The following is a 125,673-nucleotide window of genomic DNA, read 5'->3' as shown; positions in this document are numbered from 1 at the left end:
AGGATATCACCACATGGGCTCAGGAACACTTCATAAAGCCACTGTCAGTAACTACAGTTGGTCGCTACATCTGTAAGTGCAAGTTAAAACTCTCCTATGCAAGGTGAAAACCGTTTATCAACAACACCCAGAAACGCCGTCGGCTTCGCTGGGCCTGAGCTCATCTAAGATGGACTGATACAAAGTGGAAAAGTGTTCTGTGGTCTGACGAGTCCACATTTCAAATTGTTTTTGGAAACTGTGGACGTCGTGTCCTCCGACCAAAGAGGAAAAGAACCATCCGGATTGTTCTAGGGTGAAAGTGTAAAAGGCAGCATGTGTGATGGTATGGGGGTGTATTAGTGGTCAAGACATGGGTAACTTACACATCTGTGAAGGCACCATTAATGCTGAAAGGTACATACAGCTTTTGGAGCAACATATGTTGCCATCCAAGCAACGTTACCATGGACGCCCCTGCTTATTTCAGCAAGACAATGCCAACTTCATAGTAAAAGAGTGCAGGTACTAGACTGGCCTGCCTGTAGTCCAGACATTGAAAATGTGTGGCAGCTAGAATATGAGAAGGGAGACTGTTGAACAACTTAAGCTGTACATCAAGCAAGAATGGGAAAGAATTCCACTTCAAAAATGTGTCTCCTCACTTCCCAAACCAAAACTGAGTGTTGTTAAAAGGAAAGGCCATGTAACACAGTGGTGAACATGCCCTTTCACAACTACTTTGGCACGTGTTGCAGACATGAAATTCTAAGTTAATTAAAAAAATAATGTTTATGAGTTAGAACATGAAATATGTTGTCTTTGTAGCATATTCAACTGAATATGGCTTGAAAAGGATTTGCAAATCATTGTATTCTGTTTATATTTACATCTAACACCATTTACCAACTCATATGGAAACGGGGTTTGTAGAAAAGATGGCGTGCAGTGGCGAGCATCCACCACTAGGGGAAGCACTGCCTTTCACACTTTGCTGAACAGGAAGTTGAACCCAGACTTCTTTAAAATGGCCATGAAAGTTATAAATATTTATTTGAAGGAGACGTGACCTTTAACGAGGCCACCACGTGGTGGCTGCGTGCACCCCGCCACAATAAAAGCCTAATTAGCATGTGACCTGAAAACATCTCCACGATGTTAGCTTTAACCTCTGCTGTGATGTGGAGCGCAACACACTCTGCAGTGTGTGTGTGTGTGTGTGAGTGTGTGTGTGTGTGTGTGTGAGTGTGTGTGAGTGTGTGACATGATTGAGCACGCTGCTTAGTGTGCGCACATTAGCTAATTAGCATGGACGCTCCCCATGTAACGTGGCTAATAGCATTAGCACGTAGCACGAGCGCGGGGGTGACGTGGCTTATGAATGTTGGGCATCGAACCTTCCCATTCCCATTCCTGGGGTGACGAGTCCATTCACAATCCAAACACATTCTAACAATGTATTTTTTTGGTAAAAAATTATAATTAAACTTTTTCAAAACAGATGGCTTAGAGACGTCTTTTTTAAAAATTTATTCTTTTTTTTTAAAACTATATATGTATGTATGTATTTATATATATATATATATATATATATATATATATATATATATATATATATATATATATATATATATATATATATATATATATATATATATATATACATATATATATATATACATATACAGTATATATATATATATATATATATATACATATATATATGTATATATATATATATATGTATACGTATATATATATATATATATATATGTATATATATATATATATATACATATATACACACATATATATATATATATATGTATATATATACATATATATATATGTATATATATACATATATATATATATATATATATATATATATATATATATATATATATATATATATATATATATATATATATATATATATATATGTGTTTAGTTGCCAAAGTGTATTGTTAACGCTACATGCTACAGTGTTAGCATCAGGTGCATGCTAGCATCTCAGGCGTTCTCACAAAATAATAATTCACTGATTAGACGTCACAAAGTGAGCCGTCATTTCCCACAATGCAACGCTTTGTTGACATAGTGTCAAAGCAGCAGTCGCTGCCGCCATGTTGGAACGCCAAACGGTCACCGTGCGCTCTTTTCACACCCAAAACCCCTCTGTGTGTGTGTGTGTGTGTGTGTGTGTGTGTGTATGTGTGTGTGTGTGTGTGTGTGTGTGTGTGTGTGTGTGTGTGTGTGGTCAGTCAACATATTTGGCAGCACCTCGCCGCCACGTGCACACCGTTGGCAGGTCACACCCCCAACACACCACCGCGCCCCCTCCTGGCCGCACATCACACACCTCCATGTGGGACGGGGGGGGCAATCCCAACTGACCCTGCACACACACACACACACACACAGACACACACACACACACACACACACACACACACACTGTGGTGCTGGCTGTGAAAGGCAGTGGTTGACCGTTCACTCTGATGAAGAAGCAACTGGGCGGCGGCCAGACTACTGGAGCGCCGCCACATGCCCCCCCCCCCCCCCCCCCACACACACACACACACACACACACACACACACACACACCTCTCCCAGCCAAGACTGCACAGATTGTTTCACACTGATGCCAAGCATCACAAGCACACACCTTTACGTCCCGTCGCCATGGCGATGGTGGGCCTAGTGGATGCCAGGGGCCCGCCTAGAAGAGGAGAGCAGTGGTAGCCACTTCCTGTGAGGTCACCTGATGTGGAAGGAACAGGAAGTAGTGCTGTGATTGGTGACCTTCAGCCTTTGCATGGACACCCAGACAGGAAGTGGACAGCAGCCAGCACTTTTCCCGCCTCCGGCCGCTAACGCGATGGCACTGCTAGCCTGCTGCCTCACTGAGCGCGCTCAATAGCACGCCCCCCCCCCCCCCCCCCCGCCTGCCAGACCTCGGAGATGTCACATCAGAGACGTGGATGGACGGCGTGGACACGTCAAGCCCCGCCTCCTCCATTGTGTTAGCCAGCAAGGAAAGTTCTCTGATGTCCTGCAGTGTGTGTGACATAAAGGTCAGAGGTCATGTAGTGGGCGGAGTGTCCTACAGGCAGTGAACGCACCGTCGAGCTGCTTCCTCATTTCATGTGGAAAAAGCAAGTAATTACGTGGAAATATGATAATGTAAAACGCTGCGGGAGCCCAGACCCCCCCGCCCCCCCCGCCCATGTAAAACGCTGCGGGAACTGCTTATAGCCCAGACCCCCCCCCCCCCCCCCCCCTTTTCTTGGTATTTCTCGCAGGGAGTCTCGCCCTTTCACGACTGGACAAACATTAGCAGCCAGTCCGCCTTGTTTTGCATCAAAGCCACGCCTCATTAGCATAATTTGAGGGTGAGCTCCTCCCTCCCCTTGGCTGACCCCCCCCTGCCCCCCTCTGGAGATGATAGCCCCCTCGTTGCCTCACCTGATCCTGACGGCGTGTCCCCTCCCTCAGTCAGTGGATGTGACATATTGGACGTGACAAGTTGTGAGGGTCCGCTGGTCACCACTCAGCACCTGTCACTTTTATTAGCTAACCTAGCACACATGCCAACAAACACCTTCCCAGCATGCATCTGTGCCGCCTGACTCTCCTTTCATGGCGTCGTCAGGAATGTTGGCGTGAAGACATCCTGAAAGGACGGCACGCCGCCGCTCTGATGGCGCTGACAACAACGATGGCGTCTACCTGGAACCAGAGTCCCCATCAAGGGTGTCCAAAGTAGGGCTCAGGGTCTACCTGGAACCAGAGTCCCCATCAAGGGTGTCCAAAGTAGGGCTCAGGGTCTACCTGGAACCAGAGTCCCCATCAAGGGTGTCCAAAGTAGGGCTCAGGGTCTACCTGGAACCAGAGTCCCCATCAAGGGTGTCCAAAGTAGGGCCCAGGGTCTACCTGGAACCAGAGTCCCCATCAAGGGTGTCCAAAGTAGGGCTCAGGGTCTACCTGGAACCAGAGTCCCCATCAAGGGTGTCCAAAGTAGGGCTCAGGGTCTACCTGGAACCAGAGTCCCCATCAAGGGTGTCCAAAGTAGGGCTCAGGGTCTACCTGGAACCAGAGTCCCCATCAAGGGTGTCCAAAGTAGGGCTCAGGGTCTACCTGGAACCAGAGTCCCCATCAAGGGTGTCCAAAGTAGGGCTCAGGGTCTACCTGGAACCAGAGTCCCCATCAAGGGTGTCCAAAGTAGGGCTCAGGGTCTACCTGGAACCAGAGTCCCCATCAAGGGTGTCCAAAGTAGGGCTCAGGGTCTACCTGGAACCAGAGTCCCCATCAAGGGTGTCCAAAGTAGGGCTCAGGGGCCATTTGTGGCCCACGACTAATTTTGTAACGGCGGCCACACATTTTGAAAATACTATTACAAAAAAGACAAGAAGTGGAAAAAAAGCACAATCAGGTGTTCTGTAACTAGAACATGGAATAACACCATCTGTAACTAATTAACTGTAACTAATTAAACTGTAACTAGAACATGGAATAACACCATCTGTAACTAATTAACTGTAACTAATTAAACTGTAACTAGAACATGGAATAACACCATCTGTAACTAATTAACTGTAACTAATTAAACTGTAACTAGAACATGGAATAACACCATCTGTAACTAATTAACTGTAACTAATTAAACTGTAACTAGAACATGTAATAACACCATCTGTAACTAATTAACTGTAACTAATTAAACTGTAACTGGAACATGTAATAACACCATCTGTAACTAATTAACTGTAACTAATTAAACTGTAACTAGAACATGTAATAACACCATCTGTAACTAATTATCTAATTAACTGTAACTAATTACACTGTAACTAGAACATGTAATAACACCATCCGTAACTAATTAACTAACTAATTACACTGTAACTAGAACATGTAATAATACAAACTGTAACTAATTAACTGTAACTAATTAACTGTAACTAATTAAACTGTAACTAGAACATGTAATAATACAAACTGTAACTAATTAACTGTAACTAATTAACTGTAACTAATTAAACTGTAACTAGAACATGTAATAATACAAACTGTAACTAATAAACTGTAACTAATTAACTTTAACTAATAAACTGTAACTAATTAACTGTAACTAGAACATGTAATAATACAAACTGTAACTAATAAACTGTAACTAATTAACTGTAACTAGAACATGTAATAATACAAACTGTAACTAATTAACTGTAACTAATTAAACTGTAACTAGAACATGTAATAATACAAACTGTAACTAATTAATTGTAACTAGAACATGTAATAATACAAACTGTAACTAATTAACTGTAACTAATTAAACTGTAACTAGAACATGTAAAAATACAAACTGTAACTAATTAACTGTAACTAATAAACTGTAACTAATTAACTGTAACTAGAACATGTAATAATACAAACTGTAACTAATTAACTGTAACTAATTAACTGTAACTAGAACATGTAATAATACAAACTGTAACTAATTAACTGTAACTAATTAACTGTAACTAGAACATGTAATAATACAAACTGTAACTAATTAACTGTAACTAATTAACTGTAACTAGAACATGTAATAATACAAACTGATCTTTTTTGGTTTTGCTCAAAAAATGATGATAAATCCAAATGAATGTTTTTCATTGACTTCACATGAAATATATATTTTGGTGGCTACAAATTGTGTGTTTGCTTGATCAAAATCAAGGTTTTATTTGATCAAGTGCATAAAACATAAAACAACTAAACATAAATCTTATAATTGACGGATTATTCATTTGATGAATTATTGACTTAGTCAAGGCTCCAATTTTTCTTATCAAATATTCCACTTTAAATAGTTTTTGCAGAAAAGACCTTTCGTGTGATTTTTTTTTAGTTTTTTAACCTGTCATTGCTCAAAAATAATAATGAATAAAAAATCAATGTTGTTATGAATTGTTGACTTATTGAAGGTCCCAATTACGTCACATCAAATATAGATTTTGGTGGCTACAATTTTGCATATTTTGTGCGTTTTACTTATCAAAACTAAGCTTTTATTTGATCAAGTGCATGAAACATCAAATAAAAAAACATTTAAAAAATATATAAAACTTATAGTCAAGGCTCCAATTTTTCTGATCAAATACTCCACTTTCAAATATTACATATTTTGTGCGTTTGCCACCAAGATTTTCTTTAGAAAAGTGCATAAAACATAAAAAAAGTTGTACTAAAATAAACATGATAGTCTGAGGTGGATGTAGGAAAAAACATACCTGACTCTTTGAGAAGCCCCAAGACCTTGAGTGGCCCCCAAGACCCTGAGTGGCCCCAAGACCCTGAGTGGCCCCCAAGACCCTGAGTGGCCCCCAAGACCCTGAGTGGCCCCAAGACCCTGAGTGGCCCCAAGACCCTGAGTGGCCCCCAAGACCCTGAGTGGCCCCCAAGACCCTGAGTGGCCCCAAGACCCTGAGTGGCCCCAAGACCCTGAGTGGCCCCAAGACCCTGAGTGGCCCCCAATACCCTGAGTGGCCCCAAGACCCTGAGTGGCCCCCAAGACCCTGAGTGGCCCCAAGACCCTGAGTGGCCCCCAAGACCCTGAGTGGCCCCAAGACCCTGAGTGGCCCCCAAGACCCTGAGTGGCCCCAAGACCCTGAGTGGCCCCCAAGACCCTGAGTGGCCCTAAGACCCTGAGTGGCCCCCAATACCCTGAGTGGCCCCCAAGACCCTGAGTGGCCCCCAAGACCCTGAGTGGCCCCAAGACCCTGAGTGGCCCCAAGACCCTGAGTGGCCCCCAAGACCCTGAGTGGCCCCCAAGACCCTGAGTGGCCCCAAGACCCTGAGTGGCTTGCACTTTGCAATTATATCAATATTGCATATTTGCTCTTTTTGCCATAAAAAAAAAGTTTTTTGTTGACAAAAAGGGCATAAAATGTATTCTTTAATGAACCTTAATATGGAGGGATATATCTTAAGTTGACCTGGATCAGTGATGCCCAACATTTTGCCTGCAAGGTCCAAAGAGCCATATTTAGCGTGCAACAGCACCAGCAGTGGCCTCATGTCCACATCAAGTGGCAGATATGTGGGCCTCATTCAGTCAACATGCACCTTTTATGGACATTTCTAGCCTGAAAACATTGAAAAGGTTTACTTCCTGCAGACTTTTGCCATTTCCAGGTGTTGTTTGGTAAGCAGCTCCTCCAAGAGATTCCACGCCATCTGTTTCCACTTTGACATATGCTACATTTAGCCTTTCATTGCAGGATGTGGCTGAACAAAACATTGTCCTTTTTCTATAGAGCGTCCATTTTACCATAGAGCAGGGGTTCTTTATTTCAAATGTAACTAGTTAGCCAATAAAAATGTTTTCTTAATGTTTGTACAATTTAAAAAAACAGGCAGCTCAGCCACCAGAATTTTACCATAAAATTGACGGTGTTATTTGTACAAAAATGACTGCAAGTGGCAAAGACTGTACCACTGTTGTTGTCATTCATTGAAACTTCTATTAGTAGATTGCACAGTACAGTACATATACTGTACAACTGACCACTAAATGGTAACACGCCAAGAAGTTAATCACGTTAATCAATTCATGGTACAAACATCGTAATACAGTCGTCACACAAGTTATCATCACAGTATATACATTAAATTATTTACTAACCGGGGGGTGGGATGTGGAGTGGGTGGGGGGGGGGGGGGGGGGGGGGGGGGGGTGGGGGGGGGGATGGGGGTTGGGCCTCAAAATTCTGGTGATTGTTTCACAGTTTTTACCGTGAAATGTGTTGCCATTTTTTACGCTGCGTTACTGTATATGAATTGAAAAAGAGCACCACTGTTATTTTTGCTGCAAGATTCTGCCGACTGAGCTGTGACCTTCTTACTGTGAGACCTATATTCTTACTGTAAGACCTATATTCTTACTGTAAGACCTATGTTCTTACTGTGAGACCTATGTTCTTACTTTAAGACCTATATTCTTACTGTAAGACCTATGTTCTTACTGTAAGACCTATATTCTTACTTTAAGACCTATATTCTTACTGTAAGACCTATATTCTTACTGTAAGACCTATGTTCTTACTGTAAGACCTATATTCTTACTGTAAGACCTATATTCTTACTTTAAGACCTATATTCTTACTGTAAGACCTATGTTCTTACTGTAAGACCTATATTCTTACTGTAAGACCTATGTTCTTACTGTAAGACCTATGTTCTTACTGTAAGACCTATATTCTTACTGTAAGACCTATATTCTTACTGTAAGACCTATGTTCTTACTGTAAGACCTATATTCTTACTGTAAGACCTATGTTCTTACTGTAAGACCTATATTCTTACTGTAAGACCTATGCTCTTACTTTGAGACCTATATTCTTACTGTAAGACCTATATTCTTACTGTAAGACCTATGTTCTTACTGTAAGACCTATATTCTTACTGTAAGACCTATGTTCTTACTGTAAGACCTATATTCTTACTGTAAGACCTATGCTCTTACTTTAAGACCTATATTCTTACTGTAAGACCTATGTTCTTACTGTAAGACCTATGTTCTTACTGTAAGACCTATATTCTTACTGTAAGACCTATGTTCTTACTGTAAGACCTATATTCTTACTTTAAGACCTATATTCTTACTGTAAGACCTATGTTCTTACTGTAAGACCTATATTCTTACTGTAAGACCTATATTCTTACTTTAAGACCTATATTCTTACTGTAAGACCTATGTTCTTACTGTAAGACCTATATTCTTACTGTAAGACCTATATTCTTACTGTAAGACCTATGTTCTTACTGTAAGACCTATATTCTTACTGTAAGACCTATGTTCTTACTGTAAGACCTATGTTCTTACTGTAAGACCTATATTCTTACTGTAAGACCTATATTCTTACTGTAAGACCTATGTTCTTACTGTAAGACCTATATTCTTACTGTAAGACCTATGTTCTTACTGTAAGACCTATATTCTTACTGTAAGACCTATGCTCTTACTTTGAGACCTATATTCTTACTGTAAGACCTATATTCTTACTGTAAGACCTATGTTCTTACTGTAAGACCTATATTCTTACTGTAAGACCTATGTTCTTACTGTAAGACCTATATTCTTACTGTAAGACCTATGCTCTTACTTTAAGACCTATATTCTTACTGTAAGACCTATGTTCTTACTGTAAGACCTATGTTCTTACTGTAAGACCTATATTCTTACTGTAAGACCTATGTTCTTACTGTAAGACCTATATTCTTACTTTAAGACCTATATTCTTACTGTAAGACCTATGTTCTTACTGTAAGACCTATATTCTTACTGTAAGACCTATATTCTTACTTTAAGACCTATATTCTTACTGTAAGACCTATGTTCTTACTGTAAGACCTATATTCTTACTGTAAGACCTATATTCTTACTGTAAGACCTATGTTCTTACTGTAAGACCTATATTCTTACTGTAAGACCTATGCTCTTACTTTAAGACCTATATTCTTACTGTAAGACCTATGTTCTTACTGTAAGACCTATGTTCTTACTGTAAGACCTATATTCTTACTGTAAGACCTATGTTCTTACTGTAAGACCTATATTCTTACTTTAAGACCTATGTTCTTACTGTAAGACCTATATTCTTACTGTAAGACCTATGTTCTTACTGTAAGACCTATATTCTTACTGTAAGACCTATATTCTTACTTTAAGACCTATGTTCTTACTTTAAGACCTATGTTCTTACTGTAAGACCTATATTCTTACTGTAAGACCTATGTTCTTACTTTAAGACCTATGTTCTTACTGTAAGACCTATATTCTTACTGTAAGACCTATATTCTTACTGTAAGACCTATGTTCTTACTGTAAGACCTATATTCTTACTGTAAGACCTATATTCTTACTGTAAGACCTATGCTCTTACTGTAAGACCTATGTTCTTACTGTAAGACCTATATTCTTACTGTAAGACCTATATTCTTACTGTAAGACCTATATTCTTACTGTAAGACCTATATTGTGTTTCTACACTGCATTACTCCAAATGAAAAAGTGCTACCAATAATGATTTTACCATCAATTTAAGGTGACTGTATTTGAGATCCAATCCACTTTATTTCTACAGCACATTTGAAAAAACACTAGAAGTTTGACAAAGTGCTGCACAGAAGTTGAGAAATACATACTAGAAGAGGCAGTAATTTCACTTTAAAAGCCAGAGAGTAAAAATATGTTTGAAGTAGTGCTTGAAAAGTCATTGAAGAGGGAATAGCAAGAGGGATATTGTTCCAAAGTTTTGAAGCCATCACCTCTGGATTTTAAACTGCTTTTTGGGACGACCAGAAGAAACTGATCCGCTGACCTCAGAGACTTTGTGGGGGTGTACATATTGTGGCACTAATCCGTTAAGACATTTCAAAACAAACAAGAATATTTCAAAATGAATTGTAAAATGAAGTGGGAGCCAGTGAAGAGATGCTAAAATGTGTTCATGTTTATTAGTGCCACTTAAAAGTTGAGCAGCAGCATTTTGGACTAACTGTAATGGAGCGATTGAGGCCTGCTTCATTCCAACGTAGAGGGACTTGCAGTAGTCCAAACCAGATGGAACAAAGCATGGATTACCCGCTCAAAGTCCTTCAAAGATAAAACTGATTTCATTTTTGCTAAAAGTCTTAGATGATAAAAAACTAGATCATACAACAGAGTTAATCTAATCTAATCCAATCTAAGATCATTGTCAAACTTAAAACCAAGATTTGTGACTGTGGTTTTAAAAAAGGCATCAGGGGGTCCAGGTCACTGGGGGGAGTATTCTGTTGGACTTTTCAGTCAAATCTAATCCTTTCTGTCTTCTTCTCATTTAACTTTAGAAAGTTGACGTGCTTTTATGTCCTCAAGACAATTTTAAAGTGATTTTAAACTTGTGTCACTTTTCTTTTTTAAAGGGACATCCATGTCCGTATCATCTGCATAAAGATGATATCATATATGATATCTTTTTTAAATGTGATGAATGGGCACCATGTAGACTGTTTGTACAGTCAAATCTCAGTGGAGCCTGCCTTCAATGATTGTCAACATGCCTTCAATGATTGTCAACATGCCTTCAATGATTGTCAACATGCCTTCAATGATTGTCAACATGCCTTCAATGATTGTCAACATGCCTTCAATGATTGTCAACATGCCTTCAATGATTGTCAACATGCCTTCAATGATTGTCAACATGCCTTCAATGATTGTCAACATGCCTTCAATGATCGTCAACATGCCTTCAATGATTGTCAACATGCCTTCAATGATTGTCAACATGCCTTCAATGATTGTCAACATGCCTTCAATGATTGTCAACATGCCTTCAATGATTGTCAACATGCCTTCAATGATTGTCAACATGCCTTCAATGATTGTCAACATGCCTTCGATGATTGTCAACATGCCTTCGATGATTGTCAACATGCCTTCGATGATTGTCAACATGCCTTCGATGATTGTCAACATGCCTTCAATGATTGTGAACATGCCTTCAATGATTGTCAACATGCCTTCAATGATTGTCAACATGCCTTCAATGATTGTCAACATGCCTTCAATGATTGTCAACATGCCTTCAATGATTGTGAACATGCCTTCAATGATAGTCAACATGCCTTCAATGATAGTCAACATGCCTTCGATGATTGTCAACATGCCTTCAATGATTGTCAACATGCCTTCAATGATTGTCAACATGCCTTCAATGATTGTCAACATGCCTTCAATGATTGTCAACATGCCTTCAATGATTGTCAACATGCCTTCAATGATTGTGAACATGCCTTCAATGATGGTCAACATGCCTTCAATGATGGTCAACATGCCTTCAATGATTGTGAACATGCCTTCAATGATTGTCAACATGCCTTCAATGATTGTGAACATGCCTTCAATGATTGTCAACATGCCTTCAATGATTGTCAACATGCCTTCAATGATTGTCAACATGCCTTCAATGATTGTGAACATGCCTTCAATGATTGTCAACATGCCTTCAATGATTGTCAACATGCCTTCAATGATTGTGAACATGCCTTCAATGATTGTCAACATGCCTTCAATGATTGTCAACATGCCTTCAATGATTGTGAACATGCCTTCAATGATTGTCAACATGCCTTCAATGATTGTCAACATGCCTTCAATGATTGTCAACATGCCTTCAATGATTGTCAACATGCCTTCAATGATTGTCAACATGCCTTCAATGATTGTCAACATGCCTTCAATGATTGTCAACATGCCTTCAATGATTGTCAACATGCCTTCAATGATTGTGAACATGCCTTCAATGATTGTCAACATGCCTTCAATGATTGTCAACATGCCTTCAATGATTGTCAACATGCCTTCGATGATTGTCAACATGCCTTCAATGATTGTCAACATGCCTTCAATGATTGTGAACATGCCTTCAATGATTGTGAACATGCCTTCAATGATTGTGAACATGCCTTCAATGATTGTCAACATGCCTTCAATGATTGTCAACATGCCTTCAATGATTGTCAACATGCCTTCAATGATTGTGAACATGCCTTCAATGATAGTCAACATGCCTTCAATGATAGTCAACATGCCTTCGATGATTGTCAACATGCCTTCGATGATTGTGAACATGCCTTCAATGATTGTGAACATGCCTTCAATGATTGTGAACATGCCTTCAATGATTGTCAACATGCCTTCAATGATTGTCAACATGCCTTCAATGATTGTCAACATGCCTTCAATGATTGTCAACATGCCTTCAATGATTGTCAACATGCCTTCAATGATTGTCAACATGCCTTCAATGATTGTCAACATGCCTTCAATGATTGTCAACATGCCTTCAATGATTGTCAACATGCCTTCAATGATTGTCAACATGCCTTCAATGATTGTCAACATGCCTTCGATGATTGTCAACATGCCTTCGATGATTGTCAACATGCCTTCGATGATTGTCAACATGCCTTCGATGATTGTCAACATGCCTTCGATGATTGTCAACATGCCTTCAATGATTGTCAACATGCCTTCAATGATTGTCAACATGCCTTCAATGATTGTCAACATGCCTTCAATGATTGTCAACATGCCTTCAATGATGGTCAACATGCCTTCAATGATTGTCAACATGCCTTCAATGATTGTCAACATGCCTTCGATGATTGTCAACATGCCTTCGATGATTGTGAACATGTCTTCAATGATTGTCAACATGCCTTCAATGATTGTCAACATGCCTTCAATGATGGTCAACATGCCTTCAATGATTGTCAACATGCCTTCAATGATTGTCAACATGCCTTCAATGATTGTCAACATGCCTTCAATGATTGTCAACATGCCTTCAATGATTGTCAACATGCCTTCAATGATTGTGAACATGCCTTCAATGATTGTCAACATGCCTTCAATGATTGTCAACATGCCTTCAATGATTGTGAACATGCCTTCAATGATTGTCAACATGCCTTCAATGATTGTCAACATGCCTTCAATGATTGTCAACATGCCTTCGATGATTGTCAACATGCCTTCGATGATTGTCAACATGCCTTCGATGATTGTCAACATGCCTTCGATGATTGTCAACATGCCTTCGATGATTGTCAACATGCCTTCAATGATTGTCAACATGCCTTCAATGATTGTCAACATGCCTTCAATGATTGTCAACATGCCTTCAATGATTGTCAACATGCCTTCAATGATTGTCAACATGCCTTCAATGATTGTCAACATGCCTTCAATGATTGTCAACATGCCTTCAATGATTGTCAACATGCCTTCAATGATTGTGAACATGCCTTCAATGATTGTCAACATGCCTTCAATGATTGTCAACATGCCTTCAATGATTGTGAACATGCCTTCAATGATTGTGAACATGCCTTCAATGATTGTGAACATGCCTTCAATGATTGTCAACATGCCTTCAATGATTGTGAACATGCCTTCGATGATTGTGAACATGCCTTCAATGATTGTGAACATGCCTTCAATGATTGTGAACATGCCTTCAATGATTGTCAACATGCCTTCAATGATTGTCAACATGCCTTCAATGATTGTGAACATGCCTTCGATGATAGTCAACATGCCTTCGATGATTGTCAACATGCCTTCGATGATTGTCAACATGCCTTCAATGATTGTCAACATGCCTTCAATGATTGTCAACATGCCTTCAATGATTGTCAACATGCCTTCAATGATTGTCAACATGCCTTCAATGATTGTCAACATGCCTTCAATGATTGTCAACATGCCTTCAATGATTGTCAACATGCCTTCAATGATTGTCAACATGCCTTCAATGATTGTGAACATGCCTTCAATGATTGTCAACATGCCTTCAATGATTGTCAACATGCCTTCAATGATTGTGAACATGCCTTCAATGATTGTGAACATGCCTTCAATGATTGTGAACATGCCTTCAATGATTGTCAACATGCCTTCAATGATTGTGAACATGCCTTCGATGATTGTGAACATGCCTTCAATGATTGTGAACATGCCTTCAATGATTGTGAACATGCCTTCAATGATTGTCAACATGCCTTCAATGATTGTCAACATGCCTTCAATGATTGTGAACATGCCTTCAATGATTGTCAACATGCCTTCAATGATTGTCAACATGCCTTCAATGATTGTCAACATGCCTTCAATGATTGTCAACATGCCTTCAATGATTGTGAACTGCCATCAATGATTGTGAACATGCCTTCAATGATTGTCAACATGCCTTCGATGATTGTGAACTGCCATCAATGATTGTGAACATGCCTTCAATGATTGTCAACATGCCTTCAATGATTGTCAACATGCCTTCAATGATTGTCAACATGCCTTCGATGATTGTCAACATGCCTTCGATGATTGTCAACATGCCTTCGATGATTGTCAACATGCCTTCGATGATTGTCAACATGCCTTCGATGATTGTCAACATGCCTTCGATGATTGTGAACATGCCTTCAATGATTGTCAACATGCCTTCAATGATTGTCAACATGCCTTCAATGATTGTCAACATGCCTTCAATGATTGTCAACATGCCTTCAATGATTGTCAACATGCCTTCAATGATTGTGAACATGCCTTCAATGATTGTCAACATGCCTTCAATGATTGTCAACATGCCTTCAATGATTGTGAACATGCCTTCAATGATTGTCAACATGCCTTCAATGATTGTCAACATGCCTTCAATGATTGTCAACATGCCTTCGATGATTGTCAACATGCCTTCGATGATTGTCAACATGCCTTCGATGATTGTCAACATGCCTTCGATGATTGTCAACATGCCTTCAATGATTGTCAACATGCCTTCAATGATTGTCAACATGCCTTCAATGATTGTCAACATGCCTTCAATGATTGTCAACATGCCTTCAATGATTGTCAACATGCCTTCAATGATTGTCAACATGCCTTCAATGATTGTCAACATGCCTTCAATGATTGTGAACATGCCTTCAATGATTGTCAACATGCCTTCAATGATGGTCAACATGCCTTCAATGATTGTGAACATGCCTTCAATGATTGTCAACATGCCTTCAATGATTGTGAACATGCCTTCAATGATTGTCAACATGCCTTCAATGATTGTCAACATGCCTTCAATGATTGTCAACATGCCTTCAATGATTGTGAACATGCCTTCAATGATTGTCAACATGCCTTCAATGATTGTCAACATGCCTTCAATGATTGTGAACATGCCTTCAATGATTGTCAACATGCCTTCAATGATTGTCAACATGCCTTCAATGATTGTGAACATGCCTTCAATGATTGTCAACATGCCTTCAATGATTGTCAACATGCCTTCAATGATTGTGAACATGCCTTCAATGATTGTGAACATGCCTTCAATGATTGTCAACATGCCTTCAATGATTGTGAACATGCCTTCGATGATTGTGAACATGCCTTCAATGATTGTGAACATGCCTTCAATGATTGTGAACATGCCTTCAATGATTGTCAACATGCCTTCAATGATTGTCAACATGCCTTCAATGATTGTGAACATGCCTTCAATGATTGTCAACATGCCTTCAATGATTGTCAACATGCCTTCAATGATTGTCAACATGCCTTCAATGATTGTCAACATGCCTTCAATGATTGTGAACTGCCATCAATGATTGTGAACATGCCTTCAATAATTGTCAACATGCCTTCAATGATTGTCAACATGCCTTCAATGATTGTCAACATGCCTTCAATGATTGTCAACATGCCTTCAATGATTGTCAACATGCCTTCAATGATTGTCAACATGCCTTCGATGATTGTCAACATGCCTTCGATGATAGTCAACATGCCTTCGATGATTGTCAACATGCCTTCGATGATTGTGAACATGCCTTCAATGATTGTCAACATGCCTTCAATGATTGTCAACATGCCTTCAATGATTGTCAACATGCCTTCAATGATTGTCAACACACCTTCAATGATTGTCAACATGCCTTCAATGATTGTCAACATGCCTTCGATGATTGTCAACATGCCTTCAATGATTGTGAACATGCCTTCAATGATTGTGAACATGCCTTCAATGATTGTCAACATGCCTTCAATGATTGTGAACATGCCTTCGATGATTGTGAACATGCCTTCAATGATTGTGAACATGCCTTCAATGATTGTGAACATGCCTTCAATGATTGTCAACATGCCTTCAATGATTGTCAACATGCCTTCAATGATTGTGAACATGCCTTCAATGATTGTCAACATGCCTTCAATGATTGTCAACATGCCTTCAATGATTGTCAACATGCCTTCAAAGATTGTCAACATGCCTTCAATGATTGTGAACTGCCATCAATGATTGTGAACATGCCTTCAATGATTGTCAACATGCCTTCAATGATTGTCAACATGCCTTCAATGATTGTCAACATGCCTTCAATGATTGTCAACATGCCTTCAATGATTGTCAACATGCCTTCAATGATTGTCAACATGCCTTCGATGATTGTCAACATGCCTTCGATGATAGTCAACATGCCTTCGATGATTGTCAACATGCCTTCGATGATTGTGAACATGCCTTCAATGATTGTCAACATGCCTTCAATGATTGTCAACATGCCTTCAATGATTGTCAACATGCCTTCAATGATTGTCAACACACCTTCAATGATTGTCAACATGCCTTCAATGATTGTCAACATGCCTTCGATGATTGTCAACATGCCTTCAATGATTGTCAACATGCCTTCAATGATTGTCAACATGCCTTCAATGATTGTCAACATGCCTTCAATGATTGTCAACATGCCTTCAATGATTGTCAACATGCCTTCAATGATTGTCAACATGCCTTCAATGATTGTCAACATGCCTTCAATGATTGTCAACATGCCTTCAATGATTGTCAACATGCCTTCGATGATAGTCAACATGCCTTCGATGATAGTCAACATGCCTCCGATGATTGTCAACATGCCTTCGATGATTGTGAACATGCCTTCAATGATTGTCAACATGCCTTCAATGATTGTGAACATGCCTTCGATGATTGTGAACATGCCTTCAATGATTGTCAACATGCCTTCAATGATTGTCAACATGCCTTCAATGATTGTCAACATGCCTTCAATGATTGTCAACATGCCTTCAATGATTGTGAACATGCCTTCAATGATTGTCAACATGCCTTCAATGATTGTCAACATGCCTTCAATGATTGTCAACATGCCTTCAATGATTGTCAACATGCCTTCAATGATTGTCAACATGCCTTCAATGATTGTCAACATGCCTTCAATGATTGTCAACATGCCTTCAATGATTGTGAACATGCCTTCAATGATTGTCAACATGCCTTCAATGATTGTCAACATACCTTCAATGATTGTGAACATGCCTTCAATGATTGTGAACATGCCTTCAATGATAGTCAACATGCCTTCAATGATTGTCAACATGCCTTCAATGATTGTGAACTGCCATTAATGATTGTGAACATGCCTTCAATGATTGTGAACATGCCTTCAATGATTGTCAACATGCCTTCAATGATTGTGAACATGCCTTCAATGATTGTGAACATGCCATCGATGATTGTGAACATGCCTTCGATGATTGTCAACATGCCTTCGATGATTGTGAACATGCCTTCAATGATTGTCAACATGCCTTCAATGATTGTCAACATGCCTTCAATGATTGTGAACATGCCTTCAATGATTGTGAACATGCCTTCAATGATTGTCAACATGCCTTCAATGATTGTCAACATGCCTTCAATGATTGTCAACATGCCTTCAATGATTGTGAACATGCCTTCAATGATTGTGAACATGCCTTCAATGATAGTCAACATGCCTTCAATGATTGTCAACATGCCTTCAATGATTGTGAACTGCCATTAATGATTGTGAACATGCCTTCAATGATTGTCAACATGCCTTCAATGATTGTCAACATGCCTTCAATGATTGTGAACATGCCTTCAATGATTGTGAACATGCCATCGATGATTGTGAACATGCCTTTGATGATTGTCAACATGCCTTCGATGATTGTGAACATGCCTTCAATGATTGTGAACATGCCTTCAATGATTGTGAACATGCCTTCAATGATTGTCAACATGCCTTCAATGATTGTCAACATGCCTTCAATGATTGTCAACATGCCTTCAATGATTGTCAACATGCCTTCAATGATTGTCAACATGCCTTCAATGATTGTCAACATGCCTTCAATGATTGTCAACATGCCTTCAATGATTGTCAACATGCCTTCAATGATTGTGAACATGCCTTCAATGATTGTCAACATGCCTTCAATGATTGTGAACATGCCTTCAATGATTGTCAACATGCCTTCAATGATTGTCAACATGCCTTCAATGATTGTCAACATGCCTTCAATGATTGTCAACATGCCTTCAATGATTGTCAACATGCCTTCAATGATTGTCAACATGCCTTCAATGATTGTCAACATGCCTTCAATGATTGTCAACATGCCTTCAATGATTGTCAACATGCCTTCAATGATGGTCAACATGCCTTCAATGATTGTCAACATGCCTTCAATGATTGTCAACATGCCTTCAATGATTGTCAACTCAACATGCCTTCAATGATTGTGAACATGCCTTCAATGATTGTCAACATGCCTTCAATGATTGTGAACATGCCTTCAATGATTGTCAACATGCCTTCAATGATTGTCAACATACCTTCAATGATTGTGAACATGCCTTCAATGATTGTGAACATGCCTTCAATGATAGTCAACATGCCTTCAATGATTGTCAACATGCCTTCAATGATTGTGAACTGCCATTAATGATTGTGAACATGCCTTCAATGATTGTCAACATGCCTTCAATGATTGTCAACATGCCTTCAATGATTGTGAACATGCCTTCAATGATTGTGAACATGCCATCGATGATTGTGAACATGCCTTCGATGATTGTCAACATGCCTTCGATGATTGTGAACATGCCTTCAATGATTGTCAACATGCCTTCAATGATTGTCAACATGCCTTCAATGATTGTGAACATGCCTTCAATGATTGTGAACATGCCTTCAATGATTGTCAACATGCCTTCAATGATTGTCAACATGCCTTCAATGATTGTCAACATGCCTTCAATGATTGTGAACATGCCTTCAATGATTGTGAACATGCCTTCAATGATAGTCAACATGCCTTCAATGATTGTCAACATGCCTTCAATGATTGTGAACTGCCATTAATGATTGTGAACATGCCTTCAATGATTGTCAACATGCCTTCAATGATTGTCAACATGCCTTCAATGATTGTGAACATGCCTTCAATGATTGTGAACATGCCATCGATGATTGTGAACATGCCTTCGATGATTGTGAACATGCCTTCAATGATTGTGAACATGCCTTCAATGATTGTGAACATGCCTTCAATGATTGTCAACATGCCTTCGATGATTGTGAACATGCCTTCAATGATTGTGAACATGCCTTCAATGATTGTGAACATGCCTTCAATGATTGAAAGGTGTCAATATAATTATCTACTACATTTGGCAATCGCCCTAGGGCGGGCCAAATTTGGCCGGCGGGCCCCACTCTTGGCGTCCCTGATTTACAGATTTAAGCGTTGAAATTAAAAAAAGAAATAAACTTAGTTTTAAAACTTTTCTGACTGACTTCCTATCAGGCCCTCAGGACTTTGAACATGTAGTCAACTTGAGGAGAGCTCTAAGGCTTCAAAAAGCTCAATGAAATATAAAAATGGCCACTACATCTTTTGATTTTTCAGTGTGTGGCCCCGAGTGGGAAGGGTTTGCACACCCCTGGTCCAGATAGTCCAAAGTTTGCACACCCCTGGTCCAGATAGTCCAGAGTCTGGACACCCCTGGTCCAGATAGTCCAGAGTTTGGACACCCCTGGTCCAGATAGTCCAGAGTTTGGACACCCCTGGTCCAGATAGTCCAGAGTTTGCACACCCCTGGTCCAGATAGTCCAGAGTTTGGACACCCCTGGTCCAGATAGTCCAGAGTTTGGACACCCCTGGTCCAGATAGTCCAGAGTTTGCACACCCCTGGTCCAGATAGTCCAGAGTCTGGACACCCCTGGTCCAGATAGTCCAGAGTCTGGACACCCCTGGTCCAGATAGTCCAGAGTTTGCACACCCCTGGTCCAGACAGTCCAGAGTTTGGACACCCCTGGTCCAGATAGTCCAGAGTTTGCACACCCCTGGTCCAGATAGTCCAGAGTTTGGACACCCCTGGTCCAGACAGTCCAGAGTTTGCACACCCCTGGTCCAGATAGTCCAGAGTTTGGACACCCCTGGTCCAGATAGTCCAGAGTTTGGACACCCCTGGTCCAGACAGTCCAGAGTTTGGACACCCCTGGTCCAGACAGTCCAGAGTTTGGACACCCCTGGTCCAGACAGTCCAGAGTTTGGACACCCCTGGTCCAGATAGTCCAGAGTTTGGACACCCCTGGTCCAGACAGTCCAGAGTTTGGACACCCCTGGTCCAGACAGTCCAGAGTTTGGACACCCCTGGTCCAGATAGTCCAGAGTTTGGACACCCCTGGTCCAGATAGTCCAGAGTTTGGACACCCCTGGTCCAGATAGTCCAGAGTTTGGACACCCCTGGTCCAGACAGTCCTTGCATTCCTCTCCAGCCCGCAGAGTAAGAGAGGCCAGCAGGGGGCGGGGCTTTAGTATGGGGGAACGTCAATGAGTCCAGTTAAGCTCCCATTTCCTTTTTAGGCCGCTCTGGTCCGTTGCAGGGTGACATTCCGGGTCAGCGAGAAGGGGAAATTAATTCCAGGCTAACGTCAGGCTGACAGGAGCCCCAGGGGGTCCGAGGTGGGCGGCAGGCCAAACGCTGGAGTCACCACGCAAAGGCTAACAGTCAGAAGACATCAGAGCAGGCGGACAGTCGAGTGGAAGTCGCACTTTTCCCTTCTTCTCAACACACACACAAACTATTGTTGTTGTTTACACCAACAATCCAGCAACGATACGACGGCGTCTTGTTAGCGTGTGGAAAGTACAATTTAGGGAATTGTACTTTCCCCAAAAGGATGAGATGATGAAGATACAGACAAGGAGTTACGTCACCTTCTTGTTTGCCACTTCAAACATGGCCACAGTTTGACCCTGGAACGGATCATACGAGTGGGAGCTCCACAGCGCCACCAGGGGGCGAGAACTAATGAGGGCCATGAAGATGAAGACAAAGGCTAGGCTAACGGACTTTAGCTAGGAGGATGTGTAGTCCTGACAGACTTGTCCTGTTTCTTTACTAGAAACTTCTTGGCCTTCTTTAGGTGGGACAACAGGACATGAGGAGCAGGAGGGAGTGTGGGCCAAGCAAGGGTGGGGGGGTGTGTGTGTGTGTGTGTGTGTGTGCGTGTGTGTGTGTGTGTGTGTGTGTGCGTGTGTGTGTGTGTGTGTGTGTGTGTGTGTGTGCGTGTGTGTGTGTGTGTGTGTGTGTGTGTGTGTGTGTGTGTGTGCGTGTGTGTGTGTTGTAAAAGCTAAAGTCTTGGAGTTTGTCAGCACACTTCCTGTCTGCTGGTCGACTCTCACGCTGCACAGCTCTCACACTCTCCATGTGTGAGCATGTGCACTGAAGACACAGCAACACCCGCTCAGCAAGGTAAGTCAACCACAAGTCTCGGCCTCTCACACGACTAAGTTGTCATAGCAACACCCGCTCAGCAAGGTAAGTCAACCACAAGTCTCGGCCTCTCACACGACTAAGTTGTCATAGCAACACCCGCTCAGCAAGGTAAGTCAACCACAAGTCTCGGCCTCTCACACGACTAAGTTGTCATAGCAACACCCGCTCAGCAAGGTAAGTCAACCACAAGTCTCGGCCTCTCACACGACTAAGTTGTCATAGCAACACCCGCTCAGCAAGGTAAGTCAACCACAAGTCTCGGCCTCTCACACGACTAAGTTGTCATAGCAACACCCGCTCAGCAAGGTAAGTCAACCACAAGTCTCGGCCTCTCACACGACTAAGTTGTCATAGCAACACCCGCTCAGCAAGGTAAGTCAACCACAAGTCTCGGCCTCTCACACGACTAAGTTGTCATAGCAACACCCGCTCAGCAAGGTAAGACAACCACAAGTCTCGGCCTCTCACACGACTAAGTTGTCATAGCAACACCCGCTCAGCAAGGTAAGTCAACCACAAGTCTCGGCCTCTCACACGACTAAGTTGTCATAGCAACACCCGCTCAGCAAGGTAAGTCAACCACAAGTCTCGGCCTCTCACACGACTAAGTTGTCCGTAGTGGACACGGAGGCAGAAAGCGTGGAGTCACATGACCTGGCAGGACGCGTGTTGAGTGAATGTCCAGCTGTTGACTCCAGCTCAGTAGGGGATATTCACAAACACAGCAAGCTCCGCCTCCACAATGACAGACAGGAAGTAGAGTAAGCCCTTCAGTGGAGTGGTGCAGCTTCTTCAATTATTTTGCTGGTTAGCGGTGTGAAGCGGTGGTGGGCGGAGTCAAAGCAGAGTTTTATGAAGATATTTGCAGGATTTAGAGTCGGTTAATGGGGTCAAAGTCCAGCGTGGTCATTAGCATAATGGGGTCAAAGTCCAGCGTGGTCATTAGCATAAGCAACAGTGACATCAAATCTGCCTGACAGGAAGTTTTCACACCCACATTCAACATGGCCGCCGTTAGCGCCCTCTTCTTGCTGGCGGCGGCGCTCGCTGTGGGCGGTGAGACGCTGGTGGTGGTCAATGTGGGCATGGAGGTGGCGAGGGGGAGATCTGCCTTCCTCACCAAAGAGCAGCTGACCATCAGCGCGGAGGCCGACGCCCACTGCAAGGTGGAGGTGGTCCTCAACGAGCCCGTCATGCAGCGAGTGGGCCGCCTCACGCCGCAGGTTAGGACACGCCCACTTTAAACTCTGACCTGCTGCGTCAGCTCACGCTCAGCCATTTTGTTGACAGATGTTTGACTGCGACTTCCTGCCCCACCAAGTCAAGTACCAACACCACGGCAGTCCTCTACTGGACCACGACTCTGTCCTGCTCCGGGTCTACAGGTTGGTTGCCGTCCCAACTCCAGTTGTGTTATGTCTGTAGTCCTGAATACAGTTCTGTTCTTTGTCTCTAATACTGAATCCAGTCCTGTTATTTGTCTGTAGTCCACAGACAATTCTGTTTTTTTCTCTAGTCAATAAGTTCAATGATGTTCTCTGTTTCTAGTTGTGAATCAGGAACTACTCTTTATTCTTGTCCTGTGTACATTCCTTTTATTTCTAGTCCTGCATCACATGTACTTCTATGTTGAGTCCAAGATCCAAATGAAATCTTGAATCAACAACAAACTTTTCATGTAGTTTTTAGTCCAGTCCACCGATACATTCCGTCCTGAATGAGTGGACCAGTAGAATTGGTCCACTTCCAAGTCCAAGTCGAGTTTGATAAAGTCCTTGGATGATGTTGTCTCCGTGGAGGTTCTCATCTTCAGAGACATTGGTGGAGACGGTGGTCCTCCCAGTGCGAGTGGTGGATTCTGGTTCCAGCCTTGCGGACTTGGGTAGTACTGGATTGGTGGTTCCTGACTTGTACGCGCTGTCGAACACCATTGACCGCTCGGTGCTCAACATAAAAACCAGAGACGACGCAGTGTGCACAGTCCGACTGGTTACATCGGGCGCTGGCGTGCTGGCAATGGGTCAACTAGTGAGGGAGGACGCCGCCTCTCAGAGGAAAGGTACATGACTACAGGGCCAACCCATGCTTGGTTCTGGTACCAGGCGTCAACTTTTGTCACTTTCCATCGCCATGCAGGTCGGGACGTAGCGGCGCTCTGCCCGGGAAACAAAGCCTGCAAGGGTGGCACCAAGGAGGTCCGCTCCCTGAAAACCAGCTGCCAGGACTTCCTGACCTCAGGCCTTAAGTATCAACACCTCAGTCCGCCATCCCCTGACGTAGACTATGTCGCCATCAGTGTGGAGCTGAGGGAGCAGGCTACCAGGGCCCTGCTGGAGGTACATGTCACGTGACCACCTGGATTACATGTGTCCAAAATATGCTAACATGCTAGCTCATCTCTGAAAATGCTACCATACCTTAATGATAGCAGTGTGATGCGTCACGTTCATTCATGCAACCTCCAAAAGTCCACCCAAGAATGAAAGAGCTGACGGAATGTGAGGAGTTGTGATGTTGGTTGGCAGGCGAGAGGCGTCGCTTCCTGTCACTTTTCTCGCTAAACAACTAAAGAGATTTAGCATCCAAATATTCCACACTTGCTCACCGTGTCTCTTTACCACGTGTTGCATGATCATCACTGGCGTTCACACCCTGGCGAACACCACAATAAAACTTTCTTTTCTATTCTTTTCAAGATGGAGACGCTGTGGCTACCGGTTGTGATCCGTGGAGCCATGCCCAACCAGCTGCCCCAGGCCTCCTTCATGGCCTCCTTCATCCTGGAGGTGGACCAGTTCATCCTCACCCCGTTCACTACGGCCGCCCTGGATGCCGAAGACCAGGAGACGCCTAAAGACCAGCTGGTGTTCAACGTGACCGTCCCGCCACCGGAAGGCTACATCGCTCACCTGGACGACCACACCAAACCTATCGGGTCCTTTACGTGGTTGGACCTCCACGACATGAAGGTGGCCTACCAGCCGCCAAACAGCAGCCGAGTGCAACGCAACAACATGGAGGTACAAAACAACATGGAGGTACAAAACAACATGGAGGTACAAAACAACATGGAGGTACAAAACAACATGGAGGTACAAAACAACATGGAGGTATAAAACAACATGGAGGTACAAAACAACATGGAGGTACAAAACAACATGGAGGTACAAAACAACATGGAGGTACAAAACAACATGGAGGTACAAAACAACATGGAGGTACAAAACAACATGGAGGTACAAAACAACATGGAGGTACAAAACAACATGGAGGTACAAAACAACATGGAGGTACAAAACAACATGGAGGTACAAAACAACATGGAGGTACAAAACAACATGGAGGTATAAAACAACATGGAGGTACAAAACAACATGGAGGTACAAAACAACATGGAGGTACAAAACAACATGGAGGTACAAAGTGGTCTCCATTCAAAACATCTGCAAATGTTCCTTTCAGTTGGACCGGATCTAACGTGCTAAAGCTGGCTAACCTCAGCCCAAATCTTAGTAGCTTAAGCAAAAACCAAACAGCCAGTCCAGAAGTCCAAAAGCACATTCAAGTAGAGATGCCCAAAGCAGTCTTTTCAATGTTAAGTGAGCGATGACAACCAATTCGCAGATGCGAGTCTTTTGTTTGACACCTGATTGGTGAAGAAGAGTAGTACAATCTGGTGCTGGTTTTATTGCACTTTTCTTTTTATATACATTCTATTCTTAATTATTTGTGTATTTCTTTTGTATTGATAAAAAAAGGGTATTGTACCGCAATTAGAAGATATAATAGAACAGTGATGTCACTCAAATGAGGGGATATGACCCCAATTTATGGAAAGTTTCAAATGAAAACACAACAAAAATAAAATTATAGTCAATATTTTGGAATAATTAGAGAAACAGAGTAATATAATACAATATTCTGTTATCTTATAACTGCCATCAGTAATTGTTTTATTGATTAAAATTAATAGTAATAGTAATTAATCGCAATTCTTAATTGATTTAAAAAATCAAAGATCGATTTAAAAAAAATTACAAATATTTATTTATTCATTTTCAATCTGTCCTGTCCAACCACTCACACAAATCATGTAGGTTTTTTCCCTTAGACTCAGGCTGGACCCCCTCTTGTGGATCCAGCCTTTGACTGGACCCCCTCTTGTGGATCCAGCCTTTGACTGGACCCCCTCTTGTGGATCCAGCCTTTGACTGGACCCCCTCTTGTGGATCCAGCCTTTGACTGGACCCCCTCTTGTGGATCCAGCCTTTGACTGGACCCCCTCTTGTGGATCCAGCCTTTGACTGGACCCCCTCTTGTGGATCCAGCCTTTGACTGGACCCCCTCTTGTGGATCCAGCCTTGGACTGGACCCCCTCTTGTGGATCCAGCCTTGGACTGGACCCCCTCTTGTGGATCCAGCCTTTGACTGGACCCCCTCTTGTGGATCCAGCCTTGGACTGGACCCCCTCTTGTGGATCCAGCCTTTGACTGGACCCCCTCTTGTGGATCAGCCTTTTACTGGACCCCCTCTTGTGGATCCAGCCTTGGACTGGACCCCCTCTTGTGGATCCAGCCTTTGACTGGACCCCCTCTTGTGGATCAGCCTTTTACTGGACCCCCTCTTGTGGATCCAGCCTTGGACTGATATTTTTTTTATTCTTCCCCCTTTCCCAATATCTCCTTTTTTTTTAAGGAGCGCCGTAAAAATGGCTGCGCCGTCGGCGGTCTCGTCTTGTCTCCCTGTAACGTACAGTATGTCTGCTCTTGTCTCCCTGTAACGTACAGTATGTCTGCTCTTGTCTCCCTGTAACGTACAGTATGTCTGCTCTTGTCTGCCTGTAACGTACAGTATGTCTGCTCTTGTCTCCCTGTAACGTACAGTATGTCTGCTCTTGTCTCCCTGTAATGTACAGTATGTCTGCTCTTGTCTCCCTGTAACGTACAGTATGTCTGCTCTTGTCTCCCTGTAACGTACAGTATGTCTGCTCTTGTCTCCCTGTAACGTACAGTATGTCTGCTCTTGTCTCCCTGTAACGTACAGTATGTCTGCTCTTGTCTCCCTGTAACGTACAGTATGTCTGCTCTTGTCCCCCTGTAACGTACAGTATGTCTGCTCTTGTCTCCCTGTAACGTACAGTATGTCTGCTCTTGTCTCCCTGTAACGTACAGTATGTCTGCTCTTGTCTCCCTGTAACGTACAGTATGTCTGCTCTTGTCTCCCTGTAACGTACAGTATGTCTGCTCTTGTCTCCCTGTAACGTACAGTATGTCTGCTCTTGTCTCCCTGTAATGTACAGTATGTCTGCTCTTGTCTCCCTGTAACGTACAGTATGTCTGCTCTTGTCTCCCTGTAATGTACAGTATGTCTGCTCTTGTCTCCCTGTAACGTACAGTATGTCTGCTCTTGTCTCCCTGTAACGTACAGTATGTCTGCTCTTGTCTCCCTGTAACGTACAGTATGTCTGCTCTTGTCCCCCTGTAACGTACAGTATGTCTGCTCTTGTCTCCCTGTAACGTACAGTATGTCTGCTCTTGTCTCCCTGTAACGTACAGTATGTCTGCTCTTGTCTCCCTGTAACGTACAGTATGTCTGCTCTTGTCTCCCTGTAACGTACAGTATGTCTGCTCTTGTCTCCCTGTAACGTACAGTATGTCTGCTCTTGTCTCCCTGTAACGTACAGTATGTCTGCTCTTGTCTCCCTGTAATGTACAGTATGTCTGCTCTTGTCTCCCTGTAACGTACAGTATGTCTGCTCTTGTCTCCCTGTAATGTACAGTATGTCTGCTCTTGTCTCCCTGTAACGTACAGTATGTCTGCTCTTGTCTCCCTGTAACGTACAGTATGTCTGCTCTTGTCTCCCTGTAACGTACAGTATGTCTGCTCTTGTCCCCCTGTAACGTACAGTATGTCTGCTCTTGTCTCCCTGTAACGTACAGTATGTCTGCTCTTGTCTCCCTGTAACGTACAGTATGTCTGCTCTTGTCTCCCTGTAACGTACAGTATGTCTGCTCTTGTCCCCCTGTAACGTACAGTATGTCTGCTCTTGTCTCCCTGTAACGTACAGTATGTCTGCTCTTGTCTCCCTGTAACGTACAGTATGTCTGCTCTTGTCTCCCTGTAACGTACAGTATGTCTGCTCTTGTCTCCCTGTAACGTACAGTATGTCTGCTCTTGTCTCCCTGTAACGTACAGTATGTCTGCTCTTGTCCCCCTGTAACGTACAGTATGTCTGCTCTTGTCTCCCTGTAACGTACAGTATGTCTGCTCTTGTCCCCCTGTAACGTACAGTATGTCTGCTCTTGTCTCCCTGTAACGTACAGTATGTCTGCTCTTGTCTCCCTGTAACGTACAGTATGTCTGCTCTTGTCTCCCTGTAACGTACAGTATGTCTGCTCTTGTCTCCCTGTAACGTACAGTATGTCTGCTCTTGTCTCCCTGTAATGTACAGTATGTCTGCTCTTGTCTCCCTGTAACGTACAGTATGTCTGCTCTTGTCTCCCTGTAATGTACAGTATGTCTGCTCTTGTCTCCCTGTAACGTACAGTATGTCTGCTCTTGTCCCCCTGTAACGTACAGTATGTCTGCTCTTGTCTGCCTGTAACGTACAGTATGTCTGCTCTTGTCTCCCTGTAACGTACAGTATGTCTGCTCTTGTCTCCCTGTAACGTACAGTATGTCTGCTCTTGTCTCCCTGTAATGTACAGTATGTCTGCTCTTGTCTCCCTGTAACGTACAGTATGTCTGCTCTTGTCTCCCTGTAATGTACAGTATGTCTGCTCTTGTCTCCCTGTAACGTACAGTATGTCTGCTCTTGTCTCCCTGTAACGTACAGTATGTCTGCTCTTGTCTCCCTGTAACGTACAGTATGTCTGCTCTTGTCCCCCTGTAACGTACAGTATGTCTGCTCTTGTCCCCCTGTAACGTACAGTATGTCTGCTCTTGTCTCCCTGTAACGTACAGTATGTCTGCTCTTGTCTCCCTGTAATGTACAGTATGTCTGCTCTTGTCTCCCTGTAACGTACAGTATGTCTGCTCTTGTCTCCCTGTAACGTACAGTATGTCTGCTCTTGTCTCCCTGTAATGTACAGTATGTCTGCTCTTGTCTCCCTGTAACGTACAGTATGTCTGCTCTTGTCTCCCTGTAACGTACAGTATGTCTGCTCTTGTCTCCCTGTAACGTACAGTATGTCTGCTCTTGTCTCCCTGTAATGTACAGTATGTCTGCTCTTGTCTCCCTGTAACGTACAGTATGTCTGCTCTTGTCTCCCTGTAACGTACAGTATGTCTGCTCTTGTCTCCCTGTAACGTACAGTATGTCTGCTCTTGTCCCCCTGTAACGTACAGTATGTCTGCTCTTGTCCCCCTGTAACGTACAGTATGTCTGCTCTTGTCTCCCTGTAACGTACAGTATGTCTGCTCTTGTCTCCCTGTAACGTACAGTATGTCTGCTCTTGTCTCCCTGTAACGTACAGTATGTCTGCTCTTGTCTCCCTGTAATGTACAGTATGTCTGCTCTTGTCTCCCTGTAACGTACAGTATGTCTGCTCTTGTCTCCCTGTAACGTACAGTATGTCTGCTCTTGTCTCCCTGTAACGTACAGTATGTCTGCTCTTGTCTCCCTGTAACGTACAGTATGTCTGCTCTTGTCTCCCTGTAACGTACAGTATGTCTGCTCTTGTCTCCCTGTAACGTACAGTATGTCTGCTCTTGTCTCCCTGTAACGTACAGTATGTCTGCTCTTGTCTCCCTGTAACGTACAGTATGTCTGCTCTTGTCTCCCTGTAACGTACAGTATGTCTGCTCTTGTCTCCCTGTAACGTACAGTATGTCTGCTCTTGTCTCCCTGTAACGTACAGTATGTCTGCTCTTGTCTCCCTGTAACGTACAGTATGTCTGCTCTTGTCTCCCTGTAACGTACAGTATGTCTGCTCTTGTCTCCCTGTAACGTACAGTATGTCTGCTCTTGTCTCCCTGTAACGTACAGTATGTCTGCTCTTGTCTCCCTGTAACGTACAGTATGTCTGCTCTTGTCTCCCTGTAATGTACAGTATGTCTGCTCTTGTCTCCCTGTAACGTACAGTATGTCTGCTCTTGTCTCCCTGTAACGTACAGTATGTCTGCTCTTGTCTGCCTGTAACGTACAGTATGTCTGCTCTTGTCTCCCTGTAACGTACAGTATGTCTGCTCTTGTCTCCCTGTAACGTACAGTATGTCTGCTCTTGTCTCCCTGTAACGTACAGTATGTCTGCTCTTGTCTCCCTGTAACGTACAGTATGTCTGCTCTTGTCTCCCTGTAACGTACAGTATGTCTGCTCTTGTCTCCCTGTAACGTACAGTATGTCTGCTCTTGTCTCCCTGTAACGTACAGTATGTCTGCTCTTGGTGGGACTCTGCCCAAAATATACTTTTCCGTTCTTATGTGTCTCGTGCATGTTAAGAATTGACAATAAATCATCTTGAATGTTGAATACAGTAGATGTAGATGATGTACAGTACATCTGCTGTATACATCTACTTTAGAAAAGAGAAGTGTTGAATACTTCTCTTGCTGCCTTATTTGTATTTGACTTTATTAGATGTTTGGGAAGCATTTTATTAAACAAAACCAGTTTTCTTTGAAGTAATATTGATCAGAGCTGTTGATCTATTTCATGGAGGAATGTGGTTAATCATAGCACTTGCAGCCGATGTTATTAAAAATGTATAGATTTTGAATTGAGAATCGATTCTGAATCAAATCGTTATATCCAAGAATCGAATCGAATTGAGTTCTTTTGAACAGCTCTTTAAAAGGAACAGCTTTTTGAAATGTAGCTGCCTTTAAAGAGCCATAAATCACATCAATACACTAAAGAGAACAGTTGGATTGATTGATGAGACGCAAGTATTAGCCTCAGTTAAAGCAAAGCAAGAAAGTTGAGCTAAATGCTTCAAATGTGTTTTACTGCACTTCATTAGCTGCTTAGCACAGTAGCTTATAGCACGTCATGTTTTACTGCATTTCATTAGCTGCTTAGCACAGTAGCTTATAGCACGTCATGTTTTACTGCACTTCATTAGCTGCTTAGCACAGTAGCTTGTAGCACGTCATGTTTTACTGCACTTCATTAGCTGCTTAGCACAGTAGCTTATAGCACGCCATGTTTTACTGCACTTCATTAGCTGCTTAGCACAGTAGCTTATAGCACGTCATGTTTTACTGCACTTCATTAGCTGCTTAGCACAGTAGCTTATAGCACGTCATGTTTTACTGCACTTCATTAGCTGCTTAGCACAGTAGCTTATAGCACGTCATGTTTTACTGCATTTCATTAGCTGCTTAGCACAGTAGCTTATAGCACGTCATGTTTTACTGCACTTCATTAGCTGCTTAGCACAGTAGCTTGTAGCACGTCATGTTTTACTGCACTTCATTAGCTGCTTAGCACAGTAGCTTATAGCACGCCATGTTTTACTGCACTTCATTAGCTGCTTAGCACAGTAGCTTATAGCACGTCATGTTTTACTGCACTTCATTAGCTGCTTAGCACAGTAGCTTATAGCACGTCATGTTTTACTGCACTTCATTAGCTGCTTAGCACAGTAGCTTATAGCACGTCATGTTTTACTGCACTTCATTAGCTGCTTAGCACAGTAGCTTATAGCACGTCATGTTTTACTGCACTTCATTAGCTGCTTAGCACAGTAGCTTATAGCACGTCATGTTTTACTGCACTTCATTAGCTGCTTAGCACAGTAGCTTATAGCACGTCATGTTTTACTGCACTTCATTAGCTGCTTAGCACAGTAGCTTATAGCACGTCATGTTTTACTGCACTTCATTAGCTGCTTAGCACAGTAGCTTATAGCACGTCATGTTTTACTGCACTTCATTAGCTGCTTAGCACAGTAGCTTATAGCACGTCATGTTTTACTGCACTTCATTAGCTGCTTAGCACAGTAGCTTATAGCACGTCATGTTTTACTGCACTTCATTAGCTGCTTAGCACAGTAGCTTATAGCACGTCATGTTTTACTGCACTTCATTAGCTGCTTAGCACAGTAGCTTATAGCACGTCATGTTTTACTGCACTTCATTAGCTGCTTAGCACAGTAGCTTATAGCACGTCATGTTTTACTGCACTTCATTAGCTGCTTAGCACAGTAGCTTATAGCACGTCATGTTTTACTGCACTTCATTAGCTGCTTAGCACAGTAGCTTATAGCACGTCATGTTTTACTGCACTTCATTAGCTGCTTAGCACAGTAGCTTATAGCACGTCATGTTTTACTGCACTTCATTAGCTGCTTAGCACAGTAGCTTATAGCACGTCATGTTTTACTGCATTCATTAGCTGCTTAGCACAGTAGCTTATAGCACGTCATGTTTTACTGCACTTCATTAGCTGCTTAGCACAGTAGCTTATAGCACGTCATGTTTTACTGCACTTCATTAGCTGCTTAGCACAGTAGCTTATAGCACGTCATGTTTTACTGCACTTCATTAGCTGCTTAGCACAGTAGCTTATAGCACGTCATGTTTTACTGCACTTCATTAGCTGCTTAGCACAGTAGCTTATAGCACGTCATGTTTTACTGCACTTCATTAGCTGCTTAGCACAGTAGCTTATAGCACGTCATGTTTTACTGCACTTCATTAGCTGCTTAGCACAGTAGCTTATAGCACGTCATGTTTTACTGCACTTCATTAGCTGCTTAGCACAGTAGCTTGTAGCACGTCATGTTTTACTGCACTTCATTAGCTGCTTAGCACAGTAGCTTATAGCACGTCATGTTTTACTGCACTTCATTAGCTGCTTAGCACAGTAGCTTATAGCACGTCATGTTTTACTGCACTTCATTAGCTGCTTAGCACAGTAGCTTATAGCACGTCATGTTTTACTGCACTTCATTAGCTGCTTAGCACAGTAGCTTATAGCACGTCATGTTTTACTGCACTTCATTAGCTGCTTAGCACAGTATCTTATAGCACGTCATGTTTTACTGCACTTCATTAGCTGCTTAGCACAGTAGCTTATAGCACGTCATGTTTTACTGCACTTCATTAGCTGCTTAGCACAGTAGCTTATAGCACGTCATGTTTTACTGCACTTCATTAGCTGCTTAGCACAGTAGCTTATAGCACGTCATGTTTTACTGCACTTCATTAGCTGCTTAGCACAGTAGCTTGTAGCACGTCATGTTTTACTGCACTTCATTAGCTGCTTAGCACAGTAGCTTATAGCACGTCATGTTTTACTGCACTTCATTAGCTGCTTAGCACAGTAGCTTATAGCACGTCATGTTTTACTGCACTTCATTAGCTGCTTAGCACAGTAGCTTATAGCACGTCATGTTTTACTGCACTTCATTAGCTGCTTAGCACAGTAGCTTGTAGCACGTCATGTTTTACTGCACTTCATTAGCTGCTTAGCACAGTAGCTTATAGCACGTCAGTGTGCTAGCCTGTTACCAAGCCACATAGAAGAACTAAGAACTTAAGAATTTACGAAGATCCAAATACCACGTGCTAAACGGCTTGTGCAATCTATCAAATTGTGTGTACTATTAGTGCAGGGGTGTCAAACATACGGCCCGGAACAGGTTTTATTCAGCTAAGTATAAAATTAACCTGAAGTTTTTGAATGAAAGAAACTGCTGTTCTAAATGTGTCCACTAGATGTCACAATAGCAATTCTTTGTATCTGTGTAGATGATGCTACATATGTCAACAAAAATTAATGCGCAAACTACATAAATAACATCCTGTCATTTCATTTTGATATTATTTTTTATCTTGATGGACTGAAAATGAACAGCAATGAGTTGACTGATGAACATTATCACATCTTTTATTCACAAAGTATAAATAAGGACAAATAAAGATAGAATACTATTAACCACAACATATAAGTGTAAATAAACAACAACATTATCATTTGTACAGTTTTAGAATGTGTTTGTTCTATTTTTAAACAAGGAAAACAATCTGAAGTTGTCTTTATTGTTAACTTATCATTTTGCCAGTCCTGCCCACTTGGGAGTACATTTGTCTCCATGTGGCCCCCCGTCTAAAATGACTTTGACTTAATAGATCATTACTGTGTCCATGTGGCCCCCCGTCTAAAATGACTTTGACTTAATAGATCATTATTGTGTCCATGTGGCCCCCCCGTCTAAAATGACTTTGACTTAATAGATCATTATTGTCTCCATGTGGCCCCCCCGTCTAAAATGACTTTGACTTAATAGATCATTATTGTCTCCGTGTGGCCCCCCGTCTAAAATGACTTTGACTTAATAGATCATTATTGTCTCCGTGTGGCCCCCCGTCTAAAATGACTTTGACTTAATAGATCATTATTGTCTCCGTGTGGCCCCCCGTCTAAAATGACTTTGACTTAATAGATCATTATTGTCTCCGTGTGGCCCCCCGTCTAAAATGACTTTGACTTAATAGATCATTATTGTCTCCGTGTGGCCCCCCGTCTAAAATGACTTTGACTTAATAGATCATTATTGTCTCCATGTGGCCCCCCGTCTAAAATGACTTTGACTTAATAGATCATTATTGTCTCCGTGTGGCCCCCCGTCTAAAATGACTTTGACTTAATAGATCATTATTGTGTCCGTGTGGCCCCCCGTCTAAAATGACTTTGACTTAATAGATCATTATTGTGTCCGTGTGGCCCCCCGTCTAAAATGACTTTAACTTAATAGATCATTATTGTGTCCGTGTGGCCCCCCGTCTAAAATGACTTTGACTTAATAGATCATTATTGTCTCCGTGTGGCCCCCCGTCTAAAATGACTTTGACTTAATAGATCATTATTGTCTCCGTGTGGCCCCCCGTCTAAAATGACTTTGACTTAATAGATCATTATTGTCTCCGTGTGGCCCCCCGTCTAAAATGACTTTGACTTAATAGATCATTATTGTCTCCATGTGGCCCCCCGTCTAAAATGACTTTGACTTAATAGATCATTATTGTCTCCGTGTGGCCCCCCGTCTAAAATGACTTTGACTTAATAGATCATTATTGTGTCCGTGTGGCCCCCCGTCTAAAATGACTTTGACTTAATAGATCATTATTGTGTCCGTGTGGCCCCCCGTCTAAAATGACTTTAACTTAATAGATCATTATTGTGTCCGTGTGGCCCCCCGTCTAAAATGACTTTGACTTAATAGATCATTATTGTCTCCGTGTGGCCCCCCGTCTAAAATGACTTTGACTTAATAGATCATTATTGTCTCCATGTGGCCCCCCGTCTAAAATGACTTTGACTTAATAGATCATTATTGTGTCCGTGTGGCCCCCCGTCTAAAATGACTTTGACTTAATAGATCATTATTGTCTCCATGTGGCCCCCCGTCTAAAATGACTTTGACTTAATAGATCATTATTGTGTCCGTGTGGCCCCCCGTCTAAAATGACTTTGACTTAATAGATCATTATTGTCTCCATGTGGCCCCCCGTCTAAAATGACTTTGACTTAATAGATCATTATTGTCTCCATGTGGCCCCCCGTCTAAAATGACTTTGACTTAATAGATCATTATTGTCTCCATGTGGCCCCCCGTCTAAAATGACTTTGACTTAATAGATCATTATTGTCTCCGTGTGGCCCCCCGTCTAAAATGACTTTGACTTAATAGATCATTATTGTGTCCGTGTGGCCCCCCGTCTAAAATGACTTTGACTTAATAGATCATTATTGTCTCCGTGTGGCCCCCCGTCTAAAATGACTTTGACTTAATAGATCATTATTGTCTCCATGTGGCCCCCCGTCTAAAATGGCTTTGACTTAATAGATCATTATTGTCTCCATGTGGCCCCCCCGTCTAAAATGGCTTTGACTTAATAGATCATTATTGTGTCCATGTGGCCCCCCGTCTAAAATGACTTTGACTTAATAGATCATTATTGTCTCCATGTGGCCCCCCGTCTAAAATGACTTTGACTTAATAGATCATTATTGTCTCCGTGTGGCCCCCCGTCTAAAATGACTTTGACTTAATAGATCATTATTGTGTCCATGTGGCCCCCCGTCTAAAATGGCTTTGACTTAATAGATCATTATTGTGTCCGTGTGGCCCCCCGTCTAAAATGACTTTGACTTAATAGATCATTATTGTCTCCGTGTGGCCCCCCCGTCTAAAATGACTTTGACTTAATAGATCATTATTGTCTCCGTGTGGCCCCCCCGTCTAAAATGACTTTGACTTAATAGATCATTATTGTCTCCGTGTGGCCCCCCCGTCTAAAATGACTTTGACTTAATAGATCATTATTGTCTCCATGTGGCCCCCCGTCTAAAATGACTTTGACTTAATAGATCATTATTGTCTCCATGTGGCCCCCCGTCTAAAATGACTTTGACTTAATAGATCATTATTGTCTCCATGTGGCCCCCCGTCTAAAATGACTTTGACTTAATAGATCATTATTGTCTCCATGTGGCCCCCCGTCTAAAATGACTTTGACTTAATAGATCATTATTGTCTCCGTGTGGCCCCCCGTCTAAAATGACTTTGACTTAATAGATCATTATTGTCTCCGTGTGGCCCCCCGTCTAAAATGACTTTGACTTAATAGATCATTATTGTCTCCATGTGGCCCCCCGTCTAAAATGACTTTGACTTAATAGATCATTATTGTCTCCGTGTGGCCCCCCGTCTAAAATGACTTTGACTTAATAGATCATTATTGTGTCCGTGTGGCCCCCCGTCTAAAATGACTTTGACTTAATAGATCATTATTGTGTCCGTGTGGCCCCCCGTCTAAAATGACTTTAACTTAATAGATCATTATTGTGTCCGTGTGGCCCCCCGTCTAAAATGACTTTGACTTAATAGATCATTATTGTCTCCGTGTGGCCCCCCGTCTAAAATGACTTTGACTTAATAGATCATTATTGTCTCCATGTGGCCCCCCGTCTAAAATGACTTTGACTTAATAGATCATTATTGTGTCCGTGTGCCCCCCGTCTAAAATGACTTTGACTTAATAGATCATTATTGTCTCCATGTGGCCCCCCGTCTAAAATGACTTTGACTTAATAGATCATTATTGTCTCCATGTGGCCCCCCGTCTAAAATGACTTTGACTTAATAGATCATTATTGTCTCCATGTGGCCCCCCGTCTAAAATGACTTTGACTTAATAGATCATTATTGTGTCCGTGTGGCCCCCCGTCTAAAATGACTTTGACTTAATAGATCATTAATGTGTCCGTGTGGCCCCCCGTCTAAAATGACTTTGACTTAATAGATCATTATTGTCTCCGTGTGGCCCCCCGTCTAAAATGACTTTGACTTAATAGATCATTAATGTGTCCGTGTGGCCCCCCGTCTAAAATGACTTTGACTTAATAGATCATTATTGTGTCCGTGTGCCCCCCGTCTAAAATGACTTTGACTTAATAGATCATTAATGTGTCCGTGTGGCCCCCCGTCTAAAATGACTTTGACTTAATAGATCATTATTGTCTCCGTGTGGCCCCCCGTCTAAAATGACTTTGACTTAATAGATCATTATTGTGTCCGTGTGCCCCCCGTCTAAAATGACTTTGACTTAATAGATCATTATTGTGTCCGTGTGGCCCCCCGTCTAAAATGACTTTGACTTAATAGATCATTATTGTCTCCATGTGGCCCCCCGTCTAAAATGACTTTGACTTAATAGATCATTATTGTGTCCGTGTGGCCCCCCGTCTAAAACGACTTTGACTTAATAGATCATTATTGTGTCCGTGTGGCCCCCCGTCTAAAACGACTTTGACTTAATAGATCATTATTGTGTCCGTGTGGCCCCCCGTCTAAAACGACTTTGACTTAATAGATCATTATTGTGTCCGTGTGGCCCCCCGTCTAAAATGACTTTGACTTAATAGATCATTATTGTGTCCGTGTGGCCCCCCGTCTAAAATGACTTTGACTTAATAGATCATTATTGTGTCCGTGTGGCCCCCCGTCTAAAATGACTTTGACTTAATAGATCATTATTGTGTCCGTGTGGCCCCCCGTCTAAAATGACTTTGACTTAATAGATCATTATTGTCTCCATGTGGCCCCCCGTCTAAAATGACTTTGACTTAATAGATCATTATTGTCTCCATGTGGCCCCCCGTCTAAAATGACTTTGACTTAATAGATCATTACTGTCTCCATGTGGCCCCCCGTCTAAAATGACTTTGACTTAATAGATCATTATTGTCTCCGTGTGGCCCCCCGTCTAAAATGACTTTGACTTAATAGATCATTATTGTCTCCGTGTGGCCCCCCGTCTAAAATGACTTTGACTTAATAGATCATTATTGTGTCCGTGTGGCCCCCCGTCTAAAATGACTTTGACTTAATAGATCATTATTGTGTCCGTGTGGCCCCCCGTCTAAAATGACTTTGACTTAATAGATCATTATTGTGTCCGTGTGGCCCCCCGTCTAAAATGACTTTGACTTAATAGATCATTATTGTCTCCATGTGGCCCCCCGTCTAAAATGACTTTGACTTAATAGATCATTATTGTCTCCGTGTGGCCCCCCGTCTAAAATGACTTTGACTTAATAGATCATTATTGTCTCCGTGTGGCCCCCCGTCTAAAATGACTTTGACTTAATAGATCATTATTGTCTCCAGTGGCCCCCCGTCTAAAATGACTTTGACTTAATAGATCATTATTGTCTCCATGTGGCCCCCCGTCTAAAATGACTTTGACTTAATACATCATTATTGTCTCCGTGTGGCCCCCCGTCTAAAATGACTTTGACTTAATAGATCATTATTGTCTCCGTGTGGCCCCCCGTCTAAAATGACTTTGACTTAATAGATCATTATTGTGTCCGTGTGGCCCCCCGTCTAAAATGACTTTAACTTAATAGATCATTATTGTGTCCGTGTGGCCCCCCGTCTAAAATGACTTTGACTTAATAGATCATTATTGTCTCCGTGTGGCCCCCCGTCTAAAATGACTTTGACTTAATAGATCATTATTGTCTCCATGTGGCCCCCCGTCTAAAATGACTTTGACTTAATAGATCATTATTGTGTCCGTGTGCCCCCCGTCTAAAATGACTTTGACTTAATAGATCATTATTGTCTCCGTGTGGCCCCCCGTCTAAAATGACTTTGACTTAATAGATCATTATTGTCTCCGTGTGCCCCCCGTCTAAAATGACTTTGACTTAATAGATCATTATTGTCTCCGTGTGGCCCCCCGTCTAAAATGACTTTGACTTAATAGATCATTATTGTCTCCGTGTGGCCCCCCGTCTAAAATGACTTTGACTTAATAGATCATTATTGTCTCCGTGTGGCCCCCCGTCTAAAATGACTTTGACTTAATAGATCATTATTGTGTCCGTGTGGCCCCCCGTCTAAAATGACTTTGACTTAATAGATCATTATTGTCTCCGTGTGGCCCCCCGTCTAAAATGACTTTGACTTAATAGATCATTATTGTCTCCGTGTGGCCCCCCGTCTAAAATGACTTTGACTTAATAGATCATTATTGTGTCCGTGTGGCCCCCCGTCTAAAACGACTTTGACTTAATAGATCATTATTGTGTCCGTGTGGCCCCCCGTCTAAAACGACTTTGACTTAATAGATCATTATTGTGTCCGTGTGGCCCCCCGTCTAAAACGACTTTGACTTAATAGATCATTATTGTGTCCGTGTGGCCCCCCGTCTAAAATGACTTTGACTTAATAGATCATTACTGTCTCCGTGTGGCGCCCCGTCTAAAATGGCTTTGACTTAATAGATCATTATTGTCTCCGTGTGGCCCCCCGTCTAAAATGACTTTGACTTAATAGATCATTATTGTCTCCATGTGGCCCCCCGTCTAAAATGACTTTGACTTAATAGATCATTATTGTCTCCGTGTGGCCCCCCGTCTAAAATGACTTTGACTTAATAGATCATTATTGTCTCCGTGTGGCCCCCCCGTCTAAAATGACTTTGACTTAATAGATCATTATTGTCTCCGTGTGGCCCCCCGTCTAAAATGACTTTGACTTAATAGATCATTATTGTCTCCATGTGGCCCCCCGTCTAAAATGACTTTGACTTAATAGATCATTATTGTCTCCGTGTGGCCCCCCGTCTAAAATGACTTTGACTTAATAGATCATTATTGTCTCCGTGTGGCCCCCCGTCTAAAATGACTTTGACTTAATAGATCATTATTGTCTCCGTGTGGCCCCCCGTCTAAAATGACTTTGACTTAATAGATCATTATTGTCTCCGTGTGGCCCCCCGTCTAAAATGACTTTGACTTAATAGATCATTATTGTCTCCGTGTGGCCCCCCGTCTAAAATGACTTTGACTTAATAGATCATTATTGTCTCCATGTGGCCCCCCGTCTAAAATGACTTTGACTTAATAGATCATTATTGTCTCCGTGTGGCCCCCCGTCTAAAATGACTTTGACTTAATAGATCATTATTGTGTCCGTGTGGCCCCCCGTCTAAAATGACTTTGACTTAATAGATCATTATTGTGTCCGTGTGGCCCCCCGTCTAAAATGACTTTAACTTAATAGATCATTATTGTGTCCGTGTGGCCCCCCGTCTAAAATGACTTTGACTTAATAGATCATTATTGTCTCCGTGTGGCCCCCCGTCTAAAATGACTTTGACTTAATAGATCATTATTGTCTCCGTGTGGCCCCCCGTCTAAAATGACTTTGACTTAATAGATCATTATTGTCTCCGTGTGGCCCCCCGTCTAAAATGACTTTGACTTAATAGATCATTATTGTCTCCATGTGGCCCCCCGTCTAAAATGACTTTGACTTAATAGATCATTATTGTCTCCGTGTGGCCCCCCGTCTAAAATGACTTTGACTTAATAGATCATTATTGTGTCCGTGTGGCCCCCCGTCTAAAATGACTTTGACTTAATAGATCATTATTGTGTCCGTGTGGCCCCCCGTCTAAAATGACTTTAACTTAATAGATCATTATTGTGTCCGTGTGGCCCCCCGTCTAAAATGACTTTGACTTAATAGATCATTATTGTCTCCGTGTGGCCCCCCGTCTAAAATGACTTTGACTTAATAGATCATTATTGTCTCCATGTGGCCCCCCGTCTAAAATGACTTTGACTTAATAGATCATTATTGTGTCCGTGTGGCCCCCCGTCTAAAATGACTTTGACTTAATAGATCATTATTGTCTCCATGTGGCCCCCCGTCTAAAATGACTTTGACTTAATAGATCATTATTGTGTCCGTGTGGCCCCCCGTCTAAAATGACTTTGACTTAATAGATCATTATTGTCTCCATGTGGCCCCCCGTCTAAAATGACTTTGACTTAATAGATCATTATTGTCTCCATGTGGCCCCCCGTCTAAAATGACTTTGACTTAATAGATCATTATTGTCTCCATGTGGCCCCCCGTCTAAAATGACTTTGACTTAATAGATCATTATTGTCTCCGTGTGGCCCCCCGTCTAAAATGACTTTGACTTAATAGATCATTATTGTGTCCGTGTGGCCCCCCGTCTAAAATGACTTTGACTTAATAGATCATTATTGTCTCCGTGTGGCCCCCCGTCTAAAATGACTTTGACTTAATAGATCATTATTGTCTCCATGTGGCCCCCCGTCTAAAATGGCTTTGACTTAATAGATCATTATTGTCTCCATGTGGCCCCCCCGTCTAAAATGGCTTTGACTTAATAGATCATTATTGTGTCCATGTGGCCCCCCGTCTAAAATGACTTTGACTTAATAGATCATTATTGTCTCCATGTGGCCCCCCGTCTAAAATGACTTTGACTTAATAGATCATTATTGTCTCCGTGTGGCCCCCCGTCTAAAATGACTTTGACTTAATAGATCATTATTGTGTCCATGTGGCCCCCCGTCTAAAATGGCTTTGACTTAATAGATCATTATTGTGTCCGTGTGGCCCCCCGTCTAAAATGACTTTGACTTAATAGATCATTATTGTCTCCGTGTGGCCCCCCCGTCTAAAATGACTTTGACTTAATAGATCATTATTGTCTCCGTGTGGCCCCCCCGTCTAAAATGACTTTGACTTAATAGATCATTATTGTCTCCGTGTGGCCCCCCCGTCTAAAATGACTTTGACTTAATAGATCATTATTGTCTCCATGTGGCCCCCCGTCTAAAATGACTTTGACTTAATAGATCATTATTGTCTCCATGTGGCCCCCCGTCTAAAATGACTTTGACTTAATAGATCATTATTGTCTCCATGTGGCCCCCCGTCTAAAATGACTTTGACTTAATAGATCATTATTGTCTCCATGTGGCCCCCCGTCTAAAATGACTTTGACTTAATAGATCATTATTGTCTCCGTGTGGCCCCCCGTCTAAAATGACTTTGACTTAATAGATCATTATTGTCTCCGTGTGGCCCCCCGTCTAAAATGACTTTGACTTAATAGATCATTATTGTCTCCATGTGGCCCCCCGTCTAAAATGACTTTGACTTAATAGATCATTATTGTCTCCGTGTGGCCCCCCGTCTAAAATGACTTTGACTTAATAGATCATTATTGTGTCCGTGTGGCCCCCCGTCTAAAATGACTTTGACTTAATAGATCATTATTGTGTCCGTGTGGCCCCCCGTCTAAAATGACTTTAACTTAATAGATCATTATTGTGTCCGTGTGGCCCCCCGTCTAAAATGACTTTGACTTAATAGATCATTATTGTCTCCGTGTGGCCCCCCGTCTAAAATGACTTTGACTTAATAGATCATTATTGTCTCCATGTGGCCCCCCGTCTAAAATGACTTTGACTTAATAGATCATTATTGTGTCCGTGTGCCCCCCGTCTAAAATGACTTTGACTTAATAGATCATTATTGTCTCCATGTGGCCCCCCGTCTAAAATGACTTTGACTTAATAGATCATTATTGTCTCCATGTGGCCCCCCGTCTAAAATGACTTTGACTTAATAGATCATTATTGTCTCCATGTGGCCCCCCGTCTAAAATGACTTTGACTTAATAGATCATTATTGTGTCCGTGTGGCCCCCCGTCTAAAATGACTTTGACTTAATAGATCATTAATGTGTCCGTGTGGCCCCCCGTCTAAAATGACTTTGACTTAATAGATCATTATTGTCTCCGTGTGGCCCCCCGTCTAAAATGACTTTGACTTAATAGATCATTAATGTGTCCGTGTGGCCCCCCGTCTAAAATGACTTTGACTTAATAGATCATTATTGTGTCCGTGTGCCCCCCGTCTAAAATGACTTTGACTTAATAGATCATTAATGTGTCCGTGTGGCCCCCCGTCTAAAATGACTTTGACTTAATAGATCATTATTGTCTCCGTGTGGCCCCCCGTCTAAAATGACTTTGACTTAATAGATCATTATTGTGTCCGTGTGCCCCCCGTCTAAAATGACTTTGACTTAATAGATCATTATTGTGTCCGTGTGGCCCCCCGTCTAAAATGACTTTGACTTAATAGATCATTATTGTCTCCATGTGGCCCCCCGTCTAAAATGACTTTGACTTAATAGATCATTATTGTGTCCGTGTGGCCCCCCGTCTAAAACGACTTTGACTTAATAGATCATTATTGTGTCCGTGTGGCCCCCCGTCTAAAACGACTTTGACTTAATAGATCATTATTGTGTCCGTGTGGCCCCCCGTCTAAAACGACTTTGACTTAATAGATCATTATTGTGTCCGTGTGGCCCCCCGTCTAAAATGACTTTGACTTAATAGATCATTATTGTGTCCGTGTGGCCCCCCGTCTAAAATGACTTTGACTTAATAGATCATTATTGTGTCCGTGTGGCCCCCCGTCTAAAATGACTTTGACTTAATAGATCATTATTGTGTCCGTGTGGCCCCCCGTCTAAAATGACTTTGACTTAATAGATCATTATTGTCTCCATGTGGCCCCCCGTCTAAAATGACTTTGACTTAATAGATCATTATTGTCTCCATGTGGCCCCCCGTCTAAAATGACTTTGACTTAATAGATCATTACTGTCTCCATGTGGCCCCCCGTCTAAAATGACTTTGACTTAATAGATCATTATTGTCTCCGTGTGGCCCCCCGTCTAAAATGACTTTGACTTAATAGATCATTATTGTCTCCGTGTGGCCCCCCGTCTAAAATGACTTTGACTTAATAGATCATTATTGTGTCCGTGTGGCCCCCCGTCTAAAATGACTTTGACTTAATAGATCATTATTGTGTCCGTGTGGCCCCCCGTCTAAAATGACTTTGACTTAATAGATCATTATTGTGTCCGTGTGGCCCCCCGTCTAAAATGACTTTGACTTAATAGATCATTATTGTCTCCATGTGGCCCCCCGTCTAAAATGACTTTGACTTAATAGATCATTATTGTCTCCGTGTGGCCCCCCGTCTAAAATGACTTTGACTTAATAGATCATTATTGTCTCCGTGTGGCCCCCCGTCTAAAATGACTTTGACTTAATAGATCATTATTGTCTCCATGTGGCCCCCCGTCTAAAATGACTTTGACTTAATACATCATTATTGTCTCCGTGTGGCCCCCCGTCTAAAATGACTTTGACTTAATAGATCATTATTGTCTCCGTGTGGCCCCCCGTCTAAAATGACTTTGACTTAATAGATCATTATTGTGTCCGTGTGGCCCCCCGTCTAAAATGACTTTAACTTAATAGATCATTATTGTGTCCGTGTGGCCCCCCGTCTAAAATGACTTTGACTTAATAGATCATTATTGTCTCCGTGTGGCCCCCCGTCTAAAATGACTTTGACTTAATAGATCATTATTGTCTCCATGTGGCCCCCCGTCTAAAATGACTTTGACTTAATAGATCATTATTGTGTCCGTGTGCCCCCCGTCTAAAATGACTTTGACTTAATAGATCATTATTGTCTCCGTGTGGCCCCCCGTCTAAAATGACTTTGACTTAATAGATCATTATTGTCTCCGTGTGCCCCCCGTCTAAAATGACTTTGACTTAATAGATCATTATTGTCTCCGTGTGGCCCCCCGTCTAAAATGACTTTGACTTAATAGATCATTATTGTCTCCGTGTGGCCCCCCGTCTAAAATGACTTTGACTTAATAGATCATTATTGTCTCCGTGTGGCCCCCCGTCTAAAATGACTTTGACTTAATAGATCATTATTGTGTCCGTGTGGCCCCCCGTCTAAAATGACTTTGACTTAATAGATCATTATTGTCTCCGTGTGGCCCCCCGTCTAAAATGACTTTGACTTAATAGATCATTATTGTCTCCGTGTGGCCCCCCGTCTAAAATGACTTTGACTTAATAGATCATTATTGTGTCCGTGTGGCCCCCCGTCTAAAACGACTTTGACTTAATAGATCATTATTGTGTCCGTGTGGCCCCCCGTCTAAAACGACTTTGACTTAATAGATCATTATTGTGTCCGTGTGGCCCCCCGTCTAAAACGACTTTGACTTAATAGATCATTATTGTGTCCGTGTGGCCCCCCGTCTAAAATGACTTTGACTTAATAGATCATTACTGTCTCCGTGTGGCGCCCCGTCTAAAATGGCTTTGACTTAATAGATCATTATTGTCTCCGTGTGGCCCCCCGTCTAAAATGACTTTGACTTAATAGATCATTATTGTCTCCATGTGGCCCCCCGTCTAAAATGACTTTGACTTAATAGATCATTATTGTCTCCGTGTGGCCCCCCGTCTAAAATGACTTTGACTTAATAGATCATTACTGTCTCCGTGTGGCCCCCGTCTAAAATGACTTTGACTTAATAGATCATTATTGTCTCCGTGTGGCCCCCCGTCTAAAATGACTTTGACTTAATAGATCATTATTGTCTCCGTGTGGCCCCCCGTCTAAAATGACTTTGACTTAATAGATCATTATTGTGTCCGTGTGGCCCCCCGTCTAAAATGACTTTGACTTAATAGATCATTATTGTGTCCGTGTGGCCCCCCGTCTAAAATGACTTTGACTTAATAGATCATTATTGTCTCCGTGTGGCCCCCCGTCTAAAATGACTTTGACTTAATAGATCATTATTGTCTCCGTGTGGCCCCCCGTCTAAAATGACTTTGACTTAATAGATCATTATTGTGTCCGTGTGGCCCCCCGTCTAAAATGACTTTGACTTAATAGATCATTATTGTGTCCGTGTGGCCCCCCGTCTAAAATGACTTTGACTTAATAGATCATTATTGTCTCCATGTGGCCCCCCGTCTAAAATGACTTTGACTTAATAGATCATTATTGTCTCCATGTGGCCCCCCGTCTAAAATGAGTTTGACTTAATAGATCATTACTGTCTCCATGTGGCCCCCCGTCTAAAATGGCTTTGACTTAATAGATCATTATTGTCTCCGTGTGGCCCCCCGTCTAAAATGACTTTGACTTAATAGATCATTATTGTCTCCGTGTGGCCCCCCGTCTAAAATGGCTTTGACTTAATAGATCATTATTGTGTCCGTGTGGCCCCCCGTCTAAAATGACTTTGACTTAATAGATCATTATTGTGTCCGTGTGGCCCCCCGTCTAAAATGACTTTGACTTAATAGATCATTATTGTCTCCGTGTGGCCCCCCGTCTAAAATGACTTTGACTTAATAGATCATTATTGTGTCCGTGTGGCCCCCCGTCTAAAATGACTTTGACTTAATAGATCATTATTGTGTCCGTGTGGCCCCCCGTCTAAAATGACTTTGACTTAATAGATCATTATTGTGTCCGTGTGGCCCCCCGTCTAAAATGACTTTGACTTAATAGATCATTATTGTCTCCATGTGTCCCCCCGTCTAAAATGACTTTGACTTAATAGATCATTATTGTCTCCATGTGGCCCCCCGTCTAAAATGGCTTTGACTTAATAGATCATTATTGTCTCCGTGTGACCCCCCGTCTAAAATGACTTTGACTTAATAGATCATTATTGTGTCCGTGTGGCCCCCCGTCTAAAATGACTTTGACTTAATAGATCATTATTGTGTCCGTGTGGCCCCCCGTCTAAAATGACTTTGACTTAATAGATCATTATTGTCTCCGTGTGGCCCCCCGTCTAAAATGACTTTGACTTAATAGATCATTATTGTCTCCATGTGGCCCCCCGTCTAAAATGACTTTGACTTAATAGATCATTATTGTCTCCATGTGGCCCCCCGTCTAAAATGACTTTGACTTGATAGATCATTATTGTCTCCATGTGGCCCCCCGTCTAAAATGACTTTGACTTAATAGATCATTATTGTGTCCGTGTGGCCCCCCGTCTAAAATGGCTTTGACTTAATAGATCATTATTGTCTCCATGTGGCCCCCCGTCTAAAATGGCTTTGACTTAATAGATCATTATTGTCTCCATGTGGCCCCCCGTCTAAAATGACTTTGACTTGATAGATCATTATTGTGTCCATGTGGCCCCCCGTCTAAAATGACTTTGACTTAATAGATCATTATTGTGTCCGTGTGGCCCCCCGTCTAAAATGACTTTGACTTAATAGAACATTATTGTCTCCGTGTGGCCCCCCGTCTAAAATGGCTTTGACTTAATAGATCATTATTGTGTCCGTGTGGCCCCCCGTCTAAAATGAGTTTGACTTAATAGATCATTACTGTCTCCGTGTGGCCCCCCGTCTAAAATGGCTTTGACTTAATAGATCATTATTGTCTCCGTGTGGCCCCCGTCTAAAATGGCTTTGACTTAATAGATCATTATTGTCTCCGTGTGGCCCCCCGTCTAAAAAGACTTTGACTTAATAGATCATTATTGTGTCCGTGTGGCCCCCCGTCTAAAATGACTTTGACTTAATAGATCATTACTGTCTCCGTGTGGCCCCCCGTCTAAAATGGCTTTGACTTAATAGATCATTATTGTCTCCGTGTGGCCCCCGTCTAAAATGACTTTGACTTAATAGATCATTATTGTCTCCGTGTGGCCCCCCGTCTAAAATGACTTTGACTTAATAGATCATTATTGTGTCCGTGTGGCCCCCCGTCTAAAATGACTTTGACTTAATAGATCATTATTGTGTCTGTGTGGCCCCCCGTCTAAAATGACTTTGACTTAATAGATCATTATTGTCTCCATGTGGCCCCCCGTCTAAAATGACTTTGACTTAATAGATCATTATTGTCTCCATGTGGCCCCCCGTCTAAAATGACTTTGACTTAATAGATCATTATTGTCTCCATGTGGCCCCCCGTCTAAAATGACTTTGACTTGATAGATCATTATTGTGTCCATGTGGCCCCCCGTCTAAAATGACTTTGACTTAATAGATCATTATTGTGTCCGTGTGGCCCCCCGTCTAAAATGGCTTTGACTTGATAGATCATTATTGTCTCCATGTGGCCCCCCGTCTAAAATGACTTTGACTTAATAGATCATTATTGTGTCCGTGTGGCCCCCCGTCTAAAATGGCTTTGACTTAATAGATCATTATTGTCTCCATGTGGCCCCCCGTCTAAAATGGCTTTGACTTAATAGATCATTATTGTCTCCGTGTGGCCCCCCGTCTAAAATGACTTTGACTTAATAGATCATTATTGTGTCCGTGTGGCCCCCCGTCTAAAATGACTTTGACTTAATAGATCATTATTGTCTCCATGTGGCCCCCCGTCTAAAATGACTTTGACTTAATAGATCATTATTGTCTCCATGTGGCCCCCCGTCTAAAATGACTTTGACTTAATAGATCATTATTGTCTCCGTGTGGCCCCCCGTCTAAAATGGCTTTGACTTAATAGATCATTATTGTCTCCGTGTGGCCCCCCTTCTAAAATGAGTTTGACTTAATAGATCATTACTGTCTCCATGTGGCCCCCGTCTAAAATGGCTTTGACTTAATAGATCATTATTGTCTCCGTGTGGCCCCCGTCTAAAATGGCTTTGACTTAATAGATCATTATTGTCTCCGTGTGGCCCCCCGTCTAAAATGACTTTGACTTAATAGATCATTATTGTCTCCATGTGGCCCCCCGTCTAAAATGACTTTGACTTAATAGATCATTATTGTCTCCATGTGGCCCCCCGTCTAAAATTACTTTGACTTAATAGATCATTACTGTCTCCATGTGGCCCCCCGTCTAAAATGGCTTCGACTTAATAGATCATTATTGTCTCCGTGTGGCCCCCCGTCTAAAAGGGCTTTGACTTAATAGATCATTATTGTCTCCGTGTGGCCCCCCGTCTAAAATGACTTTGACTTAATAGATCATTATTGTCTCCGTGTGGCCCCCCGTCTAAAATGACTTTGACTTAATAGATCATTATTGTGTCCGTGTGGCCCCCCGTTTAAAATGACTTTGACTTAATAGATCATTATTGTCTCCGTGTGGCCCCCCGTCTAAAATGACTTTGACTTAATAGATCATTATTGTGTCCGTGTGGCCCCCCGTCTAAAATGACTTTGACTTAATAGATCATTATTGTGTCCGTGTGGCCCCCCGTCTAAAATGACTTTGACTTAATAGATCATTACTGTCTCCGTGTGGCCCCCCGTTTAAAATGACTTTGACTTAATAGATCATTATTGTCTCCGTGTGGCCCCCCGTCTAAAATGACTTTGACTTAATAGATCATTACTGTCTCCGTGTGGCGCCCCGTCTAAAATGACTTTGACTTAATAGATCATTATTGTGTCCGTGTGGCGCCCCGTCTAAAATGACTTTGACTTAATAGATCATTATTGTCTCCGTGTGGCCCCCCGTCTAAAATGACTTTGACTTAATAGATCATTATTGTGTCCGTGTGGCCCCCCGTCTAAAACGACTTTGACTTAATAGATCATTATTGTGTCCGTGTGGCCCCCCGTCTAAAACGACTTTGACTTAATAGATCATTATTGTGTCCGTGTGGCCCCCCGTCTAAAATGACTTTGACTTAATAGATCATTATTGTGTCCGTGTGGCCCCCCGTCTAAAATGGCTTTGACTTAATAGATCATTATTGTCTCCATGTGGCCCCCCGTCTAAAATGACTTTGACTTAATAGATCATTATTGTGTCCGTGTGGCCCCCCGTCTAAAATGACTTTGACTTAATAGATCATTATTGTCTCCGTGTGGCCCCCCGTCTAAAATGACTTTGACTTAATAGATCATTACTGTGTCCGTGTGGCCCCCCGTCTAAAATGACTTTGACTTAATAGATCATTATTGTCTCCGTGTGGCCCCCCGTCTAAAATGACTTTGACTTAATAGATCATTATTGTGTCCGTGTGGCCCCCCGTCTAAAATGACTTTGACTTAATAGATCATTATTGTCTCCATGTGGCCCCCCGTCTAAAATGACTTTGACTTAATAGATCATTATTGTGTCCGTGTGGCCCCCCGTCTAAAATGGCTTTGACTTAATAGATCATTATTGTGTCCGTGTGGCCCCCCGTCTAAAATGGCTTTGACTTAATAGATCATTATTGTGTCCGTGTGGCCCCCCGTCTAAAATGGCTTTGACTTAATAGATCATTATTGTGTCCGTGTGGCCCCCCGTCTAAAATGGCTTTGACTTAATAGATCATTATTGTGTCCGTGTGGCCCCCCGTCTAAAATGGCTTTGACTTAATAGATCATTATTGTGTCCGTGTGGCCCCCCGTCTAAAATGACTTTGACTTAATAGATCAATATTGTGTCCGTGTGGCCCCCCGTCTAAAATGGCTTTGACTTAATATATCATTATTGTGTCCGTGTGGCCCCCCGTCTAAAATGACTTTGACTTAATAGATCATTATTGTGTCCGTGTGGCCCCCCGTCTAAAATGGCTTTGACTTAATAGATCATTATTGTGTCCGTGTGGCCCCCCGTCTAAAATGGCTTTGACTTAATAGATCATTATTGTGTCCGTGTGGCCCCCCGTCTAAAATGACTTTGACTTAATAGATCATTATTGTGTCCGTGTGGCCCCCCGTCTAAAATGGCTTTGACTTAATAGATCATTATTGTGTCCGTGTGGCCCCCCGTCTAAAATGGCTTTGACTTAATAGATCATTATTGTGTCCGTGTGGCCCCCCGTCTAAAATGGCTTTGACTTAATAGATCATTATTGTCTCCGTGTGGCCCCCCGTCTAAAATGGCTTTGACTTAATAGATCATTATTGTGTCCGTGTGGCCCCCGTCTAAAATGGCTTTGACTTAATAGATCATTATTGTGTCCGTGTGGCCCCCCGTCTAAAATGGCTTTGACTTAATAGATCATTATTGTGTCCGTGTGGCCCCCCGTCTAAAATGACTTTGACTTAATAGATCATTACTGTGTCCGTGTGGCCCCCCGTCTAAAATGACTTTGACTTAATAGATCATTATTGTGTCCGTGTGGCCCCCCGTCTAAAATGACTTTGACTTAATAGTTAATTATTGTCTCGGTGTGGCCCCCCGTCTAAAATGACTTTGACTTAATAGATCATTATTGTCTCGGTGTGGCCCCCCGTCTAAAATGGCTTTGACTTAATAGATCATTATTGTGTCCGTGTGGCCCCCCGTCTAAAATGGCTTTGACTTAATAGATCATTATTGTGTCCGTGTGGCCCCCCGTCTAAAATGACTTTGACTTAATAGATCATTATTGTGTCCGTGTGGCCCCCCGTCTAAAATGGCTTTGACTTAATAGATCATTACTGTGTCCGTGTGGCCCCCCGTCTAAAATGGCTTTGACTTAATAGATCATTATTGTGTCCGTGTGGCCCCCCGTCTAAAATGGCTTTGACTTAATAGATCATTATTGTGTCCGTGTGGCCCCCCGTCTAAAATGGCTTTGACTTAATAGATCATTATTGTGTCCGTGTGGCCCCCCGTCTAAAATGGCTTTGACTTAATAGATCATTATTGTGTCCGTGTGGCCCCCCGTCTAAAATGGCTTTGACTTAATAGATCATTTTTGTGTCCGTGTGGCCCCCCGTCTAAAATGGCTTTGACTTAATAGATCATTATTGTCTCCGTGTGGCCCCCCGTCTAAAATGACTTTGACTTAATAGATCATTATTGTGTCCGTGTGGCCCCCCGTCTAAAATGACTTTGACTTAATAGATCATTATTGTGTCCGTGTGGCCCCCCGTCTAAAATGACTTTGACTTAATAGATCATTATTGTGTCCGTGTGGCCCCCCGTCTAAAATGGCTTTGACTTAATAGATCATTATTGTGTCCGTGTGGCCCCCCGTCTAAAATGGCTTTGACTTAATAGATCATTATTGTGTCCGTGTGGCCCCCCGTCTAAAATGGCTTTGACTTAATAGATCATTATTGTCTCCGTGTGGCCCCCCGTCTAAAATGGCTTTGACTTAATAGATCATTATTGTGTCCGTGTGGCCCCCGTCTAAAATGGCTTTGACTTAATAGATCATTATTGTGTCCGTGTGGCCCCCCGTCTAAAATGGCTTTGACTTAATAGATCATTATTGTGTCCGTGTGGCCCCCCGTCTAAAATGACTTTGACTTAATAGATCATTACTGTGTCCGTGTGGCCCCCCGTCTAAAATGACTTTGACTTAATAGATCATTATTGTGTCCGTGTGGCCCCCCGTCTAAAATGACTTTGACTTAATAGTTAATTATTGTCTCGGTGTGGCCCCCCGTCTAAAATGACTTTGACTTAATAGATCATTATTGTCTCCGTGTGGCCCCCCGTCTAAAATGGCTTTGACTTAATAGATCATTATTGTGTCCGTGTGGCCACCCGTCTAAAATGGCTTTGACTTAATAGATCATTATTGTGTCCGTGTGGCCCCCCGTCTAAAATGACTTTGACTTAATAGATCATTATTGTGTCCGTGTGGCCCCCCGTCTAAAATGGCTTTGACTTAATAGATCATTACTGTGTCCGTGTGGCCCCCCGTCTAAAATGGCTTTGACTTAATAGATCATTATTGTGTCCGTGTGGCCCCCCGTCTAAAATGGCTTTGACTTAATAGATCATTATTGTGTCCGTGTGGCCCCCCGTCTAAAATGGCTTTGACTTAATAGATCATTTTTGTGTCCGTGTGGCCCCCCGTCTAAAATGGCTTTGACTTAATAGATCATTATTGTCTCCGTGTGGCCCCCCGTCTAAAATGACTTTGACTTAATAGATCATTATTGTGTCCGTGTGGCCCCCCGTCTAAAATGACTTTGACTTAATAGATCATTATTGTGTCCGTGTGGCCCCCCGTCTAAAATGACTTTGACTTAATAGATCATTATTGTGTCCGTGTGGCCCCCCGTCTAAAATGGCTTTGACTTAATAGATCATTATTGTGTCCGTGTGGCCCCCCGTCTAAAATGGCTTTGACTTAATAGATCATTATTGTGTCCGTGTGGCCCCCCGTCTAAAATGGCTTTGACTTAATAGATCATTATTGTCTCCGTGTGGCCCCCCGTCTAAAATGGCTTTGACTTAATAGATCATTATTGTGTCCGTGTGGCCCCCGTCTAAAATGGCTTTGACTTAATAGATCATTATTGTGTCCGTGTGGCCCCCCGTCTAAAATGGCTTTGACTTAATAGATCATTATTGTGTCCGTGTGGCCCCCCGTCTAAAATGACTTTGACTTAATAGATCATTACTGTGTCCGTGTGGCCCCCCGTCTAAAATGACTTTGACTTAATAGATCATTATTGTGTCCGTGTGGCCCCCCGTCTAAAATGACTTTGACTTAATAGTTAATTATTGTCTCGGTGTGGCCCCCCGTCTAAAATGACTTTGACTTAATAGATCATTATTGTCTCCGTGTGGCCCCCCGTCTAAAATGGCTTTGACTTAATAGATCATTATTGTGTCCGTGTGGCCACCCGTCTAAAATGGCTTTGACTTAATAGATCATTATTGTGTCCGTGTGGCCCCCCGTCTAAAATGACTTTGACTTAATAGATCATTATTGTGTCCGTGTGGCCCCCCGTCTAAAATGGCTTTGACTTAATAGATCATTACTGTGTCCGTGTGGCCCCCCGTCTAAAATGGCTTTGACTTAATAGATCATTATTGTGTCCGTGTGGCCCCCCGTCTAAAATGGCTTTGACTTAATAGATCATTATTGTGTCCGTGTGGCCCCCCGTCTAAAATGGCTTTGACTTAATAGATCATTTTTGTGTCCGTGTGGCCCCCCGTCTAAAATGGCTTTGACTTAATAGATCATTATTGTCTCCGTGTGGCCCCCCGTCTAAAATGACTTTGACTTAATAGATCATTATTGTGTCCGTGTGGCCCCCCGTCTAAAATGACTTTGACTTAATAGATCATTATTGTGTCCGTGTGGCCCCCCGTCTAAAATGACTTTGACTTAATAGATCATTATTGTGTCCGTGTGGCCCCCCGTCTAAAATGGCTTTGACTTAATAGATCATTATTGTGTCCGTGTGGCCCCCCGTCTAAAATGACTTCGACAGCCCTGCATTAGTCCAAAGATGTTGACACGCACAAAGACAAAATATTCTCTCCTTTCTCACAGCCATTGGTGCCTAATTGTGGCAGTTTGCACAAACATGCAAAATAAAGATGGCTGCAGAACAAGTTCAGGCCTGATAAATCCTGATTCTATCTGCATTATATATCCACCTAGTATTGGTACATTCTATCATCCACCTAGTATTGGTACATTCTATCATCCACCTAGTATTGGTACATTCTATCATCCACCTAGTATTGGTACATTCTATCATCCACCTAGTATTGGTACATTCTGCATCCAACTAGTATTGGTACCTTCTGCATCCACCTAGTATTGGTACATTCTATCATCCACCTAGTATTGGTACATTCTGCATCCAACTAGTATTGGTACCTTCTGCATCCACCTAGTATTGGTACATTCTATCATCCACCTAGTATTGGTACATTCTGCATCCACCTAGTATTGGTACATTCTATCATCCACCTAGTATTGGTACATTCTATCATCCACCTAGTATTGGTACATTCCATCATCCACCTAGTATTGGTACATTCTATCATCCACCTAGTATTGGTACATTCTATCATCCACCTAGTATTGGTACATTCTATCATCCACCTAATATTGGTACATTCTATCATCCACCTAGTATTGGTACATTCTATCATCCACCTAGTATTGGTACATTCTATCATCCACCTAGTATTGGTACATTCTATCATCCACCTAGTATTGGTACATTCTATCATCCACCTAGTATTGGTACATTCTGCATCCAACTAGTATTGGTACCTTCTATCATCCACCTAGTATTGGTACATTCTATCATCCACCTAGTATTGGTACATTCTATCATCCACCTAGTATTGGTACATTCTATCATCCACCTAGTATTGGTACATTCTATCATCCACCTAGTATTGGTACATTCTGCATCCAACTAGTATTGGTACCTTCTATCATCCACCTAGTATTGGTACATTCTATCATCCACCTAGTATTGGTACATTCTATCATCCACCTAGTATTGGTACATTGTATCATCCACCTAGTATTGGTACATTCTATCATCCACCTAGTATTGGTACATTTTATCATCCACCTAGTATTGGTACATTCTATCATCCACCTAGTATTGGTACATTCTATCATCCACCTAGTCTTGGTACATTCTATCATCCACCTAGTATTGGTACATTCTATCATCCACCTAGTATTGGTACATTCTATCATCCACCTAATATTGGTACATTCTATCATCCACCTAGTATTGGTACATTCTATCATCCACCTAGTATTGGTACATTCTATCATCCACCTAGTATTGGTACATTCTATCATCCACCTAGTATTGGTACATTCTATCATCCACCTAGTATTGGTACCTTCTATCATCCACCTAGTATTGGTACATTCTATCATCCACCTAGTCTTGGTACATTCTATCATCCACCTAGTATTGGTACATTCTATCATCCACCTAATATTGGTACATTCTATCATCCACCTAGTATTGGTACATTCCATCATCCACCTAGTATTGGTACATTCTATCATCCACCTAGTATTGGTACATTTTATCATCCACCTAGTATTGGTACATTCTATCATCCACCTAGTATTGGTACATTCTATCATCCACCTAGTATTGGTACATTCTATCATCCACCTAGTATTGGTACATTTTATCATCCACCTAGTATTGGTACATTGTATCATCCACCTAGTATTGGTACATTCTATCATCCACCTAGTATTGGTACATTCTGCATCCACCTAGTATTGGTACATTTTATCATCCACCTAGTATTGGTACATTCTATCATCCACCTAGTATTGGTACATTCTATCATCCACCTAGTATTGGTACATTCTGCATCCACCTAGTATTGGTACATTCTATCATCCACCTAGTATTGGTACATTCTATCATCCACCTAGTATTGGTACATTCCATCATCCACCTAGTATTGGTACATTCTATCATCCACCTAGTATTGGTACATTCTATCATCCACCTAGTATTGGTACATTCTATCATCCACCTAGTATTGGTACATTCTATCATCCACCTAGTATTGGTACATTCTGCATCCAACTAGTATTGGTACCTTCTATCATCCACCTAGTATTGGTACATTCTATCATCCACCTAGTCTTGGTACATTCTATCATCCACCTAGTATTGGTACATTCTATCATCCACCTAATATTGGTACATTCTATCATCCACCTAGTATTGGTACATTCCATCATCCACCTAGTATTGGTACATTCTATCATCCACCTAGTATTGGTACATTTTATCATCCACCTAGTATTGGTACATTCTATCATCCACCTAGTATTGGTACATTCTATCATCCACCTAGTATTGGTACATTCTATCATCCACCTAGTATTGGTACATTTTATCATCCACCTAGTATTGGTACATTGTATCATCCACCTAGTATTGGTACATTCTATCATCCACCTAGTATTGGTACATTCTGCATCCACCTAGTATTGGTACATTTTATCATCCACCTAGTATTGGTACATTCTATCATCCACCTAGTATTGGTACATTCTATCATCCACCTAGTATTGGTACATTCTGCATCCACCTAGTATTGGTACATTCTATCATCCACCTAGTATTGGTACATTCTATCATCCACCTAGTATTGGTACATTCCATCATCCACCTAGTATTGGTACATTCTATCATCCACCTAGTATTGGTACATTCTATCATCCACCTAGTATTGGTACATTCTATCATCCACCTAGTATTGGTACATTCTATCATCCACCTAGTATTGGTACATTCTGCATCCAACTAGTATTGGTACCTTCTATCATCCACCTAGTATTGGTACATTCTATCATCCACCTAGTCTTGGTACATTCTATCATCCACCTAGTATTGGTACATTCTATCATCCACCTAATATTGGTACATTCTATCATCCACCTAGTATTGGTACATTCCATCATCCACCTAGTATTGGTACATTCTATCATCCACCTAGTATTGGTACATTTTATCATCCACCTAGTATTGGTACATTCTATCATCCACCTAGTATTGGTACATTCTATCATCCACCTAGTATTGGTACATTCTATCATCCACCTAGTATTGGTACATTTTATCATCCACCTAGTATTGGTACATTGTATCATCCACCTAGTATTGGTACATTCTATCATCCACCTAATATTGGTACATTCTGCATCCACCTAGTATTGGTACATTTTATCATCCACCTAGTATTGGTACATTCTATCATCCACCTAGTATTGGTACATTCTATCATCCACCTAGTATTGGTACATTCTGCATCCACCTAGTATTGGTACATTCTATCATCCACCTAGTATTGGTACATTCTATCATCCACCTAGTATTGGTACATTCCATCATCCACCTAGTATTGGTACATTCTATCATCCACCTAGTATTGGTACATTCTATCATCCACCTAGTATTGGTACATTCTATCATCCACCTAGTATTGGTACATTCTATCATCCACCTAGTATTGGTACATTCTGCATCCAACTAGTATTGGTACCTTGTATCATCCACCTAGTATTGGTACATTCTATCATCCACCTAGTCTTGGTACATTCTATCATCCACCTAGTATTGGTACATTCTATCATCCACCTAATATTGGTACATTCTATCATCCACCTAGTATTGGTACATTCCATCATCCACCTAGTATTGGTACATTCTATCATCCACCTAGTATTGGTACATTTTATCATCCACCTAGTATTGGTACATTCTATCATCCACCTAGTATTGGTACATTCTATCATCCACCTAGTATTGGTACATTCTATCATCCACCTAGTATTGGTACATTTTATCATCCACCTAGTATTGGTACATTCTATCATCCACCTAGTATTGGTACATTCTGCATCCACCTAGTATTGGTACATTCTATCATCCACCTAGTATTGGTACATTCTATCATCCACCTAGTATTGGTACATTCTATCATCCACCTAGTATTGGTACATTCTATCATCCACCTAGTATTGGTACATTCTATCATCCACCTAGTATTGGTACATTTTATCATCCACCTAGTATTGGTACATTCTATCATCCACCTAGTATTGGTACATTCTATCATCCACCTAGTATTGGTACATTCTGCATCCACCTAGTATTGGTACATTTTATCATCCACCTAGTATTGGTACATTCTATCATCCACCTAGTATTGGTACATTCTGCATCCACCTAGTATTGGTACATTCTATCATCCACCTAGTATTGGTACATTCTGCATCCACCTAGTATTGGTACATTCTGCATCCACCTAGTATCGGTACATTCTATCATCCACCTAGTATTGGTACATTCTATCATCCACCTAGTATTGGTACATTCTATCATCCACCTAGTATTGGTACATTTTATCATCCACCTAGTATTGGTACATTCTATCATCCACCTAGTATTGGTACATTCTATCATCCACCTAGTATTGGTACATTCTGCATCCACCTAGTATTGGTACATTCTATCATCCACCTAGTATTGGTACATTCTGCATCCAACTAGTATTGGTACATTCTATCATCCACCTAGTATTGGTACATTCTGCATCCACCTAGTATTGGTACATTCTATCATCCACCTAGTTGGTACATTCTATCATCCACCTAGTATTGGTACATTCTATCATCCACCTAGTATTGGTACATTTTATCATCCACCTAGTATTGGTACATTCTATCATCCACCTAGTATTGGTACATTTTATCATCCACCTAGTATTGGTACATTCTATCATCCACCTAGTATTGGTACATTCTGCATCCACCTAGTATTGGTACATTCTATCATCCACCTAGTATTGGTACATTCTATCATCCACCTAGTATTGGTACATTCTGCATCCACCTAGTATTGGTACATTCTATCATCCACCTAGTATTGGTACATTCTATCATCCACCTAGTATTGGTACATTCTGCATCCACATGAACACAGACCTGATAACTAGATTACGCTCTCCTGTGCACATGTTTTACAATACATTTAAACGTGTCTCACCTGTGTCCTGTTTCAGGTGGAGTTCCGGGCCTTGGATGGTTACTACGCATGCAGCCCAGCCATCGTGGTCCACGTCTCCATCAGGGTGGCGGAGACAAACGCACCCCGAGTGTCGTGGAACACGGGTATGTGCATACCGTATGTGCAGACATCAACACAGAACAAAAGAAGTAGGATTATTGGTGGTGATGCTGCCTGTGGCCGCTCAGGTCTTGACCTACTGGAGGGTCAGGCCCGACCAATCACGTGGGAGCAGCTGCAGATCGTGGACAACGACAACATCCATGCGGTCTTCCTGGTGGCCGTGGACGGACCTCTTCATGGACGTCTCAGCGTGAGAGGTCAGAAGATTTTATTTAGATGAGCTCAACTTGTTTGTGTAGACGTGTCCTGGAGGCGGCCAGGAGGCAGGGACCTATAGAGGGACCTATAGAGGGACCTACAGAGGGACCTATAGAGGGACCTATAGAGGGACCTACAGAGGGACCTACAGAGGGACTTATAGAGGGACCTACAGAGGGACCTACAGAGGGACCTACAGAGGGACTTATAGAGGGACCTATAGAGGGACCTACAGAGGGACCTACAGAGGGACCTACAGAGGGACCTACAGAGGGACTTATAGAGGGACCTATAGAGGGACCTACATAGGGACCTATAGAGGGACCTACAGAGGGACCTACAGAGGGACCTATAGAGGGACCTATAGAGGGACCTACAGAGGGACCTACAGAGGGACCTACAGAGGGACCTATAGAGGGACCTACAGAGGGACCTATAGAGGGACCTTTAGAGGGACCTACAGAGGGACCTATAGAGGGACCTACAGAGGGACCTATAGAGGGACCTACAGAGGGACCTACAGAGGGACCTATAGAGGGACCTACAGAGGGACCTATAGAGGGACCTTTAGAGGGACCTACAGAGGGACCTATAGAGGGACCTACAGAGGGACCTATAGAGGGACCTATAGAGGGACCTATAGAGGGACCTACAGAGGGACCTACAGAGGGACCTATAGAGGGACCTACAGAGGGACCTATAGAGGGACCTTTAGAGGGACCTACAGCCATGTGCAAAGGGAGAAGGGTCTGGAGTTGAAATGCTTCTATTGGACGCCGCATGAGTCTCCATGTTGACATGTGCTATTATTCTGAAAGGTCAACAAAAAACTTTGATTCCAACTTTTGTCTTCCTGTTCATCCTGCCTGTGAGGACCGCCGCATCCCAGAGGGGTTGTTGAGGGTACGGCTGACCCCTGTGCAGCAACTGTGGGGGCGAGGACGAGGACGGCGCAGCGCGGGGACTCGTCCAACGCCTTCAGCCAAATGGATGTGTGCCTGTCGCCCCTCCCATCCCCCACGGTCCTCCATGGGCCGGGTGCCCAACGCCACCTTTGGGCCCAATTATCAACGTCTCTCCGTCACTTGGACCGTCGCTAATGAGTTTGGGGCTGGCGACTGCTCGTCTCTCAAGCTGTCACGTGACCTTGGCCTTCTGTCTCCCTGGCATGCGCACGCACACAGGAAGACTCAACTCCCCTTCCTGGCACGCGGGCGGCCACCGGGACGGACGCCATGTTTTGGTGTTGACAGCAGCGCGGGCCTTCAGGCGCCAAGAGAAGCGTGTTACTTCCAGGCAGCGATAGCGCACGTGTCGCAGTCGCTAATTGAATCAAAGTGCGAAAAGCAGACGCCACAACAACACATGGTCATGTGACTGTTAGCGTTAGCATGTTGCAAGGAAGGCCAGCCAGCCAGCCAGCCGACTTACTTCTTATTCCAACTGCATGAAAACAATGACGCTATTCATCTGGTCCCGTAAGACAAATATCATAACAGCACAATTCATTTAGCTAAAAAGCGTCTCATGATGATGACATCACAACGGTAAACAAACCTTTCAGGAGTTGTTGGAAATAAAGCTTTCAATTCAATTCAATACTTAGTTAAGTTCATGTGCGAAGCAGCGCAAAGAAGAAAGACGCTCCATCCAGAGGAAACAAGGCGCTCATTTTTGATAGACGCATCTTTTTGTCTGCAGGTGGGAAGGCTTTCATGTTCCGAGTGCAGGACCTGAGGGAGGGCGTGGTGGTCTACCACCACTCGGACAGTGACACCACCCGTGACCACATCGTGTTTCGCATCAGCGACGGACGCCACAGCATCCGCCACAAGTTCCCCATCAACATACTCCCCAAAGATGACTCGCCACCCTTCCTGGTCAACAACGTGGCCTTGGAGGTCCAGGAAGGTGGCGCTGTGCGGCTGCAGGAGACCACACTGTTGGCCTCGGACCTGGACTCCAGTGATGACTACATCCTCTACCAGATAACCGCCCCTCCTCGGGCGGGGCAGCTGGTCAGAAAGACCTCCCCTCAGGGGCCAGGTGAGGGGGCGGGGCCTGTTGGCGGCATAGGGCAGTGCCATTCAATTGGGGGCCCAGGAATGACACCATACCACCATACCATACTCCATTTCAGTTCAAAACTTGTGGGACAAACATTTTTGCAGCAAATTCCTGAAACCACTAAAGTGCTACAGGAACTTAGACCGCTGCAGAGACATTGGCAGACATTTCAATCTTGCTAGCAAACAAAACACGGGGTTTACAACTGAGGAGTTCCTCAAGGCACCTCTTTAAGTCCTCCTTTTATTCGTAATGTGATTTATGTAACTCAGGTGTTGCTGTAGTTTGTTTACTTCACCAGCAGTCGTTTGTTCAATTTCTTTAGTTAGTGGTTTTAGGTCCTCTCTTTTTCATACTCTTAAAAACTGCTGTCATAGAGATGATCTTTGACTAGCTTTCCTGCAAAGGTCCTTAAAAACAGCAAGACGCTCCTGTAGCTGATGAAAGAATAGAGCAAAAATACAAAATAAGCCTAAAAGGGAAGGGGGACGTCTGGCCACCCGGTCCTTAGCTTTCTGCAAATGTGGCCCCCAAATAAGCCTAAAAGGGAAGGGGGACGTCTGGCCACCCGGTCCTTAGCTTTCTGCAAATGTGGCCCCCAAATAAGCCTAAAAGGGAAGGGGGACGTCTGGCCACCCGGTCCTTAGCTTTCTGCAAATGTGGCCCCCAAATAAGCCTAAAAGGGAAGGGGGACGTCTGGCCACCCGGTCCTTAGCTTTCTGCAAATGTGGCCCCCAAATAAGCCTAAAAGGGAAGGGGGACGTCTGGCCACCCGGTCCTTAGCTTTCTGCAAATGTGGCCCCCAAATAAGCCTAAAAGGGAAGGGGGACGTCTGGCCACCCGGTCCTTAGCTTTCTGCAAATGTGGCCCCCAAATAAGCCTAAAAGGGAAGGGGGACGTCTGGCCACCCGGTCCTTAGCTTTCTGCAAATGTGGCCCCCAAATAAGCCTAAAAGGGAAGGGGGACGTCTGGCCACCCGGTCCTTAGCTTTCTGCAAATGTGGCCCCCAAATAAGCCTAAAAAGGGAAGGGGGACATCTGGCCACCCGGTCCTTAGCTTTCTGCAAATGTGGCCCCCAAATAAGCCTAAAAGGGAAGGGGGACGTCTGGCCACCCGGTCCTTAGCTTTCTGCAAATGTGGCCCCCAAATAAGCCTAAAAGGGAAGGGGGACATCTGGCCACCCGGTCCTTAGCTTTCTGCAAATGTGGCCCCCAAAACAATTGAGTGGAATATTCCTGGCATAGAAAGACAGAAAACAGGCTAATGGTGATTTGTCCTTACAGGACTTCCTGTGGAGGGATTCCTTCAGCGAAATGTGCTCCTGGGTCAGATCTACTACCAGCACTCAGGAGAAGAACACTTTGAAGACTCCTTCGATTTCATACTGTCAGACATCCAGGAGCCACCAAACCTCTCGCACGCCTACGTGAGTCCGACCACTGCCAGCGGGCCGCTCGCTTCCTCCCTCCCAGCATGCTTTGCTCACCGTTCTGCTCGTTCCCAGACGACGGTTGTGAGTGTTTTCCCTGTGGAGGACCAGTTGCCCGTGGAGGTTTGGGGAAGCAGCCGTCGACTGACGGTGAAAGAGACGGAGGTGGTTTACATCACGCGGTCCCACCTGCACTTCAGCCACACAGAACACCCCGACACGGACCTGACTTACGTCATCACTCGGCCCTGCTTCAGCCCGCTGCATCCTGGGTAACGCCTGCTGATGTCACCGATGCCGCTAACTCTGATTCATGTTACTAACATAGCGCTAATCTGTTATCCATTTCCAGTTTGATGGACGCCGGGCGCCTCTTTTACACGGACAGCGGCACCCCGATGAGGCGCGACCCTACGGCGCCAGTATTGATGTCATTCACACAGGTTTAGAGCAATGAGTTCATCGTTTGATTCCCTGAAGATGCATGTAGACGTCAACTGTCCTCTTTGCCATCCCAGCATGCAGTGGACCACATGAAGGTAGCGTTCATGCCGCCAGTGGAGGACATCGGTCCACAGTCTCTGTTCGTCCAGTTCACCTTCTCTGTCAGTGACCATCATGGCGGCACCGTCTCCGGCCTGCATTTCAACATCACCATCATCCCCGTGGACGACCAGGCGCCAGAGGTCAGAGATCTCCATGTTATCATTTAGGTGCTGACCCTCCAGCTGGGGGATGAGCCTGGTTCCATGCACATTTCCAAACGCTTTTGGTTCCCTGCAGTTCAGTTTTCCCTCGGGAAATAGGCTAGCACCGCACATGTAAACGCGTGAAACCAACCTATGTGCGGATGAACCCTTTTGGACTGCTGGGGTACGCCTGCACACAAGCGTTTAATCACGCACGTACACACCCGACACCTATTTACTCTGACGTCGGACGGCACGTCATCACGTTTACGGCGTTACGTCGAGTGACACTTCAAAAGCGGGGCGGGGGAGACATGAGAACGAGGAAGAGGAAGAGGAAGAGGGAGAGATACAAACAAACAGCATGGCGAGCAAAAGTCAGCATTGCTGGTGTGACGAGGAGACTACGGTCTGCCTTAGCACTTACAACTTACCATGATGGCGCGTATACATGGAAGAAAGCACAGGAACGGTGACATTTATAAAAAAGTGTGTGAGGACATGCTGGCTGTGTTCGGAGACGACATACTATAAGGCAGGGGTGTCCAAACTTTTTCCACTAAGGGGCCGCACGCTGACAAATCAAAGCAAGCGGGGGCCATTTTGATATTTTTTATTTTAAAAACCAATACAATATATGTAAAAAAAAGATACATTTAGGCCTCCACTCAGGTTTGATCCCGGGGACTCCAAAAGGTATTGGTCAAAAACAATATTACAAATGTGTCATTATTTAGTATTATTATTATTATTATTATTCAAGGTTTAAATCTCTAGATCAACATTAGGTCTATCTGTCAATATAACGCTTTAAAGATTTAAGTTGTATGCCATTTTTGTCAAGGAAAACCGTGTTTTTTTTTGGAAAAAAACACAAAATATGCAATATTTTCCCCCAATAAAAATTTAAAGTGGAATATTTGAGATTATATAATAATTGGAGTCTTAAAAAGGTAAATAACTCATAACAACATTGATTTTAATTCACTATTTTTTGATCAATGACACTAAAATTATTGGGGATCCAAAAGAGTCCTGCTCAGTAAAGTTTAAAAAAATAAATCCAACATTTTTTTAAACTTTTACCACAATAGTCTCAAGATCAACTTCAGATCTATCCGTTAATTATAAGTTTTATTGTTGTTTATGTTTTTGTTTGTTCGTTTTAGGCCCTTCTTTAAAAAACTTTGTTTTTTAAATGGCAACCAAAAAATATGCAACATTTAAAAAAAATTTTTTTATCATATTTTTAGAATGTGCCGTGGGGCCGGTGAAAAATGACCTGCGGGCCGTAAATGACCTGCGGGCCGCACTTTGGACACCCCTGCTATAAGACTAATAAACAGAACAACACCAGCAGCTGAAATCCTGCTGGTGTTGTTCATTACGACCTAAAGGATGAATTATTGGGGAATAGACCGCTGACCTAAAGGATGAATTATTGGGGAATAGAGCGCTGACCTAAAGGATGAATTATTGGGGAATAGACCGCTGACCTAAAGGATGCATTATTGGGGAATAGACCGCTGACCTAAAGGATGAATTATTGGGGAATAGACCGCTGACCTAAAGGATGCATTATTGGGGAATAGACCGCTGACCTAAAGGATGAATTATTGGGGAATAGACCGCTGACCTAAAGGATGAATTATTGGGGAATAGACCGCTGACCTAAAGGATGAATTATTGGGGAATAGACCGCTGACCTAAAGGATGCATTATTGGGGAATAGACCGCTGACCTAAAGGATGAATTATTGGGGAATAGACCGCTGACCTAAAGGATGAATCATTGGGGAATAGAGCGCTGACCTAAAGGATGAATTATTGGGGAATAGACCGCTGACCTAAAGGATGAATTATTGGGGAATAGACCGCTGACCTAAAGGATGAATTATTGGGGAATAGACCGCTGACCTAAAGGATGAATTATTGGGGAATAGACCGCTGACCTAAAGGATGAATTATTGGGGAATAGACCGCTGACCTAAAGGATGAATTATTGGGGAATAGACCGCTGACCTAAAGGATGAATTATTGGGGAATAGACCGCTGACCTAAAGGATGAATTATTGGGGAATAGACCGCTGACCTAAAGGATGAATTATTGGGGAATAGACCGCTGACCTAAAGGATGCATTATTGGGGAATAGACCGCTGACCTAAAGGATGAATTATTGGGGAATAGACCGCTGACCTAAAGGATGAATCATTGGGGAATAGAGCGCTGACCTAAAGGATGAATTATTGGGGAATAGACCGCTGACCTAAAGGATGAATTATTGGGGAATAGACCGCTGACCTAAAGGATGAATTATTGGGGAATAGACCGCTGACCTAAAGGATGAATTATTGGGGAATAGACCGCTGACCTAAAGGATGAATTATTGGGGAATAGACCGCTGACCTAAAGGATGAATTATTGGGGAATAGACCGCTGACCTAAAGGATGAATTATTGGGGAATAGACCGCTGACCTAAAGGATGAATTATTGGGGAATAGACCGCTGACCTAAAGGATGAATTATTGGGGAATAGACCGCTGACCTAAAGGATGAATTATTGGGGAATAGACCGCTGACCTAAAGGATGCATTATTGGGGAATAGACCGCTGACCTAAAGGATGCATTATTGGGGAATAGACCGCTGACCTAAAGGATGCATTATTGGGGAATAGACCGCTGACCTAAAGGATGCATTATTGGGGAATAGACCGCTGACCTAAAGGATGCATTATTGGGGAATAGACCGCTGACCTAAAGGATGCATTATTGGGGAATAGACCGCTGACCTAAAGGATGCATTATTGGGGAATAGACCGCTGACCTAAAGGATGAATTATTGGGGAATAGACCGCTGACCTAAAGGATGAATTATTGGGGAATAGACCGCTGACCTAAAGGATGCATTATTGGGGAATAGAGCGCTGACCTAAAGGATGAATTATTGGGGAATAGACCGCTGACCTAAAGGATGAATTATTGGGGAATAGACCGCTGACCTAAAGGATGAATTATTGGGGAATAGACCGCTGACCTAAAGGATGAATTATTGGGGAATAGACCGCTGACCTAAAGGATGCATTATTGGGGAATAGACCGCTGACCTAAAGGATGCATTATTGGGGAATAGACCGCTGACCTAAAGGATGCATTATTGGGGAATAGAGCGCTGACCTAAAGGATGAATTATTGGGGAATAGACCGCTGACCTAAAGGATGAATTATTGGGGAATAGACCGCTGACCTAAAGGATGCATTATTGGGGAATAGAGCGCTGACCTAAAGGATGAATTATTGGGGAATAGACCGCTGACCTAAAGGATGCATTATTGGGGAATAGACCGCTGACCTAAAGGATGCATTATTGGGGAATAGACCGCTGACCTAAAGGATGCATTATTGGGGAATAGACCGCTGACCTAAAGGATGCATTATTGGGGAATAGACCGCTGACCTAAAGGATGCATTATTGGGGAATAGACCGCTGACCTAAAGTATGCATTATTGGGGAATAGACCGCTGACCTAAAGGATGAATTATTGGGGAATAGACCGCTGACCTAAAGGATGCATTATTGGGGAATAGAGCGCTGACCTAAAGGATGAATTATTGGGGAATAGACCGCTGACCTAAAGGATGCATTATTGTGGAATAGAGCGCTGACCTAAAGGATGAATTATTGGGGAATAGAGCGCTGACCTAAAGGATGCATTATTGGGGAATAGAGCGCTGACCTAAAGGATGCATTATTGGGGAATAGACCGCTGACCTAAAGTATGCATTATTGGGGAATAGACCGCTGACCTAAAGGATGCATTATTGGGGAATAGACCGCTGACCTAAAGGATGAATTATTGGGGAATAGACCGCTGACCTAAAGGATGCATTATTGGGGAATAGACCGCTGACCTAAAGGATGAATTATTGGGGAATAGACCGCTGACCTAAAGGATGAATTATTGGGGAATAGACCGCTGACCTAAAGGATGAATTATTGGGGAATAGACCGCTGACCTAAAGGATGAATTATTGGGGAATAGAGCGCTGACCTAAAGGATGAATTATTGGGGAATAGACCGCTGACCTAAAGGATGAATTATTGGGGAATAGACCGCTGACCTAAAGGATGAATTATTGGGGAATAGACCGCTGACCTAAAGGATGAATTATTGGGGAATAGACCGCTGACCTAAAGGATGAATTATTGGGGAATAGACCGCTGACCTAAAGGATGAATTATTGGGGAATAGACCGCTGACCTAAAGGATGAATTATTGGGGAATAGACCGCTGACCTAAAGGATGAATTATTGGGGAATAGACCGCTGACCTAAAGGATGCATTATTGGGGAATAGACCGCTGACCTAAAGGATGAATTATTGGGGAATAGACCGCTGACCTAAAGGATGAATTATTGGGGAATAGACCGCTGACCTAAAGGATGAATTATTGGGGAATAGACCGCTGACCTAAAGGATGAATTATTGGGGAATAGACCGCTGACCTAAAGGATGAATTATTGGGGAATAGACCGCTGACCTAAAGGATGCATTATTGGGGAATAGACCGCTGACCTAAAGGATGCATTATTGGGGAATAGACCGCTGACCTAAAGGATGCATTATTGGGGAATAGACCGCTGACCTAAAGGATGCATTATTGGGGAATAGACCGCTGACCTAAAGGATGCATTATTGGGGAATAGACCGCTGACCTAAAGGATGAATTATTGGGGAATAGACCGCTGACCTAAAGGATGAATTATTGGGGAATAGACCGCTGACCTAAAGGATGAATTATTGGGGAATAGACCGCTGACCTAAAGGATGAATTATTGGGGAATAGACCGCTGACCTAAAGGATGAATTATTGGGGAATAGACCGCTGACCTAAAGGATGCATTATTGGGGAATAGACCGCTGACCTAAAGGATGCATTATTGGGGAATAGACCGCTGACCTAAAGGATGCATTATTGGGGAATAGACCGCTGACCTAAAGGATGCATTATTGGGGAATAGACCGCTGACCTAAAGGATGCATTATTGGGGAATAGACCGCTGACCTAAAGGATGCATTATTGGGGAATAGACCGCTGACCTAAAGGATGCATTATTGGGGAATAGACCGCTGACCTAAAGGATGAATTATTGGGGAATAGACCGCTGACCTAAAGGATGAATTATTGGGGAATAGACCGCTGACCTAAAGGATGCATTATTGGGGAATAGAGCGCTGACCTAAAGGATGAATTATTGGGGAATAGACCGCTGACCTAAAGGATGAATTATTGGGGAATAGACCGCTGACCTAAAGGATGAATTATTGGGGAATAGACCGCTGACCTAAAGGATGAATTATTGGGGAATAGACCGCTGACCTAAAGGATGCATTATTGGGGAATAGACCGCTGACCTAAAGGATGCATTATTGGGGAATAGACCGCTGACCTAAAGGATGCATTATTGGGGAATAGAGCGCTGACCTAAAGGATGAATTATTGGGGAATAGACCGCTGACCTAAAGGATGAATTATTGGGGAATAGACCGCTGACCTAAAGGATGCATTATTGGGGAATAGAGCGCTGACCTAAAGGATGAATTATTGGGGAATAGACCGCTGACCTAAAGGATGCATTATTGGGGAATAGACCGCTGACCTAAAGGATGCATTATTGGGGAATAGACCGCTGACCTAAAGGATGCATTATTGGGGAATAGACCGCTGACCTAAAGGATGCATTATTGGGGAATAGACCGCTGACCTAAAGGATGCATTATTGGGGAATAGACCGCTGACCTAAAGTATGCATTATTGGGGAATAGACCGCTGACCTAAAGGATGAATTATTGGGGAATAGACCGCTGACCTAAAGGATGCATTATTGGGGAATAGAGCGCTGACCTAAAGGATGAATTATTGGGGAATAGACCGCTGACCTAAAGGATGCATTATTGTGGAATAGAGCGCTGACCTAAAGGATGAATTATTGGGGAATAGAGCGCTGACCTAAAGGATGCATTATTGGGGAATAGAGCGCTGACCTAAAGGATGCATTATTGGGGAATAGACCGCTGACCTAAAGTATGCATTATTGGGGAATAGACCGCTGACCTAAAGGATGCATTATTGGGGAATAGACCGCTGACCTAAAGGATGAATTATTGGGGAATAGACCGCTGACCTAAAGGATGCATTATTGGGGAATAGACCGCTGACCTAAAGGATGAATTATTGGGGAATAGACCGCTGACCTAAAGGATGAATTATTGGGGAATAGACCGCTGACCTAAAGGATGAATTATTGGGGAATAGACCGCTGACCTAAAGGATGAATTATTGGGGAATAGAGCGCTGACCTAAAGGATGAATTATTGGGGAATAGACCGCTGACCTAAAGGATGAATTATTGGGGAATAGACCGCTGACCTAAAGGATGAATTATTGGGGAATAGACCGCTGACCTAAAGGATGAATTATTGGGGAATAGACCGCTGACCTAAAGGATGAATTATTGGGGAATAGACCGCTGACCTAAAGGATGAATTATTGGGGAATAGACCGCTGACCTAAAGGATGAATTATTGGGGAATAGACCGCTGACCTAAAGGATGAATTATTGGGGAATAGACCGCTGACCTAAAGGATGCATTATTGGGGAATAGACCGCTGACCTAAAGGATGAATTATTGGGGAATAGACCGCTGACCTAAAGGATGAATTATTGGGGAATAGACCGCTGACCTAAAGGATGAATTATTGGGGAATAGACCGCTGACCTAAAGGATGAATTATTGGGGAATAGACCGCTGACCTAAAGGATGCATTATTGGGGAATAGACCGCTGACCTAAAGGATGCATTATTGGGGAATAGACCGCTGACCTAAAGGATGCATTATTGGGGAATAGACCGCTGACCTAAAGGATGCATTATTGGGGAATAGACCGCTGACCTAAAGGATGCATTATTGGGGAATAGACCGCTGACCTAAAGGATGCATTATTGGGGAATAGACCGCTGACCTAAAGGATGCATTATTGGGGAATAGACCGCTGACCTAAAGGATGAATTATTGGGGAATAGACCGCTGACCTAAAGGATGAATTATTGGGGAATAGACCGCTGACCTAAAGGATGCATTATTGGGGAATAGAGCGCTGACCTAAAGGATGAATTATTGGGGAATAGACCGCTGACCTAAAGGATGAATTATTGGGGAATAGACCGCTGACCTAAAGGATGAATTATTGGGGAATAGACCGCTGACCTAAAGGATGAATTATTGGGGAATAGACCGCTGACCTAAAGGATGCATTATTGGGGAATAGACCGCTGACCTAAAGGATGCATTATTGGGAAATAGACCGCTGACCTAAAGGATGCATTATTGGGGAATAGAGCGCTGACCTAAAGGATGAATTATTGGGGAATAGACCGCTGACCTAAAGGATGAATTATTGGGGAATAGACCGCTGACCTAAAGGATGCATTATTGGGGAATAGAGCGCTGACCTAAAGGATGAATTATTGGGGAATAGACCGCTGACCTAAAGGATGCATTATTGGGGAATAGACCGCTGACCTAAAGGATGCATTATTGGGGAATAGACCGCTGACCTAAAGGATGCATTATTGGGGAATAGACCGCTGACCTAAAGGATGCATTATTGGGGAATAGACCGCTGACCTAAAGGATGCATTATTGGGGAATAGACCGCTGACCTAAAGTATGCATTATTGGGGAATAGACCGCTGACCTAAAGGATGAATTATTGGGGAATAGACCGCTGACCTAAAGGATGCATTATTGGGGAATAGAGCGCTGACCTAAAGGATGAATTATTGGGGAATAGACCGCTGACCTAAAGGATGCATTATTGTGGAATAGAGCGCTGACCTAAAGGATGAATTATTGGGGAATAGAGCGCTGACCTAAAGGATGCATTATTGGGGAATAGAGCGCTGACCTAAAGGATGCATTATTGGGGAATAGACCGCTGACCTAAAGTATGCATTATTGGGGAATAGACCGCTGACCTAAAGGATGCATTATTGGGGAATAGACCGCTGACCTAAAGGATGAATTATTGGGGAATAGACCGCTGACCTAAAGGATGCATTATTGGGGAATAGACCGCTGACCTAAAGGATGAATTATTGGGGAATAGACCGCTGACCTAAAGGATGAATTATTGGGGAATAGACCGCTGACCTAAAGGATGAATTATTGGGGAATAGACCGCTGACCTAAAGGATGAATTATTGGGGAATAGAGCGCTGACCTAAAGGATGAATTATTGGGGAATAGACCGCTGACCTAAAGGATGAATTATTGGGGAATAGACCGCTGACCTAAAGGATGAATTATTGGGGAATAGACCGCTGACCTAAAGGATGAATCATTGGGGAATAGAGCGCTGACCTAAAGGATGAATTATTGGGGAATAGACCGCTGACCTAAAGGATGAATTATTGGGGAATAGACCGCTGACCTAAAGGATGAATTATTGGGGAATAGACCGCTGACCTAAAGGATGAATTATTGGGGAATAGACCGCTGACCTAAAGGATGAATTATTGGGGAATAGACCGCTGACCTAAAGGATGAATTATTGGGGAATAGACCGCTGACCTAAAGGATGAATTATTGGGGAATAGACCGCTGACCTAAAGGATGAATTATTGGGGAATAGACCGCTGACCTAAAGGATGAATTATTGGGGAATAGACCGCTGACCTAAAGGATGAATTATTGGGGAATAGACCGCTGACCTAAAGGATGCATTATTGGGGAATAGACCGCTGACCTAAAGGATGCATTATTGGGGAATAGACCGCTGACCTAAAGGATGCATTATTGGGGAATAGACCGCTGACCTAAAGGATGCATTATTGGGGAATAGACCGCTGACCTAAAGGATGCATTATTGGGGAATAGACCGCTGACCTAAAGGATGCATTATTGGGGAATAGACCGCTGACCTAAAGGATGCATTATTGGGGAATAGACCGCTGACCTAAAGGATGAATTATTGGGGAATAGACCGCTGACCTAAAGGATGAATTATTGGGGAATAGACCGCTGACCTAAAGGATGCATTATTGGGGAATAGAGCGCTGACCTAAAGGATGAATTATTGGGGAATAGACCGCTGACCTAAAGGATGAATTATTGGGGAATAGACCGCTGACCTAAAGGATGAATTATTGGGGAATAGACCGCTGACCTAAAGGATGAATTATTGGGGAATAGACCGCTGACCTAAAGGATGCATTATTGGGGAATAGACCGCTGACCTAAAGGATGCATTATTGGGGAATAGACCGCTGACCTAAAGGATGCATTATTGGGGAATAGACCGCTGACCTAAAGGATGCATTATTGGGGAATAGAGCGCTGACCTAAAGGATGAATTATTGGGGAATAGACCGCTGACCTAAAGGATGAATTATTGGGGAATAGACCGCTGACCTAAAGGATGCATTATTGGGGAATAGAGCGCTGACCTAAAGGATGAATTATTGGGGAATAGACCGCTGACCTAAAGGATGCATTATTGGGGAATAGACCGCTGACCTAAAGGATGCATTATTGGGGAATAGACCGCTGACCTAAAGGATGCATTATTGGGGAATAGACCGCTGACCTAAAGGATGCATTATTGGGGAATAGACCGCTGACCTAAAGGATGCATTATTGGGGAATAGACCGCTGACCTAAAGGATGAATTATTGGGGAATAGACCGCTGACCTAAAGGATGCATTATTGGGGAATAGAGCGCTGACCTAAAGGATGAATTATTGGGGAATAGACCGCTGACCTAAAGGATGCATTATTGTGGAATAGAGCGCTGACCTAAAGGATGAATTATTGGGGAATAGAGCGCTGACCTAAAGGATGCATTATTGGGGAATAGAGCGCTGACCTAAAGGATGCATTATTGGGGAATAGACCGCTGACCTAAAGTATGCATTATTGGGGAATAGACCGCTGACCTAAAGGATGCATTATTGGGGAATAGACCGCTGACCTAAAGGATGAATTATTGGGGAATAGACCGCTGACCTAAAGGATGCATTATTGGGGAATAGACCGCTGACCTAAAGGATGAATTATTGGGGAATAGACCGCTGACCTAAAGGATGAATTATTGGGGAATAGACCGCTGACCTAAAGGATGAATTATTGGGGAATAGACCGCTGACCTAAAGGATGAATTATTGGGGAATAGAGCGCTGACCTAAAGGATGAATTATTGGGGAATAGACCGCTGACCTAAAGGATGAATTATTGGGGAATAGACCGCTGACCTAAAGGATGAATTATTGGGGAATAGACCGCTGACCTAAAGGATGAATTATTGGGGAATAGACCGCTGACCTAAAGGATGAATTATTGGGGAATAGACCGCTGACCTAAAGGATGAATTATTGGGGAATAGACCGCTGACCTAAAGGATGAATTATTGGGGAATAGACCGCTGACCTAAAGGATGAATTATTGGGGAATAGACCGCTGACCTAAAGGATGCATTATTGGGGAATAGACCGCTGACCTAAAGGATGAATTATTGGGGAATAGACCGCTGACCTAAAGGATGAATTATTGGGGAATAGACCGCTGACCTAAAGGATGAATTATTGGGGAATAGACCGCTGACCTAAAGGATGAATTATTGGGGAATAGACCGCTGACCTAAAGGATGCATTATTGGGGAATAGACCGCTGACCTAAAGGATGCATTATTGGGGAATAGACCGCTGACCTAAAGGATGCATTATTGGGGAATAGACCGCTGACCTAAAGGATGCATTATTGGGGAATAGACCGCTGACCTAAAGGATGCATTATTGGGGAATAGACCGCTGACCTAAAGGATGCATTATTGGGGAATAGACCGCTGACCTAAAGGATGCATTATTGGGGAATAGACCGCTGACCTAAAGGATGAATTATTGGGGAATAGACCGCTGACCTAAAGGATGAATTATTGGGGAATAGACCGCTGACCTAAAGGATGCATTATTGGGGAATAGAGCGCTGACCTAAAGGATGAATTATTGGGGAATAGACCGCTGACCTAAAGGATGAATTATTGGGGAATAGACCGCTGACCTAAAGGATGAATTATTGGGGAATAGACCGCTGACCTAAAGGATGAATTATTGGGGAATAGACCGCTGACCTAAAGGATGCATTATTGGGGAATAGACCGCTGACCTAAAGGTTTGCATTATTGGGAAATAGACCGCTGACCTAAAGGATGCATTATTGGGGAATAGAGCGCTGACCTAAAGGATGAATTATTGGGGAATAGACCGCTGACCTAAAGGATGAATTATTGGGGAATAGACCGCTGACCTAAAGGATGCATTATTGGGGAATAGAGCGCTGACCTAAAGGATGAATTATTGGGGAATAGACCGCTGACCTAAAGGATGCATTATTGGGGAATAGACCGCTGACCTAAAGGATGCATTATTGGGGAATAGACCGCTGACCTAAAGGATGCATTATTGGGGAATAGACCGCTGACCTAAAGGATGCATTATTGGGGAATAGACCGCTGACCTAAAGGATGCATTATTGGGGAATAGACCGCTGACCTAAAGTATGCATTATTGGGGAATAGACCGCTGACCTAAAGGATGAATTATTGGGGAATAGACCGCTGACCTAAAGGATGCATTATTGGGGAATAGAGCGCTGACCTAAAGGATGAATTATTGGGGAATAGACCGCTGACCTAAAGGATGCATTATTGTGGAATAGAGCGCTGACCTAAAGGATGAATTATTGGGGAATAGAGCGCTGACCTAAAGGATGCATTATTGGGGAATAGAGCGCTGACCTAAAGGATGCATTATTGGGGAATAGACCGCTGACCTAAAGTATGCATTATTGGGGAATAGACCGCTGACCTAAAGGATGCATTATTGGGGAATAGACCGCTGACCTAAAGGATGAATTATTGGGGAATAGACCGCTGACCTAAAGGATGCATTATTGGGGAATAGACCGCTGACCTAAAGGATGAATTATTGGGGAATAGACCGCTGACCTAAAGGATGAATTATTGGGGAATAGACCGCTGACCTAAAGGATGAATTATTGGGGAATAGACCGCTGACCTAAAGGATGAATTATTGGGGAATAGAGCGCTGACCTAAAGGATGAATTATTGGGGAATAGACCGCTGACCTAAAGGATGAATTATTGGGGAATAGACCGCTGACCTAAAGGATGAATTATTGGGGAATAGACCGCTGACCTAAAGGATGAATTATTGGGGAATAGACCGCTGACCTAAAGGATGAATTATTGGGGAATAGACCGCTGACCTAAAGGATGAATTATTGGGGAATAGACCGCTGACCTAAAGGATGAATTATTGGGGAATAGACCGCTGACCTAAAGGATGAATTATTGGGGAATAGACCGCTGACCTAAAGGATGCATTATTGGGGAATAGACCGCTGACCTAAAGGATGAATTATTGGGGAATAGGACCGCTGACCTAAAGGATGAATTATTGGGGGAATAGACCGCTGACCTAAAGGATGAATTATTGGGGAATAGACCGCTGACCTAAAGGATGAATTATTGGGGAATAGACCGCTGACCTAAAGGATGCATTATTGGGAATAGACCGCTGACCTAAAGGATGCATTATTGGGGAATAGACCGCTGACCTAAAGGATGCATTATTGGGGAATAGACCGCTGACCTAAAGGATGCATTATTGGGGAATAGACCGCTGACCTAAAGGATGCATTATTGGGGAATAGACCGCTGACCTAAAGGATGCATTATTGGGGAATAGACCGCTGACCTAAAGGATGCATTATTGGGGAATAGACCGCTGACCTAAAGGATGAATTATTGGGGAATAGACCGCTGACCTAAAGGATGAATTATTGGGGAATAGACCGCTGACCTAAAGGATGCATTATTGGGGAATAGAGCGCTGACCTAAAGGATGAATTATTGGGGAATAGACCGCTGACCTAAAGGATGAATTATTGGGGAATAGACCGCTGACCTAAAGGATGAATTATTGGGGAATAGACCGCTGACCTAAAGGATGAATTATTGGGGAATAGACCGCTGACCTAAAGGATGCATTATTGGGGAATAGACCGCTGACCTAAAGGTTTGCATTATTGGGAAATAGACCGCTGACCTAAAGGATGCATTATTGGGGAATAGAGCGCTGACCTAAAGGATGAATTATTGGGGAATAGACCGCTGACCTAAAGGATGAATTATTGGGGAATAGACCGCTGACCTAAAGGATGCATTATTGGGGAATAGAGCGCTGACCTAAAGGATGAATTATTGGGGAATAGACCGCTGACCTAAAGGATGCATTATTGGGGAATAGACCGCTGACCTAAAGGATGCATTATTGGGGAATAGACCGCTGACCTAAAGGATGCATTATTGGGGAATAGACCGCTGACCTAAAGGATGCATTATTGGGGAATAGACCGCTGACCTAAAGGATGCATTATTGGGGAATAGACCGCTGACCTAAAGTATGCATTATTGGGGAATAGACCGCTGACCTAAAGGATGAATTATTGGGGAATAGACCGCTGACCTAAAGGATGCATTATTGGGGAATAGAGCGCTGACCTAAAGGATGAATTATTGGGGAATAGACCGCTGACCTAAAGGATGCATTATTGTGGAATAGAGCGCTGACCTAAAGGATGAATTATTGGGGAATAGAGCGCTGACCTAAAGGATGCATTATTGGGGAATAGAGCGCTGACCTAAAGGATGCATTATTGGGGAATAGACCGCTGACCTAAAGTATGCATTATTGGGGAATAGACCGCTGACCTAAAGGATGCATTATTGGGGAATAGACCGCTGACCTAAAGGATGAATTATTGGGGAATAGACCGCTGACCTAAAGGATGCATTATTGGGGAATAGACCGCTGACCTAAAGGATGAATTATTGGGGAATAGACCGCTGACCTAAAGGATGAATTATTGGGGAATAGACCGCTGACCTAAAGGATGAATTATTGGGGAATAGACCGCTGACCTAAAGGATGAATTATTGGGGAATAGAGCGCTGACCTAAAGGATGAATTATTGGGGAATAGACCGCTGACCTAAAGGATGAATTATTGGGGAATAGACCGCTGACCTAAAGGATGAATTATTGGGGAATAGACCGCTGACCTAAAGGATGAATTATTGGGGAATAGACCGCTGACCTAAAGGATGAATTATTGGGGAATAGACCGCTGACCTAAAGGATGAATTATTGGGGAATAGACCGCTGACCTAAAGGATGAATTATTGGGGAATAGAGCGCTGACCTAAAGGATGAATTATTGGGGAATAGAGCGCTGACCTAAAGGATGAATTATTGGGGAATAGAGCGCTGACCTAAAGGATGAATTATTGGGGAATAGACCGCTGACCTAAAGGATGAATTATTGGGGAATAGACCGCTGACCTAAAGGATGAATTATTGGGGAATAGACCGCTGACCTAAAGGATGAATTATTGGGGAATAGACCGCTGACCTAAAGGATGAATTATTGGGGAATAGAGCGCTGACCTAAAGGATGAATTATTGGGGAATAGACTGCTGACCTAAAGGATGCATTATTGGGGAATAGAGCGCTGACCTAAAGGATGAATTATTGGGGAATAGACCGCTGACCTAAAGGATGAATTATTGGGGAATAGACCGCTGACCTAAAGGATGCATTATTGGGGAATAGAGTGCTGACCTAAAGGATGCATTATTGGGGAATAGACCGCTGACCTAAAGTATGAATTATTGGGGAATAGACTGCTGACCTAAAGGATGAATTATTGGGGAATAGACTGCTGACCTAAAGGATGCATTATTGGGGAATAGACCGCTGACCTAAAGTATGAATTATTGGGGAATAGAGCGCTGACCTAAAGGATGAATTATTGGGGAATAGACTGCTGACCTAAAGGATGCATTATTGGGGAATAGACCGCTGACCTAAAGGATGAATTATTGGGGAATAGACCGCTGACCTAAAGTATGCATTATTGGGGAATAGACCGCTGACCTAAAGGATGAATTATTGGGGAATAGACCGCTGACCTAAAGGATGCATTATTGGGGAATAGACCGCTGACCTAAAGGATGCATTATTGGGGAATAGACCGCTGACCTAAAGGATGAATTATTGCTGACCTCGGCAGCAGAGGAGTCAAGCGGAGTTGATGTCGGCTTTGAGGGTGGCCACGTTGTCGACGATGACCCCGGTAAGTTTGGCTAATGAAAGGGTTTTGTGCGAGTGACCCCTACTTCACATGTAAACGGCATACGCTAGTTCTCGCAGCGCATGTAAACCCCGTAAAGCTAACAATTGGAAAAGTGAACAGCAGGTAAGCAAAAAGGTTTGGAAATGCCCGTGTAACCGCAGTCACCGTCAGGCCTTCACCAACCTACTGCGGGTGGAGGAAGGGGGCGGGGCCTTCTTGACTGAGGAGCACCTCCTGATCCGGGACCGGGACAGCCTGGAGGAGGCGTTAAGGGTGGAGCTTGGAGGTGAAGCTGGCCGCGGTCATCTGGAGCTGCGGGGTGGAAGACTGCGTCCGGGCGAGTGGTTCACGCTGAGCGACCTGCGACGACTCACTGTCAGGTGGGCGTCCCGCACCAAGACCATGTCTTGTCTGGTTCTGATGAACTTTGCTTTGATGCAGGTACATTCACGATGACTCCGAGACCACCGAGGATGACATCGCTCTGCGGGTGACGGACGGTGTCAACTCGGCTGAAGTTGTAATGCTCATCCAGGTGAGGCCCAGTCGGCCACACCGGGAATGTTCCATTGCAGAAGAAGTAACCATGGTAACCCCGCAACACGTCTCTGCTCCCTCAGGTGCTGCCTGTGAACGACGAGCCACCCCAATTGGGTGGAGGTCTGCGAGGCGAGCTCAGCTGCCAAGAAGGCGGGCGCGTCCAAGTGACGGCGGACTACCTGTCAGCCACGGACCGGGACAGCGAGGACGCCAGGCTGACCTACATGCTGGCGCGGCGTCCTGCCCGGGGGGAGCTGCAGCGGGCGGGCCAGCCAGCAGACAAGTTCTCCCAGCAGGACCTGCTGCAGGGTCACGTGTACTATGTGCACACAGGTGATGCATCATGGGTAACGTCGCCAAGGGACCCCTTGCAACTTTCTCTCTTTGTGTGCAGGGGGAGAGATCGGACCACAGACTGTGTCCGACACCGTCACTCTCATCATCTCTGACGGAGGGATGGAGGGCTGTTGCCGTGGAGATGCCCCGCCCGTCCCGCTCCACGGCTCACTTCCTGTGTACGACCTCAACATCACTTTACTTCCTGTTAACAACAAAGTACCTGCCGTCATTCTAGGTGAGTTTGTTGCCACCTTGGATCAGTTCTTTCTTAAATAGTCTTGGATCAGTCCTTCCTTAAATAGTCTTGGATCAGTCCTTCCTTAAATAGTCTTGGATCAGTCCTTCATTAAATAGTCTTGGATCAGTCCTTCCTTAAATAGTCTTGGATCAGTCTTTTCTTAAATAGTCTTGGATCAGTCCTTCATTAAATAGTCTTGGATAAGTCCTTTCTTAAATAGTCTTGGATCAGTCCTTCCTTAAATAGTCTTGGATCAGTCCTTTCTTAAATAGTCTTGGATCAGTCCTTCCTTAAATAGTCTTGGATCAGTCCTTTCTTAAATAGTCTTGGATCAGTCCTTCCTTAAATAGTCTTGGATCAGTCCTTCCTTAAATAGTCTTGGATCAGTCCTTTCTTAAATAGTCTTGGATCAGTCCTTCCTTAAATAGTCTTGGATCAGTCCTTTCTTAAATAGTCTTGGATCAGTCCTTCATTAAATAGTCTTGGATAAGTCCTTTCTTAAATAGTCTTGGATCAGTCCTTCCTTAAATAGTCTTGGATCAGTCCTTTCTTAAAATAGTCTTGGATCAGTCCTTCCTTAATAGTCTTGGATAAGTCCTTTCCTTAAATAGTCTTGGATCAGTCCCTTCATTAAATAGTCTTGGATCAGTCCTTCCTTAAATAGTCTTGGATCAGTCCTTCATTAAATAGTCTTGGATCAGTCCTTTCTTAAAATACTCTTGAATCAGTCCTTCATTAAATAGTCTTGGATCAGTCCTTCCTTAAATAGTCTTGGATCAGTCCTTCATTAAATAGTCTTGGATCAGTCCTTCATTAAATAGTCTTGGATCAGTCCTTTCTTAAATAGTCTTGGATCAGTCCTTCCCTTAAATAGTCTTGGATCAGTCCTTCCTTAAATAGTCTTGAATCAGTCCTTTCTTAAATAGTCTTGGATCAGTCCTTCCTTGAATAGTCTTGGATCAGTCCTTCATTAAATAGTCTTGGATCAGTCCTTCATTAAATAGTCTTGGATCAGTCCTTTCTTAAAATAGTCTTGGATCAGTCCTTCCTTAAATAGTCTTGGATCAGTCCTTCATTAAATAGTCTTGGATCAGTCCTTCATTAAATAGTCTTGGATCAGTCCTTTCTTAAATAGTCTTGGATCAGTCCTTCCTTAAATAGTCTTGGATCAGTCCTTCCTTAAATAGTCTTGAATCAGGTCCTTTCTTAAATAGTCTTGGATCAGTCCTTCCTTAAATAGTATTGGATCAGTCCTTCCTTAAATAGTCTTGGATCAGTCCTTCCTTAAATAGTCTTGGATCAGTCTTTTCTTAAATAGTCTTGGATCAGTCCTTCCTTAAATAGTCTTGGATCAGTCCTTCCTTAAATAGTCTTGGATCAGTCCTTCCTTAAATAGTCTTGGATCAGTCCTTTCTTAAATAGTCTTGGATCAGTCCTTCCTTAAATAGTCTTGGATCAGTCCTTTCTTAAATAGTCTTGGATCAGTCCTTCCTTAAATAGTCTTGAATCAGTCCTTTCCTTAAATAGTCTTGGATCAGTCCTTCCTTAAATAGTCTTGGATCAGTCCTTCCTTAAATAGTCTTGGATCAGTCCTTCCTTAAATAGTCTTGGATCAGTCTTTTTCTTAAAATAGTCCTTGATCAGTCCTTCCTTAAATAGTCTTGGATCAGTCCTTTTTTTAAATAGTCTTGGATCAGTCCTTTCTTAAATAGTCTTGGTTTAGTCCTTCCTTAAAATAGTCTTGAATCAGTCCTTTCTTAAAATAGTCTTGGATCAGTCCTTCCTTAAATAGTCTTGGATCAGTCCTTCCTTAAATAGTCTTGGATCAGTCTTTCTTCTTAAATAGTCTTGGATCAGTCCTTCCTTAAATAGTCTTGGATCAGTCCTTTCCTTAAATAGTCTTGGATCAGTCCTTCCTTAAATAGTCTTGGATCAGTCCTTTCTTAAATAGTCTTGGATCAGTCCTTCCTTAAATAGTCTTGGATCAGTCCTTCCTTAAATAGTCTTGGATCAGTCCTTCCTTAAATAGTCTTGGATCAGTCCTTCCTTAAATATTCTTGGATCAGTCTTTTCTTAAATAGTCTTGGATCAGTCCTTCCTTAAATAGTCTTGGATCAGTCCTTCCTTAAATAGTCTTGGATCAGTCCTTCCTTAAATAGTCTTGTATCAGTCCTTCCTTAAATAGTCTTGGATCAGTCCTTCCTTAAATATTCTTGGATCAGTCTTTTCTTAAATAGTCTTGGATCAGTCCTTCCTTAAATAGTCTTGGATCAGTCCTTTCTTAAATAGTCTTGGATCAGTCCCTTCCTTAAATAGTCTTGGATCAGTCTTTCCTTAAATAGTCTTGGATCAGGTCCTTTCTTAAATAGTCTTGGATCAGTCCTTTCTTAAAATAGTCTTGGATCAGTCCTTCCTTAAATAGTCTTGGATCAGTCCTTCCTTAAATAGTCTTGGATCAGTCCTTCATTAAATAGCCTTGGATCAGTCCTTTCTTAAATAGTCTTGGATCAGTCCTTCCTTAAATAGTCTTGAATCAGTCCTTTCTTAAATAGCCTTGGATCAGTCCTTCCTTAAATAGTCTTGGATCAGTCCTTCCTTAATAGTCTTGGATCAGTCCTTCCTTAAATAGTCTTGGATCAGTCCTTCCTTAAATAGTCTTGGATCAGTCCTTCCTTAAATAGTCTTGGATCAGTCCTTTCTTAAATAGTCTTGGATCAGTCCTTTCTTAAATAGTCTTGGATCAGTCCTTTCTTAAAATAGTCTTGGATCAGTCCTTTCTTAAATAGTCTTGAATCAGTCCTTTCTTAAATAGTCTTGGATCAGTCCTTCATTAATAGTCTTGGATCAGTCCTTTCTTAAATAGTCTTGGATCAGTCCTTTCCTTAAATAGTCTTGGATCAGTCCTTTCTTTGATAGTCTTGGATCAGTCCTTTCCTTAAATAGTCTTGGAATCAGTCCTTTCTTAAATAGTCTTGGATCAGTCCTTTCTTAAATAGTTTTGGATCAGTCCTTTCTTAAATATTCTTGGATCAGTCCTTACTTAAATAGTCTTGGATCAGTCCTTTCTTAATAGTCTTGGATCAGTCCTTTCTTAAATAGTCTTGGATCAGTCCTTTCTTTGATAGTCTTGGATCAGTCCTTCCTTAAATAGTCTTGGATCAGTCCTTTCTTAAATAGTCTTGGATCAGTCCTTTCTTAAATAGTCTTGGATCAGTCCTTTCTTTGATAGTCTTGGATCAGTCCTTTCTTAAAATAGTCTTGGATCAGTCCTTTCTTAAATATTCTTGGATCAGTCCTTTCTTAAATAGTTTTGGATCAGTCCTTTCTTAAATATTCTTGGATCAGTCCTTCCTTAAATAGTCTTGGATCAGTCCTTTCCTTAAATAGTTTTGGATCAGTCCTTTCCTTAAATAGTCTTGGATCAGTCCTTCCTTAAATAGTCTTGGGGGCACGGTGTGATACCAGGGGGGTCGTGTGTGTGACCTCTGGGAACATGCTTTTTTTTTCTGTACTAGAATAGGACAAAGTGTCTTAGCTTCACTGTGACTAGGGTGGAGGACACTCATTGTAATTAACAGGAGGGTGGAGACACACATTGTAATTAACAGGAGGGTGGAGACACACATTGTAATAAAACAGGAGGGTGGAGACACACATTGTAATCAACAGGAGGGTGGAGACACACATTGTAATAAAACAGGAGGGTGGAGACACTCATTGTAATTAACAGGAGGGTGGAGACACTCATTGTAATTAACAGGAGGGTGGAGACACTCATTGTAATCAACAGGAGGGTGGAGACACACATTGTAATCAACAGGAGGGTGGAGACACACATTGTAATTAACAGGAGGGTGGAGACACACATTGTAATCAACAGGAGGGTGGAGACACACATTGTAATTAACAGGAGGGTGGAGACACTCATTGTAATTAACCAGGAGGGTGGAGACACTCATTGTAATTAACAGGAGGGTGGAGACACACATTGTAATTAACAGGAGGGTGGAGACCACACATTGTAATTAACAGGAGGGTGGAGACACACATTGTAATCAACAGGAGGGTGGAGACACACATTGTAATTAACAGGAGGGTGGAGACACTCATTGTAATTAACAGGAGGGTGGAGACACACATTGTAATTAACAGGAGGGGTGGAGACACTCATTGTAATCAACAGGAGGGTGGAGACACACATTGTAATCAACAGGAGGGTGGAGACACACATTGTAATTAACAGGAGGGTGGAGACACACATTGTAATTAACAGGAGGGTGGAGACATGTCAATAACATACTCACATTATTGGTAGCTTAGCATCAATGGCTGCCATCTCCATGTAGTCAATGAGATTATTATGAAGATAAGAATATCAACTAATGACTAATAGAATATTTTGTCTGTTTCCCACACAGCGGACTCCATGTTGGTGGTGGACGAGGGCTCTTTGGCTTGTCTGAAATAAGGGCGTCCTGGGGGCCACGGACCCCGGACAGCCCCCCCGAAACAGCTGACTTTTCACCTGGACACCAAGCCTCTTCACGGCTTCTTGGAGAACACGCTGCCCACTTCCTGGCTCTGAGAAGAGCAACGCTGGAATCCCTGTGGGTGAGTCTCTCTGCGAGTGGGCACACTGTGGGTCGAGTCTCTCTCTGCGAGTGGGGCCCACTGTGGGTGAGTCTCCTCTGCGAGTGGGCACACTGTGGGTGAGTCTCTCTGCGAGTGGGCCCACTGTGGGTGAGTCTCTCTCTGCGAGTGGGACCACTGTGGGTGAGTCTCTCTCTGCGAGTGGGCACACTGTGGGTGAGTCTCCTCTGCGAGTGGGCCCACTGTGGGTGAGTCTCTCTGCGAATGGGCACACTGTGGGTGAGTCTCTCTGCGAGTGGGCCCACTGTGGGTGAGTCTCTCTGCGAGTGGGGCCCACTGTGGGTGAGTCCTCTCTGTGAGTGGGCACACTGTGGCTGAGTCTCTCTGCGAATGGGCCCACTGTGGGTGAGTCTCTCTACGAATGGGCCCACTGTGGGTGAGTCCTCCTCCTCTGCGAGTGGGCCCACTGGGTGAGTCTCTCCTGCGAATGGGACCACTGTGGGTGAGTCTCCTCTGCGAGTGGGCCCACTGGGTGAGTCTCTCTGCAAGTGGGCCCACTGTGGGTGAGTCTCTCTGCGAGTGGGCACACTGTGGGTGAGTCTCTCTGCGAATGGGCCCACTGTGGGTGAGTCTCTCTGCGCGAATGGGCCCACTGTGGTGAGTCTCTCTCTGCGAGTGGGCACACTGTGGGTGAGTCTCTCTGCGAATGGGCCCACTGTGGGTGAGTCTCTCTACGAATGGGGCCCACTGTGGGTGAGTCTCTCTCTGCGAGTGGGGCCCACTGGGTGAGTCTCTCTGCGGAATGGGACCACTGTGGGTGAGTCTCCTCTGCGAGTGGGCCCACTGGGTGAGTCTCTCTCTACGAATGGGCCCACTGTGGGTGAGTCTCCTCTGCGAGTGGGCCCACTGGGTGAGTCTCTCTGCGAGTGGGCACACTGTGGGTGAGTCTCTCTGCGAGTGGGGCCCACTGTGGGTGAGTCTCTCTGCGAATGGGCACACTGTGGGTGAGTCTCTCTGCGAGTGGGCCCACTGTGGGTGAGTCTCTCTGCGAGTGGGCCCACTGTGGGTGAGTCTCCTCTGTGAGTGGGCACACTGTGGCTGAGTCTCTCTGCGAATGGGGCCCACTGTGGGTGAGTCTCTCTACGAATGGGCCCACTGTGGGTGAGTCTCTCTGCGAGTGGGCCCACTGGGTGAGTCTCTCTGCGAATGGGACCACTGTGGGTGAGTCTCTCTGCGAGTGGGCCCACTGGGTGAGTCTCTCTGCAAGTGGGCCCACTGTGGGTGAGTCCTCCTCTCTGCGAGTGGGCACACTGTGGGTGAGTCTCTCCCTGCGAATGGGCCCACTGTGGGTGAGTCTCTCTGCGAATGGGCCCACTGTGGGTGAGTCTCTCTCTGCGAGTGGGCACACTGTGGGTGAGTCTCTCTGCGAATGGGCCCACTGTGGGTGAGTCTCTCTACGAATGGGCCCACTGTGGGTGAGTCTCTCTCTGCGAGTGGGCCCACTGGGTGAGTCCTCTCTGCGAATGGGACCACTGTGGGTGAGTCTCTCTCTGCGAGTGGGCCCACTGGGTGAGTCTCTCTGCAAGTGGGCCCACTGTGGGTGAGTCTCTTTGCGAGTGGGCACACTGTGGGTGAGTCTCTCTGCGAATGGGCCCACTGTGGGTGAGTCTCTCTGCGAATGGGCCCACTGTGGGTGAGTCTCTCTGCGAGTGGGCACACTGTGGGTGAGTCTCTCTGCGAATGGGCCCACTGTGGGTGAGTCTCTCTGCGAGTGGGCCCCACTGGGTGAGTCCTCCTCTGCGAATGGGCCCACTGTGGGTGAGTCTCTCTGCGAGTGGGCCCACTGGGGTGAGTCTCTCTCTGCGAGTGGGCCCACTGTGGGTGAGTCTCTCTCTGCAAATGGGCCCACTGTGGGTGAGTCTCTCTGTGAGTGGGCACACTGTGGGTGAGTCCCTCTCTGCGAGTGGGGCACACTGTGGGTGAGTCTCTCTGCGAATGGGCCCACTGTGGGTGAGTCTCTCTGCGAGTGGGCACACTGTGGGTGAGTCTCTCCTCTGCGAATGGGCCCACTGTGGGTGAGTCTCCTCCCTGCGAATGGGCCCACTGTGGGTGAGTCTCTCTGCGAGTGGGCACACTGTGGGTGAGTCTCTCTGCGAATGGGCCCACTGTGGGTGAGTCTCTCTGCGAGTGGGCCCACTGGGTGAGTCTCTCTGCGAGTGGGCCCACTGTGGGTGAGTCCTCTCTCTGCAAATGGGCCCACTGTGGGTGAGTCTCTCTGTGAGTGGGCACACTGTGGGTGAGTCTCTCTGCGAGTGGGCACACTGTGGGTGAGTCTCTCTGCGAATGGGCCCACTGTGGGTGAGTCTCTCTGCGAATGGGCCCACTGTGGGTGAGTCTCTCTGCGAATGGGCCCACTGTGGGTGAGTCTCTCTGCGAGTGGGCCCACTGTGGGTGAGTCTCTCTGTGAATGGGCACACTGTGGGTGAGTCTCTCTGCGAATGGGCCCACTGGGTGAGTCTCTCTGCGAGTGGGCCCCACTGTGGGTGAGTCTCTCTGCAAATGGGCCCACTGTGGGTGAGTCTCCTCTGCGGAATGGGCCCACTGTGGGTGATCTCTCTGCGAGTGGGCCCACTGTGGGTGAGTCTCTCTGTGAATGGGCACACTGTGGGTGAGTCTCTCTGCGAATGGGCCCACTGTGGGTGAGTCTCTCTGCGAGTGGGCTCACTGGGTGAGTCTCTCTGCGAGTGGGCCCACTGTGGGTGAGTCTCTCTCTGCGAGTGGGCACACTGTGAGTGAGTCTCTCGCGAGTGGGCACACTGTGGACATTGAGAAACTGGGGGGACATTAGTGACAATGGGGGCATTCAGGAGCCATTCCACCCAATCGGTGCCATTTGCTTGAACTTAAAGGAACCCTTTTATGTACACCAACTTTTCTTACCTAACAGTTCCTGTATTTGGGATCTGCATAAATCCAGAACATTTGAAATCAAAAGCGTGGAGGCATTGCAGAGATATTTATAAAACAATCTTGCTTTCCTTCATACTTCCTCTAAACGAGACGTTTGGAATTTTTCCCCATTTGAGACGTTTCTCCCCCCCCAAGTGCGACGTCAGCTGATTATCCACATATGGTATGAATTTATCCCAAGTGCTTTTGCGCGAGTCCGCCATTGTGGTCCACACTGTAGTCAATAAGCTCCTTTCTTTTTCTCTATTCTCTTGTTGTGGGGCAGACTGACTCGTACATGCACATGCATCCTCCGCTGATGCCATTTCTAGTACAGAGTAGCCTAAAACTTCAAATTTAGGCTTCGTTTCACAATGCAGGCCAAAGTGGCCCAAATTGGATTTTTTTGGATATGTGATTTTCTTCAGCGGACTGTTTGACCTGCAAGTAAATAGTCATCTTTATCAGACTCCAGTGTGAAGGCGCAAAAGTAAATAGTCATCTTTTATCAGACTCCAGTGTGAAGGCGCACAAGTAAATAGTCATCTTTATTATCAGACTCCAGTGTGAAGGCGCAAAAGTAAATAGTCATCTTTATTAGACTCCAGTGTGAAGGCGCACAAGTAAATAGTCATCTTTATCAGACTCCAGTGTGAAGGCGCACAAGTAAATAGTCATCTTTTATAAGACTCCAGTGTGAAGGCGGACAAGTAAAATAGTCATCTTTATTCAGACTCCAGTGTGAAAGGCGCACAAGTAAATAGTCCATCTTTATTAGACTCCAGTGTGAAGGGCGCACAAGTAAATTAGTCATCTTTATTAGACTCCAGTGTGAAGGCGCACAAGTAAATAGTCATCTTTATCAGACTCCAGTGTGAAGGCGCACAAGTAAATAGTCATCTTTATTCAGACTCCAGTGTGAAGGCGCACAAGTAAATAGTCATCTTTATCAGACTCCAGTGTGAAGGCGCACAAAGTAAATAGTCATCTTTTATCAGACTCCAGTGTGAAGGCGCACAAGTAAATAGTCATCTTTTATTAGACTCCAGTGTGAAGGCGCACAAGTAAATAGTCATCTTTGTTAGACTCCAGTGTGAAGGCGCACAAGTAAATAGTCATCTTTATTAGACTCCAGTGTGAAGGCGCACAAGTAAATAGTCATCTTTATCAGACTCCAGTGTGAAGGCGCACAAGTAAATAGTCATCTTTATTAGACTCCAGTGTGAAGGCGCACAAGTAAATAGTCATCTTTATCAGACCTCCAGTGTGAAGGCGCACAAGTAAATAGTCATCTTTATCAGACTCCAGTGTGAAGGCGCACAAGTAAATAGTCATCTTTATTCAGACTCCAGTGTGAAGGCGCACAAGTAAATAGTCATCTTTATTAGACTCCAGTGTGAAGGCGCACAAGTAAATAGTCATCTTTTGTTAGACCTCCAGTGTGAAGGCGCACAAGTAAATAGTCATCTTTATTAGACTCCAGTGTGAAGGCGCACAAGTAAATAGTCATCTTTATTAGACTCCAGTGTGAAGGCACACAAGTAAATAGTCATCTTTATTAGACTTCCAGTGTGAAGGGCGCACAAGTAAATAGTCATCTTTATTAGACTCCAGTGTGAAGGCGCACAAGTAAATAGTCATCTTTATTAGACTCCAGTGTGAAGGCGCACAAAGTAAATAGTCATCTTTATTAGACTCCAGTGTGAAGGCGCACAAGTAAATAGTCATCTTTATTAGACTCCAGTTGTGAAGGCGCACAAGTAAATAGTCATCTTTATTAGACTCCAGTGTGAAGGCGCACAAGTAAAATAGTCATCTTTATTAGACTCCAGTGTGAAGGCGCACAAGTAAATAGTCATCTTTATTAGACTCCAGTGTGAAGGCGCACCAAGTAATAGTCATCTTTTATCAGACTCCAGTGTGAAGGCGCACAAGTAAATAGTCATCTTTTATCAGACTCCAGTGTGAAGGCGCACAAGTAAATAGTCATCTTTATTAGACTCCAGTGTGAAGGCGGCACAAGTAAATAGTCATCTTTATCAGACTCCAGTGTGAAGGCGCACAAGTAAATAGTCATCTTTTATCAGACTCCAGTGTGAAGGCGTACAAGTAAATAGTCATCTTTATTAGACTCCAGTGTGAAGGCGCACAAGTAAATAGTCATCTTTATTAGACTCCAGTGTGAAGGCGCACAAGTAAATAGTCATCTTTGTTAGACTCCAGTGTGAAGGCGCACAAGTAAATAGTCATCTTTATTAGACTCCAGTGTGAAGGCGCACAAGGTAAATAGTCATCTTTATTAGACTCCAGTGTGAAGGCGCACAAGTAAATAGTCATCTTTATTAGACTCCAGTGTGAAGGCGCACAAGTAAATAGTCATCATTTATTAGACTCCAGTGTGAAGGCGCACAAGTAAATAGTCATCTTTATTAGACTCCAGTGGTGAAGGCGCACAAGTAAAATAGTCATCTTTATTAGACTCCAGTGTGAAGGCGCACAAGTAAATAGTCATCTTTATTAGACTCCAGTGTGAAGGCGCACAAGTAAATAGTCATCTTATCAGACTCCAGTGTGAAGGCGCACAAGTAAATAGTCATCTTTATTAGACTCCAGTGTGAAGGCGCACAAGTAAATAGTCATCTTTATTAGACTCCAGTGTGAAGGCGCACAAGTAAATAGTCATCTTTATTAGACTCCAGTGTGAAGGCGCACAAGTAAATAGTCATCTTTATTCAGACTCCAGTGTGAAGGCGCACAAGTAAATAGTCATCTTTATTAGACTCCAGTGTGAAGGCGCACAAGTAAATAGTCATCTTTATTAGACTCCAGTGTGAAGGCGCACAAGTAAATAGTCATCTTTATTAGACTCCAGTGTGAAGGCGCACAAGTAAATAGTCATCTTTATTCAGACTCCAGTGTGAAGGCGCACAAGTAAATAGTCATCTTTATTAGACTCCAGTGTGAAGGCGCACAAGGAAATAGTCATCTTTATTAGACCTCCAGTGTGAAGGCGCACAAGTAAATAGTCATCTTTTATTAGACTCCAGTGTGAAGGCGCACAAGTAAATAGTCATCTTTATCAGACTCCAGTGTGAAGGCGCACAAGTAAATAGTCATCTTTATTAGACTCCAGTGTGAAGGCGCACAAGTAAATAGTCATCCTTATTAGACTCCAGTGTGAAGGCGCACAAGTAAATAGTCATCTTTATTAGACTCCAGTGTGAAGGCGCACAAGTAAATAGTCATCTTTATCAGACTCCAGTGTGAAGGCGCACAAGTAAATAGTCATCTTTATTAGACTCCAGTGTGAAGGCGCACAAGTAAATAGTCATCTTTATCAGACTCCAGTGTGAAGGCGCACAAGTAAATAGTCATCTTTATCAGACTCCAGTGTGAAGGCGCACAAGTAAATAGTCATCTTTATTAGACTCCAGTGTGAAGGCGCACAAGTAAATAGTCATCTTTATTAGACTCCAGTGTGAAAGGCGCACAAGTAAATAGTCATCTTTATTAGACTCCAGTGTGAAGGCGCACAAGTAAATAGTCATCTTTATTAGACTCCAGTGTGAAGGCGCACAAGTAAATAGTCATCTTTATTAGACTCCAGTGTGAAGGCGCACAAGTAAATAGTCATCTTTATTAGACTCCAGTGTGAAGGCGCACAAGTAAAATAGTCATCTTTATTAGACTCCAGTGTGAAGGCGCACAAGTAAATAGTCATCTTTATCAGACTCCAGTGTGAAGGCGTACAAGTAAAATAGTCATCTTTATTAGACTCCAGTGTGAAGGCGCACAAAGTAAAATAGTCATCTTTATTAGACTCCAGTGTGAAGGCGCACAAGTAAATAGTCATCTTTATTAGACTCCAGTGTGAAGGCGCACAAGTAAATAGTCATCTTTATTAGACTCCAGTGTGAAGGCCGCACAAGTAAATAGTCATCTTTATTAGACTCCAGTGTGAAGGCGCACAAGTAAATAGTCATCTTTATTAGACTCCAGTGTGAAGGCGCACAAGTAAATAGTCCATCTTTATTAGACTCCAGTGTGAAGGCGCACAAGTAAATAGTCATCTTTGTTAGACTCCAGTGTGAAGGCGCACAAGTAAATAGTCATCTTTATTAGACTCCAGTGTGAAGGCGCACAAGTAAATAGTCATCTTTATTAGACTCCAGTGTGAAGGCGCACAAGTAAATAGTCATCTTTATTAGACTCCAGTGTGAAGGCGCCACAAGTAAATAGTCATCTTTGTTAGACTCCAGTGTGAAGGCGCACAAGTAAAATAGTCATCTTTATTAGACTCCAGTGTGAAGGCGCACAAGTAAATAGTCATCTTTATTAGACTCCAGTGTGAAGGCGCACAAGTAAATAGTCATCTTTATTAGACTCCAGTGTGAAGGCGCACAAGTAAATAGTCATCTTTATTAGACTCCAGTGTGAAGGCGCACAAGTAAATAGTCATCTTTATTAGACTCCAGTGTGAAGGCGCACAAGTAAATAGTCATCTTTATTAGACTCCAGTGTGAAGGCGCACAAGTAAATAGTCATCTTTGTTAGACTCCAGTGTGAAGGCGCACAAGTAAAATAGTCATCTTTGTTAGACTCCAGTGTGAAGGCGCACAAGTAAATAGTCATCTTTATTAGACTCCAGTGTGAAGGCGCACAAGTAAAATAGTCATCTTATTAGATTAACCAGTGTGAAGGCGCACAAGTAATAGTCATCTTTATTAGACTCCAGTGTGAAGGCGCACAAGTAAAATAGTCATCTTTATTAGACTCCCAGTGTGAAGGCGCACAAGTAAATAGTCATCTTTATTTAGACTCCAGTGTGAAGGCGCACAAGTAAATAGTCATCTTTATTAGACTCCAGTGTGAAGGCGCACAAGTAAATAGTTCATCTTTATTAGACTCCAGTGTGAAGGCGCACAAGTAAATAGTCATCTTTAATTAGACTCCAGTGTGAAGGCGCACAAGTAAAATAGTCATCTTTATCAGACTCCAGTGTGAAGGGCGCACAAGTAAATAGTCATCTTTATTAGACTCCAGTGTGAAGGCGCACAAGTAAATAGTCATCTTTATTCAGACTCCAGTGTGAAGGCGCACAAGTAAATAGTCATCTTTATTCAGACTCCAGTGTGAAGGCGCACAAGTAAATAGTCATCTTTATTAGGACTCCAGTGTGAAGGGCGCACAAGTAAATAGTCATCTTTATTAGACTCCAGTGTGAAGGCGCACAAGTAAATAGTCCAGTGTGAAGGCGCACAAGTAAATAGTCATCTTTATTAGACTCCAGTGTGAAGGCGCACAAGTAAATAGTCATCTTTATTAGACTCCAGTGTGAAGGCGCACAAGTAAATAGTCATCTTTATTAGACTCCAGTGTGAAGGCGCACAAGTAAATAGTCATCTTTATCAGACTCCAGTGTGAAGGCGCACAAGTAAATAGTCATCTTTATTAGACTCCAGTGTGAAGGCGCACAAGTAAATAGTCATCTTTATTAGACTCCAGTGTGAAGGCGCACAAGTAAATAGTCATCTTTATTAGACTCCAGTGTGAAGGCGCACAAGTAAATAGTCATCTTTATTAGACTCCAGTGTGAAGGCGCACAAGTAAATAGTCATCTTTATTAGACTCCAGTGTGAAGGCGCACAAGTAAATAGTCATCTTTATTAGACTCCAGTGTGAAGGCGCACAAGTAAATAGTCATCTTTATTAGACTCCAGTGTGAAGGCGCACAAGTAAATAGTCATCTTTATTAGACTCCAGTGTGAAGGCGCACAAGTAAATAGTCATCTTTATTAGACTCCAGTGTGAAGGCGCACAAGTAAATAGTCATCTTTATTAGACTCCAGTGTGAAGGCGCACAAGTAAATAGTCATCTTTATTAGACTCCAGTGTGAAGGCGCACAAGTAAATAGTCATCTTTATTAGACTCCAGTGTGAAGGCGCACAAGTAAATAGTCATCTTTATTAGACTCCAGTGTGAAGGCGCACAAGTAAATAGTCATCTTTATTAGACTCCAGTGTGAAGGCGCACAAGTAAATAGTCATCTTTATTAGACTCCAGTGTGAAGGCGCACAAGTAAATAGTCATCTTTATTAGACTCCAGTGTGAAGGCGCACAAGTAAATAGTCATCTTTATTAGACTCCAGTGTGAAGGCGCACAAGTAAATAGTCATCTTTATTAGACTCCAGTGTGAAGGCGCACAAGTAAATAGTCATCTTTATTAGACTCCAGTGTGAAGGCGCACAAGTAAATAGTCATCTTTATTAGACTCCAGTGTGAAGGCGCACAAGTAAATAGTCATCTTTATTAGACTCCAGTGTGAAGGCGCACAAGTAAATAGTCATCTTTATTAGACTCCAGTGTGAAGGCGCACAAGTAAATAGTCATCTTTATTAGACTCCAGTGTGAAGGCGCACAAGTAAATAGTCATCTTTATTAGACTCCAGTGTGAAGGCGCACAAGTAAATAGTCATCTTTATTAGACTCCAGTGTGAAGGCGCACAAGTAAATAGTCATCTTTATTAGACTCCAGTGTGAAGGCGCACAAGTAAATAGTCATCTTTATTAGACTCCAGTGTGAAGGCGCACAAGTAAATAGTCATCTTTATTAGACTCCAGTGTGAAGGCGCACAAGTAAATAGTCATCTTTATTAGACTCCAGTGTGAAGGCGCACAAGTAAATAGTCATCTTTATTAGACTCCAGTGTGAAGGCGCACAAGTAAATAGTCATCTTTATTAGACTCCAGTGTGAAGGCGCACAAGTAAATAGTCATCTTTATTAGACTCCAGTGTGAAGGCGCACAAGTAAATAGTCATCTTTATTAGACTCCAGTGTGAAGGCGCACAAGTAAATAGTCATCTTTATTAGACTCCAGTGTGAAGGCGCACAAGTAAATAGTCATCTTTATTAGACTCCAGTGTGAAGGCGCACAAGTAAATAGTCATCTTTATTAGACTCCAGTGTGAAGGCGCACAAGTAAATAGTCATCTTTATTAGACTCCAGTGTGAAGGCGCACAAGTAAATAGTCATCTTTATTAGACTCCAGTGTGAAGGCGCACAAGTAAATAGTCATCTTTATTAGACTCCAGTGTGAAGGCGCACAAGTAAATAGTCATCTTTATTAGACTCCAGTGTGAAGGCGCACAAGTAAATAGTCATCTTTATTAGACTCCAGTGTGAAGGCGCACAAGTAAATAGTCATCTTTATTAGACTCCAGTGTGAAGGCGCACAAGTAAATAGTCATCTTTATTAGACTCCAGTGTGAAGGCGCACAAGTAAATAGTCATCTTTATTAGACTCCAGTGTGAAGGCGCACAAGTAAATAGTCATCTTTATTAGACTCCAGTGTGAAGGCGCACAAGTAAATAGTCATCTTTATTAGACTCCAGTGTGAAGGCGCACAAGTAAATAGTCATCTTTATTAGACTCCAGTGTGAAGGCGCACAAGTAAATAGTCATCTTTATTAGACTCCAGTGTGAAGGCGCACAAGTAAATAGTCATCTTTATTAGACTCCAGTGTGAAGGCGCACAAGTAAATAGTCATCTTTATTAGACTCCAGTGTGAAGGCGCACAAGTAAATAGTCATCTTTATTAGACTCCAGTGTGAAGGCGCACAAGTAAATAGTCATCTTTATTAGACTCCAGTGTGAAGGCGCACAAGTAAATAGTCATCTTTATTAGACTCCAGTGTGAAGGCGCACAAGTAAATAGTCATCTTTATTAGACTCCAGTGTGAAGGCGCACAAGTAAATAGTCATCTTTATTAGACTCCAGTGTGAAGGCGCACAAGTAAATAGTCATCTTTATTAGACTCCAGTGTGAAGGCGCACAAGTAAATAGTCATCTTTATTAGACTCCAGTGTGAAGGCGCACAAGTAAATAGTCATCTTTATTAGACTCCAGTGTGAAGGCGCACAAGTAAATAGTCATCTTTATTAGACTCCAGTGTGAAGGCGCACAAGTAAATAGTCATCTTTATTAGACTCCAGTGTGAAGGCGCACAAGTAAATAGTCATCTTTATTAGACTCCAGTGTGAAGGCGCACAAGTAAATAGTCATCTTTATTAGACTCCAGTGTGAAGGCGCACAAGTAAATAGTCATCTTTATTAGACTCCAGTGTGAAGGCGCACAAGTAAATAGTCATCTTTATTAGACTCCAGTGTGAAGGCGCACAAGTAAATAGTCATCTTTATTAGACTCCAGTGTGAAGGCGCACAAGTAAATAGTCATCTTTATTAGACTCCAGTGTGAAGGCGCACAAGTAAATAGTCATCTTTATTAGACTCCAGTGTGAAGGCGCACAAGTAAATAGTCATCTTTATTAGACTCCAGTGTGAAGGCGCACAAGTAAATAGTCATCTTTATTAGACTCCAGTGTGAAGGCGCACAAGTAAATAGTCATCTTTATTAGACTCCAGTGTGAAGGCGCACAAGTAAATAGTCATCTTTATTAGACTCCAGTGTGAAGGCGCACAAGTAAATAGTCATCTTTATTAGACTCCAGTGTGAAGGCGCACAAGTAAATAGTCATCTTTATTAGACTCCAGTGTGAAGGCGCACAAGTAAATAGTCATCTTTATTAGACTCCAGTGTGAAGGCGCACAAGTAAATAGTCATCTTTATTAGACTCCAGTGTGAAGGCGCACAAGTAAATAGTCATCTTTATTAGACTCCAGTGTGAAGGCGCACAAGTAAATAGTCATCTTTATTAGACTCCAGTGTGAAGGCGCACAAGTAAATAGTCATCTTTATTAGACTCCAGTGTGAAGGCGCACAAGTAAATAGTCATCTTTATTAGACTCCAGTGTGAAGGCGCACAAGTAAATAGTCATCTTTATTAGACTCCAGTGTGAAGGCGCACAAGTAAATAGTCATCTTTATTAGACTCCAGTGTGAAGGCGCACAAGTAAATAGTCATCTTTATTAGACTCCAGTGTGAAGGCGCACAAGTAAATAGTCATCTTTATTAGACTCCAGTGTGAAGGCGCACAAGTAAATAGTCATCTTTATTAGACTCCAGTGTGAAGGCGCACAAGTAAATAGTCATCTTTATTAGACTCCAGTGTGAAGGCGCACAAGTAAATAGTCATCTTTATTAGACTCCAGTGTGAAGGCGCACAAGTAAATAGTCATCTTTATTAGACTCCAGTGTGAAGGCGCACAAGTAAATAGTCATCTTTGTTAGACTCCAGTGTGAAGGCGCACAAGTAAATAGTCATCTTTGTTAGACTCCAGTGTGAAGGCGCACAAGTAAATAGTCATCTTTGTTAGACTCCAGTGTGAAGGCGCACAAGTAAATAGTCATCTTTGTTAGACTCCAGTGTGAAGGCGCACAAGTAAATAGTCATCTTTATTAGACTCCAGTGTGAAGGCGCACAAGTAAATAGTCATCTTTATTAGACTCCAGTGTGAAGGCGCACAAGTAAATAGTCATCTTTATTAGACTCCAGTGTGAAGGCGCACAAGTAAATAGTCATCTTTATTAGACTCCAGTGTGAAGGCGCACAAGTAAATAGTCATCTTTATTAGACTCCAGTGTGAAGGCGCACAAGTAAATAGTCATCTTTATTAGACTCCAGTGTGAAGGCGCACAAGTAAATAGTCATCTTTATTAGACTCCAGTGTGAAGGCGCACAAGTAAATAGTCATCTTTATTAGACTCCAGTGTGAAGGCGCACAAGTAAATAGTCATCTTTATTAGACTCCAGTGTGAAGGCGCACAAGTAAATAGTCATCTTTATTAGACTCCAGTGTGAAGGCGCACAAGTAAATAGTCATCTTTATTAGACTCCAGTGTGAAGGCGCACAAGTAAATAGTCATCTTTATTAGACTCCAGTGTGAAGGCGCACAAGTAAATAGTCATCTTTGTTAGACTCCAGTGTGAAGGCGCACAAGTAAATAGTCATCTTTATTAGACTCCAGTGTGAAGGCGCACAAGTAAATAGTCATCTTTATTAGACTCCAGTGTGAAGGCGCACAAGTAAATAGTCATCTTTATTAGACTCCAGTGTGAAGGCGCACAAGTAAATAGTCATCTTTATTAGACTCCAGTGTGAAGGCGCACAAGTAAATAGTCATCTTTATTAGACTCCAGTGTGAAGGCGCACAAGTAAATAGTCATCTTTATTAGACTCCAGTGTGAAGGCGCACAAGTAAATAGTCATCTTTATTAGACTCCAGTGTGAAGGCGCACAAGTAAATAGTCATCTTTATTAGACTCCAGTGTGAAGGCGCACAAGTAAATAGTCATCTTTATTAGACTCCAGTGTGAAGGCGCACAAGTAAATAGTCATCTTTATTAGACTCCAGTGTGAAGGCGCACAAGTAAATAGTCATCTTTATCAGACTCCAGTGTGAAGGCGCACAAGTAAATAGTCATCTTTATTAGACTCCAGTGTGAAGGCGCACAAGTAAATAGTCATCTTTATTAGACTCCAGTGTGAAGGCGCACAAGTAAATAGTCATCTTTATTAGACTCCAGTGTGAAGGCGCACAAGTAAATAGTCATCTTTATTAGACTCCAGTGTGAAGGCGCACAAGTAAATAGTCATCTTTATTAGACTCCAGTGTGAAGGCGCACAAGTAAATAGTCATCTTTATTAGACTCCAGTGTGAAGGCGCACAAGTAAATAGTCATCTTTATTAGACTCCAGTGTGAAGGCGCACAAGTAAATAGTCATCTTTATTAGACTCCAGTGTGAAGGCGCACAAGTAAATAGTCATCTTTATTAGACTCCAGTGTGAAGGCGCACAAGTAAATAGTCATCTTTATTAGACTCCAGTGTGAAGGCGCACAAGTAAATAGTCATCTTTATTAGACTCCAGTGTGAAGGCGCACAAGTAAATAGTCATCTTTATTAGACTCCAGTGTGAAGGCGCACAAGTAAATAGTCATCTTTATTAGACTCCAGTGTGAAGGCGCACAAGTAAATAGTCATCTTTATTAGACTCCAGTGTGAAGGCGCACAAGTAAATAGTCATCTTTATTAGACTCCAGTGTGAAGGCGCACAAGTAAATAGTCATCTTTATTAGACTCCAGTGTGAAGGCGCACAAGTAAATAGTCATCTTTATTAGACTCCAGTGTGAAGGCGCACAAGTAAATAGTCATCTTTATTAGACTCCAGTGTGAAGGCGCACAAGTAAATAGTCATCTTTATTAGACTCCAGTGTGAAGGCGCACAAGTAAATAGTCATCTTTATTAGACTCCAGTGTGAAGGCGCACAAGTAAATAGTCATCTTTATTAGACTCCAGTGTGAAGGCGCACAAGTAAATAGTCATCTTTATTAGACTCCAGTGTGAAGGCGCACAAGTAAATAGTCATCTTTATTAGACTCCAGTGTGAAGGCGCACAAGTAAATAGTCATCTTTATTAGACTCCAGTGTGAAGGCGCACAAGTAAATAGTCATCTTTATTAGACTCCAGTGTGAAGGCGCACAAGTAAATAGTCATCTTTATTAGACTCCAGTGTGAAGGCGCACAAGTAAATAGTCATCTTTATTAGACTCCAGTGTGAAGGCGCACAAGTAAATAGTCATCTTTATTAGACTCCAGTGTGAAGGCGCACAAGTAAATAGTCATCTTTATTAGACTCCAGTGTGAAGGCGCACAAGTAAATAGTCATCTTTATTAGACTCCAGTGTGAAGGCGCACAAGTAAATAGTCATCTTTATTAGACTCCAGTGTGAAGGCGCACAAGTAAATAGTCATCTTTATTAGACTCCAGTGTGAAGGCGCACAAGTAAATAGTCATCTTTATCAGACTCCAGTGTGAAGGCGCACAAGTAAATAGTCATCTTTATTAGACTCCAGTGTGAAGGCGCACAAGTAAATAGTCATCTTTATTAGACTCCAGTGTGAAGGCGCACAAGTAAATAGTCATCTTTATTAGACTCCAGTGTGAAGGCGCACAAGTAAATAGTCATCTTTATTAGACTCCAGTGTGAAGGCGCACAAGTAAATAGTCATCTTTATTAGACTCCAGTGTGAAGGCGCACAAGTAAATAGTCATCTTTATTAGACTCCAGTGTGAAGGCGCACAAGTAAATAGTCATCTTTATTAGACTCCAGTGTGAAGGCGCACAAGTAAATAGTCATCTTTATTAGACTCCAGTGTGAAGGCGCACAAGTAAATAGTCATCTTTATTAGACTCCAGTGTGAAGGCGCACAAGTAAATAGTCATCTTTATTAGACTCCAGTGTGAAGGCGCACAAGTAAATAGTCATCTTTATTAGACTCCAGTGTGAAGGCGCACAAGTAAATAGTCATCTTTATTAGACTCCAGTGTGAAGGCGCACAAGTAAATAGTCATCTTTATTAGACTCCAGTGTGAAGGCGCACAAGTAAATAGTCATCTTTATTAGACTCCAGTGTGAAGGCGCACAAGTAAATAGTCATCTTTATTAGACTCCAGTGTGAAGGCGCACAAGTAAATAGTCATCTTTATTAGACTCCAGTGTGAAGGCGCACAAGTAAATAGTCATCTTTATTAGACTCCAGTGTGAAGGCGCACAAGTAAATAGTCATCTTTATTAGACTCCAGTGTGAAGGCGCACAAGTAAATAGTCATCTTTATTAGACTCCAGTGTGAAGGCGCACAAGTAAATAGTCATCTTTATTAGACTCCAGTGTGAAGGCGCACAAGTAAATAGTCATCTTTATTAGACTCCAGTGTGAAGGCGCACAAGTAAATAGTCATCTTTATTAGACTCCAGTGTGAAGGCGCACAAGTAAATAGTCATCTTTATTAGACTCCAGTGTGAAGGCGCACAAGTAAATAGTCATCTTTATTAGACTCCAGTGTGAAGGCGCACAAGTAAATAGTCATCTTTATTAGACTCCAGTGTGAAGGCGCACAAGTAAATAGTCATCTTTATTAGACTCCAGTGTGAAGGCGCACAAGTAAATAGTCATCTTTATTAGACTCCAGTGTGAAGGCGCACAAGTAAATAGTCATCTTTATTAGACTCCAGTGTGAAGGCGCACAAGTAAATAGTCATCTTTATTAGACTCCAGTGTGAAGGCGCACAAGTAAATAGTCATCTTTATTAGACTCCAGTGTGAAGGCGCACAAGTAAATAGTCATCTTTATTAGACTCCAGTGTGAAGGCGCACAAGTAAATAGTCATCTTTATTAGACTCCAGTGTGAAGGCGCACAAGTAAATAGTCATCTTTATTAGACTCCAGTGTGAAGGCGCACAAGTAAATAGTCATCTTTATTAGACTCCAGTGTGAAGGCGCACAAGTAAATAGTCATCTTTATTAGACTCCAGTGTGAAGGCGCACAAGTAAATAGTCATCTTTATTAGACTCCAGTGTGAAGGCGCACAAGTAAATAGTCATCTTTATTAGACTCCAGTGTGAAGGCGCACAAGTAAATAGTCATCTTTATTAGACTCCAGTGTGAAGGCGCACAAGTAAATAGTCATCTTTATTAGACTCCAGTGTGAAGGCGCACAAGTAAATAGTCATCTTTATTAGACTCCAGTGTGAAGGCGCACAAGTAAATAGTCATCTTTATTAGACTCCAGTGTGAAGGCGCACAAGTAAATAGTCATCTTTATTAGACTCCAGTGTGAAGGCGCACAAGTAAATAGTCATCTTTATTAGACTCCAGTGTGAAGGCGCACAAGTAAATAGTCATCTTTATTAGACTCCAGTGTGAAGGCGCACAAGTAAATAGTCATCTTTATTAGACTCCAGTGTGAAGGCGCACAAGTAAATAGTCATCTTTATTAGACTCCAGTGTGAAGGCGCACAAGTAAATAGTCATCTTTATTAGACTCCAGTGTGAAGGCGCACAAGTAAATAGTCATCTTTATTAGACTCCAGTGTGAAGGCGCACAAGTAAATAGTCATCTTTATTAGACTCCAGTGTGAAGGCGCACAAGTAAATAGTCATCTTTATTAGACTCCAGTGTGAAGGCGCACAAGTAAATAGTCATCTTTATTAGACTCCAGTGTGAAGGCGCACAAGTAAATAGTCATCTTTATTAGACTCCAGTGTGAAGGCGCACAAGTAAATAGTCATCTTTATTAGACTCCAGTGTGAAGGCGCACAAGTAAATAGTCATCTTTATTAGACTCCAGTGTGAAGGCGCACAAGTAAATAGTCATCTTTATTAGACTCCAGTGTGAAGGCGCACAAGTAAATAGTCATCTTTATTAGACTCCAGTGTGAAGGCGCACAAGTAAATAGTCATCTTTATTAGACTCCAGTGTGAAGGCGCACAAGTAAATAGTCATCTTTGTTAGACTCCAGTGTGAAGGCGCACAAGTAAATAGTCATCTTTATTAGACTCCAGTGTGAAGGCGCACAAGTAAATAGTCATCTTTATTAGACTCCAGTGTGAAGGCGCACAAGTAAATAGTCATCTTTATTAGACTCCAGTGTGAAGGCGCACAAGTAAATAGTCATCTTTATTAGACTCCAGTGTGAAGGCGCACAAGTAAATAGTCATCTTTATTAGACTCCAGTGTGAAGGCGCACAAGTAAATAGTCATCTTTATTAGACTCCAGTGTGAAGGCGCACAAGTAAATAGTCATCTTTATTAGACTCCAGTGTGAAGGCGCACAAGTAAATAGTCATCTTTATTAGACTCCAGTGTGAAGGCGCACAAGTAAATAGTCATCTTTATTAGACTCCAGTGTGAAGGCGCACAAGTAAATAGTCATCTTTATTAGACTCCAGTGTGAAGGCGCACAAGTAAATAGTCATCTTTATTAGACTCCAGTGTGAAGGCGCACAAGTAAATAGTCATCTTTATTAGACTCCAGTGTGAAGGCGCACAAGTAAATAGTCATCTTTATTAGACTCCAGTGTGAAGGCGCACAAGTAAATAGTCATCTTTATTAGACTCCAGTGTGAAGGCGCACAAGTAAATAGTCATCTTTATTAGACTCCAGTGTGAAGGCGCACAAGTAAATAGTCATCTTTATTAGACTCCAGTGTGAAGGCGCACAAGTAAATAGTCATCTTTATTAGACTCCAGTGTGAAGGCGCACAAGTAAATAGTCATCTTTATTAGACTCCAGTGTGAAGGCGCACAAGTAAATAGTCATCTTTATTAGACTCCAGTGTGAAGGCGCACAAGTAAATAGTCATCTTTATTAGACTCCAGTGTGAAGGCGCACAAGTAAATAGTCATCTTTATTAGACTCCAGTGTGAAGGCGCACAAGTAAATAGTCATCTTTATTAGACTCCAGTGTGAAGGCGCACAAGTAAATAGTCATCTTTATTAGACTCCAGTGTGAAGGCGCACAAGTAAATAGTCATCTTTATTAGACTCCAGTGTGAAGGCGCACAAGTAAATAGTCATCTTTATTAGACTCCAGTGTGAAGGCGCACAAGTAAATAGTCATCTTTATTAGACTCCAGTGTGAAGGCGCACAAGTAAATAGTCATCTTTATTAGACTCCAGTGTGAAGGCGCACAAGTAAATAGTCATCTTTATTAGACTCCAGTGTGAAGGCGCACAAGTAAATAGTCATCTTTATTAGACTCCAGTGTGAAGGCGCACAAGTAAATAGTCATCTTTATTAGACTCCAGTGTGAAGGCGCACAAGTAAATAGTCATCTTTATTAGACTCCAGTGTGAAGGCGCACAAGTAAATAGTCATCTTTATTAGACTCCAGTGTGAAGGCGCACAAGTAAATAGTCATCTTTATTAGACTCCAGTGTGAAGGCGCACAAGTAAATAGTCATCTTTATTAGACTCCAGTGTGAAGGCGCACAAGTAAATAGTCATCTTTATTAGACTCCAGTGTGAAGGCGCACAAGTAAATAGTCATCTTTATTAGACTCCAGTGTGAAGGCGCACAAGTAAATAGTCATCTTTATTAGACTCCAGTGTGAAGGCGCACAAGTAAATAGTCATCTTTATTAGACTCCAGTGTGAAGGCGCACAAGTAAATAGTCATCTTTATTAGACTCCAGTGTGAAGGCGCACAAGTAAATAGTCATCTTTATTAGACTCCAGTGTGAAGGCGCACAAGTAAATAGTCATCTTTATTAGACTCCAGTGTGAAGGCGCACAAGTAAATAGTCATCTTTATTAGACTCCAGTGTGAAGGCGCACAAGTAAATAGTCATCTTTATTAGACTCCAGTGTGAAGGCGCACAAGTAAATAGTCATCTTTATTAGACTCCAGTGTGAAGGCGCACAAGTAAATAGTCATCTTTATTAGACTCCAGTGTGAAGGCGCACAAGTAAATAGTCATCTTTATTAGACTCCAGTGTGAAGGCGCACAAGTAAATAGTCATCTTTATTAGACTCCAGTGTGAAGGCGCACAAGTAAATAGTCATCTTTATTAGACTCCAGTGTGAAGGCGCACAAGTAAATAGTCATCTTTATCAGACTCCAGTGTGAAGGCGCACAAGTAAATAGTCATCTTTATCAGACTCCAGTGTGAAGGCGCACAAGTAAATAGTCATCTTTATTAGACTCCAGTGTGAAGGCGCACAAGTAAATAGTCATCTTTATTAGACTCCAGTGTGAAGGCGCACAAGTAAATAGTCATCTTTATTAGACTCCAGTGTGAAGGCGCACAAGTAAATAGTCATCTTTATTAGACTCCAGTGTGAAGGCGCACAAGTAAATAGTCATCTTTATTAGACTCCAGTGTGAAGGCGCACAAGTAAATAGTCATCTTTATTAGACTCCAGTGTGAAGGCGCACAAGTAAATAGTCATCTTTATTAGACTCCAGTGTGAAGGCGCACAAGTAAATAGTCATCTTTATTAGACTCCAGTGTGAAGGCGCACAAGTAAATAGTCATCTTTATTAGACTCCAGTGTGAAGGCGCACAAGTAAATAGTCATCTTTATTAGACTCCAGTGTGAAGGCGCACAAGTAAATAGTCATCTTTATTAGACTCCAGTGTGAAGGCGCACAAGTAAATAGTCATCTTTATTAGACTCCAGTGTGAAGGCGCACAAGTAAATAGTCATCTTTATTAGACTCCAGTGTGAAGGCGCACAAGTAAATAGTCATCTTTATTAGACTCCAGTGTGAAGGCGCACAAGTAAATAGTCATCTTTATTAGACTCCAGTGTGAAGGCGCACAAGTAAATAGTCATCTTTATTAGACTCCAGTGTGAAGGCGCACAAGTAAATAGTCATCTTTATTAGACTCCAGTGTGAAGGCGCACAAGTAAATAGTCATCTTTATTAGACTCCAGTGTGAAGGCGCACAAGTAAATAGTCATCTTTATTAGACTCCAGTGTGAAGGCGCACAAGTAAATAGTCATCTTTATTAGACTCCAGTGTGAAGGCGCACAAGTAAATAGTCATCTTTATTAGACTCCAGTGTGAAGGCGCACAAGTAAATAGTCATCTTTATTAGACTCCAGTGTGAAGGCGCACAAGTAAATAGTCATCTTTATTAGACTCCAGTGTGAAGGCGCACAAGTAAATAGTCATCTTTATTAGACTCCAGTGTGAAGGCGCACAAGTAAATAGTCATCTTTATCAGACTCCAGTGTGAAGGCGCACAAGTAAATAGTCATCTTTATCAGACTCCAGTGTGAAGGCGCACAAGTAAATAGTCATCTTTATTAGACTCCAGTGTGAAGGCGCACAAGTAAATAGTCATCTTTATTAGACTCCAGTGTGAAGGCGCACAAGTAAATAGTCATCTTTATTAGACTCCAGTGTGAAGGCGCACAAGTAAATAGTCATCTTTATTAGACTCCAGTGTGAAGGCGCACAAGTAAATAGTCATCTTTATTAGACTCCAGTGTGAAGGCGCACAAGTAAATAGTCATCTTTATTAGACTCCAGTGTGAAGGCGCACAAGTAAATAGTCATCTTTATTAGACTCCAGTGTGAAGGCGCACAAGTAAATAGTCATCTTTATTAGACTCCAGTGTGAAGGCGCACAAGTAAATAGTCATCTTTATTAGACTCCAGTGTGAAGGCGCACAAGTAAATAGTCATCTTTATTAGACTCCAGTGTGAAGGCGCACAAGTAAATAGTCATCTTTATTAGACTCCAGTGTGAAGGCGCACAAGTAAATAGTCATCTTTATTAGACTCCAGTGTGAAGGCGCACAAGTAAATAGTCATCTTTATTAGACTCCAGTGTGAAGGCGCACAAGTAAATAGTCATCTTTATTAGACTCCAGTGTGAAGGCGCACAAGTAAATAGTCATCTTTATTAGACTCCAGTGTGAAGGCGCACAAGTAAATAGTCATCTTTATTAGACTCCAGTGTGAAGGCGCACAAGTAAATAGTCATCTTTATTAGACTCCAGTGTGAAGGCGCACAAGTAAATAGTCATCTTTATTAGACTCCAGTGTGAAGGCGCACAAGTAAATAGTCATCTTTATTAGACTCCAGTGTGAAGGCGCACAAGTAAATAGTCATCTTTATTAGACTCCAGTGTGAAGGCGCACAAGTAAATAGTCATCTTTATTAGACTCCAGTGTGAAGGCGCACAAGTAAATAGTCATCTTTATTAGACTCCAGTGTGAAGGCGCACAAGTAAATAGTCATCTTTATTAGACTCCAGTGTGAAGGCGCACAAGTAAATAGTCATCTTTATTAGACTCCAGTGTGAAGGCGCACAAGTAAATAGTCATCTTTATTAGACTCCAGTGTGAAGGCGCACAAGTAAATAGTCATCTTTATTAGACTCCAGTGTGAAGGCGCACAAGTAAATAGTCATCTTTATTAGACTCCAGTGTGAAGGCGCACAAGTAAATAGTCATCTTTATTAGACTCCAGTGTGAAGGCGCACAAGTAAATAGTCATCTTTATTAGACTCCAGTGTGAAGGCGCACAAGTAAATAGTCATCTTTATTAGACTCCAGTGTGAAGGCGCACAAGTAAATAGTCATCTTTATTAGACTCCAGTGTGAAGGCGCACAAGTAAATAGTCATCTTTATTAGACTCCAGTGTGAAGGCGCACAAGTAAATAGTCATCTTTATTAGACTCCAGTGTGAAGGCGCACAAGTAAATAGTCATCTTTATTAGACTCCAGTGTGAAGGCGCACAAGTAAATAGTCATCTTTATTAGACTCCAGTGTGAAGGCGCACAAGTAAATAGTCATCTTTATTAGACTCCAGTGTGAAGGCGCACAAGTAAATAGTCATCTTTATTAGACTCCAGTGTGAAGGCGCACAAGTAAATAGTCATCTTTATTAGACTCCAGTGTGAAGGCGCACAAGTAAATAGTCATCTTTATTAGACTCCAGTGTGAAGGCGCACAAGTAAATAGTCATCTTTATTAGACTCCAGTGTGAAGGCGCACAAGTAAATAGTCATCTTTATTAGACTCCAGTGTGAAGGCGCACAAGTAAATAGTCATCTTTATTAGACTCCAGTGTGAAGGCGCACAAGTAAATAGTCATCTTTATTAGACTCCAGTGTGAAGGCGCACAAGTAAATAGTCATCTTTATTAGACTCCAGTGTGAAGGCGCACAAGTAAATAGTCATCTTTATTAGACTCCAGTGTGAAGGCGCACAAGTAAATAGTCATCTTTATTAGACTCCAGTGTGAAGGCGCACAAGTAAATAGTCATCTTTATTAGACTCCAGTGTGAAGGCGCACAAGTAAATAGTCATCTTTATTAGACTCCAGTGTGAAGGCGCACAAGTAAATAGTCATCTTTATTAGACTCCAGTGTGAAGGCGCACAAGTAAATAGTCATCTTTATTAGACTCCAGTGTGAAGGCGCACAAGTAAATAGTCATCTTTATTAGACTCCAGTGTGAAGGCGCACAAGTAAATAGTCATCTTTATTAGACTCCAGTGTGAAGGCGCACAAGTAAATAGTCATCTTTATTAGACTCCAGTGTGAAGGCGCACAAGTAAATAGTCATCTTTATTAGACTCCAGTGTGAAGGCGCACAAGTAAATAGTCATCTTTATTAGACTCCAGTGTGAAGGCGCACAAGTAAATAGTCATCTTTATTAGACTCCAGTGTGAAGGCGCACAAGTAAATAGTCATCTTTATTAGACTCCAGTGTGAAGGCGCACAAGTAAATAGTCATCTTTATTAGACTCCAGTGTGAAGGCGCACAAGTAAATAGTCATCTTTATTAGACTCCAGTGTGAAGGCGCACAAGTAAATAGTCATCTTTATTAGACTCCAGTGTGAAGGCGCACAAGTAAATAGTCATCTTTATTAGACTCCAGTGTGAAGGCGCACAAGTAAATAGTCATCTTTATTAGACTCCAGTGTGAAGGCGCACAAGTAAATAGTCATCTTTATTAGACTCCAGTGTGAAGGCGCACAAGTAAATAGTCATCTTTATTAGACTCCAGTGTGAAGGCGCACAAGTAAATAGTCATCTTTATTAGACTCCAGTGTGAAGGCGCACAAGTAAATAGTCATCTTTATTAGACTCCAGTGTGAAGGCGCACAAGTAAATAGTCATCTTTATTAGACTCCAGTGTGAAGGCGCACAAGTAAATAGTCATCTTTATTAGACTCCAGTGTGAAGGCGCACAAGTAAATAGTCATCTTTATTAGACTCCAGTGTGAAGGCGCACAAGTAAATAGTCATCTTTATTAGACTCCAGTGTGAAGGCGCACAAGTAAATAGTCATCTTTATTAGACTCCAGTGTGAAGGCGCACAAGTAAATAGTCATCTTTATTAGACTCCAGTGTGAAGGCGCACAAGTAAATAGTCATCTTTATTAGACTCCAGTGTGAAGGCGCACAAGTAAATAGTCATCTTTATTAGACTCCAGTGTGAAGGCGCACAAGTAAATAGTCATCTTTATTAGACTCCAGTGTGAAGGCGCACAAGTAAATAGTCATCTTTATTAGACTCCAGTGTGAAGGCGCACAAGTAAATAGTCATCTTTATTAGACTCCAGTGTGAAGGCGCACAAGTAAATAGTCATCTTTATTAGACTCCAGTGTGAAGGCGCACAAGTAAATAGTCATCTTTATTAGACTCCAGTGTGAAGGCGCACAAGTAAATAGTCATCTTTATTAGACTCCAGTGTGAAGGCGCACAAGTAAATAGTCATCTTTATTAGACTCCAGTGTGAAGGCGCACAAGTAAATAGTCATCTTTATTAGACTCCAGTGTGAAGGCGCACAAGTAAATAGTCATCTTTATTAGACTCCAGTGTGAAGGCGCACAAGTAAATAGTCATCTTTATTAGACTCCAGTGTGAAGGCGCACAAGTAAATAGTCATCTTTATTAGACTCCAGTGTGAAGGCGCACAAGTAAATAGTCATCTTTATTAGACTCCAGTGTGAAGGCGCACAAGTAAATAGTCATCTTTATTAGACTCCAGTGTGAAGGCGCACAAGTAAATAGTCATCTTTATTAGACTCCAGTGTGAAGGCGCACAAGTAAATAGTCATCTTTATTAGACTCCAGTGTGAAGGCGCACAAGTAAATAGTCATCTTTATTAGACTCCAGTGTGAAGGCGCACAAGTAAATAGTCATCTTTGTTAGACTCCAGTGTGAAGGCGCACAAGTAAATAGTCATCTTTGTTAGACTCCAGTGTGAAGGCGCACAAGTAAATAGTCATCTTTGTTAGACTCCAGTGTGAAGGCGCACAAGTAAATAGTCATCTTTGTTAGACTCCAGTGTGAAGGCGCACAAGTAAATAGTCATCTTTATTAGACTCCAGTGTGAAGGCGCACAAGTAAATAGTCATCTTTATTAGACTCCAGTGTGAAGGCGCACAAGTAAATAGTCATCTTTATTAGACTCCAGTGTGAAGGCGCACAAGTAAATAGTCATCTTTATTAGACTCCAGTGTGAAGGCGCACAAGTAAATAGTCATCTTTATTAGACTCCAGTGTGAAGGCGCACAAGTAAATAGTCATCTTTATTAGACTCCAGTGTGAAGGCGCACAAGTAAATAGTCATCTTTATTAGACTCCAGTGTGAAGGCGCACAAGTAAATAGTCATCTTTATTAGACTCCAGTGTGAAGGCGCACAAGTAAATAGTCATCTTTATTAGACTCCAGTGTGAAGGCGCACAAGTAAATAGTCATCTTTATTAGACTCCAGTGTGAAGGCGCACAAGTAAATAGTCATCTTTATTAGACTCCAGTGTGAAGGCGCACAAGTAAATAGTCATCTTTATTAGACTCCAGTGTGAAGGCGCACAAGTAAATAGTCATCTTTGTTAGACTCCAGTGTGAAGGCGCACAAGTAAATAGTCATCTTTATTAGACTCCAGTGTGAAGGCGCACAAGTAAATAGTCATCTTTATTAGACTCCAGTGTGAAGGCGCACAAGTAAATAGTCATCTTTATTAGACTCCAGTGTGAAGGCGCACAAGTAAATAGTCATCTTTATTAGACTCCAGTGTGAAGGCGCACAAGTAAATAGTCATCTTTATTAGACTCCAGTGTGAAGGCGCACAAGTAAATAGTCATCTTTATTAGACTCCAGTGTGAAGGCGCACAAGTAAATAGTCATCTTTATTAGACTCCAGTGTGAAGGCGCACAAGTAAATAGTCATCTTTATTAGACTCCAGTGTGAAGGCGCACAAGTAAATAGTCATCTTTATTAGACTCCAGTGTGAAGGCGCACAAGTAAATAGTCATCTTTATTAGACTCCAGTGTGAAGGCGCACAAGTAAATAGTCATCTTTATCAGACTCCAGTGTGAAGGCGCACAAGTAAATAGTCATCTTTATTAGACTCCAGTGTGAAGGCGCACAAGTAAATAGTCATCTTTATTAGACTCCAGTGTGAAGGCGCACAAGTAAATAGTCATCTTTATTAGACTCCAGTGTGAAGGCGCACAAGTAAATAGTCATCTTTATTAGACTCCAGTGTGAAGGCGCACAAGTAAATAGTCATCTTTATTAGACTCCAGTGTGAAGGCGCACAAGTAAATAGTCATCTTTATTAGACTCCAGTGTGAAGGCGCACAAGTAAATAGTCATCTTTATTAGACTCCAGTGTGAAGGCGCACAAGTAAATAGTCATCTTTATTAGACTCCAGTGTGAAGGCGCACAAGTAAATAGTCATCTTTATTAGACTCCAGTGTGAAGGCGCACAAGTAAATAGTCATCTTTATTAGACTCCAGTGTGAAGGCGCACAAGTAAATAGTCATCTTTATTAGACTCCAGTGTGAAGGCGCACAAGTAAATAGTCATCTTTATTAGACTCCAGTGTGAAGGCGCACAAGTAAATAGTCATCTTTATTAGACTCCAGTGTGAAGGCGCACAAGTAAATAGTCATCTTTATTAGACTCCAGTGTGAAGGCGCACAAGTAAATAGTCATCTTTATTAGACTCCAGTGTGAAGGCGCACAAGTAAATAGTCATCTTTATTAGACTCCAGTGTGAAGGCGCACAAGTAAATAGTCATCTTTATTAGACTCCAGTGTGAAGGCGCACAAGTAAATAGTCATCTTTATTAGACTCCAGTGTGAAGGCGCACAAGTAAATAGTCATCTTTATTAGACTCCAGTGTGAAGGCGCACAAGTAAATAGTCATCTTTATTAGACTCCAGTGTGAAGGCGCACAAGTAAATAGTCATCTTTATTAGACTCCAGTGTGAAGGCGCACAAGTAAATAGTCATCTTTATTAGACTCCAGTGTGAAGGCGCACAAGTAAATAGTCATCTTTATTAGACTCCAGTGTGAAGGCGCACAAGTAAATAGTCATCTTTATTAGACTCCAGTGTGAAGGCGCACAAGTAAATAGTCATCTTTATTAGACTCCAGTGTGAAGGCGCACAAGTAAATAGTCATCTTTATTAGACTCCAGTGTGAAGGCGCACAAGTAAATAGTCATCTTTATTAGACTCCAGTGTGAAGGCGCACAAGTAAATAGTCATCTTTATTAGACTCCAGTGTGAAGGCGCACAAGTAAATAGTCATCTTTATTAGACTCCAGTGTGAAGGCGCACAAGTAAATAGTCATCTTTATTAGACTCCAGTGTGAAGGCGCACAAGTAAATAGTCATCTTTATTAGACTCCAGTGTGAAGGCGCACAAGTAAATAGTCATCTTTATTAGACTCCAGTGTGAAGGCGCACAAGTAAATAGTCATCTTTATCAGACTCCAGTGTGAAGGCGCACAAGTAAATAGTCATCTTTATTAGACTCCAGTGTGAAGGCGCACAAGTAAATAGTCATCTTTATTAGACTCCAGTGTGAAGGCGCACAAGTAAATAGTCATCTTTATTAGACTCCAGTGTGAAGGCGCACAAGTAAATAGTCATCTTTATTAGACTCCAGTGTGAAGGCGCACAAGTAAATAGTCATCTTTATTAGACTCCAGTGTGAAGGCGCACAAGTAAATAGTCATCTTTATTAGACTCCAGTGTGAAGGCGCACAAGTAAATAGTCATCTTTATTAGACTCCAGTGTGAAGGCGCACAAGTAAATAGTCATCTTTATTAGACTCCAGTGTGAAGGCGCACAAGTAAATAGTCATCTTTATTAGACTCCAGTGTGAAGGCGCACAAGTAAATAGTCATCTTTATTAGACTCCAGTGTGAAGGCGCACAAGTAAATAGTCATCTTTATTAGACTCCAGTGTGAAGGCGCACAAGTAAATAGTCATCTTTATTAGACTCCAGTGTGAAGGCGCACAAGTAAATAGTCATCTTTATTAGACTCCAGTGTGAAGGCGCACAAGTAAATAGTCATCTTTATTAGACTCCAGTGTGAAGGCGCACAAGTAAATAGTCATCTTTATTAGACTCCAGTGTGAAGGCGCACAAGTAAATAGTCATCTTTATTAGACTCCAGTGTGAAGGCGCACAAGTAAATAGTCATCTTTATTAGACTCCAGTGTGAAGGCGCACAAGTAAATAGTCATCTTTATTAGACTCCAGTGTGAAGGCGCACAAGTAAATAGTCATCTTTATTAGACTCCAGTGTGAAGGCGCACAAGTAAATAGTCATCTTTATTAGACTCCAGTGTGAAGGCGCACAAGTAAATAGTCATCTTTATTAGACTCCAGTGTGAAGGCGCACAAGTAAATAGTCATCTTTATTAGACTCCAGTGTGAAGGCGCACAAGTAAATAGTCATCTTTATTAGACTCCAGTGTGAAGGCGCACAAGTAAATAGTCATCTTTATTAGACTCCAGTGTGAAGGCGCACAAGTAAATAGTCATCTTTATTAGACTCCAGTGTGAAGGCGCACAAGTAAATAGTCATCTTTATTAGACTCCAGTGTGAAGGCGCACAAGTAAATAGTCATCTTTATTAGACTCCAGTGTGAAGGCGCACAAGTAAATAGTCATCTTTATTAGACTCCAGTGTGAAGGCGCACAAGTAAATAGTCATCTTTATTAGACTCCAGTGTGAAGGCGCACAAGTAAATAGTCATCTTTATTAGACTCCAGTGTGAAGGCGCACAAGTAAATAGTCATCTTTATTAGACTCCAGTGTGAAGGCGCACAAGTAAATAGTCATCTTTATTAGACTCCAGTGTGAAGGCGCACAAGTAAATAGTCATCTTTATTAGACTCCAGTGTGAAGGCGCACAAGTAAATAGTCATCTTTATTAGACTCCAGTGTGAAGGCGCACAAGTAAATAGTCATCTTTATTAGACTCCAGTGTGAAGGCGCACAAGTAAATAGTCATCTTTATTAGACTCCAGTGTGAAGGCGCACAAGTAAATAGTCATCTTTATTAGACTCCAGTGTGAAGGCGCACAAGTAAATAGTCATCTTTATTAGACTCCAGTGTGAAGGCGCACAAGTAAATAGTCATCTTTATTAGACTCCAGTGTGAAGGCGCACAAGTAAATAGTCATCTTTATTAGACTCCAGTGTGAAGGCGCACAAGTAAATAGTCATCTTTATTAGACTCCAGTGTGAAGGCGCACAAGTAAATAGTCATCTTTATTAGACTCCAGTGTGAAGGCGCACAAGTAAATAGTCATCTTTATTAGACTCCAGTGTGAAGGCGCACAAGTAAATAGTCATCTTTATTAGACTCCAGTGTGAAGGCGCACAAGTAAATAGTCATCTTTATTAGACTCCAGTGTGAAGGCGCACAAGTAAATAGTCATCTTTATTAGACTCCAGTGTGAAGGCGCACAAGTAAATAGTCATCTTTATTAGACTCCAGTGTGAAGGCGCACAAGTAAATAGTCATCTTTATTAGACTCCAGTGTGAAGGCGCACAAGTAAATAGTCATCTTTATTAGACTCCAGTGTGAAGGCGCACAAGTAAATAGTCATCTTTATTAGACTCCAGTGTGAAGGCGCACAAGTAAATAGTCATCTTTATTAGACTCCAGTGTGAAGGCGCACAAGTAAATAGTCATCTTTATTAGACTCCAGTGTGAAGGCGCACAAGTAAATAGTCATCTTTATTAGACTCCAGTGTGAAGGCGCACAAGTAAATAGTCATCTTTATTAGACTCCAGTGTGAAGGCGCACAAGTAAATAGTCATCTTTATTAGACTCCAGTGTGAAGGCGCACAAGTAAATAGTCATCTTTATTAGACTCCAGTGTGAAGGCGCACAAGTAAATAGTCATCTTTATTAGACTCCAGTGTGAAGGCGCACAAGTAAATAGTCATCTTTGTTAGACTCCAGTGTGAAGGCGCACAAGTAAATAGTCATCTTTATTAGACTCCAGTGTGAAGGCGCACAAGTAAATAGTCATCTTTATTAGACTCCAGTGTGAAGGCGCACAAGTAAATAGTCATCTTTATTAGACTCCAGTGTGAAGGCGCACAAGTAAATAGTCATCTTTATTAGACTCCAGTGTGAAGGCGCACAAGTAAATAGTCATCTTTATTAGACTCCAGTGTGAAGGCGCACAAGTAAATAGTCATCTTTATTAGACTCCAGTGTGAAGGCGCACAAGTAAATAGTCATCTTTATTAGACTCCAGTGTGAAGGCGCACAAGTAAATAGTCATCTTTATTAGACTCCAGTGTGAAGGCGCACAAGTAAATAGTCATCTTTATTAGACTCCAGTGTGAAGGCGCACAAGTAAATAGTCATCTTTATTAGACTCCAGTGTGAAGGCGCACAAGTAAATAGTCATCTTTATTAGACTCCAGTGTGAAGGCGCACAAGTAAATAGTCATCTTTATTAGACTCCAGTGTGAAGGCGCACAAGTAAATAGTCATCTTTATTAGACTCCAGTGTGAAGGCGCACAAGTAAATAGTCATCTTTATTAGACTCCAGTGTGAAGGCGCACAAGTAAATAGTCATCTTTATTAGACTCCAGTGTGAAGGCGCACAAGTAAATAGTCATCTTTATTAGACTCCAGTGTGAAGGCGCACAAGTAAATAGTCATCTTTATTAGACTCCAGTGTGAAGGCGCACAAGTAAATAGTCATCTTTATTAGACTCCAGTGTGAAGGCGCACAAGTAAATAGTCATCTTTATTAGACTCCAGTGTGAAGGCGCACAAGTAAATAGTCATCTTTATTAGACTCCAGTGTGAAGGCGCACAAGTAAATAGTCATCTTTATTAGACTCCAGTGTGAAGGCGCACAAGTAAATAGTCATCTTTATTAGACTCCAGTGTGAAGGCGCACAAGTAAATAGTCATCTTTATTAGACTCCAGTGTGAAGGCGCACAAGTAAATAGTCATCTTTATTAGACTCCAGTGTGAAGGCGCACAAGTAAATAGTCATCTTTATTAGACTCCAGTGTGAAGGCGCACAAGTAAATAGTCATCTTTATTAGACTCCAGTGTGAAGGCGCACAAGTAAATAGTCATCTTTATTAGACTCCAGTGTGAAGGCGCACAAGTAAATAGTCATCTTTATTAGACTCCAGTGTGAAGGCGCACAAGTAAATAGTCATCTTTATTAGACTCCAGTGTGAAGGCGCACAAGTAAATAGTCATCTTTATTAGACTCCAGTGTGAAGGCGCACAAGTAAATAGTCATCTTTATTAGACTCCAGTGTGAAGGCGCACAAGTAAATAGTCATCTTTATTAGACTCCAGTGTGAAGGCGCACAAGTAAATAGTCATCTTTATTAGACTCCAGTGTGAAGGCGCACAAGTAAATAGTCATCTTTATTAGACTCCAGTGTGAAGGCGCACAAGTAAATAGTCATCTTTATTAGACTCCAGTGTGAAGGCGCACAAGTAAATAGTCATCTTTATTAGACTCCAGTGTGAAGGCGCACAAGTAAATAGTCATCTTTATTAGACTCCAGTGTGAAGGCGCACAAGTAAATAGTCATCTTTATTAGACTCCAGTGTGAAGGCGCACAAGTAAATAGTCATCTTTATTAGACTCCAGTGTGAAGGCGCACAAGTAAATAGTCATCTTTATTAGACTCCAGTGTGAAGGCGCACAAGTAAATAGTCATCTTTATTAGACTCCAGTGTGAAGGCGCACAAGTAAATAGTCATCTTTATTAGACTCCAGTGTGAAGGCGCACAAGTAAATAGTCATCTTTATTAGACTCCAGTGTGAAGGCGCACAAGTAAATAGTCATCTTTATTAGACTCCAGTGTGAAGGCGCACAAGTAAATAGTCATCTTTATTAGACTCCAGTGTGAAGGCGCACAAGTAAATAGTCATCTTTATTAGACTCCAGTGTGAAGGCGCACAAGTAAATAGTCATCTTTATTAGACTCCAGTGTGAAGGCGCACAAGTAAATAGTCATCTTTATTAGACTCCAGTGTGAAGGCGCACAAGTAAATAGTCATCTTTATCAGACTCCAGTGTGAAGGCGCACAAGTAAATAGTCATCTTTATCAGACTCCAGTGTGAAGGCGCACAAGTAAATAGTCATCTTTATTAGACTCCAGTGTGAAGGCGCACAAGTAAATAGTCATCTTTATTAGACTCCAGTGTGAAGGCGCACAAGTAAATAGTCATCTTTATTAGACTCCAGTGTGAAGGCGCACAAGTAAATAGTCATCTTTATTAGACTCCAGTGTGAAGGCGCACAAGTAAATAGTCATCTTTATTAGACTCCAGTGTGAAGGCGCACAAGTAAATAGTCATCTTTATTAGACTCCAGTGTGAAGGCGCACAAGTAAATAGTCATCTTTATTAGACTCCAGTGTGAAGGCGCACAAGTAAATAGTCATCTTTATTAGACTCCAGTGTGAAGGCGCACAAGTAAATAGTCATCTTTATTAGACTCCAGTGTGAAGGCGCACAAGTAAATAGTCATCTTTATTAGACTCCAGTGTGAAGGCGCACAAGTAAATAGTCATCTTTATTAGACTCCAGTGTGAAGGCGCACAAGTAAATAGTCATCTTTATTAGACTCCAGTGTGAAGGCGCACAAGTAAATAGTCATCTTTATTAGACTCCAGTGTGAAGGCGCACAAGTAAATAGTCATCTTTATTAGACTCCAGTGTGAAGGCGCACAAGTAAATAGTCATCTTTATTAGACTCCAGTGTGAAGGCGCACAAGTAAATAGTCATCTTTATTAGACTCCAGTGTGAAGGCGCACAAGTAAATAGTCATCTTTATTAGACTCCAGTGTGAAGGCGCACAAGTAAATAGTCATCTTTATTAGACTCCAGTGTGAAGGCGCACAAGTAAATAGTCATCTTTATTAGACTCCAGTGTGAAGGCGCACAAGTAAATAGTCATCTTTATTAGACTCCAGTGTGAAGGCGCACAAGTAAATAGTCATCTTTATTAGACTCCAGTGTGAAGGCGCACAAGTAAATAGTCATCTTTATTAGACTCCAGTGTGAAGGCGCACAAGTAAATAGTCATCTTTATTAGACTCCAGTGTGAAGGCGCACAAGTAAATAGTCATCTTTATTAGACTCCAGTGTGAAGGCGCACAAGTAAATAGTCATCTTTATCAGACTCCAGTGTGAAGGCGCACAAGTAAATAGTCATCTTTATCAGACTCCAGTGTGAAGGCGCACAAGTAAATAGTCATCTTTATTAGACTCCAGTGTGAAGGCGCACAAGTAAATAGTCATCTTTATTAGACTCCAGTGTGAAGGCGCACAAGTAAATAGTCATCTTTATTAGACTCCAGTGTGAAGGCGCACAAGTAAATAGTCATCTTTATTAGACTCCAGTGTGAAGGCGCACAAGTAAATAGTCATCTTTATTAGACTCCAGTGTGAAGGCGCACAAGTAAATAGTCATCTTTATTAGACTCCAGTGTGAAGGCGCACAAGTAAATAGTCATCTTTATTAGACTCCAGTGTGAAGGCGCACAAGTAAATAGTCATCTTTATTAGACTCCAGTGTGAAGGCGCACAAGTAAATAGTCATCTTTATTAGACTCCAGTGTGAAGGCGCACAAGTAAATAGTCATCTTTATTAGACTCCAGTGTGAAGGCGCACAAGTAAATAGTCATCTTTATTAGACTCCAGTGTGAAGGCGCACAAGTAAATAGTCATCTTTATTAGACTCCAGTGTGAAGGCGCACAAGTAAATAGTCATCTTTATTAGACTCCAGTGTGAAGGCGCACAAGTAAATAGTCATCTTTATTAGACTCCAGTGTGAAGGCGCACAAGTAAATAGTCATCTTTATTAGACTCCAGTGTGAAGGCGCACAAGTAAATAGTCATCTTTATTAGACTCCAGTGTGAAGGCGCACAAGTAAATAGTCATCTTTATTAGACTCCAGTGTGAAGGCGCACAAGTAAATAGTCATCTTTATTAGACTCCAGTGTGAAGGCGCACAAGTAAATAGTCATCTTTATTAGACTCCAGTGTGAAGGCGCACAAGTAAATAGTCATCTTTATTAGACTCCAGTGTGAAGGCGCACAAGTAAATAGTCATCTTTATTAGACTCCAGTGTGAAGGCGCACAAGTAAATAGTCATCTTTATCAGACTCCAGTGTGAAGGCGCACAAGTAAATAGTCATCTTTATTAGACTCCAGTGTGAAGGCGCACAAGTAAATAGTCATCTTTATTAGACTCCAGTGTGAAGGCGCACAAGTAAATAGTCATCTTTATTAGACTCCAGTGTGAAGGCGCACAAGTAAATAGTCATCTTTATTAGACTCCAGTGTGAAGGCGCACAAGTAAATAGTCATCTTTATTAGACTCCAGTGTGAAGGCGCACAAGTAAATAGTCATCTTTATTAGACTCCAGTGTGAAGGCGCACAAGTAAATAGTCATCTTTATTAGACTCCAGTGTGAAGGCGCACAAGTAAATAGTCATCTTTATTAGACTCCAGTGTGAAGGCGCACAAGTAAATAGTCATCTTTATTAGACTCCAGTGTGAAGGCGCACAAGTAAATAGTCATCTTTATTAGACTCCAGTGTGAAGGCGCACAAGTAAATAGTCATCTTTATTAGACTCCAGTGTGAAGGCGCACAAGTAAATAGTCATCTTTATTAGACTCCAGTGTGAAGGCGCACAAGTAAATAGTCATCTTTATTAGACTCCAGTGTGAAGGCGCACAAGTAAATAGTCATCTTTATTAGACTCCAGTGTGAAGGCGCACAAGTAAATAGTCATCTTTATTAGACTCCAGTGTGAAGGCGCACAAGTAAATAGTCATCTTTATTAGACTCCAGTGTGAAGGCGCACAAGTAAATAGTCATCTTTATTAGACTCCAGTGTGAAGGCGCACAAGTAAATAGTCATCTTTATTAGACTCCAGTGTGAAGGCGCACAAGTAAATAGTCATCTTTATTAGACTCCAGTGTGAAGGCGCACAAGTAAATAGTCATCTTTATTAGACTCCAGTGTGAAGGCGCACAAGTAAATAGTCATCTTTATTAGACTCCAGTGTGAAGGCGCACAAGTAAATAGTCATCTTTATTAGACTCCAGTGTGAAGGCGCACAAGTAAATAGTCATCTTTATTAGACTCCAGTGTGAAGGCGCACAAGTAAATAGTCATCTTTATTAGACTCCAGTGTGAAGGCGCACAAGTAAATAGTCATCTTTATTAGACTCCAGTGTGAAGGCGCACAAGTAAATAGTCATCTTTATTAGACTCCAGTGTGAAGGCGCACAAGTAAATAGTCATCTTTATTAGACTCCAGTGTGAAGGCGCACAAGTAAATAGTCATCTTTATTAGACTCCAGTGTGAAGGCGCACAAGTAAATAGTCATCTTTATTAGACTCCAGTGTGAAGGCGCACAAGTAAATAGTCATCTTTATTAGACTCCAGTGTGAAGGCGCACAAGTAAATAGTCATCTTTATTAGACTCCAGTGTGAAGGCGCACAAGTAAATAGTCATCTTTATTAGACTCCAGTGTGAAGGCGCACAAGTAAATAGTCATCTTTATTAGACTCCAGTGTGAAGGCGCACAAGTAAATAGTCATCTTTATTAGACTCCAGTGTGAAGGCGCACAAGTAAATAGTCATCTTTATCAGACTCCAGTGTGAAGGCGCACAAGTAAATAGTCATCTTTATTAGACTCCAGTGTGAAGGCGCACAAGTAAATAGTCATCTTTATTAGACTCCAGTGTGAAGGCGCACAAGTAAATAGTCATCTTTATTAGACTCCAGTGTGAAGGCGCACAAGTAAATAGTCATCTTTATTAGACTCCAGTGTGAAGGCGCACAAGTAAATAGTCATCTTTATTAGACTCCAGTGTGAAGGCGCACAAGTAAATAGTCATCTTTATTAGACTCCAGTGTGAAGGCGCACAAGTAAATAGTCATCTTTATTAGACTCCAGTGTGAAGGCGCACAAGTAAATAGTCATCTTTATTAGACTCCAGTGTGAAGGCGCACAAGTAAATAGTCATCTTTATTAGACTCCAGTGTGAAGGCGCACAAGTAAATAGTCATCTTTATTAGACTCCAGTGTGAAGGCGCACAAGTAAATAGTCATCTTTATTAGACTCCAGTGTGAAGGCGCACAAGTAAATAGTCATCTTTATTAGACTCCAGTGTGAAGGCGCACAAGTAAATAGTCATCTTTATTAGACTCCAGTGTGAAGGCGCACAAGTAAATAGTCATCTTTATTAGACTCCAGTGTGAAGGCGCACAAGTAAATAGTCATCTTTATTAGACTCCAGTGTGAAGGCGCACAAGTAAATAGTCATCTTTATTAGACTCCAGTGTGAAGGCGCACAAGTAAATAGTCATCTTTATTAGACTCCAGTGTGAAGGCGCACAAGTAAATAGTCATCTTTATTAGACTCCAGTGTGAAGGCGCACAAGTAAATAGTCATCTTTATTAGACTCCAGTGTGAAGGCGCACAAGTAAATAGTCATCTTTATTAGACTCCAGTGTGAAGGCGCACAAGTAAATAGTCATCTTTATTAGACTCCAGTGTGAAGGCGCACAAGTAAATAGTCATCTTTATTAGACTCCAGTGTGAAGGCGCACAAGTAAATAGTCATCTTTATTAGACTCCAGTGTGAAGGCGCACAAGTAAATAGTCATCTTTATTAGACTCCAGTGTGAAGGCGCACAAGTAAATAGTCATCTTTATTAGACTCCAGTGTGAAGGCGCACAAGTAAATAGTCATCTTTATTAGACTCCAGTGTGAAGGCGCACAAGTAAATAGTCATCTTTATTAGACTCCAGTGTGAAGGCGCACAAGTAAATAGTCATCTTTATTAGACTCCAGTGTGAAGGCGCACAAGTAAATAGTCATCTTTATTAGACTCCAGTGTGAAGGCGCACAAGTAAATAGTCATCTTTATTAGACTCCAGTGTGAAGGCGCACAAGTAAATAGTCATCTTTATTAGACTCCAGTGTGAAGGCGCACAAGTAAATAGTCATCTTTATTAGACTCCAGTGTGAAGGCGCACAAGTAAATAGTCATCTTTATTAGACTCCAGTGTGAAGGCGCACAAGTAAATAGTCATCTTTATTAGACTCCAGTGTGAAGGCGCACAAGTAAATAGTCATCTTTATTAGACTCCAGTGTGAAGGCGCACAAGTAAATAGTCATCTTTATTAGACTCCAGTGTGAAGGCGCACAAGTAAATAGTCATCTTTATTAGACTCCAGTGTGAAGGCGCACAAGTAAATAGTCATCTTTATTAGACTCCAGTGTGAAGGCGCACAAGTAAATAGTCATCTTTATTAGACTCCAGTGTGAAGGCGCACAAGTAAATAGTCATCTTTATTAGACTCCAGTGTGAAGGCGCACAAGTAAATAGTCATCTTTATTAGACTCCAGTGTGAAGGCGCACAAGTAAATAGTCATCTTTATTAGACTCCAGTGTGAAGGCGCACAAGTAAATAGTCATCTTTATTAGACTCCAGTGTGAAGGCGCACAAGTAAATAGTCATCTTTATTAGACTCCAGTGTGAAGGCGCACAAGTAAATAGTCATCTTTATTAGACTCCAGTGTGAAGGCGCACAAGTAAATAGTCATCTTTATTAGACTCCAGTGTGAAGGCGCACAAGTAAATAGTCATCTTTATTAGACTCCAGTGTGAAGGCGCACAAGTAAATAGTCATCTTTATTAGACTCCAGTGTGAAGGCGCACAAGTAAATAGTCATCTTTATTAGACTCCAGTGTGAAGGCGCACAAGTAAATAGTCATCTTTATTAGACTCCAGTGTGAAGGCGCACAAGTAAATAGTCATCTTTATTAGACTCCAGTGTGAAGGCGCACAAGTAAATAGTCATCTTTATTAGACTCCAGTGTGAAGGCGCACAAGTAAATAGTCATCTTTATTAGACTCCAGTGTGAAGGCGCACAAGTAAATAGTCATCTTTATTAGACTCCAGTGTGAAGGCGCACAAGTAAATAGTCATCTTTATTAGACTCCAGTGTGAAGGCGCACAAGTAAATAGTCATCTTTATTAGACTCCAGTGTGAAGGCGCACAAGTAAATAGTCATCTTTATTAGACTCCAGTGTGAAGGCGCACAAGTAAATAGTCATCTTTATTAGACTCCAGTGTGAAGGCGCACAAGTAAATAGTCATCTTTATTAGACTCCAGTGTGAAGGCGCACAAGTAAATAGTCATCTTTATTAGACTCCAGTGTGAAGGCGCACAAGTAAATAGTCATCTTTATCAGACTCCAGTGTGAAGGCGCACAAGTAAATAGTCATCTTTATCAGACTCCAGTGTGAAGGCGCACAAGTAAATAGTCATCTTTATTAGACTCCAGTGTGAAGGCGCACAAGTAAATAGTCATCTTTATTAGACTCCAGTGTGAAGGCGCACAAGTAAATAGTCATCTTTATTAGACTCCAGTGTGAAGGCGCACAAGTAAATAGTCATCTTTATTAGACTCCAGTGTGAAGGCGCACAAGTAAATAGTCATCTTTATTAGACTCCAGTGTGAAGGCGCACAAGTAAATAGTCATCTTTATTAGACTCCAGTGTGAAGGCGCACAAGTAAATAGTCATCTTTATTAGACTCCAGTGTGAAGGCGCACAAGTAAATAGTCATCTTTATTAGACTCCAGTGTGAAGGCGCACAAGTAAATAGTCATCTTTATTAGACTCCAGTGTGAAGGCGCACAAGTAAATAGTCATCTTTATTAGACTCCAGTGTGAAGGCGCACAAGTAAATAGTCATCTTTATTAGACTCCAGTGTGAAGGCGCACAAGTAAATAGTCATCTTTATTAGACTCCAGTGTGAAGGCGCACAAGTAAATAGTCATCTTTATTAGACTCCAGTGTGAAGGCGCACAAGTAAATAGTCATCTTTATTAGACTCCAGTGTGAAGGCGCACAAGTAAATAGTCATCTTTATTAGACTCCAGTGTGAAGGCGCACAAGTAAATAGTCATCTTTATTAGACTCCAGTGTGAAGGCGCACAAGTAAATAGTCATCTTTATTAGACTCCAGTGTGAAGGCGCACAAGTAAATAGTCATCTTTATTAGACTCCAGTGTGAAGGCGCACAAGTAAATAGTCATCTTTATTAGACTCCAGTGTGAAGGCGCACAAGTAAATAGTCATCTTTATTAGACTCCAGTGTGAAGGCGCACAAGTAAATAGTCATCTTTATTAGACTCCAGTGTGAAGGCGCACAAGTAAATAGTCATCTTTATTAGACTCCAGTGTGAAGGCGCACAAGTAAATAGTCATCTTTATTAGACTCCAGTGTGAAGGCGCACAAGTAAATAGTCATCTTTATTAGACTCCAGTGTGAAGGCGCACAAGTAAATAGTCATCTTTATTAGACTCCAGTGTGAAGGCGCACAAGTAAATAGTCATCTTTATTAGACTCCAGTGTGAAGGCGCACAAGTAAATAGTCATCTTTATTAGACTCCAGTGTGAAGGCGCACAAGTAAATAGTCATCTTTATTAGACTCCAGTGTGAAGGCGCACAAGTAAATAGTCATCTTTATTAGACTCCAGTGTGAAGGCGCACAAGTAAATAGTCATCTTTATTAGACTCCAGTGTGAAGGCGCACAAGTAAATAGTCATCTTTATTAGACTCCAGTGTGAAGGCGCACAAGTAAATAGTCATCTTTATTAGACTCCAGTGTGAAGGCGCACAAGTAAATAGTCATCTTTATTAGACTCCAGTGTGAAGGCGCACAAGTAAATAGTCATCTTTATTAGACTCCAGTGTGAAGGCGCACAAGTAAATAGTCATCTTTATTAGACTCCAGTGTGAAGGCGCACAAGTAAATAGTCATCTTTATTAGACTCCAGTGTGAAGGCGCACAAGTAAATAGTCATCTTTATTAGACTCCAGTGTGAAGGCGCACAAGTAAATAGTCATCTTTATTAGACTCCAGTGTGAAGGCGCACAAGTAAATAGTCATCTTTATTAGACTCCAGTGTGAAGGCGCACAAGTAAATAGTCATCTTTATTAGACTCCAGTGTGAAGGCGCACAAGTAAATAGTCATCTTTATTAGACTCCAGTGTGAAGGCGCACAAGTAAATAGTCATCTTTATTAGACTCCAGTGTGAAGGCGCACAAGTAAATAGTCATCTTTATTAGACTCCAGTGTGAAGGCGCACAAGTAAATAGTCATCTTTATTAGACTCCAGTGTGAAGGCGCACAAGTAAATAGTCATCTTTATTAGACTCCAGTGTGAAGGCGCACAAGTAAATAGTCATCTTTATTAGACTCCAGTGTGAAGGCGCACAAGTAAATAGTCATCTTTATTAGACTCCAGTGTGAAGGCGCACAAGTAAATAGTCATCTTTATTAGACTCCAGTGTGAAGGCGCACAAGTAAATAGTCATCTTTATTAGACTCCAGTGTGAAGGCGCACAAGTAAATAGTCATCTTTATTAGACTCCAGTGTGAAGGCGCACAAGTAAATAGTCATCTTTATTAGACTCCAGTGTGAAGGCGCACAAGTAAATAGTCATCTTTATTAGACTCCAGTGTGAAGGCGCACAAGTAAATAGTCATCTTTATTAGACTCCAGTGTGAAGGCGCACAAGTAAATAGTCATCTTTATTAGACTCCAGTGTGAAGGCGCACAAGTAAATAGTCATCTTTATTAGACTCCAGTGTGAAGGCGCACAAGTAAATAGTCATCTTTATTAGACTCCAGTGTGAAGGCGCACAAGTAAATAGTCATCTTTATTAGACTCCAGTGTGAAGGCGCACAAGTAAATAGTCATCTTTATTAGACTCCAGTGTGAAGGCGCACAAGTAAATAGTCATCTTTATTAGACTCCAGTGTGAAGGCGCACAAGTAAATAGTCATCTTTATTAGACTCCAGTGTGAAGGCGCACAAGTAAATAGTCATCTTTATTAGACTCCAGTGTGAAGGCGCACAAGTAAATAGTCATCTTTATTAGACTCCAGTGTGAAGGCGCACAAGTAAATAGTCATCTTTATTAGACTCCAGTGTGAAGGCGCACAAGTAAATAGTCA

The 125,673-nt window shown here is 42.3% G+C and overlaps 1 protein-coding gene across 1 annotated transcript; it reads left to right on the top strand.

Moving 5' to 3' along the window:
- Positions 1–22,044: 22,044 nt before the first annotated feature.
- LOC133644089 (FRAS1-related extracellular matrix protein 1-like) lies at positions 22,045–85,324 on the top strand. The gene is given in 20 exon segments (XM_062038412.1): positions 22,045–22,172; positions 23,177–23,419; positions 23,487–23,581; positions 23,996–24,255; positions 24,333–24,532; positions 24,893–25,216; positions 59,577–59,685; positions 59,770–59,901; positions 61,604–61,948; positions 63,253–63,395; positions 63,474–63,670; positions 63,751–63,841; positions 63,917–64,084; positions 79,537–79,745; positions 79,807–79,900; positions 79,986–80,238; positions 80,300–80,479; positions 84,901–85,055; positions 85,057–85,191; positions 85,307–85,324. Coding segments are annotated over 19 exon segments (3,327 nt in total). The 5' UTR covers positions 22,045–22,172; positions 23,177–23,200.
- The last annotated feature ends 40,349 nt before the right edge of the window (positions 85,325–125,673 follow it).

Source organism: Entelurus aequoreus, linkage group LG27 (genome assembly GCF_033978785.1).
Source record: "Entelurus aequoreus isolate RoL-2023_Sb linkage group LG27, RoL_Eaeq_v1.1, whole genome shotgun sequence".
In the NCBI taxonomy this organism is placed as follows: Eukaryota; Metazoa; Chordata; class Actinopteri; order Syngnathiformes; family Syngnathidae; genus Entelurus; species Entelurus aequoreus.
Note: the sequence above shows the minus strand (reverse complement) of the source record. Positions and strands in the feature narration are given on the sequence as shown.